The sequence below is a fragment of the Phaseolus vulgaris genome, chromosome 10, assembly GCF_000499845.2.
Source record: "Phaseolus vulgaris cultivar G19833 chromosome 10, P. vulgaris v2.0, whole genome shotgun sequence".
Taxonomy (NCBI): Eukaryota; Viridiplantae; Streptophyta; class Magnoliopsida; order Fabales; family Fabaceae; genus Phaseolus; species Phaseolus vulgaris.
In genome coordinates, this window is record NC_023750.2 from 36166633 (window position 1) to 36298083 (window position 131451).

At 32.5% G+C, this 131451-nt stretch overlaps 9 protein-coding genes across 12 annotated transcripts; 4 read left to right on the forward strand and 5 right to left on the reverse strand.

The window, feature by feature from the left end:
* Nucleotides 1-12707: 12707 nt before the first annotated feature.
* On the forward strand, nt 12708-13635 carry LOC137819574 (kiwellin-1-like). The gene has a single exon (XM_068623464.1). The coding sequence runs from the start codon at nt 12905-12907 to the stop codon at nt 13469-13471; it is 567 nt and encodes a 188-aa protein (XP_068479565.1). The 5' UTR covers nt 12708-12904; the 3' UTR covers nt 13472-13635.
* Nucleotides 13636-29803: 16168 nt separating this feature from the next.
* On the forward strand, nt 29804-30731 carry LOC137819641 (kiwellin-1-like). Its single transcript, XM_068623543.1, has one exon. The coding sequence runs from the start codon at nt 30001-30003 to the stop codon at nt 30565-30567; it is 567 nt and encodes a 188-aa protein (XP_068479644.1). The 5' UTR covers nt 29804-30000; the 3' UTR covers nt 30568-30731.
* Nucleotides 30732-36014: 5283 nt separating this feature from the next.
* On the reverse strand, nt 36015-37471 carry LOC137819657 (F-box protein At4g22280-like). The gene has a single exon (XM_068623559.1). The coding sequence runs from the start codon at nt 37395-37397 to the stop codon at nt 36291-36293; it is 1107 nt and encodes a 368-aa protein (XP_068479660.1). The 5' UTR covers nt 37398-37471; the 3' UTR covers nt 36015-36290.
* Nucleotides 37472-46500: 9029 nt separating this feature from the next.
* On the reverse strand, nt 46501-51921 carry LOC137818535 (AT-hook motif nuclear-localized protein 9-like). 2 transcript variants are annotated; one of them, XM_068622021.1, is made up of 6 exons: nt 51459-51921; nt 50129-50596; nt 47898-47965; nt 47636-47767; nt 47249-47410; nt 46501-47164 (listed from the first exon to the last, which is right to left on the reverse strand). In XM_068622021.1, exons 2-6 carry the CDS (start codon nt 50547-50549, stop codon nt 46925-46927), a joined length of 1023 nt encoding a protein of 340 aa, XP_068478122.1. In that variant the 5' UTR covers nt 50550-50596; nt 51459-51921; the 3' UTR covers nt 46501-46924. The 2 variants fall into 2 exon arrangements, with proteins under 2 accessions (XP_068478122.1, XP_068478123.1); XM_068622022.1 differs by having other exon boundaries at nt 51005-51887.
* A 19970-nt stretch (nt 51922-71891) lies between these two features.
* Nucleotides 71892-73058, reverse strand: LOC137819211 (uncharacterized). Its single transcript, XM_068622991.1, has 3 exons — nt 72884-73058; nt 72734-72795; nt 71892-72185 (listed from the first exon to the last, which is right to left on the reverse strand). The coding sequence occupies exons 1-3, from the start codon at nt 72939-72941 to the stop codon at nt 72069-72071; spliced, it is 237 nt and encodes a 78-aa protein (XP_068479092.1). The 5' UTR covers nt 72942-73058; the 3' UTR covers nt 71892-72068.
* An 8365-nt stretch (nt 73059-81423) lies between these two features.
* LOC137818265 (serine/threonine-protein kinase BSK3-like) lies at nt 81424-88643 on the forward strand. Of its 3 annotated transcripts, XM_068621569.1 has the most exons (12): nt 81426-81959; nt 82618-82652; nt 82740-82890; nt 82978-83198; nt 83637-83772; nt 84583-84716; nt 84792-84897; nt 85064-85149; nt 85654-85842; nt 87121-87273; nt 87435-87548; nt 87905-88643. In XM_068621569.1, the coding sequence occupies exons 3-12, from the start codon at nt 82809-82811 to the stop codon at nt 88157-88159; spliced, it is 1476 nt and encodes a 491-aa protein (XP_068477670.1). In that variant the 5' UTR covers nt 81426-81959; nt 82618-82652; nt 82740-82808; the 3' UTR covers nt 88160-88643. The 3 variants fall into 3 exon arrangements, with proteins under 3 accessions (XP_068477669.1, XP_068477670.1, XP_068477667.1); XM_068621568.1 differs by lacking the exon at nt 82618-82652 and having other exon boundaries at nt 81424-81959; XM_068621566.1 differs by having other exon boundaries at nt 82618-82890.
* Nucleotides 88644-90333: 1690 nt separating this feature from the next.
* On the reverse strand, nt 90334-94032 carry LOC137819166 (voltage-dependent chloride channel 1, chloroplastic-like). Its single transcript, XM_068622936.1, has 4 exons — nt 93139-94032; nt 92283-92450; nt 91293-91499; nt 90334-90780 (listed from the first exon to the last, which is right to left on the reverse strand). The coding sequence occupies exons 1-4, from the start codon at nt 93820-93822 to the stop codon at nt 90604-90606; spliced, it is 1236 nt and encodes a 411-aa protein (XP_068479037.1). The 5' UTR covers nt 93823-94032; the 3' UTR covers nt 90334-90603.
* Nucleotides 94033-99681: 5649 nt separating this feature from the next.
* Nucleotides 99682-102934, forward strand: LOC137819305 (uncharacterized). The gene is made up of 2 exons (XM_068623105.1): nt 99682-99911; nt 102514-102934. The coding sequence occupies exons 1-2, from the start codon at nt 99789-99791 to the stop codon at nt 102628-102630; spliced, it is 240 nt and encodes a 79-aa protein (XP_068479206.1). The 5' UTR covers nt 99682-99788; the 3' UTR covers nt 102631-102934.
* Nucleotides 102935-104611: 1677 nt separating this feature from the next.
* Nucleotides 104612-107344, reverse strand: LOC137819021 (riboflavin biosynthesis protein PYRD, chloroplastic). Its single transcript, XM_068622718.1, has 3 exons — nt 106862-107344; nt 105635-105933; nt 104612-105492 (listed from the first exon to the last, which is right to left on the reverse strand). The coding sequence occupies exons 1-3, from the start codon at nt 107225-107227 to the stop codon at nt 104874-104876; spliced, it is 1284 nt and encodes a 427-aa protein (XP_068478819.1). The 5' UTR covers nt 107228-107344; the 3' UTR covers nt 104612-104873.
* Between the last annotated feature and the right edge of the window lie 24107 nt (nt 107345-131451).

Consider the following 131451-nt stretch of genomic DNA (forward strand, 5'->3'; position numbering starts at 1 on the left):
TTAACATCTACTACCACAAATATCAATGAATCCTATTATTGCAATTGCTCTTGAGACCCTCATCATCCCTTCTAACTTATAATCCAAAATCTAATAATCAACTATATTCCATGATTTTAAGTTACTTCTATAACTATCACGAAATGACTCATATTTCTCAAATTGCTTATGATACTCTCTTTCAGCCTTTACAATGCACTTCTTAGTTCAACTCTTACCTTGACAATGGACTACGGTTATTAACTTCTTCCTGCTAGGGAGATGAGACCTAGACAACTATTAAAGTCTTCGTCTTCTTCCCTCGGTTGGGTAGATTGTTGGGTGCTTGACTAGGGTCTTTCTCATCTTCGTGCTTCTTTCCTCGGCTCTCGGTCTATGGCGAACACCGATGGGGGGTACCTGCGAAGGCACTCTAACGCTAAGTCAGTGAAGCGGGTGATCATTATTCTGGTAGGTGAACAGTAATAAATGACGTACCTTTCTTCTTCGAATGTGTGCTGTGTATATTATTTTAATGGGCTGACCTTATTGGGTATGATTAGTGGAGTGGATCTCGCTTAGGGTTGTATTACCTTATCCTTAATGACAGATTAACTTCACTGACCTTAGTTTCAGCGTTAACAGTAGTATGGGTCGGCCGACCGTGATGATTCCACTCGTCTCGGCCAACCTTCCATGGCACATAACTTATAATCCAAAATGTAATCATGAACTCTATTGCATGATTTTAAGTTCATTCTATATCACACCCAGTCGAAACTTACTTATTTATGTTACGTTTATTAAAAACTAAGTCTACTAAATTTACTATGTCAAAGACCTATTATTTAGTATATTGGGAAACTATATTAACACACTTATAAGGAATATTGCATATGTATCATCTCGTTACTTACTACATTATTATGTGCTTCAGTTGGAAAACATTAATTTCTTTTCGAAATCATACTAAGTAACTATAACAATGACATTTATAGAGCACGTAGTCAACTTTGGAACACTTTAAATATTGTATCAATCTAACAATTAAGAATAAGTTACTTACTCACGCACTTAATCTTAATATGTTTGTATCATATACATTTTCGCTAATTCATTAAGATGATCTTATCATTCATTTATGAGAAACATTTTTAGATCAAATTTATTCTCTATTTTTAAATACATCCATTACTATTTTGCATTAATTAATTACTTCATCTTGAATTTATGTATATTTTATATAATATTTACAAAATTTAAATACGCATTTTATTTTTATTTTTTTTTACTATTTTTTAATTAATTATTATTTTTCTATATGTTTTCAAATCTTTTTAAACTTTTAAGATAACTTCTTTTAAATAATTTTAAAATTAAACACTTCATCAATTTAATAAATGTAATTTAACTAATTTATATCATAATTTCAAAAATAAAATAGTTATAACAATATATAAATAAAATAAATTTAAAATAAATAATTTTTGAAATAATAAAATATTTTATATAACATTTAAATAATTTAAATATATATTTTCTTTTACTCAATTAATTTAATAAATTTAATTTAACTAATTTATATAAAAAAAATGATAAATTAAATAATTTATTATAATATTAAAGAAATAATTTTAAAATAAATATAATAAAGAATTAAATATTAAAATATTTTTTATAAATTAAATAAATTTAAATTTAAAATCCTAAAAATGCGTGGGCCATTGCGGACGCATATGCGTGGGCTTTCCGGCCGACGCATATGCGTGGGCCTCAAGCTCATTCTTGTGTCGGCTTTTAGCCATTTTGGCCGACGATACTAGCGTCTGCAAGTGGCCCACGCAAAAATTTGGAAGCTAATTTTCCATTTTGCGTCCAATGTGATTTTTGCGTGGGTTTTACCCATTTTGGCCGACGATACTAACGTCTGCAAGTGGCCCACGCAAAAATTTGGAAACTAATTTTCCATTTTGCGTCCAATGTGATTTTTGCGTGGTCTTTTACCCATTTTGGCCGACGAAAGTAGAGTCCGCTACTGGCCCACGCAAGATTTTGGAAGCTATTTCTTGGTTTTCTTGTAGTGATATATATATATATATGGTAATAGTTAGAATTTATTTTAAAAAATAAATTCAATCGAGAAAATAATTAAATAGAATTTGAGTTTCATATTTTTTTTAATAATTTTTAATATTTTATCAATTATTAGAATTAAACCAATATTTTTCATTAGGTGTATGCACAACCAATAATATATGACAATCATTGCAACACATGTGACACCATTAAACAATAAACCAAAAATTCATCGTAAATTGTTCAATCAACTTTTAATCATAAAAAATATTATATACAAAAGAAAAAAATTACACACCGCTCATTACAATGTTCCTGCGTTAGATCCTTGCGATTGGGCTTGACAGTGAAACAAAGAAAATTATGAATAAGTAATAATAAACTAAGAAAAAGAAGAATGGGGAGAAGACGAACCTTGTTGTTTCTGAAGTTTTTCCTTCTCTTATTCCTCTATTTTTGCTATGAATATTAACTCTCTACAATTAACAAATAAAGAACAAACAAAATATCAATATAGTATGTAAAAAGTAGAGTTAAGAACACGATGACATACCTCCTCTGCATAATGCTCTCTGGTGACCAAACCTATTTTGAAGGTAGTCTTTAGAATCATAAATTTATGAAAAGTTAAAATGATTTCGAAAGCAAAGATAGAGAAATGGTGATGACAGAAAACCAAAAAATCGAATTGGAAGTAAATTTTTCGTAAAATATGATGAAATGAGAATATAGTTTATTTAATGCTCCGTATGATTTTATTTAAATTCATAAATTGTTACCGAAAAGTGTCTTATGAGGACTTTCATCATGTACCATTTGCCTCCTCTTGTTGAGTCTTTTTTATCTTCTAGTCACATGTTTCAATCACAATTTCAGAAGACAAATGTCAAATTAGTGTTTCACAAATTGAAATGTATATAAAGAAAATTACCGATTGTTGTAATGGTGCACGCAAGTCCTTTTGTTGAGTCTTTCCCTTCCTCTAGTCACAAACTTCAATTACAATTTCATAAAACAAAGGTCAAATTAGGATTTAACAAAGATTAATTAAAACATCAAAACATAGAAAGAAAAGTGTGAGGTCCCAAAACAACGTAAAGAGTATCGTAAAAAAGATCCGCAGCCGAAGCACGTGGAAGGTTACACTGATAAATTGAACATTAATGCTTCTGCCGGAGCTAAAGCAGGGTCACTCTTGGATTATACTGCTCTTGATAAACCAGGTGGAGTGGAGGACGATTTTGCTGATATGCCTTCTCTTGAAGATGCCTCGGATCATGAATCCAGGCAGGGATTGCCCACTCACACTTCGAATTTCCCAGAAACGAGGACGCTAAGGAATTCACCTGCCCTTATGCAAGCCAAGGGCTCCGATCATGTGGAGGTCTTGACTCCTGTGGTGGTATCACCTCAGTTACGTCCCATCTCTCCTCAGCGGGTTAAATCACCTGTTCATACTACAACCCTATCCAATACTCCAATTGATGGTCATCATGCGGAGGTCTCTGCTATTGTGACTGTACCATCCCCGTCGTTGGTGCTAAAAAATCACTTCTCCTCTCTTGATGGTTTAGACACTACTGATGTGGGAGGTGATCCTTATATTGGTACGTCTAGTGCCATTGTTGAACCTCATAAGGCTAAATCTTCTGCGGATGTTAAAGCACTATCGTTGGTCCTACAAAATCACTTTTCCTCTCTTGATGGTTTGGAAAATACAAATGTTCTTTCAAAATTTTGGGCTGATCCCAACGAGATGGAGGAGGATGACAGTGATACTGGGGAGGAAATAGTTTGCACTAAAAGAAACCCAGGGAGACCACCTAAGAAGAGTGGTAAGTCCAAAAAACTGCTAAGGCAGTTCTCTCCACACCGTCGCAATGAAAGTCTCTTCATTTTTCTGGAATGTTAGAGGATTGGGAAACCACAAAACTGTGGAGATGTTGATTAGTTTACTCAAACTACACAAACCTCTTCTGGTTTTTCTTGCTGAACCTATGGTGTCGTACACTGATGTTTTTGAAGTCATTTTCAAATCTGTTAATATGCATTTGGTGGCTACGTCTCCTATTGTTAATAAAGCTGCTAAGATTTGGTGTTTGTCGGTTCCTAATTTGGTTCGAAATTTCTTGGTAAATAAACAATTTATTTCTGTAACTTGTCATTTGCATGATAAATGTTTTAGTTTTGCAGGTGTTTATGGTGCTACCACATACGTGGCTAGACGGGTTTTGTGGAGGGATCTTAGTTCCTTCATAGGGTCTTGGTGTATTATGGGTGATTTTAATGCTGTGCTCTCAGCCGATGACTGTAAAGGAGGGGTGGCTCCTAATCAAGTTTCTTGCAATGAATTCCTTGATTGGATTAATACTAATGATCTTTCTTGTATGCCTTTTACCGGTACTTGCTATACTTGGTGTAATGGAAGGAGAGGGCTCCATAGAATTCATAGAAAATTGGATAGGGCGTTATGTAACGAAGTGTGTTTGGATGAATGGGATTCTTGTACTTATCAGGTTCTTGTTAAAAATTGTTCTGATCATTCCCCTATTCTTACTATTCTTGCTAGTAATTCTTTGAAGAAGGTTAGCAATTTTCGTTTCTTTTCTATGTGGCTTCAAGACGCTTCATGTATGAAGCTTATTCATGATTCTTGGGCTAATAAGGTTGTTGGTTGTCCTATGTTTATTTTACATCATAAGTTAAAAAGGTTGAAAGTTGAGCTACGTGACTGGAATAAAAATTCTTTTGGTAATGTTCACAATGCAGTTCTTCTTAAACAGGGTCTTCTGCTTGGTATTCAACAAAATTTAGAGACTGCTAGTATGTCTGATATTGATGGACTTCTCTGTCAAGAAAGGATCGCTAAGGAGGAGCTTGATCAGGCTCTTCACTGTCAATATTTGTTTTGGAAAGAAAGGGCTAAAATGCTTTGGTTTAAAGATGGGGATAGAAATACTGCTTTTTTCCATGCTGTGGTCAAGAGGAGGAATAATTTTAGTGGGATTCATCGTCTACGAATTGATAATGTTGTTACTGAGGATCCTACACTCATTGAGGAACATATTTTGGACTTTTATAAAACTCTTTATGCCGAGTCTATTTCTCATGATCAGGATGCAAACAATATGGAAGATTTTATTGGTACTTATATTCCTGAGCTGGTTTCCTCTGAGGAGAATATGATGTTGCTTAAATGTCCTGATTTTTTGGAGATCAAGAATGTTGTTTTTAACCTTAATGGTAATAGTGCTCCAGGTCCTGATGGCTTTGGTGGTGTTTTTTATCATTCTTGTTGGGATATTATTGGGACAAATGTTTGTAATGCAGTCCAACAGTTTTTTAAACAAAACTGGGTTCTCCCTGAAATGAACAGTAATGTGGTATCTCTTATTCCTAAGATTCAGGGTGCTGAATCTATTAAAGATTACAGGCCGATTGCTGTTGCTAATTTTAAATTTAAGATTATTTCCAAGATTTTGGCAGATCGGCTTGCTCTTGTGGCTGCCAGAATTATTTCTCCTAATCAGTATGGGTTTGTGCAGGGCAGACAGATTCAAGATTGTATTAGTATTGCTTCTGAAGCTATTAACTTGCTTTCTAAAAAGGTTCACGGAGGCAATGTGGCTTACAAAGTTGATATTCACAAAGCTTTTGACACTCTAAGTTGGAAATTTTTATTATCAGTTTTGTCACGCTTTGGTTTTCACCCCTCGTTTGTCGGTTGGATTAGTACTATTTTCCGTTCAGCTATGCTTTCTATCAGAATAAATGGTAGTTTGGTGGGTTTTTTTCCTTGTAGTAGAGGTGTTAGACAAGGTGATCCTTTTGTCTCCTATACTTTTTTGTCTTGCAGAGGAAGTTCTTAGTAGAGGTCTCTCAAAGCTTGTGAATGATAAGAAGATTCTACATATGGCTAGTCCACAAGGTTTTCTCACTCCCTCTCATATTTTATATGCGGATGACATTTTTATTTTCTGTAGGGCGGATACTAAGTCTCTTAGAAATTTGAGAAATTTTCTTAAAACATATGGTGATTTCTCTGGTCAATATGTTAATAATTCTAAGAGTAGTTTTTTCACCATGGATAATTCTACAAGATTTGTCACCAAAATTCAGCGTATTCTTTCTTGTAGTCATGGTTGTTTGCCTTTCACTTATTTAGGAGTGCCTATCTTTGTTGGTGCTCCAAGGGGTCGTTTTCTTCAACCTTTGGCTGATAAAGTCAAATTGAAGCTAGCTTCTTGGAAAGGTAAATCTCTTAGCATGATGGGTCGAGTTCAGTTGGTCAATACGGTGATTACGGGTCTTCTAGCTTATAGTTTTAATTTGTATAAATGGCCTGTTTCTCTTCTTAAGCAAGTTGAACAGTGGTGTCAAAATTTTATCTGGACTGGGGATATTCTGAAAAAAGGTATAGCTACTGTTAAATGGGATATGATTTGTTCTCCCCTTGAGAATGGAGGTTTGAAAATTATTACCCTTCACCATGAAAATAATGCTTATCTTCTTAAGCTTGCTTGGAACTTTGCTTATAGCAACAAGCCTTGGTCTCTGCTCTTGAAAGCTAGGGTCCTTAAATCAAAATATGAGTTTCGAATGGTTTATAGATCGTCATCTCTTTGGCCTGGAATTAAGCAGTTTTATTCTACTATACTTGATTATACTTCTTGGACTGTTGGTACAGGTTCTCTTATTAATTTTTGGAAGGATAAATGGTGTGCTACTTCTTCTTTAGCAAATATTGCAGGATTATCTGATGGTGCTAGTATTCCGGATACAGTCTCTCAGTTTTGGACAGGTAGTGATTGGAGTATTCCATTGTCTTTACAGCAGATGCCTCATCTTTTTAGTCATATCATGGTTAGGGCGGTACAGGATATTCCTAATTGGATTCTAGATGAGTCTGGTCGTCTCACTCTTAAATCAGCTAGGACTTTTTTCTTGGATCCAGGGGTTTCTTGTGGTTGGGGTAAATTTATTTGGTCTTCATATATTCCGCCTTCCAAAACTCTTGTCCTTTGGAAAGTTTTTCATGGGCGGCTTCCTACAGATCAGCATATTCAAAATAAAGGTTTGCATATTTGTTCTATGTGTACGCTTTGTGAAAAGCACGAGGAATCTATTCAACATTTATTTTTTGAATGTGCTAATGCTTTGCGTATTTGGAGTTGGGTTCAACACATTTTTCCTACTTATCATTTCTCTAATAAGGATGATCTTCTTTCTTTTATTAAGAGTGATGGTAGTCCGTTGGTTAAATTAATTAAGCTAGCTGTGATAACTTTTTCTATTTGGATGATATGGCGTATAAGGAATTATGCTCGTTTTCAGGATAAGATTGAGGTTTCTAGGGCTATTTTGGTTATTAAAGACTTAACTTGTCTAGTGGGTAATTCGTCTAAAGCTTCAATGAAGAATGATATGTTTGATTTCAATGTGCTAAAGTTTTTTGGTATTAACACTCGTACTGGTAAAGTTCTACGTCCTTTTCCTGTTAGATGGGAGTTTCCTTCACCAGGCTGGGTAAAAATTAACACTGATGGGGCTGCTAGGGGATATCCTGGTCTTGCTACTTGCGGAGGTATTTTTCGTGGGAGTATGGGGGAATTTATTGGAGCTTTTTCTGCGTTTCTTGAAGTTCAGACTGCTCTGGTTGTTGAGTTTTATGGGGTTATACATGCTATGGAGGAAGCTCAAAAGATGGGGCTTACTAATGTCTGGCTGGAATGTGATTCTGCTTTGGTTTGTGCTGCGTTTACTGTTAGGACAAATGTTCCTTGGATGCTTCGTAATCGATGGAATGCTTGTCTTAATTACTGTGGGAAAATTAGGTTTACAGTTACTCATATTTTTCGTGAAGGAAATGCGTGTGCTGATAAGTTGACTAATTTAGGATTTTTTCATAGAGAACCTTTTCTTTGGTATAATAGGCTTCCACCTTGTCTGTTCTTAGAATTCTTTATGAATAGGTATAGTCTATCTATGTATCGTTTTTGTTAACATATGGTTTTTGGTCTAGTCCCCCCGTATTTTTGTTTTTTTTTTTCTTTTCTTTTTTCTTTTGTTTAATAATATTTTTTTTTCATGTGATGGTAAATGATTGTTGTTACTTGAGGTGTCAGCCTAGCTGAGATCTTAAGTGGCATAGTGATACCTAACATGAAAGCTTTTATTTTAAAAAAAAAGTGAGAATGAAAGTATGGGTAAAAAAAGGATGTGGGAAGTAGGGTAAAAAAATGATGTGAGAAGTAGGATAAAAAAAAGGATGTGGGGGAGTAGGTATGTGAAAAGGAGAGAGAGTAAGTGGAAAGTAGGGTATGTGAATCATAAAATTTGTTTCTTAAATCAATTTTAAAAATGCTACAATAGTGGAGAGTAATTAGAAAATAACAAAAATAATTCTTTCAAAATTCAAACAAAAGAGTAAGGGTAACAATAGTGAAATATATTTGTTGGTTTAATTTTTTATTTAATATAGAAGAAAATCAATTTAAGCAGAAAAGTAACTAACAATATCTCCACTCTCCTACTAAAGCAGACCACATCTAATAATAAATATTAACAAATATATTTAATTTTTATTTAATAGAGAAGAAGATATTTAAAACAGAAAATGTAACGAATCTCTCCACTTTCCTCTCAGTTATATAATAACAAATAAAATTTTATTTTAAAATTAAATAACTGATTTATTAACTTTTAAAATTATAAAATGTCAAAATAACCAAAATAAATTTATAAAATAAAATATTAACTAAGGATAAAATAGAAAAAAATTTAGAGCAGTTAAAATGAGGAATCCCTTTATATAGAGGTATAGATATATAGGTATAAATAATATTATGATACATAAATATGAAAATATGAATATAACTACAAAGTAACTAACTTATTCTAATAACCAATAGTAATTATGTTTTATTTGTAAAACAAACTTTATCTTAATACAATTACAATTTTAATGAATATTTGAAATTAAATTATATTATATGGTGATCCGAAAGTAAAAATAATTAAAATTATATGAACTATCATTATACTTTTAGAAATAAATTTAATTAGAACAATAATTAATCATTCCATACAATTTTACAAAAAATGATAAAATTTGCTTTTTTAAATCCCTGTAAAATTAGAATACATTTCGTTTTTATTCTATCTTTATTCAAGGAGAGAAGATGATTCTGTTAACTGTTTTCTCTTTGACGGTAATTTTTTTTTTATCAGCAATCTCTTTTTGACGGTAATATTTATAATCTTTTATCTTATTTTTTCTGTAAATAAAAGAATTTAGATGTTTAGCAGAAAATGTAACAGGAGTGAGTCGTTCCTCGTTCATCGTTCGTCGTTCATCGTTCGTCGTCTTGAAGAGTGGTGGGTGCTTAAGAAGCAATTGAGTTTCCGAAACCCTAAAAATGGTAGAAATAATGAATAAGAAGATGACGGAAGAAGGAGAAGATAGAATCAGCAAGCTGTCAGACGATGTTCTGTGTCACATCCTTTCCTTCCTTACAACGAAGGAAGCCATTGTTACATCATTGTTGTCAACCAGATGGAGTCTTCTATGTTCCATGCTTCCATCTCTCCACATCAACTGCTCCAAACGAATCATCCAACACTACTCCTCCGATGTTGATATCTTCGTGGCCAAACACACACAGCAAAACATGAGAGACTTTCATCTCCACTGTGACACCGCTGATGATTGTTGCGCATATCACGCGGATTAATGGGTCTCTGCAGTCGTAGCAAAGAAAGTTCAAAACATCGATATCTCCTTCTGCCACTACGAGGAAATCTATCTATACTTCAATACCTTGTTCACTTCCTCCACACTTGTCACCTTGAATATCACAGGCTCCTTGAATCTCGAACTTCCTCCTTCTATTCATCTCCCTAATCTCAACACCCTCAATCTACGTGTCCGCTCTTGCTTACCCCTCTCTAATCTTTCCAAGCTTATATCCGAATCTCCGGCTCTTAAACTCTTTTATCACCGGCCAAAGTGTTTCGGCTATCACTTGGATGAGATGAAGATGCTGTTTAACCCTGGACAAATCCAAGTGTTCTATCGGAACTGCCACTGCAACCTCTTCATAGAAAGTGATGGTGATTATGATTTCATATCACATGTTCTGGCGCTAGGAACATGGCCAAAGATTGTGAGAGTGAAGGCTTATTTGATAGTGCGGTTTGAAGACACAGATATTGTTTACAGGATCCTTGGAGGACTACGTAACGTTGAGTGTCTGTATATCAAGTATTTTAGGGATACAGTGACGCCTTCTCATCCTCTCCCACAGTTCAACAATTTAGTTGAGCTTCGTCTTCTTCTTAGAAGGAATGACTCCCTCTTTCAGGAGTTTCCCACAAAGTGTCCTAAGCTTAAAGTTCTTGAATTCAATATCATGGACCATCTCTCTTGCATCACTGAAAGATATCGATTCAATGTCAGAGATGGAGTCAGGAAGAACGACCTTTCAATTGTTCGTTTTCAACCTCGTTTTCCTCAACCTCCAACACTGCCACTTTAGGACTCTTCACTTATGTTTTCGGTTTTATTTTCAGTTTTTATGTTTCTCTTAGTTTTATGTTTCTGTTATGTTTTATGTTTCTCATCTAAACTAATTGTCAATTGCTCTTCATTTTGTTTAAAGTTGCAGATTGCTATATATAATATATGTGTATCATCGTTTTTATTTTCTATCTGCATTCAACCTCCCATTTATATAATTTTTTCCTTTACCAAATTTTCATTTTAGAACACTAACCTTAATAAAAAATGTAAACTGAATCATATAAAACAAAAACTTTGTTACGGAAAACTAGCCAAAGAGCACAAACAAAGTTGCTCTTTGAGTCATCAATGGAGGCTTTAACAAGGTGGCACAGGAGAAAGAAGGGAAAAAACAGTCTTTTGGCGAAGAAGTGAGGAAAAAGAAGGAGCGTGCAGGATTTAAGGCGAGTTTTACACAAAACTGAGACTCTAACTTAAACAGGTTCATCTTAATTATAAAATAATCATTGCACATCTTTTTAGTTATTTATTTTTTCGTCTGACGTAAATGAATGGATTTTGGTCATCCAGTTTAAATGATTATTATGTATTTAGATTTTAGTTTATCAATCTTTCTTTTTAGTTTTCACTCTACTCCATTTTTACCACATTCGATGTTTCAAAAATATAATAAATATTAATCAATTAAGAACAATCCATTAATTATTCCTGATTTGATTTGAAAAATTAATGTTTTTCATAATTTAGAAATATTTCATTCACCTCGTCATTGTTATATTATTAGGTGTCATAATTTCATTAGTCCAGACTATACCACATTATAATCTTAAACCACACAATAATTTCTCCATATTTATAAATTAATAAAAAGTTAAATTAATAATAATCAGTATAAATGGTAGTAATAAAGCTAAAAAACACCGAAAATATTAGTTTTCTGAGGTGTGGGAAGTTGTGTCATCTTGACTATATAAGTTTAGATACATTAAAATTATGTAACTTTAATACAACTTCTTCGTAATAAAATAGTGTAACTTTGACACAATTTATCCATTTTAATAATTTTTAAATTTTTTACAAATTCTAATAATTAAAAAATAAATTTATATCATTTTAGTAAAAATTTAACTTGTTGCCCAACATGAAAAGAAGGTTCACTTTACAATAATCAACTTTAATAAATATGTAAAACTTAAACTAAAGATGTATTTTCTTTTATCAATAATAAAAAAATAAATAAATATGAACCATTTCAGGATGTTATACAGAACAAAAATATACAACATCTTCTCCCAAAAGTTTACCACACATATTCTACTTGAGCAATTAAAAAACAAGCCAACATATCGAAATAAAAACACTTCAGAAACAACCTAACACATCATCCCAACATTTTAAACAAACAAAATGTCTAGAATTTCAAAATCTATTGATCAAATACATACAAACCAGAGGATCAAGACACCAATCAGAATAAGAAAAAAATGTAAGAACAAAATTATAAATAAGCTAGGATCATACCTTTAATTGAACAAAGTATTCTCACCGACAACTACGATCTGAAACACTTTTCCATATAGCATTAACAAGTATATTAACCAATGAAATACTAGAAGTGTGAAAAAGGACGTAACTATATAAAATATATTAAATAAACTGATGTCGTATCATAGAGTTCAAAGACTATCAAATATCAATTAAAAGTGACAAAAGAGAGGCCTTTTAGCTTCAAACTTCATCTGTCACAACTTAGCTTCATATTTTCCATCTCATTCAGCTTTGCATCTCAAACTTTGACCAAATATATCGTTGCTATAACCAAGCAAATATATCGTTGCCGTGTCATATGGTTCAAAGACTGTCAAATATCAATTAAAAGTGACAAAAGAGAGGCCTTTAGCTTCAAACTTCATCTGTCACAACTTTGCTCCATATTTTCCATCTCATTCAGCTTTTCATCTAAACTTTGACCAAATATATCGTTGCTATAACCAAGCAAATACATCGTTGCCGTATCATATGGTTCAAAGACTATCAAATATCAATTAAAAGTGACAAAAGAGAGGCTTCAGCTTTTCATCTCAAACTTTGACCAAATATATCGTTGCTATAACCAAGCAAATTTACTTTCCACATACGTACAGTATAATTTTGATGTATAATTTTCTCACCACAGTTCAATGTTAATGGAACCTTGCATTGGATGTTACTACTGTAGCAGTAATTAAACTTCTCTTTCAGATTTAGAAAGCACATCACACCTATAAATTAGCATCCAAAACCAAGCACCCAGCACAAGAACGTAGTGAAAAAGATAAGATATACAAAATGAAGGCTTCTACCTCAATAGCATCCTTGATTTTGCTGCTCATTCTCGTATCAGCAAATTGGTTGTGTTGTGAAGCACAACAGTGTCGTCCCAGTGGCAGAATCACAGGAAAGAAGCCCCCACCAGGAGAATGCAACCAAGAGAATGATTCAGAGTGTTGTGTACAAGGCAAGATGTACACAACGTACAAATGTTCTCCAGCAGTGTCAAGCAACACCGAGGCCCAACTCACTCTCAACAGTTTTGAAAAGGGTGGAGATGGAGGAGGGCCTTCTGCATGTGACAACCAGTATCATTCTGATGACACACCAGTGGTTGCACTTTCCACTGGATGGTTTAACAATAGTAGTAGGTGCCTCCACAACGTTACCATCAGTGCAAATGGCAAAAGTGTTGTGGCCATGGTGGTGGACGAGTGTGACTCTACCATGGGATGTGATGAAGACCATGATTATCAACCCCCTTGTTCCAACAACATTGTTGATGCCTCCAAAGCTGTCTGGAATGCCTTAGGTGTGCCTCACAATCAGTGGGGTGGATTGAAAATTACATGGGCTGATGCTTAATTCAATGCTGTAATACTAGTACATGTGTAGCTGCTCTTTGGGTTGTGCTGTGTTGTTTTTTTGTATTGTCATGTAATCCCTTATATGTATTGTCACGTAATCCCCATTTAGTTCCTTAATTACATAAAGTGATATCAATTGAAAGAATGCCTTATGAACAATAACATTTGTCCACTAAACTTAAGGTCTGTGCGACATAAGACAAGCATAAAGCAACCAGAAAAGTCTTAATTTCTATACGGATAGAATTCTTGTGCAAAGCCATTCGTCCAAAATGACAAAAGAGTCCTAATTTCTAAAGGCAAGAAGAGATGAAAGCATATGTGTACTCTAATAACAAGTGTAATAGTGTATAAACTCTAGGTCTATCTGAACAAAAATATATGTACTGGTAGGGTCCGCACATCGATACCATGACTCGACATCTAGTTTAGGTTGATCGACACCATAAAGACCATTACGTCTAAACAGGATTTATGAAGCTAATCAGCAATCAAACATTAGGTAATGCATTCATAAGCATGACCTAATACGGCCCAATAACAAAGGACTCATGATAATAATATAAATATGCATAGATTCCAAGAAGTAGGTACGTCATCATACAATATTAATAGTATCAAGTACCGAATATCGAATTCTTAGTTGAACATTAGGGTGCCTTCTGCGGGTACCATTCGAGTCTGGACTTCAAAAGGAGGAGAAGTAGAGCAGCGAAAGAGAGTAAGGGGGGCCGCCTTGAGAAGAAGAGAGGAAGAACATACCGATCGACCGAGAAGTAGTCTGAATCGTTCTCTTGGTTCCAACCCTGTTCGAGAACAATTGACGCCCACCGTGGGACCGAGAGAATTAGCTTGAAGAAGAAAGTAGATGTATCAATCTGAAGCATGGTGAACGAGAAAATGTCTGATGCTGAGCAGATGACACTTTTGATGTCTCTGCAGAAGGAGATGGCCGAGATGAAGAGAAAGAACGAGGAAACTAAGCGGAAGAATGAGGATGAGATTAAGGCTCTCCAGAAGGAGGATGAAGAAATGAAGAGAAAGTTTGTGGAAGAGAGACAATCTACTAGACTGAGCAATCTTGTCGGGAGGTCATTCACCACCCTCACCGGTCCTAGGACTGTTGAGGAGTCGAAGGATAAGATCCACACCCAGGAGGTCGACGGTGAATCTTATCCAAACAGGTCAAATCCTATGACCGGGACGTTGGACTTGACCCGCCGACACCCATTCACCGATTCCATAATCGGAGTGCCGCTACCAGATAAGTGGAAGGGCTTCAACAAAGACCGTTACAACGGGACGATCGACCCTGACGAGCACATAAACGTGTACACCACACACATGGGCTTCTACACTTCAAAAGATGACGCAATTCTGTGTCGAGTGTTCCCCATGTCACTAAAATGGGCAGCTTTGAGTTGGTTTACAAAGCTTCCCCCAAACTCCGTTGACAGCTTTGAGACACTGGTGTCCAAGTTTGAGACATTGTTCGCTATCAGCCGATTGCATCATTTGACCTCCATCGTCCTGGTCAACATTCGCAAGGAGAAGGGAAAATCTCTGAGGAAATTCATCGACAGGTTTGGGAAGGTAGCCATGAGCATCCGGAGTCTGAGTCCGGACGTGGCCATGCATCACATGATCACGACTTTACAACTGGGACCCTTTGCTGACAACTTATGCATGCAACTAGTTGCAAACTTGGACGAGCCTAGGTGGAGAATCGCCAATGTAGCTGGAGGACCTGATAGAATTCAAGAATCAGGCCCGAGCCGAAGCAAGTGGAGATAAGGGGAAGGAGGAGAAGGAGCGTCAGAATCGACCAGCTGTTGGTTGAGGAGATAGGTGCAGAGACAACCAGGGACAACGGTTCACAAGATACATCCCCTTAAACGCCTACAGGGGAATAATTTTATATGAGACTTTGGATGCCGAGTTGATTCCACCACCGAGGAGGGTCGCAAGCCCTGACAACGTCGATCGACTCGTAGATGTCGGTACCACAGAAACAATGGATACACTATTGAGGAGTGTCAGGAATTGAAGGATAAGATCAAGGAACTTATTCAAGCTGGGCATCTCCGTCGAACAAGAGGCCGAGGTGCAAAGCAGTCCCCACAAAGGGAGGAGCCGACAAGACAAAAAACTACTCCCCTCCGAAAGCGCAAGAAGATGACCGTCGACCCGAGTGTCGGCCGAGAAGGGAGGACAATAAATTGGCCGAACTCCGTTAACAATTTTCCGGTGTGTTTTTTCCTCTTTATCTCTTTTATTATTCCGCTTTATTTATTCAATATTATTTGTCGGGTAGCTCTGTTAGGGTTCTGTTTTAGTGGGAAAATTACCCGTTTTTCCCAACATGTCTTTCATCTCAAACTTAGATCCAAGAAATAGTTTTGTTTTAAAAACAATATTATTGTATGTAACTCAACATTTTTCATCTCTACTATAATGTTATGTTCAATTATATCACTATTAATAACTAGAAACCTATAGGCAACACTATGTTCTACATATCCTAAGAACATACAAACAAATGATTTAGAACCTATTTTTCTTTTCTTAGGATCAGGTAACATCACTTTAGCTAATCTCCCTCACACTCTTAGGTATTTCAGATTAGATTGATAACATTTCCACAACTCATAGGGTTTTTTTACCAGTTTTCTTATGTGGTATCCTATTTTGCAAAAAACAAGCGGTAAGCAGAGAATCACCTCACAGATTAACACGAGCATTAGAACTAATAATCATGACATTCATTATTTCTCTAAGAGCCCTATTTTTTCTTTCCGCTACTCCATTAGATTCAGGTGAATATGGTGGGGGTTACTTTATGAATAATGTCTTCTTTAACACAATAATCATTAAACAAAACATATTCACCACCCCTATCTAATCTAATTCTTTTAATTTTTTTATTCAATTGATTTTTTACTTCCTCCTTATAAGTTAAGAACATATCAATAACTTCATTATTGTGTTTAATTAAATACACTTTGGTGTATCTAGAAAAACCATTTATTTATCTTACAAAATAATTTTTACCATCTCTAGACACGGTTTATTTTAAATCAACAAGATTGGTATGAATTAAACCAAGAAGTTCAGTTTGTCATTCTACAGAATGACATGTTTTCTTTATTATTTTAGATTCTTCACATATATCACGTTTACTACTTTGTTTGCCATGCATGTTGATTAATCCTATTCGTTGCAATTTCATAACATACGAAATATTCACATGTCTTAATCTAGCATGCCATAGATCGTACGAATCAACAATATAAGCAAAAGACCTAGATTCATTAATAACTTCAGAAATGTTTAATACAAAAAGACTTTGATCAAAATATCCCTTCCCTTAAAAAAACATTGTTTTTTGTCATAACAATCTTGCAGATTCAAATGAAACTTTAACACCAACTTAGCCTAGCAATGCTACATAGATCAAATTAACTCTAATTGATGGCACATGTAGCACCTCACTCAAAGCCAGAGTTTTACCAGATAAGCTTTAGAAGAACCTTTCCTTTTCCTAAGAAAGGAGTTGTCCTGGAATCATCGAGATAAACTTGTTCTTTTCCACCCCCCACACTTGTGTAGGAGGTAAACACATTTCTGTTTGCACAGATGTTTCTAGTAGCCCCGGAGTCTACCACCCATTTACTCACATATGTCAAAAGATTTACTTGTGAAACAACTGAAACAATGGTATTTTCCCATTCGACTAGATTTATCTTAGGAGGATAGTCATTTTTTGTCCTATGTCTGCACTGAGGTGCATGATGACCTGACTTTCCATAGTTAAAGCAATTTCTCTTTTCATTGATGGTGGGGTTAGTTCCATTGGGACGAAAGAATTTATCATTATATTTCTTTTTGTGATCAGGTTTTTTCTCGTACGTTTTTGGAGTTGGTTTATCTTCTACCATATTTGCTTTGCCAAACAAAATTTTGGCATTTGCAGCAGCACACTCCTTTCTGTTTGTGTCTTCAATGATGATGTGGGTGATCACATCTGGTAGTGACATTTGTCTGCGCATGTGTTTTAGTTGTTGCTTGTAGTCAGTCCAAGATTGCGAAAGCTTTTCAATCAGCAGTTCGGACACGAATTCATCAGGCAAGTATATGCTCTCTACTTTAATATCTTCAAGCAACTTTTGGTACTCATTTATCTTAAATTTTTATGTCCTTGTCTTCAATCATCTTTAAGCGATATTAGTTTATGATTACGAACCTTTGTCTAACGACGTCTTCAGTAGTGTATTTGAGGATAAGGGGATCCCAAATATATTTTGCTTCCTTGTAAGAGTAATAAACATCGAACAAATCGGTAGATAACGCATTGAGTAAGGTGTGTCGGCATACCTTATTTACATGGCTCTAAACATCAATTTTTTTCGCAGACGTTCTTGAGTCAGGTTTAGAAGTCGTAAGTGCAAAAACTACTTCGTACATATGCAACAGGGTGGACACGCGTTCTTGCTAGCGTCAGAAATTCTAACTGGTGAATACTTCAATTTTCAAGACGTCCAAAAATGGTTTTGCAAAAATAGTTTGCGTTGTGGAAACAACGTTTGACGTCTTTGAAGTAAAGTTGTTGTTGTTGTTGTATGTACTGACAACCATAAGTCCGTACGATTGTAGTAAATAAAGCTGAAAAAAACAAAAATATTGGTTTCCTAAGGCGTGGGTGAACACTATCGGTAAGAACTTATCCCGGTGTATTGTGCAAGTCCCCCAAGATACAACATGAACTTCATAGATAATTTTGAGGATCAGAACTAGCAAGTAAACTCCTCTAGAGTAAGAACCCAAAAACCCAGAAAAATTATAAAGTAAAAGTCCCTTTATTCTTTTCTTTTTGGTTTAATTACCTTATTCGTCCTTACATTTAGGGGCAATAGTCAATTTAGTATAGTGGTTTTTAAATAAATCAATTTGGTCCCTATGTTTCTTAAAATGTATCCAAAATGGTCATTTTCGTTAAGTCCCCTCTTACGACGTCAAGGACCGCTTATGTGGCAGAGAGAAAGGGAATTTGGTTTACTATGAGGTGTGACGTGTCAATTGAGGTCGATGGTTACATTAGTTTAGTGAAAATTGAAATAGGGGTTAGGGTTTTTTTATTTTGAATTGGGAATTTAGGGTTTCTGAAAAACGACATTCTAAGGTGCGATCCTGTGGTTCGTGCCTTCGTTGTGATTGTGAGGTGGTATCTTGTGGTGTGATCCCGAGCCCGTGGTGCGTTTCCGCGACATGTACAAAGGGTTGGATAGATGGTTTCAGATCCTTCATTGGCGTTGACGACAACATGTACAGAAGGTCTTGGTGGTCGACAGAAAGCACGGAAGAGGTTCTGGTGTGGGAAGGGGTTCTGGTGTGGGCGAAGGAGTTTATGGAAGATTACTCGAATGCCGTTGTTCTAGACTCACCAGAATCAATCGAGAGACTCCTTAACTGGGTTTCGATGCTCCAGGTTGTGTTGGATTTGAAAATCGACGACCAGACCTGGACTGTCGGGATTCCGAAGCAAATTGTGATAAACGACAAGGCGAAGTTGTTCGACCGGCGGATCTGGAAGCAGAAGGAGAGAAGTGGTTGGGGAGAGCGTGAGGTGTGTGAACAGGAAGTCGCTGCCGGATGTGGGAGAGGAGGAGTTGATGAGGGTTTTGGAGGATTTACGGGCGTTTTCGTAGGTTTCAAATTTGGCAAGGGATGAAATAATCGACTATAGGTACTATAAGATGATGCATTTGGATAATGCTAAGATGCCTCCCCTGAGCTTCCTTACTCGGATAGCTCGGGAGTTGAGACGTGTGATGAAGCTGAACCTATTTAATTTCGATGTTATTAGGGATTTTGAACCTGTTTTTACTGACTTTTTTGTGTGATGGGTTGTGCAAGAAATACCAAATGGGTGAGAGTGAGGAGTGTGTGAAAGATGCAATTAGGATTGTGAACGGTACTGGTTGTGGTGATAGGGATGAGGGTGCCATTGGAGTTTCTCTTTATCTGGAAGACAAAGAGAGTTCTTTACAATTATGAAAATCTAGTATTTAGTGTTCAATGTGTTTATCATCCTAGTTCAACATCCTCCTCACATTCTTTAATAAACTATCAATTCCCAAACCACTACTGTATTTAGATATTCCATAGGTGCTTCTCGACATACTTGAAGTTGTGTTTCCACAAAAAATATTATTGTTTAATGTTTTTTTTTAAATATTATATTTAAATTAATCAATTTAAATTGTTAATTTCAAGATAGTACACTATAATTCCTATTACATGTAAAAATTATTTATAAATATATTTAAAATTTTAATGGTGGACTTTATAAAATAAAACTATGCCGAATTTTGAAATATTCAATAATATAAAAAAATTATGATATGAGATAATATTTAGTAATTAAAAATATAAAAAAAAAGTAGTTAAACAAAGAGATAGAGAAATAAAATAAAAAAAATACCACAACCACACACCGTCACGTCAGCATCTGATCTTGACACGTCACATTTCTCAATCACATCTCTTTGCCACATAAGCAACATTTGACGTCGTAAGGTGAAATTTAAAGGAAATGACCATATTAGGTATAACAATAATAACTGTTTATAACAGTCCTAACTGTTTACTTGTATTCCATACTGCACTGGGTACTATTAATACCCAGGCTGCTCTACATGTAAATCTGAATATCATATACTAAAGTTCTCTCAATCTCTCTCTCTCTTCTTCTTAATCCTTTCACTCTCCCTCTTTACTCTTATATGGTATCCAGAGCCAAAAATGGCATCATCATCTACCACTGAACCCAATTTTGAACCTTTTTCTGCCAAGCCCGAAGCCCTTCCCCCTCATATCTTTCATACGCCAATTCCTCTAAAACTGGATTCAGAAAACTTCCTTGTCTGGCGGCAGCAAGTTAATGCCACTCTTCACAGTTTAGATCTTCTTTACTTTCTGGATGGGTCTTTCATTCCTCCACGTCTCATTTCTATCGAGGAAGACACTTCTCCAATTGTGAATTTCAAATACATCCAGTATGATCGTCAAGATCAAGCAATCTTGGCCTGGTTACTGGCATCAATGACCGTAGGTGTCCTCACCCAGATGGTTGGCATGGACACGTCAGCCCAAGTCTGGGAAAAGCTCCAGACCCATTATGCGTCCCAAACCCATGCTCAAATCAAGAAGCACAAGCAGCAGCTGCGTACACCCAAGAAGGACCGCTCTATCTCTGCCTACCTTCTTGATATCAAGAAAACCGTAGATCAATTGGCTGTTGTGGGTTGTCCACCGAAGATCACATTGAAGCTGTTCTTGATGGGCTGCCTGACGAATATGACTCCTTTATAACCTCTATCACATCCCGTCTTGACCCTTACACGGTTGCAGACATTGAAGCACTGCTTCTTGCTCAAGAAAACCGTATTGAACAAAACAAACAATTTGTTGATCACATTCTGCATGCAAATGTTGCTTCTGTCCCATCCTCCTTCTCTCTCTACAACTCCAGTTCTACACATTCTTCCTCCTTTTTTCGCCCCTCTGGTCACGCCAAACAACGGTTCTACTCTAAACCCCGCTTTCAATCATCCAAGAACTTTCCCAAGATATCTTCTACTGCTTTCTCTTCTCGGGTTCAATGTCAAATATGTGGAAAATATGGGCACACTGCCCTTCACTGTTAGCATAGGTTTGATTCTTCCACTCCATCTCAAGTTACTGCTAATACTGCTCATTTTTCTTCATCTCTTTGTGATGATGAACCTTCGATCCTCGGGACCCCAAAAATCTCCATGATCCCCTTTGGTACCATGATAGAGGTGCTTCCCATCATCTCACTGCTCATGGCACCAATCTTTCCACAACAACTCCCTACACAGGTTCGGAAAAGGTGGTTGTAGGTAATGGTTTTCAGCTTCCTATTACTTCTATTGGTTCTGCAACTTTTACAGATCTTAATACTCATCATACCTTCTCTTTACACCACCTTCTGCATGTTCCTACTATTTCTAAAAATCTATTAAGTGTTTCCAGGTTCGCCCGTAATAATCATGTTTTCTTTGAGTTTCATGCTGATGTTTGCCTTGTTAAACGTCAGGGAACCAACAAAATCCTGCTCTAAGGCAAGCTTAAAGATAGTCTTTATGTGTTTCCCAATCTAGTTCAGACTGCATCATATTCTGCTTACAATACTGCACTCACTACTGGCTCTTCTGCTTATCATTTGTGGCACTCCCGGTTTGGTCATGCCCAACCAAGAGTGATTCATCAAATAATGAAGATGTGTAATATACCCTTTACTGCTAAACATGAATTTTTTGAATCTTGTGTTGTTGGCAAGTCCCATCAGCTTCCTTTTAAAGCTTCTCAAACTATATACTCTAAACCTTTACAGCTTGTTTTCATTGACATTTGGGGGCCATCGGCTACCCCTGCCACTAATGGTGCTTCTTATTATATCTCTTTTGTGGATGCTTACACTAGATATGTTTGGTTCTATTTAATTCATGCTAAATCACAAGCTTTCACTGTTTTCAAATCTTTCAAAATATATGTTGAAAAACATACTGGTTTTCCTTTGTTAAGCATTCAGACTGATAATGCAAAAGAATTTCTCTGTTTTAAATCCTTTTTGCTATCCAATGGCATATCTCATCGTCTAACTTGCCCTCACACTCATGAAGAGAATGGTTTTGTGGAACGCAAGCATAGACATATTGTTGATATTGGTTTGACTTTACTTGCTTGCTCTAAATTACCCATGCATTTCTGGGGCTATGCTTTCACTGCTGCCATATCCATTATCAATGTTTTACCCACACCTGTTTTAAATAATCAAAGCCCATACTATTTGTTGTTTAACACACACCCTGATTATGTTTTTTTACAAAACCTTTGGATGTGCTTGTTATCCTTTGCTTCGCCCATATAATAAACATAAAATGAGTTTTCGTTCATCTTTGTGTGTGTTTCTTGGCTATGCCTCCAATCACAAAGGCTAAATGTGTCTCTCTCCCTCTGGGCGTATGTATATTACTCGTCATGTTACTTTTAATGAATCTGTTTTTCCCTATGTTGATTTTTCTAACCCTTTTTCTTCTGTCTCTCCACCCACAAATAGCCCCTCCGATTCTTCACCTAGTTTAATTGTTTTTCAGCAACCAACTATCTCTGTGTCACAACCAGCTCTTCCTGCCTCACAACCCATCGCCCCTGCTTCTTCATATGATCAACCTGCTTCCTCTGCATCCATATCCTCTCACTCTAATTTGTCTTCCACGGTTTCACCTCCACGACATTCTGCTCCTCACAACACTCACCCTATGCTTACACGTGCGAAGGCTGCCTTACTTGGTCCAAGTGCTTACACTGTTGTCCCTGTGTTGCCTCTTCCAAAATCCACCAAAGAGGCCTTACATCTTCCCCAATGGCTTGCTGCCATGCAAGAAGAACTTGTTGCTCTAAACACAAACAACACTTGGATTCTCACTACCCTTCCTCCTGGAGTTCAACCCATTGGCTGCAAATGGATTTTCAAAATAAAATACAATGTTGATGGCTCATTTCAGCGCAATAAAGCTCGCCTCGTCGCCAAAGGTTTTCATCAGCAATATGGTTTTGACTATTTTGAAACATTCAGTCGTGTAATAAAGCCTGTCACCATCCGTATTATCCTTACTCTAGCTCTTCAATTAAACTGGTCTGTCAATCAAATTGATATTAATAACGCCTTTTTGTATGGTGACCTTGAGGAATCTGTCTACATGAGTCAACCTCCTGGTTTTGAAACTGGTGACTCCAACACTGTTTGCAAACTTACCAAAGCTCTCTATGGGTTGAAGCAAGCACCTAGATCCTGGTTTCACAAGCTAAGTACCACTTTGCTTTCTCTTGGTTTTCATCCTACTAAAAGTGACACCTCTCTTTTCCTTCACTTCCACAACAATATTACTCTCTTTGTCCTAATCTATGTTGATGATATACTAATCACAGGGAACTCTAACAATGCCATTCAGCGTCTTATTCACTCTCTAAGTCAGCACTTTGCCCTAAAGGACCTTGGGACTCTTCATTACTTTCTCGAGATTGAAGCCACTTGGACGTTGGATGGCGGCTTACATCTATCTCAAACTAAATACATTCAGGATCTCCTTCGTAAAACCAACATGCTCTCTTCCAAGCCTCAACCAACACCCATGCTCTCCACTACTCGTCTAACAATAGACGCTACCACTGCTGTAGACGATCTTTCATTCTATCGCTCAGTGGTAGGCTCTCTTCAATATATCCTCATTACTCGTCCTGAACTCGACAATAGCGTCAACAAAGCATGCCTGTTCATGAACAACCCTCAACATCACCACTGGAATGTTGTTAAACGTATTCTCCGTTACCTAGCTGGCACTACCACTCATGGTCTTCATCTTCGGCGCCCTTCTCAACTCACTCTCAATGCCTTTGCTGATGCTGATTGGGGTTCTGATCCTGATGACAGGAAATCTACCTCCGGCCTTGTTGTCTTTCTCGGCTCGAATCCTATTGCTTGGCTTTCAAAGAAACAAAAGGTTGTTTCTCGCAGCTCTACTAAAGCAGAATATCGCAGCATTGCTGCTACGCTTGTTGAACTCAAATGGATCCAGAATCTGCTCACTGAACTTCGTCTTCCTCCTACTCTACCCACCATTCGCTCGGATAACCTTGGCACTGTTCTTCTTGCATCCAATCCTATTATGCACTCCAAGACCAAGCACTTTGAGCTTGACCTCCATTTTGTTCGTGATGTTATTCAACAAAAGCAACTGCACCTTCTACATGTCCCTGCCACTTTACAGATCGCGGATGTTTTCACGAAACCTTTAAGTGCTGGCCCTTTTTCAGCCTTCTCACATAAATTAATGGTGTATCCTAAACCATCAATTTAAGGGGGGGATATTAGGTATAACAGTAATAACTGTTTATAACAGTCCTAACTGTTTACTTGTATTCCATACTGCACTGGGTACTATAAATACCCAGGCTGCTCTACATGTAAATCTGAATATCATATACTAAAGTTCTCTCAATCTCTCTCTCTCTTCTTCCTAATCCTTTCACTCTCCCTCTTTACTCTTATAGACCAATTTGTATACATTTTAAAAAACATAGGGAGCAAATTGATTTCTTTAAAAACCATTATACTAAATAGACTATTGTCCCTAAATGTATGGACGAATAAGGTAATTAAACCTAAAAGAAAAGAATAAAGGAGTGAAGAGGAAGAGAGGAAGTCGTGAGGGAGATGTGTTTTTTGGAGCAAAGGGAGACACATATTTATAGATTGAGAACAATGAACGTTTCAAAGTTATCCCGTTGGAAAAAGAGGAGGCCGCTGGAAATGGAGGAAGACGTCAAAAAAGGAGGAAGACGCTCCTCTTATCTAGGTGGCACCAGACTTGGACCATCTTGAAACTACAAAGAAGACTGTCCAACTTCCATTTGTTTTTCGGGTCTACAAAATTGTCCCCCTAGATCTAAAACAAAACAGGCACATTCACTGCCACTACAAAAAACCGTGTATGTAGTGACAATTTTAATGTGGTGGTTATTAACAACTGCCATAAGTTTCCGTATAATACGACATTTTAATAACTGCCACAATTATCCTTCAGAAAGTGTCATTTTGAACTACCACAATTCCTCCTTCGAAATATACACTCTCCTGCGTTTTCCATCCCTCCATACCACTCCTCATTCCCATGTTTTTTTTTTTAAAAATTTGACTCTTTGGAAACCAAATTTGACTCATAAAACCTTTTTCACTCACACAACCTCTCACTCTCCCATACCCTATTCACTCTTCAGAAATCCTTCACTGACTCTCAAACTCTTCCCTGCACTCTTCACTTTGCTCGAAATCTTCACTCTCCCCGCACATTTCACCCTCACCGCAAACACTTCACCCTCAGTCCCACCGCACACCTCCACCCTCGCGAAACTTTCACTATCTGAAACTTCACTCTTACGAAACCTTCACTATCCGAAATCTTCACTATCGTTGTCTCACTCTCGTGCCCTCTCATTCCACCCTCACTCTCCGCAAAACCTAACACTCCACCGTTTGTTCTATCCACAATCGTCGTGAAACCCTCACTCTTCACACGTCGTCGTTTGTTTTGTCCCTAATCGTTGCCAACTTGAAGGACACCTCCTCGCAACGATTTCAATCGTCATCGTTGCAACAGTCACTTGCTTGCACGGTATGAATTCAAGATAACCTTCTCTTTCAAATTTATTGTTGGATTGCCATTATAATCGTGAACATATATTTGTTTCATGTGTAAAATTGAGGTGTATGGCTATTATGTGGAGAAGAAGTGCCTTCTGATAACTTTTGTAAATTGTATTGTACCAACTGTAGTGACTTTTGGTACAACGTTTTTAATTTTGGTGAAAATTGTTGGCTGGTGTAGTGCATTTTATGGTCTTAATCACTTGGAATTGAAGTTGTAAGTTCTGTTTAAGCAACTCGACACACAAAACTGTTGAGACTAGATATTGTTGGTGTTGATTTGCTATAATAAGAGCTAAGAAAATTCAGCAAACCATGCCTTACAATTTCATAACCATGGGTTGATTTTTTTTTAATCTGGTGCCAAATGTTGTTGAATTCAGTTGGTTGGTTACAACTGCTTATTTTTGGTGCAGAATTTTTCTGGTTTTTGTGCTGCAATTGCATTGGTTTAGCTTAAATTAATTTGGTGCAAAATATTGGTGTGTGAGAACCATGTCATACCTAATATTTACCAGTTGTTACATAATCATACCATATACTTACCTTCTCATTTTCACTTGCAGATTCTAGTTAAATCATTGCTCAATATTATCAGCTAATTCATCTTGGACATCTTGGCCAAGAGGTGAGCTCCTGTAGCTAAACAAAAGTGAAGTAAAAACTGACTTGAAAAACCAAAGAGACTAATAACTTTAAAAATGGATGACTGGTGTTTCATTCTTTATTTGCTTGGAATGCATGTCCTTTACAGATAATGGATATCAGTGAGTTGAGAAAAACAGTGGAGGAAGTGGAACTAGTGGATGCTCATGCTCACATTTCTCTGGACTCCAACTTTTCCTATTCACGCCTTTTCTGAGGCCAATGGTGAAACCCTTACTTTCTCACCTAACTCTCTTTCTTTCGAGGTAACTAAGCTTTTACAATTTACACTCTAACTTTGCTTTATCTACGTTCTATTGTTGTGCTGGACCAACATATTTTTCTACTTGCTATGTGCTGCAAACTCTGAGGGACATCGATTCATACTTCCAATAGTCAAAAATAATCAACGAATTTGAACTAATGGGTGGTCAACTACTTATTTGTTGGAGAATCTGCAATGCTAATTAGTAATAATGGGTTTTTGGTTTTGGCGGTTTAGTTATTCTTTGGTTGAATTACATTATGCTGTCACTACTGAATAAAGGAAATAATTAATGCTTAGATTAGGTTAACTAGCATTTAATTAGTGATAGTAAACCTAGTAAAGGGAGGAAATGAAATTAGATTTACACCTTTTCATCTTTCTGTTCATACAGAGCTATGCATAAAAAAGTCATTTTCTCTTAAGCTTACTGTTTTTTATAGTGCTTTGAATGTGTAAGCAATTCAAGGTGCTTGCATGAGTCAGGGTGTTATTTCCATGTATCAGAATGTTGGTGAATTTAATGGGGATTTCAGCACTTGTGCACTACTTTACTCTTCAACTTATATTTGCTAAAATATTATCCTCTAAAAATTTTATTTGAGGAACTTTATTTTCAGTCTGGATAGAATCTCATTGTAACACCCTATTTTGTCTTGTTTATTTTCAGATTTTGATTTTACATCAAACAATCAATACATTGCATCGTCTTCATTGGATAAAACTGTTAGAGTATGGGAGATAGCAAAAGATACTCATTGGAGGTGTGTTTATGCGTAAGGGTGTCTTGTTTTTTCTATTAAGAATGCTAGCCTTTCCATCCCTTTAGAGGATACCATTGCCTTTTTGTTGGACAAAACACTGTCGTCCTAGATTTGAAAACTTTAGATATTCTGAAAATTTTATGATAAATTTAATGTTTGTATGAAAACATATTTATTGGTGTATTTTATTTTATAATTATAAACATTGAAAATTATTAACTTAAAATTATTTATTATTTATTTCAGGCATCAAATGTTAGAAATGGTGCTCCATCACCTAATCAAGTAATAAGATCAAGTGTTGCAAGCAAAACTGATTAGGGATGAACATGTTGTAATAGTTTGTTTTAATTTTCAATTATGTATCAACTTTTGAACAATTATGTGTGTTTTAATTTTCAATGCAATGAATGGATGCTTATAACTTTATATAGTATTTTATTTTATTAATATTTTATTTTTTTATTATGAAAATATATTATGTTTAGTTTAATTATGCAAACCATATTATAAAAAAGTGGGGGCTAAATTCCATTATTTAGAATTAAAATTACGTTAGGTGAAACCAATGTATTATTTTGTATAATTTTATTATTATACTACTGACAGTTAAAAACGTCACATTATACCTTATATATTGGTGTTTACATGCGTTGTGTTTTGCATTGAAATCCTTTTCAACGAAATAAATTGCAATAATTATGACTAACACTAATTACATATAAAAATCGTTATGCTAAACAAAGCGTTAAAGTGGTGGATGTTGCGGCTGGTAGTGTAAGACTGCCATATTAAATTTTTGTGACGATCAGTTCTATGGCGGTTTGGAAAACCGCGACAACTGTAAATTGTGATGTTCATAAATGTCAATTTATACAAAAAATTACCGCCACCATATACAACGTTTTTGTAGTGTGCGTAACCTCTGCAACTCTTGCTTAATTTTCATAGCACTCTGTTTTGATATCTTAGACGATATCGGATGGGTTCCAATATAAATTAACTGTGGTTACTTATTAACTTGGAAAATTTAACCAAAACACACAATCTAAATCTAATAAGTACCATAATGCTAATAATGTTTCAACTTAAATTTCTAATTACATTACTTGTTTCGGAAATTTTACTAATTTGGTACAATTTAATCTCTTAATTATCAAAATGAATATACTTTTTAAAAATTAATTATAATGAAGTTGTGTCATCTTGACGATTTAAGTTTAAATACACTAAAATTATGTAACCTTACACAACTTCTTCATAATAAAATCGTGTGACTTTGACACAATTTATCCATTTTAATAATTTTAAATTTTTTTACAAATTATAATAATTAAAAGATAAATTTATACCATTTTAGTAAAAATTTAACTTGTTGCCCAACATGAAAAGAAGGTTCACTTTACAATAATCAACTTTAATAAATATGTAAAACTTAATCTAAGGATGTATTTTCTTTTATCAACAAAAAAAAAAAAAAAAATATGAACCACTTCAGGGTTGGTCCAACTCTTATACAGAACAAAATACAACACCTCTCTCCCCCCCAAAAGCTTACCACTTCATAAACAACCTAACACCTCATCCCACACATTCTAAAGAAAGCAAAATGTCTAGAGTTTCAAAAGTCTCTTGATCAAATACAAACCAAAGGATCAAGACACCAATTAGAATAAAAAAAACATGTAAGAACAAATTATAAATAACCTACGACCATATTTTTAATTGAACAAAGGATGATCAATCACACTATCTTTAAAAAAATATTTATTTCTATGTCTCTAAATCTCACCAACCACTACGATTCGAACATTCTTCCAGACAGCATTGATATTAACAAGTATATTAACAAATTTGAAATACTAGAAGTGTATAAAATATATTAAATAAACTGATGTCGTATCATATAGTTCAAAGACTATCAAATATCAATTAAAAGTGACAAAAGAGAGGCCTTTTTAGCTTCAAACTTCATCTGTCACAACTTAGCTTCATATTTTCCATCTCATTCAGCTTTTCATCTCAAACTTTGACCGAATATATCGTTGCTATAACCAAGCAAATATATCGTTGCCGTGTCATATGGTTCAAAGACTGTCAAATATCAATTAAAAGTGACAAAAGAGAGGCCTTTAGCTTCAAACTTCATCTGTCACAACTTTGCTCCATATTTTCCATCTCATTCAGCTTTTCATCTAAACTTTGACCAAATATATCGTTGCTATAACCAAGCAAATACATCGTTGCCGTATCATATGGTTCAAAGACTATCAAATATCAATTAAAAGTGACAAAAGAGAGGCTTCAGCTTTTCATCTCAAACTTTGACCAAATATATCGTTGCTATAACCAAGCAAATTTACTTTCCACATACGTACAGTATAATTTTGATGTATAATTTTCTCACCACAGTTCAATGTTAATGGAACCTTGCATTGGATGTTACTACTGTAGCAGTAATTAAACTTCTCTTTCAGATTTAGAAAGCACATCACACCTATAAATTAGCATCCAAAACCAAGCACCCAGCACAAGAACGTAGTGAAAAAGATAAGATATACAAAATGAAGGCTTCTACCTCAATAGCATCCTTGATTTTGCTGCTCATTCTCGTATCAGCAAATTGGTTGTGTTGTGAAGCACAACAGTGTCGTCCCAGTGGCAGAATCACAGGAAAGAAGCCCCCACCAGGAGAATGCAACCAAGAGAATGATTCAGAGTGTTGTGTACAAGGCAAGATGTACACAACGTACAAATGTTCTCCAGCAGTGTCAAGCAACACCGAGGCCCAACTCACTCTCAACAGTTTTGAAAAGGGTGGAGATGGAGGAGGGCCTTCTGCATGTGACAACCAGTATCATTCTGATGACACACCAGTGGTTGCACTTTCCACTGGATGGTTTAACAATAGTAGTAGGTGCCTCCACAACGTTACCATCAGTGCAAATGGCAAAAGTGTTGTGGCCATGGTGGTGGACGAGTGTGACTCTACCATGGGATGTGATGAAGACCATGATTATCAACCCCCTTGTTCCAACAACATTGTTGATGCCTCCAAAGCTGTCTGGAATGCCTTAGGTGTGCCTCACAATCAGTGGGGTGGATTGAAAATTACATGGGCTGATGCTTAATTTAATGCTGTAATACTAGTACATGTGTAGCTGCTCTTTGGGTTGTGCTGTGTTGTCTTTTTTGTATTGTCATGTAATCCCTTATATGTATTGTCATGTGATCCCATTTAGTTCCTTAATTACATAAAGTGATATCAATTCAAAGAATGCCTTATGAACAATAACATTTGTCCACTAAACTTAAGGTCTGGGCGACATAAAACAAGCATAAAGCAACTAGAAAAGTCTTAATTTCTATACGGATAGAATTCTTGTGAAAAGCTATTCATCCAAAATGACAAAAGAGTCCTAATTTCTGAAGGCAAGAAGAGATGAAAGCATATGTATACTCTAATAACAAGTGTAATAGTGTATAAACTCCAGGTCTATCTAAACGAAAATATATGTACTGGTAGGGTCCGCACAATCGACATGACTCGACACCTGGTTCAGGCCAACCCACACCATAAAGACCATTACGTCTAAACAGGATTAATGAAACTAATAAGTGATCAAACATTAGGTAATGCATTACTAAGCATGACCTAACTTCCTAATACGGCTCAATAACAAAGGACTCATGATAATAATATAAATAGGCCCAGATTCCAAGAACTAGGTACGTCATCATACAATATTAATAGTGTCAAGTACCGAATACCGAATTCTTACTTGAACATCAGAGTGACTTCTGCGGGTACCATCTGAGTCTAAACTTCAGAAGGACGAGAAGTAGAGCAGCAAAAGGAGAGTAAGGGGGCCCGCCTTGAGAAAAAGAGAGGAATAACAGGCTGACCGACCGAGAAGTAGTCTGAATCCTTCTCTTGATTCCAACCTCGTTTGAGAGATTGCTTTCGAATAAGCAACAGCTGTTGGAAATTGTTAGATATTATGATTTTGTAACTGCACATAAATGCATGTAACTACATGTGACTCTTTATTTTTCTATTTTAATTGTTGAATAAACATTTCTAAGTAACTGCTCATAAGCATTTAAGAGACAACTACTGGAAGTATTATAAATGTAATGGTTAACAGAGATAATAAAATATTTTGCTCTGTTTTATTCCCTCAACAGCAACAATTGGTATCAGAGCTATTTTCTTGAGGGATCTGTGAGGTTAGTAGAGTGCACCAATGGAAGGAGGATCAAATTTTTCAACAATGGCAACACCTGTCTTTGATGGAGACAATTATCAAATGTGGGTTGTTCGTATGGAGACCTACCTAGAAGCATTGGATTTATGGGAAGCTGTAGAAGAGATCAAAGGCAAAGCATGTCTATTTGCAGCTGTATCTCCTATGGTATTCACAAGGATAATGTCCTTGAAGTCAGCAAAAGAAATCTGGGATTACCTCAAGGCAGCATATGAAGGTGATGAGAGGATTCAGGGAATGCAAGCCCTGAATCTAATCAGAGAGTTTGAATTGCAGAGAATGAAGGAGTCGGAATCCATAAAAGAGTACTCAGACAAACTTCTAACCATTGCCAACAAAGTGAGGTTGCTTGGATCTGTGTTTAAAGATTCAAGAATTGTGGAAAAACGATTCGTAACAGTTCCGGAGAGGTTTGAAGCCACCATAACAACCTTGGAGAATACAAAGGACCTATCAAAGATTTCTCTCGCGGAGCTCTTAAATGCTTTACAAGCACAAGAACAAAGGAGAGCCATGAGACAAGATGGAGTAGTTGAGGGAGCTTTACCAGCCAAACATGAAGGTGGCTGGAAAAACAAAAGCAAGTAGAACCAGCAAGAAAATGGAGAAGTGGCTACACACAATAAAAACAAAAGGAGAAATTATTCTCCTTGTAAGCATTGCAATAAGTTAGGTCATCCACCATTCAAATGTTGGAGAAGACCTGACGCCAAATGTTCTAAATGCAACCAACTTGGACATGAAGCAGTGATATGCAAAAACAAAAATCAGGTGGAAGAGGCAGATGCTCAAGTTGTTGATCAAGAAGAGGAAGATCACTTGTTCGTAGCCACTTGTTTCTCAAGCAGAGAATCAAGTGAGAGTTGGCTGGTTGACAGTGGTTGCACCAACCACATGACACATGATAAGGAACTCTTCAAGGAATTGAGAACCACTGATATTAAAAGGGTGAGGATTGGAAATGGTGAACACCTGGCAGTAAAAGGAAAAGGCACAATAGCTATCACAAGCTATAAAGGTACAAAAATCATTACAGATGTTCTTTTTGTGCCAGAGATTGATCACAATCTTTTGAGTGTTGGTCAATTGTTGGAAAAAGGTTATAAAGTGATGTTTGAAAATAAACATTGCTTAATCAAAGATGTTGATGGCAGAGATTTGTTTAAAGTTGAAATGAAGGGAAAGAGTTTTGCTCTCAATCCAATGGAGGAGGAGCACATGGCCTTTAAATCCAAAGAAAGTGTCACTGAAATTTGGCACAAAAGACTCGGGCATTTTCATCATCGAGGGATGCTTCAAATGCAATCAAAGAAGTTGGTAGAAGGACTTTCTGATCTTGATGATGAACTGACCAATTGTCGAGCATGCAAATTTGGGAAGCAACATAGGCAATCATTTCCTAAACAGGCTTGGAGGGCTTCGAAGAAATTGCAGTTCATTCATACTGATCTTTGTGGTCCTCAAAGAACACCATCATTAAATGGTAACCTTTATTTTATAGCCTTCATTAATGATCTAACAAGAATGTGTTGGATTTTCCTTTTGAAACAAAAATCAGAAGTTGCTGGTGTATTTATGAAATTCAAGGCCAGGGTGGAAAATGAAAGTGGTTGCACAATTCAGATTTTAAGATCTGATAATGGCAAAGAGTACACTTCATAAACTTTCAATCTTTTTTGTGAGGAGGCAGGAATTGAGCATCAATTAACGGCCCCATACACTCCACAACAAAATGGAGTTAGTGAGAGGAGCAATAGATTTATAATGAAAATGACTCGTTGCATGCTTCATGAGAAGAATCTCCAGAAGAATTTTTGGGCGGAAGCAGCAAACACTGCTGTATTTTTACAAAATCAAATTCCAACAAAGGCAGTGAAAGAACAGACACCATTTGAAGTTTGGTATGAATACAAACCATCTTTAAAATTTCTTAAAGTGTTTGGTTGCTTGTGTTTCACTTATATTTCACAGACTAAACGTGATAAGCTTGACAAGAAGGCAACAACTAGCATTTTTGTTGGTTATAGTACTAGTTCCAAGGCTTATAGGATGTTTCAAACAGATACTGGACGTTTTATTGTGAGCAGAGATGTGTATTTTGTGGAAGATGAACAATGGAGTTGGGAAGACTCAAATAAGTCAAATAAGATTCCTTGTCAATCAAGGGATTTATCTATTGTCAACACTCTAGAAGAACGTGTAGATGAAGAATGGCAGAATGAACTAACATATGATACACCGATTAGAGGAACAAGATCACTCTCGGATATATATCAAAGATGCAATGTGACTATTTGTGAACCTGCCGGATACCATGATGCAAAAAATAATAAACATTGGATGGCTGCAATGGAGGAGGAGTTGTCAATGATTGAGAAAAACAAAAGTTGGGAGCTGGTTGATAAACCACATGACAGGAAAATAATAGGAGTGAAGTGGGTATTTAAAACTAAGTTAAATCCCGATGGCTCAGTCAACAAGCTTAAAGCAAGGCTAGTAGTCAAGGGATATGCTCAAGTGATTGGAGTTGATTATTCAGACACATTTGCACATGTTGCTAGGCTTGACACAATCAGATTGCTTCTCGCTCTCGCTGCTCAAAATAATTGGAAAGTGCAGTTGGATGTCAAATCAGCATTCCTAAATGGATTTCTTGAAGAAGAAATTTATGTTGAGCAACCTGAAGGCTTTGTGGACAAAGGAAATAAAGACAAAGTGTACTCACTGAAGAAGGCACTGTATGGCCTGAAACAAGCCCCAAGGGCCTGGTACAGTAGAATAAATGATCACCTAATTAGTTTGGGGTTTGCGAAAAGTTTATCTGAACTCACTTTATATGTCAAGCATGATGGTACAGACATTTTGATAATCTCTCTCTATGTAGATGATTTGTTGGTCATTGGAAATAATCTTGATCAGGTCAATCAATTCAAGTTGAACATGAAAAAGGTCTTTGAAATGATAGATCTTGGTCTGATGACTTACTTTCTTGGGATGGAAATTAAACAAAGTCAGGATGAAGTATTCATTTGTCAGAAGAAGTATGCAAAAGAAATACTTAAAAAATTCCAGATGGAAGATTGCAAGTCAACAAGCACTCCCATGAATCAAAAGGAGAAGCTGGTCAAAGAAGATGGATCTCCCAAAGTTGATGAAGCTGAATTCAGAAGCTTGATAGGATGTCTAATGTATTTGACAGCAACCAGACCTGACATTCTAAATGCAGTAAACATTCTATCCAGATTTATGCATTGCCCAAACGAGACTCACATGAGGGCTGCTAAGAGAGTCATCAGATACATCAAGGGAACTTGGAACTTTGGAGTTAAGCTCTTGAAGCATAAGGAGTTCAAGTTAACTGGTTTATCTGACAGTGATTGGGGAGGTTCAATTGATGACATGAAAAGTACATCATGATATTGTTTTAGCCTTGGATCAGGGATGTTTTCATGGAGCTCAAAGAAGCAAGAAACAGTAGCTCAATCCACTGCTAAAGCAGAGTTTGTTGCTCTATCAGCTACTGTGAATCAAGCTCTCTAGTTAAGAAAGATCCTGACTGATTTAAATTTGGAGTAGAAGCAAAGCACAGATATTATTGTTGATAACCAAGTTGTTATTGCAATCTCTAACAATCCAATTTTTCATGGCAAAACTAAGCACTTTAATATCAAGTTATTTTTTGTAAAAGAAGTGCAGAAGAATGGTGATGTGTCTAGTTTGTTACTGTAAAGCTGAAAATCAACTTGCAGATTTGTTTACCAAGCCACTTCCAGCTAGCAAGTTTGAATACTTAAGACAGAAGATTGGAGTTTGCAGTTCAAAAATCAAGGAGGAGTGTTAGATATTATGATTTTGTAACTGCACATAAATGCAAGTAACTGCATGTGACTCTTTATTTTTCTATTTTAATTGTTGAATAAACATTGCTAAGTAACTGCTCATAAGCATTTAGGAGACAACTACTGGAAGTATTATAAATGTAATGGTTAACAAAGATAATAAAATATCTTGCTCTATTTTATTCCCTCAACACCAACAAAAATCTCACGTCGACTAAAAATAATAACATTTTATAGTACATAAGTGAAGTGGATGAAAACTTCACCTTATAAACCAGTTTTATAAGATTGAATTAGATTTAAAGTCTATTTCTTAATATGGTCTCACCTATCCTAACGAAAGTTTTTTCAACTTATAAGATTACTCGCTATAAAAAAACAAAACTTACTTTTTAAGTCAATTTATCAAAAATAAATCTTACTTTTTAAATCAATTTATAAGATTGAGCACTTTTTAATAACAACATCATGTTTGAAGCCCTAGAACAGGCCACATGCTTTCTTTTAGCGGAGTTTATATATATATTAGGGAAATTCTGATTACACGTGTAAAATCCAATCCAAATAAAAATTAAATATCACAGCAGAGTTCATGGAGTAAAGGCTCAAATTCACTGGCTATTTCCCTTGACCCTAGTAATATAAAACCAGGAAAACAAGAAGAAAAGTAATAGAAGTCCCCTGAAATAGTTTCTCTTAAACAGAAAACATAACAAAGAACAACCCAATAATATCTCTTAAGCTGTCTCAACTTTCCAACAATGTTGTCTCAGGTGAAAAAGGAACAATTGATAAGTCGTGTTCCCTTACTCCGCCATTAATACGATATTTACACCTCTGAGTAGCATCATACCGATCATCCATGATATTAACTTCGAGAATTTCATGCTTAGGACACTTCCCAGGAAGTTCCATATACAAGGAGTTTCTGTTTTTAAGAGAAACTCTTAGCTCAACTAGATTCTTAAACAGTGGAAGATCAAGACTGAAAGGGTATGTCTCTACCCTAAAATCACCCAAAGACAGAAATTCAACATTGTTTAATTCTTTCAGAGTCTCACAAACAAACTGGTTAGCGTAAAAATCCTTGATGCCACCATACACTGTCATATAAACTTTGGCTTTCACAATGTTTGACCTACTACCACTTTCCAAGTAGTCTGAGATAAAATCATAACTACGATCACTTTGTATAACAAGGTTGTAAAACCATTTGCGTTGGAAGAGTTGGATAACTCGGGAATTTCGCACAATCTTCAACTCGTTGAAATGTGACAAGTACCAGTTCTGCTTCAGGTGGAAAAGTTTAAGAGCTGGAGATCCAGAGATAAGGTTCCTGATGCTGGAGAAGGAGGTGAATGCATGTAAGTGCAGGTACAAAGTCTTGAGTTTAGGAAGATGAACATCAAGAGGAATAGAGAGATTGAAGAGACCCTCGAGCTTCAAAGTGACAAATGTGGCACAGGTGAACAAGGTGGCGAAGTTGAGCACGCTTCTGTGACACATGCATAAGGAGATATCCACATGTTCAACTTTTCTTGCTATCACTGCAGAGACCCATTGTTCCACGTAATGTGAGCAACAACTATGGCTATTACATTTGAGATGAAACCTTGTGATGCTTTGTGTTATGCGTGGCGCCAAGAATGTTTTAACAGTCTCATGGGATTTTATGATTGGTTTGGAGCAATGAATGTCAAGAAATAGAAGCATGCTCCATAGAAATCTCCACCTGGTAGACAACAAGGATGTGGCTATGGCTTCCTTGGTGGTAAGAAATGAAAGGATGTGACACAGTACATCATCTGATAACATGCTAATTCTATCCTCTCCTGATTTTCTCTCATTCATCATCACTCCTGTCAAGTGTAGGGGTTCTTGCAATCATAGTGTTCAGAAGGAACCTAAAGTGTGTCTCAATTCCAAAAGGCTTTGATTTTGGTACACCCATTTGTTTTCTTATTTAAATATGTTTTTGCTTTTTTCTACAAAATATCTTTGATGGCATTTTCCTTTTGTAAACTTTTAGTGAAGATTTAATAATTAAGATATTTTAGTGTGACTCATGGGTATAAAATGTGATTCACAAGCTCTATAAAATGTAAACTACTGTAATAGAATTTCACTCCATTGGAAAACTTGTAAAAAAGAGTATATTATTACAATGACACACGATAGCGCGTGGAATAACATATTATGGAGTGATATGATAACGATCCAATAACGAGTGATCTGATAAATCCAACAAACACTTGTTAGGAATAAGTTCAAAATAACTGTGATACCATATTACGACGTGAACTTTAAACCTAACTGAATTCTCTAAAATCAGTTATGAGATGAGGTTTGCACTCACTTATATTTATATACAATGAAATGTGTATATTCTTAAATATGAGAGACTCTCTTAAAACAAAAGCTCACCTAGGGTTAGTTAGTTATTATATACAAATTATTTTAAGATTTTTGGAAAATGTTATTTCATTTTTTTGTTTTTTTAATGCATACTCATAATAAAAAATTATCCAATATATCAGTTGATTATATGGTGTTCTGGTTTTTTGTAATTCAGCATCACTCTCATTGGTTATCCTATTCTGTGGTAGAGTGGTTGATGTAGGGTCTAACACTAAAATATCATGGATGGTACAAAGGTCACTTTCTAGCATTTTCCTTGAGACACAAAACAAAAGGTATTGCATGATACATGCATCTTGAACTAGGAAAGCAACTGAACTGCAATGCCACGCTCGTATAAATTCAGAGTTTAGGTAAACATCACTTCAGTAGAAACCAAATCATCTACGGCAGAACAACATAAAACAACGAACATATGTATAACGCCATTCAGTACAACCAAACCTTTTTCCTTTAGCTGCTTATGGTTGGTTTTCAACAATAAAAAAAGGTTTGAACTCTTGGTTTTTCCATGGATATCTGTGCAATTTTACACTTACATTACTTTAATGGAATTTTTTTTTATTTTGACTTTAAGTGAGCCGTGTGTGTCAGAGTCAACTGACTTTAGTTCAGAATGTGTGGTTCATGTAAAAGTTGTATCGGGATTACACAATTTTAGTGTAAAATTAATAGATGGAAGGTACAAAGACGATTTTGATTGAATTTTTAATTAAGAGTTAATTAAAGATGTGTGATGATATACTATTTGTGATGACATTTATAAACGATTTCAGTTGTACGAAATTTTATGGAAGTTGTATATGTAAAATACGATTTGATTTTTTTTTAAAGAATTTTTATTTTTATTAAATAGAATAACTAATTTAATTATTAAAAATATTTAAGATTTTATAAAGTTTTGTAAGAAAAAATTTCAACAGTTGATAGAAAACTGAGACGTATTTAACAAAGTTGTTTGAAATAAGATAAAAAATGTGATGGTCAATAATCAAAGGATACCAAAATTTAAAAAAATCAACCATTTATTTAAGAGTTTTTTTTTTTAGTACTTTGAGACATTGTCTATTTTAGACTTTTAGTTAATGTCTTAGGTTAACATCATTTTTTAATTAATTTTTTTATTACAAAATAACTAAATCTTTCTTAATTTTATTAAGTTTTTCAAATTAATATTTCAATTAATCATTCTAATTATTTAAAAAACAAACAAACAAAATTTTAAAAAATATTCAATAAAACTCAAGTCGTGCTCTCTCATGCACAACTTCAGTGTAAATTTCGTACAATTAAAATCGTGCATAAGTGACACAATTTTTGTAATATTTTTCTTACACTAAAGTCGTGCCAAATTACAAATCAAACACAATTTAAAACCATTATAACATTTATATTTTATCAACACTCGTGTAAGGGACATTGTTGCTCGATGTTTGAGGTTGTTAAGTAGGACTATGTGGTTATCCTTCACACCAACTAGTTATTTATATCTTACTCATGTCTTCAATCTACTTTTATGTATTAGACGGTGGATGTTATGTTATAATGCAACTGCTAACTTTAGTGTTTCGTCCCCCCGTAACTAGTTTACTGCATATTTTAGAAAACGTTGTCACAACAGTTTGAGCATATATAAAATTTACATGTTATTTCTTCCCATGGAAGCAAGTTGTTCTTGAGAGAAAACCTAGTTGATTGTTTGTTTCAAGGGACTTAAGAGGCCAATCCAATAATGATCACCTAAGTTACTAATGACTTTATACGGTCAGTGCACCGCATTTGTCAAAAGTAATAATTGTTCCTAAGGACGGATATCGATCCCACAAGGAACAAGGAATTACCGAGTACAATATTCGCTAAATATAACAACAGAACAATAAAAAATGTTTTAAGTTGGTTATGTTGGCACTGATCAATAAGAAAACAAACAAAGAATTAGTTGTTTCAGTTGGAAAAATAGGGATTAGGTTTCATCTCTCTCACTCTCTTGTATTTTGATTAGCATGTCAATATTAAGTTCTTTGATTGAAATTGATGCCCGTATAAAATTCATTTATATCGATCTCTCGCATATAAAATTCTTAAGAATGTTTCCTTAATATCAATCTCTCGCATACTTATAAAAACAACTTAGAAATCACAATCAGACGTTAATGGCAATTAACATTTCAAGTTATTAAAGGATATGGATACCAGAGTTATAGAAGGATCCTAATATTAATTGTGTTTTTTCTAATTATTAGTCATTTCTCTTTATAGAGGTGAATAACCACTAGTGCAAAAAGGCAAAACAACTCATTTCAAGTTGTTGAAGGATATGCTTCCAGAGGAAAATACTCTACTTAATCGTAATTATGAGGCCAAAAAGATTATTTGTTATAAAAAGATACATGCATGTCCTAATGATTGTATCACTACAAGAAAAATTGGAATTACATACAGCCGAAATCCGTATGTAAGACCCAAAATCCGTATGTAAAACAGGTTTACATACGAATTACATACGGCCAAAAATCCGTATGTAATATCTGTATTATTAATATTATATTCATATTATTAATATTAATAATATGAATATTAATAATATGAATATTAAATATCTGACTTGGTTTAGCTATAGACGGAATGAATCTGTTTGGTAATATGAGTACAAATCACAGTCAATGGCCTGTTTTACTAGTTATTTACAACTTACCTCCTGGATTGTGCATGAAGCGAAAATACATTATGTTGTTTATGATGATATCCGGTCCGAAACAGCCAGGGAATGATATAGATGTTTATCTAAGTCCCCTAATTGAAGATTTGAAGTTAATGTGGGACCAGGGTGTTGAAGTACTTGACGGATTTGCTAATGAAACTTTCAAGCTTCGTGCCATGTTATTTTGCACCATCAATGACTTTCCGGCATATGGTAACTTATCAGGTTATAGTGTTAAGGGTCATAAACCATGTCCAATATGTGAAGAAGATACTGCTTCTCAACAATTGAAACATGGAAGGAAGACAGTATATATTCGGCATCGGAGGTTTCTTAGAAGTCATCATCCTTACCGGAGGTTAAAAAAGACCTTTAATGGACACCAAGAGGCTAGTGGTCCACCAACTTCATTAACTACTGTTGAGGTTTACGAAAAGGTAAATAACATAGACCACACCTTCGGTAAGTAAAAAAAGTCATTTGTGACAAACATTTGGAAGAAGAAATCAATCTTCTTTGATCTTTCGTACTGGTCGAGGTTAGAAGTCAGACATTGTATAGATGTAATGCATGTTGAGAAGAATGTGTGTGATAGCTTAATTGGTACACTTCTTAACATTAATGGGAAGACGAATGATGGTCTAAATGCTCATTTAGATTTGATTGAGATGAATATACGAGGTAGTTGGCACCCATAGAAATGGGTAAGCATACATATTTCCCCCCAGCCTGTTACACAATGTCAAAAGATGAAAAAAATAGTTTTTTTTAATGTCTAAAGGGTGTGAAAGTGCCACAAGGACATTTCTCAAATGTGAAAAGCCTAGTGTTAATGCAAGATTTGAAGTTAATTGGGTTGAAGTCTCATGATTGCCACATCTTGATGCAACAGTTGTTGTCGGTAGCTATTTGTGGGATCTTACCAAAAAATGTTAGACATACCATAACCCGTTTGTGCTCATTCTTATCTTCCATCTGTTGTAAAGTCATTGATCCATCAAAACTAGATGAACTCCAAAATGAAATTGTTGTTATCTTGTGTGAATTGGAGATGTTTTTTCCTCGGTCTTTTTTTGACATCATGGTTCATCTAGTGGTGCATCTGTAAGAGAGGTTAGATATTGTGGACCAGTGTACTTAAGATGGATGTATCCTGTTGAGCAGTATATGAAAATTTTGAAAGGTTATGTGAAAAATCATTATCGTCCAGAAGCTTCAATGATTGAAAGGTACATAGCTTAAGAAAGTATTGAATTTTGTTCATAGTACATGTCAAAAGCAAATCCAATATGTCTTCCAGCTAATTCATGGTACCACAGGCGTTCTACAAGTAAATGTTCACGTGGTGTGAATATTGTAAGCAAATCTCGATCAGAAGTCTTGCAAGCACATTTGTACATATTGAATAACAGAGATGAAGTTATATCTTACATAGAAGCTCATGAAGCCATTGTGAAGGCAAATAACCCAAGACAAGCAGAGAAATGGGTCTTGATGGAACATAATAGAACTTTCACGCCTTGGTTTAAAGATGAGGTGTTCAAGGATTCAACGGCATCAGAGACCTTGACCTGGTTGGCTGCTGGATTGAGGTTTGATGTCATCTCATGTACAGTGTACGAAGTGAATAATTGTATATTTTACACGAAGTCTGTGGATGAAAAGAGTACAGTTCAAAATTCAGGTGTTACTCTTGAAGCCAAGTCAATGCAGCTTTCGACTTCGAAATATGCAAATCCAGTACTTAGATCAATGGCATACTATGGATTATAGAAGAGATATGGGAGGTTGACTACACTAAGTTTTCCGTTCCAGTTTTCAAATGTAAATGGGTTGACAATAAAAGTGGGTTAAAATTGATGAATCAGGATTCACACTAGTGGACTTTCGAAAGACAGGGTATTGAGATGAGCCATTTATAATAGTTCAACAAGCATCTCAGGTTTTCTACGTGAAAGATCCTACGTCAAAATATTGGTATGTCGTTTTACACGGGAAAAACAAGGGGAGACCATAGATGATATTGAAAATGGTGACCCCCGTTCATTCACACCAATGATAATTAATAAAGATGACAATGTACTTGATGATGTACATGCAACCCGTAAAGACCACAGTGAAGGAATTTACATATGAACATTCAACCCACATGCAACCCGTACATAAGCATTTAGAATTTTATGTATTATTTTTACATGATTTTAATTCGATGCAGATTAACTAATGTTTGTTACCTAATTTTTTTAACAGAGATATGGATGACGATCAGACTCCAATCAGACCTTGATCCGGACGAGGCAGCAGAGGACCTATTAGATTGAAGTGTCTCGCATTGAAACGTGTTGTTGGTGAGAAGACACGTGTTGACATTGACGTCAACACTGGAGTGGCTTTTGGTCCTAAAGCAGATGAGTTTATGAGCTATCTTTGAGTTGTTTCTCATGAGAGGCTCTCCATTTTGATTAATTCATGGGATGAGGTGTCAGAGGTCGATCGGAACATGATCTGGGAGGATGTTCTGGTAAGCTTTACATTATTATTGTTACCATATAATGTTTTTTAATATTCATTGATTAATTTTAATTTGGTGATGTTATTTTCCAGGCAAACTTTGAAATTCCTGATGTGGAACCGCTTCGATCAAAGATTATATCCAATATCGGACTTAAATTTTGTCACTTTAAGTCAAGACTGACTTCGAGATACGTTTTTGGCGACCTTAAAGACGAAAATCCATGTTTAAAGTACAAACATATTGATGAAGTGACATGGCGTCTTTTTAAAGAAAGTCGTGAAAATGAGGCTTGGATGGTAAGTGAAGTAACTTAACTATTTTTATTTATATAACATTAATAAGTTTATCTTATTTAATTCACTTTGTTTATTTCAATTATGATAGGATCGTCGGAAGAAAACTCAAGAGATAGCTTTGAAGAATGTTACCCCGCACGTACTCTCTCGTTCGGGGTATCGAAAACTTGAGCAATCACTGATGGTGGAAAAGGAGCAATCTAGACAGGGGACGTCATCTGAGAATGTGGAAACAAGGGTCACTTCTCCTCCATCACCACCTTTTCGCCATGTAAAATGGAAGAGGGCCCGAATTAAAAAGTTGGGTGCACCAAGTTCTGAGCAATCCGGGGTTATCATCGAAAAAATTGTAAGTTATTTTTAGTTATTTTTCATTTATTTTAAAGCATTAATTATATTAAAAACTGATATGATTTTTGTCTCTCGCAGGATTCCTTGGAATCCCAAGGTAATTTTGTTCCTGAAGGTCGTCACGATATCCTGGTTGAAACAATTGGACGACCTGAGCACTGTGGTCGTGTTCGTGCAGCTGGACAAGGGGTTGGAATTAAACTATATTTTGGAGTTTCACAACGACAGTCATCCTCCTCGAAAGAGAGGGAAACTCAAATGAAGACTAAGATACGTGAAGAATTAATGGAGGAGATGAGAAAGGAGAATGATCGAATGCGACAATAGTTTCTATCGCAACAACTTTTTGCTGAGCCGATTCAACCCCTTATTAGTCCCACTCCCAAGCGCACAAAGGGGAGTTGTGCGGCTCCTACAACATCAGGATGATATCATTGGGCAGACGAGGGAATGTGAGCTACTGGTAGTGGCCGACAAGCTTCTTCAGGTGGTGGCCCTTGGAAAAGTCTATGAAGAGGCCATCGTTCCTCTCTCCCTTGATGTGGCGAAGGTAGCAATTGAAAAAGTACGAGTACCTGATGCTCAGTTCCACTACCTTCAGATGAGGTAACCACTGTGACCGATGCATTTCAAACATTCATTGCCTGGCCCAGACACATTCGATTATGCCACGACCTCATGTAATAATTTCATTTCATTATATTAATTTATATTTATATTTATATTTATATATTACATATAATTTAATACAAATGTTCTTTATTTTGTAGAAACTTCTTCGGAAACCAAGTCTAAAGAAGAAGCATGAGGTTCCAGTTGATGATCCTATAGCTTCCTTAGGTCTAGTTGCTAGTCAGATTGGTCATCATCCTTTTGAAGTTTTGTGGGATGATACGTTTTTTCAAATAAACACTGAATTGTCATTGTTCATGTACAACACAGATTTATTAGAATTTGTAGTTGGGAATCAGGAGCTCAATATAAATATAATCAGGAGCTCAATATAAATATAATTCAATTTTTTATGATGTAAGTATCTTTACCTATATTTCAATCTATTTATGTTAAATTATTATTGATTATGCTTTAACTAATAACTTGTAGGTTTTTGCATGGAGTCTGTTTCATTGAGGAGAAGGAAAATGTGTATGGATTCTTAGATCCTGCATATACTAATCCCGTTGGACCAAGGTCATATGAGAGCCAAGCATACATCACTAACACCTTGGAAAACGAGGAAAAACAAATTTATTTATGCTCTTATATTAATGAGTAAGTTTAATTATATGTCGTCAAATATTTATTAACTCTTTTCATGGATGATATAGGCATCATTGGCAGTTACTTGTCTTATCAATGGTTGATAAGACTGTTGTGTGGTTTTGTTCCCTGCACAAGAAGATACCCACAAATTTTAAGAATATCATTGATATGTAAGTACACTATAATAAACTTAACTTTGTATGTTACTAATTAATCATCTACTAATGAGGTTTTTTGTATTAACTAGTTCATGCAAGGCGTGGATATAACATCCTAAAAGGTCGATCCAATTCAAATAATTTGAACTGGATAAGAATAAAAGTTTGTAATTTTTTTCTTTCTCTTATCATTGTTTATCAATATACTAACTTTTACTTTTTGTTGGATTATAGTGTAATAAACAACCAGGAAGCTATGAGTGTGGCTATTACGTTATGCAATGGATGATTACCATTGTAAGACTAGGCCTTAAAAGTGATTGGAAAGAGGTAACATGATATGTTAAATTATTTTTATAATTCTTTAACATATATGTATCTTAAAACTAATTTATGTCAATCATATTTTGAAATGCAGTTCTTCATGGATGAAGCACCAATGACTTCGGATGCCATAGCATATGTGAGACATTTTTGGTCCACATATTTCATAAATTTTTATAATTCAAGGATAGTTGATCAATAGTGTAGGAATTATATGTAATTTGATTAGTGTTTGTAATGTATATTTTGATCAATATATATTTGATTCCCTAAATTTATCTGAATATATATATATTTGTCTGGTTGGGTATATATAATTGAATAGGTTAATTTATATGAGATTAGCACTAAACAGATTGCACTAAAAAAACCATTATTTACAAGTGCAGCTATGGACCATAGCCGCATTTATAAATCCAGCACATGATTTACAAATGCGACTATTACTAAAGCCGCTCTCGTAAATGTGATCTAGACACTTCCTCTAGATGCTCTACGGTCCCTTGTAGACATTTTCTATATAGACGCTTCATGGTGGTTAGGTGGTGTCATGAATATTCAAAAATAATTATAAACTACTAAAACACACAAATAATTAAATTATATTTCTTATTTAATTATTTTTTAACACAGACATATTTATAATTTTGCTTTCTTTATCAATTGAAAAAATACAACTTCAATCACTCATTGTATTACTCACAAATTTTCATAATCTTTCCATTCTCTTTCCACTCAATTTACCTTAATCTATACAACTCCACTTTTCCTACACTTTTTTCCTCAAATTCACTCCCTAATCCACACAAATTACAAAAGAGAATGTATATTGGAAAAGTTCAGGGTAACTCACCATTGGCAACAAAAATAAGATACACTAGAATTGAGAAGGCAAAACACAGAATCATCAACCAAAGCATAACACCAACAGTTCCAGACACAACACTTCCTATTCCCAGTAGTAAATCTTCATGCACCCTTTGTCATTGTCTTTCACGAGACCATAGTTCAATGACAAAAATCACACTAGTTTATATCACAATTTGTCCCCCAAAACCACAAAACATCTGCTCAAAGTCAATTTCTTTCAAATAGGATATAAACAAGAGTCTATATTCAACCAAGAACGCAAAAATCTTCGAATTAAAATTCCTCACAGCTACAAAAATATTGAGTGCAACCCTAAAGTCAATCATGGGTAGAGAGATAGGTGACATTTTATCAAATTTCCATAAGTCAGTTGGCTTCTACTCTGCTGTAGGTACTTCCATGCTGGAGTTACCACTACAGGAAAATTAGATGAGTGACCATGAATCTGAAGTATATACTCAGTACTGCCATATGCAAAATCATTGTCACCCGCGCATTAAATCAATGTCAATATGAGAATTGCGCATATCCAATGGTCGTGATGCTGGCCACGGACTTAAAGATGAAGTTGGAGTAAGATTTTGATTCGGGGAGATGCTATTCACTGCAACTGGATTATGAACTGTCTGATGATCATTCTCTATAGCAACTTCTGCCACTTCTGAAGGTTCTTTTTTCTTTATCTTTGTCTTTGATCCACCCCATGTAAAGCTTCCAACTATCACCTGTGGTAATACAACATCCAAATTCAACAAGTTCCTGATTTTGACATGAGAATGATTATGATGGCAGCAATAAAATGCATTTACCTGAACTTGACTTGCAGCAATAAGCACTCCACCAACTCCTCCACCTATGACACGACCATCAGGGCTTGCAAGGGAAACACTTAATCCACCGGTTCGATTGCGGGAGCCGCCACTGTCGGCAACCAAGTAAGAGCCTGACAGGCACAATATCTCAAAACGCCCCTATTGAAACCAAAGTCCATCAATAATTATACATAACCAAAGTAAATAACTTCAAGATAAAAAGCGTTAGGAAAAAGAAACAAAAGAAAGCATACAGATGAATGAACCACTTGAGATGGCTCCAAAACTTATGGTTGAGTAAAATAAAATGCTTCAAGAAAACACACTTCTAGCACTATGACTATCTGAACATAAATGTACAAACAAACACAACATTTTACAAACCTCATATGTGACAGTGCCACCTGATGTTGAAGGCTGACGAAGTGTCACAGTAGACACAGCACCATTAGCTGACAAAATACATATAGCTCTAGGCCCCTGCTGAGAAAATGCCATGATTTTTGTTGCAACGTCCTACAGAGAAGGAAATGGCACAAGTATTTCTTCATTTTTAGTGCAAGGATCATCTTGGAGCACATTATGTTTCAAATGAAATCATTTTTAGAGTAAAATTGATACAACTTTTCAAAAGTAAGAGGCATACTTCTCCAACTGCTATGGTAATGATGTGAGGAGTGAAACCCATCCCAGCTGAACCAGACATCAGTGCACCTAGCAATAACCACTCAACATCAAACATGAATCACCCTTTACAGACAGAACCAAAATGATCCTTTTAAAGAAAAGAACATTTAACTTATACCCTTGTCATTCCCCTAACTTTTAATCAATTTATATGTGTTGTTTTATTGTAATGTAGAATAAAAAAGTAAAATGGAAAATCTTATCAGTATTCCTTAGTTTTCTAAAGTAACAAACAATTTTGAATCAAACTAAAACTCCTAAGTTAACAATTGATTTGAAATTAACAGAGTAGTTCTGCAGCAGTTATAACAGTTATGGAGAGGTATAAAGTTATCCAAGCTTTGGAGCTGGACAATACCTCGAATGTTGTGATTGACCACAGTGATATTATCAACAGACTTGAGATCGGAACATTACTCAATAAACCAAAACTGCCTATCATTCACAAATAACAATAAAGACATGACTTATTGAAAATAATGTAATGTTATTGCCAAAAACACAACTTTTATCTTAGGCATGGTAAAAAATCAACTTGTTGAAATTAATTTATAGGTATATTAGCTCTAACAATACTACCTTCATTTTTATATATAAGAAAAAAAAAACATAGTTCATCAAGACCAATAGTTAAATTAGTTAATTTTAAATAATAATGTCATAAAATTATATTGTACTGCAAGAATACCTATAGAGTTAAATGATTTAACTGGTACTAAATGGCATTTTTCTATTTCAAAGAATAATACTTTCAACAAGTATGACTTATAAATTAGAAGGGGTAAGTGGATGAGTGACAGAGAAAGGGTGTATGGCAGAGTAAAGGGGATGAGCAGAAATTTTTTCAAAAAACAATGAGAATAATTTAAATTGGGAATAAATTAGAAGGATAATTAAGAAAAATATTGGCAAAAAGTACCAACTGAAGGTATCTTTATTAAATAGGAGAGATATGTAATTATCATTTGCCAATAATTTTACTGCAAATTTCACATGCGACTGCTGCAGCTGCAGTAAATGTGCAATGAAATGCAAGTTCAGTTTCTGGTCCAATTCAAGCCTAGTTTTTAAACACTGATATCATTTCACTTATAACTAAGAGGAAAAAAACATTTCCTTTCTTGTATATATTATCAGAGTAATAATAAATAATTATATCATATTTAATTTTAATCATCAAATTAGTGCTAAAAGACTGAAACAGTTAAATTTAAAACTCCCAGTAGTTTAGTTGCAAAATCTACAATAATTTGTACTAGTGCCATAATGTCAATAAACCAAAGGGTTCAACTGTCTGCAAACATTGCATCTATCTTGTAACAAACAAAATTATGTCTGCAAATATACTAATAATTTATTAACTTATACCCAATTATATTGGCATAGAAAAGTTGTTGATTTACCTGAGTTTTTTTATCAGAATGGCAATATGAAAATATATATAAAAAAAAACCCTGGAGAAAATATTGAAATTATGTAATTTTGAATTCTAGGAAATGCTAGAGCATCAAACACCTTAGTAATAATATTTGAATTTAAATTTAAATTTAAAATTTCTGTTAATATTAAACAAAACAAGTGCTGTAACGATAGAAACAGTCAAGTGTTCAACTCAAGAAATATTCATATAAACCAAAACATCTGAAAGCTAAACCCATTTATCTTGTAATCAGTAAAACTTTGAGTGTAAAGAAATTGACAAGTTATACCAAACCATATGGAAATATAAAAGTCGCTGACTCAGTGTTGATTCAATCCATTTGATATTTTAATTCCAGCATGAAAAAACAAATAAACAATTGTTATCTCAAAAAATGAAAACAATATGTGGTGTGCTTGGATAAAAGTAAGAATAAGCAAGTAATACAACAACCAAACAATCTAGCTTCACAATAATTCTCAACAGTTTCAAAGCAAAATCCAGATTTTGCACTAACACAGTAATCTCAATAGACCAAAAAGTTTGAGAGCTCAACCATCCCACACACAATCCACATATCTAGCAATCAGAAAGAAAATAACAATTTATCCACTGCAATACAGAAGCCATTGTTACTTCAGTTTACTAAGATGTTAGAATCAAAAGGATTTAGACAGCAGCAACATCTCAACTCAACTTCAAATTATCATTACTTTACTTTCAGCTTTCACAAAATGCAGAACAAAATAAAAGCTGAGATGGGGATTTACCAAGAGAAGCCAACTGCTGTTTCTTCCCTGATCCTGGTGGGCGCCCTCTACCTCGTTTCTGGCCTGGTGCCAGGGCTCCAGGATGACTTGCTGGTGTTGGAGTCAATGCCAACGACACAGATCCATCAGGCCCGTATTTTCTAGGCCTTCCTCTCTTCCTTTTGACAGATTCCACAGCCAGTGCACCAGAAGGAACACTCACATTTACACATGGAGATGAAATTCCTGAAGATTCCAATGGTAATGTAGATCCAATGGTACCACCACCACCAATGCTTGATTGAAATGGTAAATTAGGATTAGACAGTGGTCGAATATTAGGCGAGTTGTGCAGTTCAGACTGAGTTCCAGCACCAGGTATTCCTCTCTGCATGTAGTAAGATGCAGAGCCAGATAATGTCATTTGGTCTCCTCGATCCATGCATTTACTAGACCTGGAAACCCCTCAATATTCAATTCCGCCTATCTCTGTTCCCATATATAGTCCATGGTCACAAATTTTGGAGGAAAGAAAAAAAAATGCACAGATCAGAAAACCGTGAAATAGTTTATCATTATGACAATTTTGTCAAGAAGTGCTTAAATTATACTGGCAGCAATAACATGTCCTTCAAATCAGAAGCACAGGCTTCCCAAAGATGAAGTTTCTCATGGATGACACATTAACACCCTATTGAAAATATACATATGAAGGAAGAGAAAGGGACCCTGGACTCAATTAAAGGTACAAGACAAGCTGAAAACAACCAAAAAGTAGAAAGATAGATCAATGAAAAGAGTGGAAAGCCTAGCTAGAAGGTAGTTCACACAGATATTCTAGTAGTAGACCAATTTACAGAGAAGACAAAAAGAGAAGCTAGGTTACATACAGCTTACCAAATTATATAGAAACAACAAAAGGCTTCACATTGAAGATAAAGGCCAGGTGAACTGTAACAGGTCCACACTCACCAACCCATGATAAAACCTTAAACGCCAAGCAAATTCCATGGCAACCACATGACCATAACCATGTAGGATATTAACCTCACTCACCCTTTGATGCCAACACCCAGAAAATCAAAACTCCAAAAATAAATTCTTTTACTTATTTATCATGAAGAACCAACCACTCAACTACTTCAATTCAAAAACACATAATTTTTAACCCCGGTTTCGAATTCAAGTAAACAGTACAAAATGTCACAAACACCACATAGAAAGCGACAACCTTTTTGAAAACCAGAACAGATTTCACACCACAATCACAGGTGATAAAATGCTATGAATGCAAGATGAATTTCACTTCAAATCATGGAGAGAAAAAAAAGGGAAAAAAGAAAGTACTAACTTGTGAGGAGAGAGATTCAAAACTCAAAAGGGTGTGTGTAGTGGTGGTGGAAATTGGAGGACCCTTATGAAGGCACAGGGTTGAAAAACGTTCAACGGTTTCATGCGGAATTAAAGAGCGGTGGGTGACAGAAGAGCACAGAAGAGAGAGAGTGTGTTGTGTTAGTGTGTTATTGTGTGTGAAAGTGAGAAGTGAGTGTGTACAAAAAAGAGAATGAAGTAGCACAACAACATTAACTGAGGATGAGAAAAAAAAGGAAAAAAAACAAAACATGAGTAATGAATAGTGATGTCTCTCTTTCTCTCTCTTGGTGTGTGTCAGTAGCACAAGTCCTTATCAGTTTCATACATTTTCTAGGGGTGAGTGAGGTGAGTTCTTAGATTTCTCTCTCCTAGTTGAGTTGGGGTGATGAACAATGAATGATGCTATGGAGCTACCTAGGTAGCTATGTGCCTTATTCACTGCATTTCAAAAACAAACAAAACCTCAATAGAAAAGCACTTTTCTCTTTCGACTTCAACTGGATAACACTGAATAATGAATATTTTCTGTTCTTTTTACTTTTCTTCTTCTTCCTCCTTTCATAATCACATTCTTTCATACCTTACTTTTTTATACTTTTTAATGTTTAATCTATTTTCAGACATTTCTATTTCAAAAATTATAATTACTGATTATGTTAATGTTATATAAATTTGGTTAAGTCTTTCAAAAATAAACATCTCTAAATAATCGCTTATTTAAGAAGTGAAAAGGATTTATTCATTTCTAAAATAAACACTTATTTTATTCAATATTTAAATGAGTTTATAATTTTCTATTCTTACAATGATAACAACTTTTAAATATTTATTTTATTGCAATAATTTTTCAATTAATATTTTTTAAATATTAATATATTTCTTTAAAAATATTTTCTTTGTTGTAAAATAATATTTTTTATTTTGAAATATTAACCTTTTAAAAAAATTAACTGTTTTTTCAATAATATTGTTATAAATAATTAATACATGTCGACTTACATTTAAATTGAAGAGAGAATTAATTAATAAATGTCTTAAAACATTTAAAAGATTACTCCCTCCTTATCTAAACTCTTACTCTCATTTAAAAAAAATTAATACTATTAATAAAATAACATATTTAGTTTAACATACTCTCATTTAATATTTGCAGCTTTAATTGTAAGTTTATTATATATAAGGAAATACGATTGTTACTATTTCAAGATATATACAATAATAATAATAATAATAATAATAATAATAATAATCTAGAAATTATAAAATATCAAGAATTTGTAAATAAAATTAAATACCAAACGAAGTATGTTTTAAAAAAATATTACAATATTAAAAAATTATAAAAATCAAAATACAGACAAAGCTCTACTTCTATAGGAACAAAAAATAATTTAGGATAAAAAATAATTTGATTTTTTTCATTTTTTAATTCAATTTTTTTCTTTCAGACTATTAAAACCCACCAAAAGAATACTCAGACAACTTTCGAAATTAATGTTTTACACAATTGTTTTCTTAACTCAAAGTTAATTACCATATTCCACTTGCAAATTACATAGTATTTCATAAAAAGTAAAAATAAAAAACAAATTGATAAAATGTAATAAAAATAAATATATTTGTGATAAATATTGCGCATACAAAGATGAGCATGCGAGTGTGCACGCGCTAAGGTGGGCGAGTATTCCTAAGCAAGTAGTAGTATTTGGACGTTTAAATATCACTAAATTTAAAATATCTTGGGGTAATAAAAGAATAAATGGATAAGTTGTTAAGCAGAGTTAATTAATTCGTAGTTAATGTATCATAAATTAATTAATACTTAATGTATCATAAATTAATTAATACTTAATTTATCATAAACTAATTAATACTTAATGTATCATAAATGAATTAATACTTAATTTATCATAAACTAATTAATACTTAATGTATCATAAACTAATTAATACTTAATGTATCATAAATTATTTATTACTAATAATCAATGTATCATAATTCAATTAATTAAATTATATAATTAAGAATATTTTACAAAACAATAAAAGTATTCTCAATAGTTTTCATTTAAAAAAAATATTTACTCTACAATTCAAAATTTGGGTCAAGTTTTATTAAAGGATAAACCAACTATTTATTTGACTTGTTTAGGTAGGAGCAGATATTTATGTTACTTATTGCTATATTTCAAGACAATTATTTCTACATAAATAGAAGATTCAGTAAAATAAAATTTAAATTAAAAGCACGTATATGAGTGAATTTGGATTTTTTATATTTTTTTTACTACAACTCATCATCTATGTAGCACAGATACCGACACTGATACGACACAGACACGAAATACAAAGATACATAAAATCTTTAAAATGTAGGACACGGTGATACGGATTTATATATTATATAATTATGAATTATATAAATTGATAATAAAGATTTATGTGCATAAGTATGTTCCAAATTATTTTTTGGAACAGAAATAAGGTTTTCATGACTGATTGACAAGGATTTGTTTCTTATTTTTATAATCATAATATTAATTTATACAATAAAATTTGAATTTTAAAAAAATTAATTTTTATTTTTGTTAAATTGTGTTAGAACTGTATTATAATTATCAAAAATTTAACAAATCTTTTTTGAATTGGACATTTCATAGATATATGTTTTACGGGTGTCATACAAGATACTCGTATAATTGAATATATATATATTAAAAATTTATATTTTTCAGTAAAACAAAGAGAGAGTGAGAGAAGAGAATAAAGAAAGGCGCGTGTAAGAGAAAAAAAGTAGTGAGAAACAAGTTGTGACAGAGCTGACTCAAAACGGGTTTGGTCTCAGAAAGATGGCTGACTTTGTTTGCATGTGACTTTCTCTTTCTCTTTCTCTGCATCACACCATTCACTCCACTCATCAAAATATCTTCTCTAACTTTCATTGCATAATGCACATTTTGCATACCTTCTCCCCCACCACTTCACCTCCTTCACAAAACCCCTTTTTTCTCTTTAGCCATAATATATAAATAAACTTTCTATTTTAAGATCAAAATTATATTTTTCAGACCAATCAAACTTCAATTATATACCTAAAAATTCAAATATTCAATTCTAAATTTTAACTCTCAATTAGTAAATAGAGTCAATGCTTTGCACCAATTAATTTGCATGCTTAGAGGTAAATTATAGTTTTTAAACAACAAAATGCTACTAAAATACTGATAAATGGTTTGAATATCCACTAAAAAAAATTATGAAATAAAATTATGAAATAGAAACCAATTTTAAAGATAAAAATAATTAATTATTATAGTGACTAAATTAGAGTTTATTTTATAGATTAAAAAAATTTAGTTTCTAAATTAGTTTCTATTTTTATTAAATAATTTTTAAATTAATATTTAATTAGCTATCAAAGTTTTAATATCAATTATTTAGATTCTAAATTTAGTTGTAAAATTTTTAATAACTAATTAGATATCAATTTAAAAATTATTTAACAATAATAGAAACTAATTTAAAAATAAAAAAAAATTCTAAAATATCTTTAATTTAATTAATATAGTAACTAATTAATTTTTATCTCAAAAATTAGTTTTTATTTAATGATCATTAAAAATAATTTTTGCATAAATTAAAAAAAAATATCTTTAAATAAAATATTATTTTTTAAACATTTTTTAGGCATTTTTTCCATGTTATGTCATTTTATAAACTAATTGTCTTTTCAAGAATTTTAAAATATTTTTAGAAAAAATTAAAAAGGTGGGTCAACATATTTTGTCAAAAATTTGACCCCACAGAAGTACTACTAAGTGTGTTATCTAAATGGTATCTTTTTATTTAAAATTAAAATGTTGACTGTGGTATTTATTCATAGGTCAATAATTGCGACAGTGCTTCAGTGGGTAGGTAGTGGGTCATGCACATATTTATAAGAATAAATTATTGAAAAACATGTCAGTAAAATGAATTTTTGAAAAACAAAGTAATAATCTCAACTCAAATCATATACAAAATAAATAAATAAATTATATATATTTTTTAACATGACACTGTTCTTGATGATTAATTTTCGTACAAAACAGTTAACTACTTTATTGTATAATATAGATTTATACTTAATTCAGTTTTACACTATTTATAAAGTAAATATTATCATTTATTTATATATTTTATTTTGTAATTATGTTTACACTACTATAAGAAAATCAAAATATAGAAAAAATTTTATAAATCAAAATAATTAGTTGAAGTAACTAAATTAAAAGTCATTTTAAAAATTAAAAAAAAATTATAAATTAGTTTTTATTATTTTAAATAATTTTTAAATTAATATCTAATTAGCTATCAAGATTTTAATTATTAATTATTTAATTTCTAAATTTGGTAGAAAAACATTGGTGACTAATTATATACCAATTTAAAAACCATTTAACAATAATAGAAACTAATTTAGAAATCAAAAATTTATTTAATCTCTAAAATTGTCTCTAATTTAATCACTATAGCAACTAATTATTTTTGTTTCTAAAATTGATTTTTATTTCATGATTTTCTTGTAGACAGTTGACTTATTTTTCTTAACAATGTATCTTATGGTTCAATATTATTGGATTTGTTAAGTTTATGCAGTAACTGATTTTCTAATAAATATAAAATGGATTTGAATATTATATTAGAATGTAAATTTACATACAATTTGACCTTATATAATCATACTTATTTGTATCATATATTAATATATATATATATTATTAATTAATACTATCACTATTAAAAAATTATTGCATAATTAATTATTATATTGACTAAATTAAATACTATTTTAGAGACAAAAAAATTATTGGTACCTAAGTTAGTTTTTATTATTAATAAATAGTTTCTAAATTGATATTTAATTAGCTATTAAGGTTTTAACTACTACTTAATTAGTTCCAAATTAATCTTCAGAGCTAATTAGATACCAATTCAAAAATTATGTATCAATAATAGAAACTAACTTATATACCAATAATTTTTTAGTTTCTAAAATGTATTAATATAATAATTAATTATTTTTATCTTTAAAATTTTCTATTTAATAAATTTTTAGTAGTATGTACTTGGTATTTGGTAAATATATAACTAATATTTATTTTTTTAATACAATTTAATAAAATAAATATTAGAAAGTATATTTTAAGTATAACTTAATTTTTTAAAATTAATTTATTAAATAAAATTTACAATCATTTATATACTATAAAATATCATTATCTCATCCATTTATATATTAAAAAATATTATTATGTTTAGTAAAAGTAGAGATTTGGAGAAATGTGTTGTATAAGTTATCACAAACTAAAGTTAGATATGGTAATTATATGAAGTTTTTGTTGAAGTGTAAAGATGGTAAAAGCATGTGGTTATTTTGAACATGTGGTGTGTTTCTCTCTCCAAAGGCATTGAGATGAATGATGAAGAAGAAGGTGTGTGGAGCATGTGTGTGTTATTGAGTATCTAATTTGAAGGAGATAGAATTAAAAATGAAGTGCTTGATTTGGCCCACATGGGATCATGGATTAGATTCCTTATTCCATATATGGAAGTACTTTATCTCTCGGTTTATACCATAATGTCCTAACCTTTGGAACACAACTTTAACGTTTTTATATTGTCTTTCACAACCTCATCTCTCCACATGCTAATCCAATCTTGTCCTTAGTACTTCTCACCTTCTTTTACAAATTTTAATAACATTTTTAGTCATTCTCCATATTAATGCTTTCATCATAACTTTCATCTGTATAATAATATATACCTCTTTTGGGGAATGCTTCTTGTTTTCAACTTGACAAGGACAACACTTTTCTAACAATCTTTTCTTTTCTTTTTTTCATATTATATATAATATACAAGAGAGAGATGCAATTGTAGTTCTCTTTTGATGTCTTTCTATATCTTCTTCTTTTCCATGTCTCTATTCTTCATTTCTCATCATTTAAAATGGCAAATGCAACATGTTACATTATCAAAATGGTGAGTTTCTTTATGTAAATTAAGGGAGACAAAAACAATTACAAACTATGGGATTTTCTTTTGGTGAATTCTCATTACATAATATAATAAAAGGGTTAGTAAATATACCCTAAAAATTACTTTTACTCTCTTTTTCATATGGACAAACAACTAAAAAGTATTCTAATATTTTTTTCTTCTTATAGGTCATCCAAATAATACATCCTTTTTACCTTTTTTATTTTATTTATTTCTTCTCTAATTCACCCAATATTGAAAACAAAAGTTAAGGAAGAGGTGAGGAGTGACATATTTTTGTGAACTATTTTTTATATTAATTATTTTATATGATATAAAAAAAATAAGTATATTATAAGAGATATTTCATCATATCCTAAGTGGCCTATGTTCTGAATATTAGGGTGACACAAAGCATATGCTACCAAGCCAAATATAAGTATGGTTTCTCATCACTTACAGTGTGTTTGTTTCAACCAATTTACTGTTGGCGAAGACGGAAAGTGAGAAGATATTATGTTTGGATCTATTAATTTGATAAGAAATGAGAGTGAGTGGGTGTCTGAAGTAGTACTGTTTACATCTTCAGTAAATTGCAAAGAAAGATGAGAGAACCACATCAGCATCTAACAAAATACAATTATGTCATTTTTATCTTTATACATGATAATAAATTTTAATAAAAATCATCAAATTATAATCTAAATATAAAATATTATTAATACTAATAATAAAAATATTAAAATAATAATAATATTTAAAATTAATTTATAAAATAATAATAAAATTTTAAATAATAATATTAACTGAAATAATGATAATAAATGTAAATCAAATAATTTAAAAAAATAATAATATTATTATTAATTATTTTTATTTTTTTTTATTTATAATAAATATTATTAATGTTATTAATAATAAAAAAAAATATAATTATTTATAAATGAAACTTAAAATTATTTTAATTAACTAAAATATGCAAAAAAAAAGATTAATCATTATTTATTCTTCTTTTCTATACAAGGGTAAATTTGTAATCTTACAAATTTTACTATTTAAAATAATTTATAATATTCTTACAACTATCACATTACTCATCAATTTCAATAAATTTTCCTCACACATCCACTCTAACATACTCCAATCCAAACAACCTCAACTTTCTCCACACTTTCATTCCCCCAACCCTAAACTTTCCACTTCCCCACACCCTTTAATCCAAACAAAGTCTTAAAGTCATGTCTATGTGACTAGATCATTGGTGAAATTAAGACAACTCTATTAATGAGTGTCATATTTATTATTGTCACTCAAGGCATGATATTACCTTAGGTATCCTATAACACCCTTTAATAACCATGTAAATCACTCGTCTAGGGACACTCGACCAAGGTCAAATCTTATATACATATAAATCAACACATATACATGTATATCAGCCAATTCAATTAGAATTTACTATTCACAAATGACAACCAATAAAGGGCATATGTATATCATGAATACATCATGTCACGCATCCCATAATTAATAATATATTTTCATAGCATGTATAATTAATCATACCTTTTATAGCTCACACCATCAATACATATTGAATATGTATACAATGTACTTATCAAGCATTTCACTTGAGCAATACACTTGTTGATTAAGCGAAATGCAACCTAAGAACAACACCATCTTTGGGTCCTCCTTACTCTAGTAACCATTTTATTACTTGAGTGTTCATTGCTTGAGTATTTACGTCAGTGCTTGAGAAAAAAGCACTTGATGGAAATAATCTAAGAAGTTCATGAATCTCCCCCCATTGCCATTGCGCTTGAGCATTCAATCAACACTTAAGTGTCCAAGACACGTGTCACACACATATTCAAGACATGTGTGCATCGTCTTTGTCATGCTTAAGCATTTAAAACAACACTTCAGCCTCCAACTATTTGCTTGAATGTCCTCTTCAATTTGAGCAATATGGTTTAAAAGGAGAGAGAATCATCACAACCTCTCTCTCAAGCTACAAATCATCTCTTGAGTTATACACTTTATTGTTTGAACAACCAACACGTTGCTTGAATGAAGGCTAGTAGTGAGTTTAATGATTACAGACCGCTTCAATTTTTTCTAAATGATAGGATGATTGAGCGATATATAAGCTAAGAGATCGCCAAATAGCCAAAACCAACATTTTTCAAAAGATTTCAACATAAACAAGGATTATACCCCTCACAAAATCATCATAAGTGTTATTTTTATGCTTACACAACCCTAACATCAAAACACGTTGAGAGTCTCATTCCAATTTCAAGGGATTTTCATATCTTCAACTTTCATATTATTCACAAAATAACCATCATATAGAAATGGGTGGAATACATGGACCATGAGAAACAATATCATCTTCAACAATAATATACCAAATGGTCAACAAATTTTCATGATGGTACAAGTAAAATTTTGGACATGGATAACTGCCAAATTTTCAAGGCCTTATTCTCTTATTTTGACTAGTGCTTAAATCCTATCACACACATTCAACTATTAAACTAACTTCATCAAGTTATCAAACCTAGATTTATAGTTTTGTGCAAATTGTTGGATTCACAATTTCACCTTTGGGGGTTTTCTCTTCACTTAGAGTTGCAAGTGTTGAGCTCAGCTTTTGGAATCTAGCAACGCTTAAAGGTAAGATATCGTTGTTGTTTGGAGTCTTTCTTTGTCATGTTGAGCTTTATGGGATTAACATAGGGGAAGGTAATATATAGTTGTGGAGAATTGTTGTTAACTAGTTCCAATATAAGATTTGTTGGGTTATGATTTTTTGGACAACTTTGTGATGTTGATTAGATATATATTACTTGTTTGGATTGGGTTTAGATAAGAATGATGGTGATCCTTTTATTAACTTTATGCCGAGAGATTTAAGAAAGTTTGTAAAGGATTGAGGATTTGGTTTTTTGATTTTATTGTAAGGTTTTTGAACTTTTTTTCATAAGATTACGTTGACACCGTAGCATATGGGTATAGAGTTAGAACATTCATATTTATTAATTTATTTTTATCGATAAAAAAACATTATAAAATTATAAGATTAGCTTTGATTATATGAATTGAAGTGTTTTAAACAAACATAACTTGATAATCCTTTCATGCAATCGAATCAATTTAGATAAGTTTTAGGAAAATCAACTTTACACCAGTAAAATCTCCACTTAACCATCCACTTAAGAAAAGTAGAAGAATTTTTTTATTAAGTAGAAGAATTTTTTTGAAATAAAAATAGGGTTAATTATATTTATCAAAACCAAGTTCCAATTCTCCAAATCAAATCAAATTGTACTCTTCCAACTCCCGAAACATCACATGTCAAAAATTCTTCAATCAGAAACTATTTTTATATCGTACAGACAAAGTAAAGGTAAAAAAAAATTCTGAAAAACTATAAAGATTTTAAAATAAACTAAAAAAATTAACGTTTAACTTTTATTTCCCTATTTTTTAAATTTATTATTAAAATATTATAAAATCTTACAAATAATTATTTTAAATGTAGATGTTGTCAAAAGTGAATCTCTCAACAACAAAAAATTCCATGCATATAATCCGAAATCAAACTTATGACAATATACTTAAGGATTTTATTTTGTTTAAGCACATATTCCTTGCTGGTTATTCTTATATTATATTGTAGATAAAAAATCATACTTTAAAAATATTCACACTTTGTTTATAAATAAAAGAAGGTTTTAGAATAGAGTGAGATTTTATATAATAATAAGATGTAAAAAAGAACATGATATTGAATGTGTATGAACAATCAAAAGTCTTGAGGGAACGCGATTTTATAACGATGTTAATTTTTTGAACATTACAAAAACACTTTATCTAGGTTGACCTTTAGATGATCACATATATGTAATGTGTTTTTTTTAATTTATTTTAACAAAAAATAATTAGAGGCAAACTTCCAATATAACAAATTATGACAAAATGATGTCATTATGGCAACAATGATTAAACATACCCAAACCCTAATAATAAAGAAAACCAACATATAAACTAAACAACCAATCTAATGATACTAATGATAAAATAACCCATCAATATATTTTTTCCCAATATTTTCTCTTTCACATTCATTTTGAATATATAGTGGTGAAGTTGATGGAGAAAGAAAAAGATGAGATAGGAATTAAAAGAGCAAAGATTATGTTGGATGATGAGGCAACCCTCAACCTCTATTTGTTGGGGGAATAAGTGCTGTCTTTTGGTATACAAAAAGTTTTTCTCAACAACTTATGAGTATTTCTTTGACTATGAAACCCTAGTTGTTGTTCCTTAGAACTCCATTCACATCTTTTCTTTTTCTTCTAAGAACACAAAAAAAAAATGCATTTAAAAGGACAACTACCACTCCATTATTCATGACAATACAACTATATTCCTAGCTTGCTTTATCTAAGCTATCATTAGATTAATAATTAGCACAAAGTTATGCATCAACTAATCAACAAAACCTAATGGTTTCTTTTAAATGAATGGCTAAATTGGTTTATTAAATTCACCTATGTGTAGAGAGAGACCAATGATGAGACCACATAATTAAAATTGCACTTTACATAATTAAAACAGCAAAAGGGGAAGGATATATAAATAGAATGAAAATGTTTCACTTGAGTTTTGAGGGTAAAAAACAAAAACAGGAAGAGACAATTTTCCTAACTTTTTTGTTTGGTCCACAAAACAAACCTCTTTCATAATGTTAAGGATAAGTCTATTTCAAAGGTGAATGAAATTAATTTTGAGTTTTAAATATATTTTTAACTAATTTTAATAGCTATGATTTTTATAATAAAATGTGTGTTAAATATGTTTTAGATTTGTTTTCCCTAAAATTATGGTTTTTGGTCTATTTCATTGCCAAACTAAGATAAATTATTTTGTAGAATTATTTAAAAGTATTTCATACTTGTAGAATGTAGCAAATAAATAAATTCATCCCTAGTTGTAGTATTTTATAACTCTAGGTTGTGTTTGAATGTTTGTCGGTAGTGAAATGGAATAGCATGTAGAATGGGAACATGGGATCAAATTTTTCATTGAATATTTATTTAATATATGAAATAAATAAAAATATCTTTTCCTTACGTCTGAATATAATTTTTTTTTTAAGTATGATACTATAATCTGATTGATAGAACAAAAAAGGTTTTAGAAACTATGATTAAAAGTTAGATTTTACTTTTCATACATTTTAGCCTAAATTTCAAGATATTATCATTAGATGATGATAATATTTAATTCATCAATTCTTAAAAGTTAAATGTTTATTTTTAACTAACTTTTTTTATTTTCTAATTTGATTTCCAACCATTAATTGTACGTTGTGCCTTTCTAAATCTTATCATGGAAATATTTTATTTTACAATTCAGATAAAACAAACTAGTATAAAAGCATTTTTTTTACTATGACGTCCAAATATTATTATTTTTAATATAATTAATTATTATAACAATGATCAATTATCTCAATCAAATTTCAAAATAATTTTTTTTCATAACAAGTCCAAACTCCTAACTAGAATTTTTTTCTGAAAATAAAATCAATGACAAGATTTATAAAACTATGTTTATCTCTTGACCACACTATAAATGTAAAGAGAAAGGAATTAAGAGAGTTAAAAAATATATAAAACAAATTGTTTTTAATTTCGTTCACTTTAATCCTTTTTCCGAATGTCCAAAGGCGTTCTAATAATAAAATAAAGTTATTTCGGTTTTGAATAAAAATTGACAATCCATCAACCACTAATTTTATTGACCAGCTTATAATAACCATCATTTTTAAGAATATACAAATTTAACAATTAGTTTCAAATAATAAAATAAACTTGTATACTATCATTTATTCTTTGTTTAGATTTGAAGATAATTTTGAGCGAGAGGAGATAGAAGAATTTGAAAAAATATAAATTATTTGAATTAGAAAAAATAAAAAAAAATTGAAAGAAAATGAAAAAAGTTTGTAAAAGTTTATGTACGATGTGATGTGTGTAATTCATATTTTTTAATTGATAAAATTATAATTATGCTCTTGTCATCAAAATTAATTGAAAATAAAATATAATTTATTTATTTGTACATTAAAATCATTTGGATTAAAATATTATTTTTGTTACGGTTAAAGAGTTCATTTGAAAAGATACAAAATATATGACATTGTGAATGAAAAATATCTAAAAATAAATTTTGATAATTATAAATTGTGAATAGAGTAAAATTTAATAAAATATATTAAAATTGTGATAAACATTCTAAGGTCAGATTAATATTAAACATAACATTGTACAATATTATGTGGAAAAAACAGTAAAATTACAATAATTAGATCACAACTATTAAAGAGTCTTAGAATTCATCAATTTTTTTCCACCTGATTAATTTTTTGATGAATCTTAAAATTTATATTTACATTGATCGTTAAATTATTTAATCTTTGTTGCAAGTCCTATATATTATTCTAAATTTGTGAAAACATGAGAGTATCATGAGGGATTAAGGATTGAATTGCAATGTCTTCAACATAGTTGGTGGGTGTTCCTCATCTTGTTCATCATCGTTGTGATCTCTACCATGTTGTTAGACACCATTGACTTAAAAGATATTCAACTTAGTGAAGGTTTTTTTCCAAAATAGTGTGACCACCCTAGTTTCACAATTGCATCGATGGATAAGTTTACATTGCATTAAGCCATAATCTGTGTGGTGAATGCTATATAGAAGAGACATGTTGTTGTCTTGATATTTAATCATATGGTGCATGATGTAATGAGACCAATTAATCAATATATTATTTTTCATGACCCAAAACATAAAATTGTTTTCATAGAACAACTGAGCAAAATTGTTAGCCCACAGACTCAAGATGTGCATGAAGGGGTAATGCAGTAGTTTGTCGTTAATATTCAAACTACCTACATTTTTTACATTTCGCTCGTGCATTTGAGGTTTGATCATGGATGTAAGTGTCATGTCATGATCGTAGCTTAGATTCTTAGGTATGTTTGAATATGTCAATTTCTAATCTTTGTACTTCAAATGAGCAAAAGTCAATCAATCTAAAGGTGTGATTTTATTCTTCTTCTTGCTAATCTCATTATAGAGGTTACCAATTTCTCCAATCTTTAGATTGGAATAAAACACTCATAAGATTTTCAAAGTGCAGAACTTGCAGCATTAGAAATTGATTTCAAACCTTGGAAGTGCAAATGATGTTGAAAGTAAAACCTTGACTATGCAAAGGGAAAATTCGTGACTTTAGGTGTCAACACTAGCCTCGTGTAAAACCTCTTCTCATACTCAATCATCTAATCACACTGACTAAAAAAGCATGTTTGATTTTGTACGCCCTCAATTTCTCGGTGTTCTATAGCACCATCAGTTGTTGGGACTTTTCCTTTATTTTTCCTACGAATTCGTTGTCCTTTACTTGATGAAGAAGAAGTCATGGCTACAAAACTTGTATTAGGGTTAGGATTAGGGTGCGGGTTTAGGGTTTATGTTAGGCTTAGGCTTAGGGATGGGAATAAGGGTAGGGTTATGGTATAGGGTGGGTTTATGGTTAGAGTTATGATTAAAGTAAGAGTTTAGGTTTAGGTTTTGGTTTAGTGTTAAAGTTAGGGTTAATGGTTATGATTACAGACAAGATCCACACTTCAACCTTATGTAAGCTAGTCTAAGTAATGCAAATGTTCAATTGTCATTCAAAGGTAGCTAAAATCTAAAGTCAAACATATAACCATATTATTAATAGTTTGTGAATCAACCTATTGAAGATCTAAACAAAGTCACCAACCATAGCCAAAGACAACACAATTCAATACCATCATTCACAACACCTACAACACAAAATGCATAAATATACTTAAAATTCAACAACACATATTTACATGAAAATATTTTTAACATTTTTAATTCAAAAATAATAATAAAAATAAAGAATATTTTTAAATTAAAAATTAAAATTAATAATAATAAAAATTCCATACATTAATATCATAAATTAATTTATTTAACACATTATTTACATTTTTATTTAATCTAAATAATAATAACATATTTTATACAATAATACATAAAAAAATAATACATATGCATTTATTTTTTTTCTAAAAAAATATTGAAGTTGCAAATAAGACATAAATAAAAATCAAACCACTAAACATGTTTTTTTTAACATGAATTTGAGTAAAAATTTCCTTACAATGTCAATGCTAGTTATGTAAGATTATAAGAATCCCAACCTCAACAACAACAGGCTAAACTTGAACAAGGACGTAAACTTTTTAAACCTCAAACTCTCCTTCACAACTTGCAATCAACCCACAAAAAGGTGTGAAAATGAATTATGAAATGTTCAAAGTGGCTTTCATACAACACAACAACCATATAAACATAAAATAAATGCAAATGCAAATTACAAAACCAAAATAAATAAATAAATTCATAATTGATTATGTGAGATGCATAATTGATTATCATTTCCAAAAACTCATGGTATAATTGATTATTTAAATTGGATAATCGTTTACCGAAGTTGATAATCAATTGTGTAAAATGGGATAATCGATTATTTGAATTGGATAATTAATTAAAGGTGTTTACAAAATAGATTTTTGGTCTTTGATAATCGGTTATGAGTCTTTATAATGAAGAAGGTGTGATTTGAACTTAGTTCCAACATTTTTGTTCTTCCTTTTTAAAACGAAAGAACATGAGGGAACAAAGAAAAAGAAGAAGCTAAAGGAAGAAGATGCAATGCACAGGGATGCCTTAATAGGGATCGCCTATTACAATATATATAGATTGTCTAGGGGCCTTCTACTGCAATATACATAGGTCGTCTAATCCACCAAAACAAGGACCGCCTAAGCAATGTAAAGATTGTCTAATCCAACAAAAAAAAAGGATTGTCTACTACAATATATATAGATTGCATAATCTACCAAAACAGTGACTATCTAAGCAATATATATAAATCGCTTAATCCAACAAAAAATGATTGTGTACTAGAATATATATATAGATTGTCTAATCCACCAAACCAAGGATTGTCTAAGCAATATATATATATATATATAAACTATCTAATTCACCAAAACAGGGACTGACTAACCGTCTGCAAAACAAAGATTGTCTAATGCTAGAACACACACATTATGTAACACTTTTTTCATCCATCAATGCATGAACATCACTTCCCACCACGAGACCACCATGCACCCTCCACGGAACCATCATGTTTCCACCATGGTTGCCACAACCTTTTGTCACACCAACACTTCACACAACACTAACACGTACTCAACTCTCCCACCAACTAATCAATAAGAAACGTAAAACCAAACAACAACAAGAGCCAACACAGAACCAATGGTCAACCAAACCGAACACAAAACCTCAAGCTCACGTGAGAGAGAAGAACCAGAGCTCAAGCAAAGGTGCACCACACTTATGTTGCGACGATTTCTTAATGGTCAATTCAAAAGGTGAACAAGCTACAACCTTCAGCAATGAACAATGAACATGCACGAAAAATAAAACAAGGACAAATTTGACATTTCAACATGTTTTACTTGTATTTTTCTACTTTTTTTCACAACTCGTAAGGGGCCCTTTTCATTCATCTCCCGTAAATTTAGTACTCAATCATCTAATCACGTTGACTAAAAAAATCATGTTTGATTTAGTACGCCCTCAATTTCTCAGTGTTCTATAGCACCATCAGTTGTTGGGACTTTTCCTTTATTTTTCTTACGACTTCGTTGTCCTTTATTTGAAGAAGAAGAAGTCATGGCTACAAAACTTGTATTAGGGTTAGATTAGGGTGTGAGTTAAGGTTAAGTTGAGGGTTTAAGTTAGGCTTAGGCTTAGGTATGGGGATAGGGGTAGGGTTATGGTATATAGTGGGTTTATGGTTAAAGTTATGGTTAGGGTAAGAATTTAGGTTTAGGTTTAGTGTTAAAGTTAGGATTAATGGTTATGATTACACACAAGATTCACACTTCAACCTTATGTAAGCTAGTCTAAGTTATGCAAATGTTCAATTGTCATTCAAATGTAGCTAAACTCTAAAGTCAAACAAAACATATAACCATATCATTAATAGTTTGTGAACCAGCCTCTTGAAGATTTAAACAAAGTCACCAACCACAGTCGAGACAACACAATTCAATACCATCCTTCACAACACCTACAACACAAAATGCATAAAAATACATAAAATACTTAAACACTTTTTATTCAAAAATAATAATAAAAATGAAAGAATCATTTTTGAACTAAAAACTAAAATTACTAATAATAAAAATTCCATACATTAATATAATAAATTAATTTATTTAACTCATTGTTTACAATTTTTATTTAATCTAAATAATAATAACATATTTTATACAATAATACGTAAAAAATATATCTAATACATATGCATTTAATTTTTTTCTAAAAAAACATTGAAGTTGCAAATAAGACATAAATAAAAATCAAACCACTAAACATGTTTATTTTTTTACATGAATGAGAGTAAGATTTTTCTCACAATGTCAATCCTGCTTATGTAAAATTATAGGAACTCTAACCTCAACAACAACATGTCAAACTTGAACAAGGAAGTGAACTTTTTAAACCTCAAACTCTCATTCACAACTTGCAATCAACCTACAAAAAGGTGTGGAAATGAATTATGAAATGTTCAAAGTGGCTTTCAAACAATACAACAACCATATAAACATAAATAAATGCAAATGCAAATTACAAAACCAAAATATATAAAAAAATCCATAATTTGTTATGTGAGATGCATAATTGATTATCCTTTCCAAAAACTCATGGTATAATCAATTGTTTAAATTGGATAATCGATTATGGGAGTTGATAATCAATTGTGTAAAATGGGATAATTGATTAAAGGTGTTTCCAAAATCAATTTTTAGTCTTTGATAATCGGTTATGAGTCTTTATAATGGAGAAGGTGTAATTTGAACTTAGTTTCAACATTTTTGTTCTTCCTTTTTAAACTGAAAGAACATGAGGGAACAAAGAAGAAGAAGAAGAAGCTAAAGGAAGAAGATGCAATGCACATGGACGCCTTAATAGGGACTGTCTACTACAATATATATAGATTGTCTAGGGGCATTCTACTGCAATATACATAGGTCGTCTAATCCACCAAAACAGGGACCGCCTAAGCAATGTATAGATTGTTTAATCCAACAAAAAAAAGGATTGTCTACTACAATATATATAGACTGCATAATCTACCAAAACACAAACTGTCTAAGCATTATATATAGATCGTTTAATCCAAAAAGAATGATTATGTACTAGAATATATGTAGATTTTCTAATCCACCAAAACAAGGATCGTCTAAGCAATATATATAGACCGTCTAATTCACCAAAACATGGACCGACTAACAGTCTGCAAAACAGAGATTGTCTAATGCTAGAAAACACACATTATGTAACACTTTTGTCATCCATCAAAACTTACATCAATTCATAAACATCACTTCCCAACATGCACCCACCATGGAACCATCACAATTCCACCATAGTTGCCACAACCTTTTGTCACACCAACACTTCACACAACACCAACACGTACTCAACTCTCCCACCAACCAATCAATAAGAAACGTAAAATCAAACAACAACAAGAGCCAACACAGAACCAATAGTCAACCAAATCGAACACAACACCTCAAGCTCACACGAGAAAGAAGAACCAAAGGGTTCAAGCAAAGGTGCACCACGCTTATGTTGCAACAATTTTTTTTAATGGTCAATTCAAAATGTGAACAAACTACAACCTTCAGCAATGAACAATGAACATGCAAAAAAAAAGGACAAATTTGACATTTTAACATTTTTTACCTGTATTTTTCTAATTTTTTTCACAACTCATAAGAGACCTTTTTCATTCATCTCCCATAAATTCACACCCTTACATCCTCGCACAACACTAGAACCAAACAAGATTGTATCTCGCTTTTCGATCAGAGTGAATAGTACTCATCCGGATTCAAACATGCACTACAAGAAAATCATGAAATAGAAACCAATTTTTAGAAACCAAAATAATTAGTTGCAATAGTAACTAAATTAGAAACCATTTTAGAAACTAAATAAAAAATTGGTTTCTAGATTAGTTTCTATTATTGTTAAATAGTTTTTAAATTGGTATCTAATTAGCAACCAAGGTTTTAACTACCAATTATTTAGTTTCTAAATTTGGTCTCTAAAACCTTGGTTGCTAAGTAGATACCAATTTAGAAACTATTTAACAATAATAGAAACTAATTTAGAAACTAATTTTTTATTTAGTTTCTAAAATGGTCTCTAATTTAGTTACTATTGTAACTAATTATTTTGATTTCTAAAAATTAGTTTTTATTTCATGATTTTCTTTGTAGTGATAGTATTAGAATAAACAAAAGTATTGAGAGAAAATATGATTAAAAAAAAGATAAGAATTTTACAATAAAACATAGGTGGCCTAATATAGTAGGCATAGACATTGACTATGTGATGTGAGGCAAGGCGTGTGATGAATGTTGAACACAGGGAAGGAGGAATAACTGGATCACATTCCGTCAAGTCCATCTGGTTTTCACAAATAAGGCTGTCTGCTACGTCTCGTCACCATCTCTTTAATGCAACTTCCCACTCTTGGATTTCAATTTTTAATCACTTTCCATACAACAAACACTCCAATGATATGGACGCAGATGAGTAACACAAACCAACCAACTTACATTCACAAATAAAAACAGTTAAGGATTTTGGGTTCTACATGATTGCCATGAATTCTTCAAAATAATACAAACATTGTTCTCTTACTGTCTCATTTCTTTTTTCTTCTAAATTTGAGGTTCTTGAAAGTACTTGTGAAAATGTGTTAAAATTTTAACACTTCTGAAAATACCTTTTAAAATATGTTGAAATTTTAATTCATTGTAAAATGTAGTTTCCGAAGGAATAGTTATAGAAAAAATGAAAAGTGTTAAGTAAAACTCATAGGTGTAAATATTAATTGTTTTATTTGTTAAGACTTATTGGGTCACTATTGCTTGTGCAATTATGGGCTCAGCTTCATTCACGCAAGTCTGACCCAAAACTCGTTTGTTTTTATTGGTTACAAAAATATTTTTCATTTTTTAAAATCTACTTATTTCTTAAGCACATTTGAAAGTATTAATTCCTTCAGCACACTTCTATTTTCGTTTGCATGAATTTGTTTTATAAAATGGATTTTAAATGAAAAAGTGAGTGTTCTTAATAAATATGAGGCTTTATACTTATGAAAAGAAAAGAAAAAATGAAACTGTAAGTAAAAATAAATTTATTAAATAACTTGTATAAACTAACTTATAGATAAATTAACTTTAATTAATAAAAAAACTAATCTTATTTATCTTTTTTTTCTTATAAAATTCTCCAGACACATCTTACATTTTTAACTATTGAAATTTAATATATATATATATATATATATATATATAATTTGAAGTAATAGAGAAGCAATGCATTTCATTTGGTAGCCAAATTGTCTGTTGAACTAAGATTACAAAATATTTTAAAGCCAAACTAATAGAGCAAATGGAGAGACTAAAAATCCTAGTAAATTTACCTTTTATTCTTAAGTTATTTTCTTTACCAGTTTCTCTAATCAATCTCCTTCGATCTTGTATTTTTAGCAAGCATTACAAACCGGGCATATTCCAAAAAATGAATAAGCAAAAAATAGAATAAAATCTAATGCTTCGAATCTGCACATTGCTACCATAGTCATGGCATGAGTTCAAATTTAGAATGGCTTGATAAATTTGGACAATACCTTTAGTGGTGAAACGCATTTTGTCAATTACTTACACTTTCTAACGACATTTTTTTATCATTTTAATAAATGTTTATGGGGGAGAGAGATACACACAAGATTTGAACAAGATCTAGTTATGTTCAAATTTAACATGAGAAAATCCATTGCCTTTTTCAGGTATCTTAATGAAGAGTTTAAACCCCCTGATTTGTAGAAAAGTATACCATTTTGCCTCAAAATTAAATAAAATTGCTGAACTAAAGAGATTTTTGTGGACATGAAACCTTTCTGGTCATACATCCATTAGAATTGAAACCAAAAAAGTGACTCAATTGCACCTCACCAGTTCTTCTAATTTTAGACATCATCATGGAAACAAATGCTAAGCTCTCTTCATCTCAGCAAATAACTTGCAAGACAGACATAGTGTATAGGCAGCGAGTACAGCATAAAGAAGACACAAGTATAAAATCGTATCAATCAATCAAAAAAGATGTAGAAGTAGAACCAGTTGATAGGAAGAAAATATATAATATTATAATATAATTTGTCAAATAATATACACCTTACACTACCATAGTTATGTATCTGAACAGAACAGAATACAACACAAAGTATTATTAAATCTTAAAACAACACTGTCGTTCATCAATCTCAATACATTGTAGAAAATTGCAGATGAAAAACCTCAGTTGTCAAGCTCCATTGCCTGGGCAGCCTTAGCTTTAGCAAGGGCAGTCAACTTGACCTTCACTTTTCTCTTCCCCACCTGAAATCCACTCTTTTTCTTGTTGCTTCCATCAACCTAAATACCCAGCAAAAACAAAACCCAACAAAAGACATTAATCTTCAAAACACACACATACACACAAAAAAACACAATTCAAACTTTCTCTACTTTCGGTTTTCCTTCCTGTCCAAAGTTAGAATCTAATATTCAGATCATATAGCATACACTCTGTTTACCCTATTTCAGCTTTCAATTTTTTTTCTCTCAACAGGGTATACAGCTTTGGAGCTAATCCTGGTCCAGTCAAAGTTGGATACTAAACGTGAGTATCTCTACTAATAAAACTTCAAACCTCTGTTCGTCACATTAGAAACTAGCCCCTTCTGCACTAAACCCTAAATCCAAACCCAATGGGCAATCACCATTGGTTACTTCAGCATTCAACCAATTAAGAAAAATGACAGTTTAAATTTGACCCACTATCTCAGCATTCAACGACCAGTTTGTCGCATAAAAAAGCTAAAACCTTTTTAAAATCCAAATGAAACACAGTAAACCTAAAACCGCAAATAAATAAAAATCCCCGCGGAAAAAAATTGGGAAATTGAGAAGCAAACACTGACTTTCATCCTGTTCTTCTTCGCATGGAGTTTCTGCTCTTTCTTTATCTTCTCTTGCTTCTCCCCTGAACGAAAATCACCACAAACACGAAAATCAGAACATGAATATTGAAACGTGAGATTGAGTTGGGGAGAAATCGAAGATGACAGTACTTTGGAGATCGAATTCGTATTGCTTCTTTCTCTTGGCGAGGTTGTTCTTCTTCGACATTGTTCCTCTGCTGCTCAATCAACACTGAACTGATGAATAGAGTTAGGGTTATGATAGTTTAAACCCTAACCCTAGAAATTTGTTTTAGTGAATTTTCTTTAGATACATCAGTTATTTAATATTTTGTGCGTATTTTTTTCTTATTATAAAAAAACTTTTACTTTTTTAAAATAGAAACATATTCAAAGATTTTTCAAAAATTGTTTTTAAAATAAATTTAAAGTATCACATTTTAAAAAGTATTTAAAAAAAAAAAGCAATTTATGACTATTCTATAACTATATTATCAATTACAAAATAATTTTAAGATCAAATTCTCATATAGTTTTATAATAATTACTTTACAAAATAATTTTATAGAGACAAAGTAAAAAATGAGACCAAATATTAGTTTTCTATATTATTAATTTACGGAAATTTTTGTGTGGAAATATTTCAATATTATATAATAAAGTATGAATTTGTTTAGTATCATTTCATTCCAAAACAAATTTTCTATTTATCATAGATTACTAAATATTATTTCAAAAAATTATATTGACACCAATAGTAGTAGAAGAAGAAAATATTTTAATAGGTTCATATTCATATTTTTTTTTTTCTTGCACACCATAGATTACTAAATATTATTTCAAAAAATATGTTTTTTTAACTTCAATAAAAATGGTAAAAAAATGTCTAAGTATTCAGTGCATATAAATTTTTGACTCAATTAAAATAACTTCACAACCTAAATAACACAATCCAATGTAACTTTCAACATCCTTATAAATTAGCACTCACAGTGAAGAGGCATGTAAGCAAAATTAGACTACTCCCATGAATATGAAAATCTTCCCTAACGCATAAAGTGAATAGGAAAAGCTTTTAATTTATAACCCAACAACTATTTTTTTTCTCATAAAATTGGTTTTAAATATACTTGGTACAATTCATTTAATAACCCATAACAGAGAATGTGATCATTAAGTGGACTTTTTTTAAAACAATAAAAGAACTCAACAATTTATAAGTTCTTTTCAACAACAATAACTAGGCATATTGGAACTAGATTCTTATTGTTCTTCATTATTATTTAAGTTTTGTTATTACTATTATTATTATTATTATTATATTTTAGGATACAATGAAAAAGTTAATTGATTTTTAATAAATTTGAAACTGGCCTAAAAATTATGAATATACATGTTAAAAACAAAACTTCATTATTTAGATTTGTCTAGAAATTTTCTTACAGTTTTATGTGTTAGTGCTGATGAAATTTAGATTCTTGAAGATTAAATATAAGAAATTTATTTTAAATAAATCTTCTTTTGGTCTAGTCTGAAATTAGAGAGTGATATGATACTATTTTGGATAATACTTATTTGATTGTGGGTAATGGTGAACAAATTATGCTAAGAAGTGGGTTTTAAGTCTAACTCAATCTCATAAAACCAGCTCAATGAGGTGACCTCCTCACGTCGTGCGTGGAGATATATGTTATGGGTGGTCCGATAACGGTCCGATGGCGAGTGGCCTGATAAACCCAACAAATACTTGCTAGGATAGGCTCGAAAATAGCTCTGATATCATGTTAAGAAGTGGGCTTTAAGCCTAACTCAACCTCATAAAACCGGCTCAATGAGGTGAGGTTTGCACCCACTTATATATTATGAAATGTCTTTATCTCTAGTCGATGTGAGATCTCCAACAAATTAACTTCTGAAATTATAATTGGTGTTTGAATATATGTATCTCCCATTTGGTTTGGGTTTCTAGTGTGGAGAGGTATATATTGTCTTCTAAAGTTACTTAGGTTTGGAATGGTAATTTTTGGCCTCTATTATTCTCTTTGTACAAATATTATAGTGTTGGATAATCTTTGTAACTTGATTCTCACTGAGTTACCTAATATACCTAACTGGACATTGGATGATTATGGTGTTATGAGTTAAAAAGTGGCTAGAGCTTTCTTTCTCAATTTTATAATTTCTTAGACTACAGATAGTTGATTTGGGTTAATTTCATATTGTCTACTAAAACTCTTGTTTTATAGAAAATTTACACTGTAGAATTCCTTCAAATAAGGATATTCAATGTAGAGATATTTCGATGTGCTTTATGTGTTCTTTATATTGCTTCTATTACTTATATTCTTTTGGATGTTGTGGAGAATGAGAAACCACGCTAGGTTTCAAGAGTGTAAGATGGTCATACACTCAATTCAACAGTACATCAAATTATCACATAATTATTCTAAAAAAGTGTAAATATTGATATTAGTAACTTTTCTATTTTGAAGTGTTTTTATATTCAAACAAAGCTTCAAAAAGAAACTAGGTTTCTTCAAATCATTTGGAAGATGCCTAATGTATGATAAGTATGGATGTGCGTGCATGTGCATATATGTGTGTGAGTTTGTGTATATGTCACAAGTAACATTTTTTTTTATTATGATTGGATTATATCTAAGTAAATTCGTCCTATAATAATTAAAACAAATTCTTGATTTGGATTGAGTTGAATTTTTTATTATTATTAAATCCAATTTAATAAAGCACATTTTTTGAGATTGAACTAATTGAGTAACAAACTTTAAAGATATTTTTTTATTTTATTTTGTAACTTTCAATCAATTATTTTATTAAATATTTTACATAACTTTTTTTAAAAATAAAATATACAATTATTATGAGTAAAAACCTAAATAATAAATTATAGTTTTAACTAAATGTTAAAATTAAAAAAAAAATAATTAAATTGCCAAATAATAATTTCTTTTTATAAGTTTAGTCATATAATATAATCCTTAATTTATATTTGATTTAACTATAAAATAATTCAATACAACTCAGTTATATTGAATTAAGTAATTCAATTCAACTCGGTTATATTGAATTAAGTAATTCAATTCAACTCGGTTATATTGAATTAAGTTGGATTGAACAGTCAAATAATCAAACTTATTAAAGACTTTCCTTAAACTTTCACATGATAATGTAATAAAACAAGGTAAATTTAGAATAAAAAAAAATTCACCTTATTATCATGATCAAGTTGGATATCAAATGCAAATCAAACCAAATCCAAAAATTAAAGAAAATAAACTTAAACAAATAAAAAAATATTAATTTTGATAATTCTTTTCATAAATATTTTAAAAGATAAAAACGAAAAGAAAACAAAATTAAATTTATAAAAACCACATGAAAACATAATTGTTAATTAACATATATGAATTAATTTTAACTTTGGAATAAATATGTTTATTAATTAACATATATGAATTAATTTTAACTTTGGAATAAACATGTTTATTTTCTTTTGTTAAAACTCATGTTAGATAGCATGTGTCAATGAAAAAAAATAACATAAAAACTAAAACAAAAAACAAAAACATGGAGAAATTGGACCAAATCCATGCAAAAATAAATAAAGAAACTTTTAAGAGTAATCTAAACAGTTACATTGTGAATGTAAACCTAAAAAAGTGTAACAAAATAAACATAAAAAGACAAATAAAAGAACATTCTCTGATGCATAGTTCACAAAAACAATACAGAGGAATGAGTGAATCCCAAAAACCATATCAGATGGATCCTCCTTAACATGCAACAACTGTAATAAAATCTCATGATACTGTTGCACATCACTACCATTAACTTTTCTTATGTTGACCTTATTTTGGAGGTCATCTTATTGGTTTTCACTCCAACTTTAGGAGGACATATCGGTCTCCTAGAGGTTTCAACTAATTAATCGTCTTCACTTAGTGATTTTCCATTTTTCATCTTTTCAGCTAAAACTTAGAGACAAAATTTTCTTCTTCTAAACAAAATATTAGTCGGAGTAGATTTAATGATATCTATTGGCAAGATGTTCGGACATGACTCTTAAGCCTCTTGTTTATCATTTGAAAGAGATTCAAACAAAATTTGCAAGACTAAATATTAAGAAACAAATTTAGAAGTAACTCGTTTGACAACAACTAATTTATGACTTGTTGCATTAGTTGTAGATTTAAGATGAGAGAATCATTCTAAAATACTAGAATTTTCAAGAGGCAAGGGGTTCTTTTTGTAGAAAATCATCTGATTCAGTCAAATCTTTCAAAGAGAACATATCAACAATAATATCATCGTGGATCCTGAACCCCTATATCTTCAACTGATTTCTTAAAATTTTGACAAACAAAAGATCTACTCTCCACTTGTCCAATAACAACTTCAACAAGGATATCAAGATCAATAACAATTCCCTCAACTTTCATCACATATGCATTACGAACAAATACATCATATATCTCAACCTCTACCGCATAATTATGTTTCTTAGTGACACCAACCACTCCCTGGTGAGAGGCATCATTAGTTTATTTGGTATAGACAATCACAAGTTTATATAGTACAATAGCAGGTTTTGACAAAACAATAGGTGGTTTGGTCGTGTTATTGATATTTTCAGGATGTCGTATGCATTTAGAAATAACATGCCCTATCATTTTGCATGAGAGCAAAATGGAGGAAACTCTCAAATTAAATATCTACAATAAAGGCAAAACAGATTTTTCCACCAAAATTTGATTAGGCAAAGCAGATAACATATTAATATCAAACAACACTCTAGCAAAAAAACCTCTAGATTTTTAAATGGCGTAGCCATCAAGAGAAAGAGGAGTATCAATCTCTCTCGCTAGAGAGAAAATTGCTTTTGGTTGCCAATATTTCATAGGAAGATTGTTGATCCTAACCCAACATTGAGCTTTGGTGAGCTTCATGGAAGATGACGCAAAGTCTTTAGTCAAAACAAAGACTTTCAAAATACCCGGATTGAGATTCTAAAACGCCACTCTTAGGACTCTTCTCAAGTCTTTAACGGAATAAAAAGCAAATTCACAAAACCATTTTTCCATAAGAATAACTTTCCAAGATCCCAAAGATTTCAAGCAAAATCCAGCTTTTTACATTTAGGAAAGATCCAAATTTTCTAAACTCTAAATCCTAAACCTTAAACTCTAACCACAAGAAAATTTGTTATTGTTTACTGATACTCACCTATGAATGAATTTGGATCTGTAAGTAAATTTGAACTTACCTACGAATTTTACATACATATAAATATCTGTAGGTAAAGATGAGTTACCTACGAATTTTTACTATACGTAAATTTGACGAGTTGATATGAAAACTGTTACTTATAAATATTACTTACAAATTGTAACTTATAAATATTACCTACAAATAACGACGATAGATAATTTACCTACAACATTTCATAAATAATTACATTGGTATTAATCTTATTATTATTATTAATTTGAATATTGTTAATAATATAATTAATTTTTTTATTAATGTTACTATTAATATGAGTATTTTTATTAATAATAATATTATTATTATTAATATTGTTAATAATATTATAAATTTTATTAATGTTATTATTATTAATATGATTGTTAATATTATTATTGTTGTTATTATGATTATTAATGCTATTATTAATAATAATATTATTAATAATTTTATTAATGCTATTAATTATTATTGACATTATTAATATGATTATTAATATTATTAATTATATTATTAATATTATTATCATTAATAATAATTTTATTAATATTATTAAAGTTTTCATTAATATTATTATTAAGAATATTAATATTTTTTATATTTTAGTATTAATTATATAAATATAAATATAAATTTTATTAATACTTTTAATAATATTATTAATATTATTAATGATATTATTAATATTTTTTTACCAACATAATCAAGACGTAGGTCATTATCATTTCTTCACCAACCTTAATAAGGGTTTCTTAACCAATCATAGTAAGAAATTTTTTTACAACATTAGGATACTTATTTATCAGTTTTTTTGCTAAGAATTTAATCAATCAATTTTTTTGACTTTTTTTACAAAGAACTATTCTGAACCATTTACGAATGAACAATAAACAAATTTATAGTGGTTTAGTCAAATCCAAAAAATACATTCAATTCTCATTAAAAACAAGTAAATTAAGAGATTTCACTAATTAAATCAATTATTTACAATGAGTATACAAATCCCTTTTAGTTACAAAGAGTATGCAAAATATTTTTGGTTATTAGAGTAAAAAGAACACTCTTGGTTGGTTGGTTATACCATCTTAACCTTCCTAAGAAATTACGCCAAAAAAATAATATAAAAACAAACTCTCAAAAGAGAGAATAATTTTAGCTCAATGAATTTAGTTTGTGTTGTAAAAAGTTACAATGATTTTGTTCTTCAAATAATACTTATGGTTATTTAACTAGAAGACTAGAAGATAAAAAGAATTGTATATAATTTTCATGTTTTTTTCTTACTCTTGTTAATATTTGATCTTTGTTTGACATGTATTATCACTATAATTTTTTTATGCATTCCTTGATATATGCTTGATTAAAAGTTTTATATATAAAATTTTGATCTTATATTTTACCTTTGCTTCTGACTTTATTTGCTAAAAAAAATTAATTCAAAAACATATTTCATATGTAACATTTAATTGTGGTTAGACACATATTTCATGACTATGTGATATAAAATCTTTCTATGGATATTAACATTGAAAATATGAATCTATATACTTCAAACAACTTTCATTTAATATTATATTAGAAAATATTTTTTCTTACAACTTGTTTACAGAAGATAAAAATTTAAATAAAAAAAACGTATAAATCTTTTGGTGTTAAAACTGGTTGTATCATTTAATGACCTAATAAAACATATATATATATATATATATATAAATCATTTCAGTCTAAGAATTTTGTTATTAGAAGTTATATAGAGATTAGACCATAAGGTCTTAACAAGTGTTTTTTTTTCTCAATTGATATTTGTAGAAAAATTGTAGATGTCAACTATTTTATGGTTGAAGTTTCTAGTGACTATTTTTGTTCAATGTATAAGAATTATTTTTTATTGACATTAATAATGTTATTTAGTGACAATCTTTTCTATTTTATGGTAATTAAAATACTCTATTCAAATAGAAAAAAAAATGAAATTTAATAACTTATCAAATAAAACATTTAAAATTTTCAATAATTTTTTTTTAATTGTAAAATTCTTTAGGTCTAAGGACTTTTTGTTTTAATTTTTACTTGAGTGTTTTATATATCAAATTGTTTCAGCTTGTCATGTGAATGATGACACCCATTACCAGCTATATTAAGGTGTGACATGGTCAAGAGATTAATTAAGAACATTGCTCTTTAAAATGTCATGTGTTTACTAGAGTTTTATATACCATAAAAAATGAAACAAAATATAAAATAACATAACATCTCTATGCAATCTATATACATATACATATATATATATGTATATATATAAATAAAGCATGATAACTTGTAATGTTGGAATTGAGTTCAACAAGCAGCCACTTTATTAGAATGATTTGAGCATGAGAAATTCTGTTGGAATTGTTCAACTTAAACATAATAATTAGTGCTTTTCAAAAAGCAAACAGAAATAGGCAAAAATTCTGCACAAGTCAATTAAACACCATTATAACAATGTGATAAAATTTCAACAAGAATCCTTGTTAAGCCAAACACATTCTTAAGTTTTCATAATAAACTATAAAATGTAATACTCTTTACCTTAAATTATAAAACAAATACACCATTACTTGTTAAGTCTCCTTTTACATGGCTGCAGTGACAACAAACTTCAAATATTATTCTTTGTATAAGTCTCTTGACACTGTATCAATTTTTAGCAGTTGCAGAAAAATGAGTTTTTTTTTTTCATTTTATTTGATATTTATTAAAATGAGAAAAAAAATTATTCTAAAATTGGTTACATCTACTATTTCAATTTTTATATTAAAATAAAATCTTACTTTATCATGCACAACTTTGTCCATTCTGAAATAATTTTCTTTTTTTGGATAAATATCAAATGCAATTATAGAAATAAAATTGTCCCCTTTAAACTCAATTAGTAGCATTATCTTTTTTCTTTTCTTTAGTTTTTCTAAAATGCACACATTGATTGGTTGATATGCCAGCAAGAAATATTTGACTTGATAAGCTTTAGCTATGCCAGGTAATCCTCCAAAACAATTGACGGTGGAAATATATATATATATATATATATATATATATATTAAGATTTGAATATTCTAAAGTTAATAAAATGAAACTAATTAGGTCTAACTCATTATAACTCAAATGAACACATTTAATTTCTGTTTACAGTTAACTATCAGTTCTTAGATTATAAATATATCTATGTAAAATTTCATCAATGATTCTAATCTCAGTTATTTATTAACATAACAAGTAATATTTTACTGCAACTGACCATCTTAATACAAAATTTAACAATAAAAAGCAAAACTTGAAACTGTGAAAATGATAAAATAAAATAAAATGCAGAAGCAAATGTGTTGTGCCAACAAATTCTTGATAAAAAAAATGTTTAAATAACATGCAGATTCCTGATCTTGAATATATACTCATGACATACACTCATGACATGTCGGTAATAATTGATTTGTTTATTTATTTATTAAAACCAAAAAGGCTAAAAAAGAAAATGTCAGAAAACCAAAGCCATAGCCCTGTCATTCATCACCATCTTCTTCTTATTCTTCTGCTTCTCAACAGATCTTCAGTTCAGCTTTGAGTTCTCACTCAACAACTGTATTTTTCTCCTTCCAAACTGATTTTGTTCATAAAAAAACTGATTTTTTTTTATTCTGGGGTTTGAGTATTTTGCTTGATCTGGTGGAACCGAGAGGGGGTGATTTGTAAAATCCTGATTTTCTGAGGAGAAAAGGTTATTGGGGTTTGGTTGGATCGAGATAAAGACTTGAACTTTGCAGATTGCAAAACGAGGTTCTCTGGGGGCGGAAATGTGGATCTTGTAAAAGGTGTTGATTTGATCGAGAAAGAAAAGAAAAGAAGAAAAAAGACACATTTTTTCAGCTCCAGGAGGTTCAACTTTTTCCTCTGCCATTGGAGAAGGTTCGAAGAAGTTTAAAAGGTGAAGTAGCCTTTTGAGTAGGTTGAAAAAGTTGGTGCTTTTTGCTCAGCATTTTGGTTATGAAGACTTGAGTGTAACTGAGTTGACTTGAAGCAAAAAAAAAAAAAAAAAAGGGTAGCAAAGATAGATGTTAAAATATTAGTAGGTGGGCTATCATATGAAATTAAATCTTCAACATATGAGTGCTTGTGTTTTATTTTTAGTTACACATTTGGAGGAATGCAGTAAATCTTCATGTCTGATGTTCTTTAGCTTTTAATGCTAAGGTGGTAGTGGTTAGACTGTCATACTTTAAGAGCATCTTAATTGGGGTTGTTGCTGTCATTAGTTGTAGTTGTGAGAACATGAACTTGTCTACAAAAGTACTCATATTCCATCTTATGCTTAAAGGAAGAAGTACTTTTCGGTTTGTTGTGCTTTTATGGTTTGTTAATTTTTCTGGGCTAGCTACTTATTCCTTCCAAAAGGTTACTGATGTTCGTAAATTCTGAAAAACAAGTGCAGAATCTACAGATTATTCTTTTTCAATTGCTTGGTTGTTTGTATTGAAATATCTGAAGATCATGTTGATACATAATTTGTGCTATAATCAAATGATTTTTGTTCACTTAAGGAAAGCTTTTAAAGTGATTCACAGACAATTCTGGCTTTGTTACAGATACATAAGCTGTGGTAACCAGTCATCAAAGTCAAGTATGAATGTGTCTTGTGACAGTGCACAGGGTTGATAAGGTCCAGGTGGATCTGAGTGGACTGATTATCATTTTCAAATATTTTCAGTAAAGACTGGCACGCCATTGAAAGTGGAAGAGGTGTTCATTACTTCAAGTTTGATTTCTACCTAGCAAAATGGGGATTCAGTGTTCCAGACTCATGCCATGCTGTGTGGATTCACAAGTTAAGGCATCTGTTATTGAAACACCGGATGCTGGTGGGTAAAGTCATACTCTAGTGCCTTATATAGTTCCATTTGATTATAGGGAAATATTATATATGTTTATTTGAACATTTGTTCCAGAAATTGAGGATAGTAGTGAGGTCAGTAACTGGCCTACATTCCGTGAATTTACACTCGAGCAACTTAAGAATGCAACATCTGGTTTTGCTGTTGAGAACATTGTATCTGAACATGGAGAGAAGGCTCCCAATGTTGTTTATAAAGGAAAGCTGGAGAATCAAATGAGGATTGCTGTTAAGCGATTTAACAGGAATGCTTGGCCCGATGCTCGGCAGTTTTTGGTAAATTCCCCTGTCCCAATTGGTTTCTTCTCCAACCTTGCTTTAACTCTCCTGGTCATGACCTTGCATTGCACAAATGCATTATTTGTGTACTTTGCATTACTAAAAACACTTGGTATAGATGTAGACTAGTGTCAGTGAACCATATATGAGTCCTTTTTAGCCATAATCAAGTTTTCAAATGGGTAATAAGCTATCCTATATATTCTTCCCATGTTGCCTGGTCAATTTTGCAGTTTTGGTAACATGCAATTGTGCCAAAGGCTTAACATTGTATCTGTATATACCTTTTCTCTATGAGCTGAGAATAATCCCAGATGTTTAGGTTTCATTGTGTTTGCGAGTTATTGGTGTGCATATGGTTGTGCTGCTACATCTTGCTTTTGTTTTTCCTTTTCACTTTCAATTAATCAAAATAAATTTATCTCATGACTACAGGAGGAAGCAAGATCAGTGGGTCAGCTTCGTAACCAAAGATTGGCAAATTTGCTTGGTTGTTTTTGTGAAGGAGATGAGAGGTTGCTTGTGGCAGAATATATGCCCAATGAAACACTGGCAAAACACCTTTTCCATTGTAAGACTCCTTTCATACAATTTTTTAATCCTCTAAGTATTGAAAATCTAACCAGTGCTAAATTTAGGGTTTATGACTTTGTTGTTTTCCATACTTGATTAGTACACAAGACACCAAACTTCTAACATTTTCCTTTTGGAATTTTCATGATGTTGCCCATTTTTGAAAATATGTTTGTTGATTGTATGTGGGCTTGTACAAACTGAACACACTATAAAGGATGCTAATACATTATGTTATGATTATAATCTCACTGAGGAGATTCTACACCAATGAGTCGTGAACAAACCCATATAAGAGACCAGAACACCACCTTCAACCCAAAATCTTAATACAATAGGTTTATGGGTCCTTCTCATATATTGTTCATCTTACTAATTTCTAACCAATGTGGGACTTCCAACTCACCTCGGATTCCTAACAGTTTCAAGTGTCAAATTACCAAGAAGTGCACTTGTAAAATGAATATCAATCTCTATAAAGACTTCTATGTAAATATACTGTATTGGTAAGTGTCTAAAGTTATTTTGGATGGTGGAAGCAATGTCTTTTTCAGCACCAATTTTCTAGAGTCAGTCTTTATGTGGTTTCCTAGAGTCCTTCAAAGTCTGATCAAAACATAGCAAGATAGATCTTATACTAAGCATAAGTGGCACATCTAAATTTTTTCATGATGTTTGCTCCCCTGACTCTTCTAATCTGCTATTTGCTTTGCTATATTGTTATGATTGTGTTGTTGGAATGATACTCTAAACCCCAAATCCCTTGAGTTATTATGGTGTGAAATAATGTAGCCATGTGTCTAATCAGGGGAAACACAACCTATGAAATGGGCAATGCGACTAAGAGTTGTTCTACATCTTGCACAAGCTCTAGAATACTGCACAAGCAAAGGGCGTGCTCTCTATCATGACCTTAATGCCTATAGAGTTCTTTTTGATGAGGTAAGTTTTTTGTGTATCCCCCTTTTACACATGTCCCAGTAATTAGATTAATAAAAATGTGTTAGAACTTCGCAGGATGGTAATCCCAGGCTTTCAAGTTTTGGACTTATGAAAAACAGCAGGGATGGAAAAAGTTATAGCACAAATTTGGCATTTACCCCTCCAGAATATCTCAGAACTGGTATGCCATATAATACCTTTTCTTTTTTGTTAATTTGGCCTTCTTGCTTTCGTTTAACACTTTATAATATTCAAATGAATATCTGTTTTGCATTTGAAAATTTACAATTGTTTATGTTTTGTAGAGATGAGTGATACATGATTTCTTATATGTCTTTGTTTTGTAGGGAGAGTAACACCAGAAAGTGTAATATATAGCTTTGGCACTCTTCTGCTTGACCTTCTCAGTGGGAAGCATATCCCCCCAAGTCATGTAAGTAATTCTTACCAATGGGTAAAGAATATGGGTGCAGGTTGATTTCAATGACTTATGAGTTTAGTTTAGGTCCTGAAAGTTCCCTGTGAATCTCATTGGTATGGTTGGTAGACTCAATTTTTTAATCTGTCCATGAATTTACTTTTCCCTTTTTCCTAGTGAAATAAATGTGTTAATGCCGAACAATTCCAAAAGTTGAAGTTTAATCATGGGAATTTAACAAGTTTCTTCTTATGATTTGATGCTAAAATCCTAGAAATTTGAACAAATTGGGAAAATTCAGAATGTTTATTAAGATAAATGAAGGTTGTGGTTGTTGCAAGATCATCCCCAATTTTCCTTCCCTGATATGAAATTTCCCTAATAAGAATGAAGTCTACTCAAAACCTTCTTATTCTACCTTCCCATATCCTCCATCTACAACATACCCTTAATAGCTAATTATATATTACTATATTATATGTAAACTTGCATATGTGATTATTAGAAAATTTGGTGCAGGCGCTCGATGTGATTCGTGGAAGAAATCTTCAGATGCTGACAGATTCTTGTTTGGAAGGACAATTTTCTGATGATGATGGAACTGAGTTGGTACGCCTGGCGTCTCGATGTTTACAATATGAACCTAGAGAGCGGCCTAATCCAAAATCATTGGTAGCTGCTTTGGCTCCTCTTCAAAAGGAAACAGAGGTTGGTTTAGGATTTCATGTAATAGTAAGGATAAATGTACTAGAATGTAGTCTTGTCTGCTTAGTGCAAGTTGCTCTGTAGGGATGTTCATAAATTGGTCTAATTCAATGCAAACTGCATAAACTAAACTGAACAGACTGAAAATCAAATAAACTAAAAATTGAAAGAATTGAGAGAGAGAGGATCGGATTTCAAATATAATTTTAAAAACTGATTTGACCCAAATTGAACTTATAGACATACATAATTTTATTTATAACATAATCATGCAACTCACACTAGAAATTTGTGTATAAATACGTTGTTTTCTTAATTTCATTATCTCAAAATTACATCTATGTATATCAAAATTATTTGGATATTTTTTTTTAAAAGCATAAAGATTATTTTGTCTAATATTTTTTATGATTTAGATATGGTAGATGAGATTTTAAATTATTATTTATTATAATTATAATTATTCCCTCTGTTTCCTTATAGGTCAGTATTTTTGAAATTTTTGTTCCTATTTATTTCATTTCCAGAGTTCAAGACATCATTAATTTTTTTGTCAAATTGCTCTTGTTCTACCCCATTCTTAATGAATTTACATATTTGTCATGAAAGTGGAAGTGGAAAACAAGCAACTAATATGCATTTATTATGAAGTAAAAATGAAAATAAAAAGATACAATAGGAACTTCATAAGTATTTTATGAGGGACCTGAAGATTTATTACATTTATTGTTTCTTCTATAAAAACCCTGAAGATATTTTTGAAAAGGAACAAAGGTAGTACTTAGTCACTGTGTTCTTTAGATTTATTTTATATAAACTGCATGCTTAGAATTATAAACGAAGATGTAATTCAATCCAATACCACTTTTAAGTAGTCTGTATTAGAGATCATATGCAAAGCAATCTAAATGGAAACGTACTTTATTTTTATGGTTAGATTGGATGATTTTTTTTGCTTAGAAACTGATCAAAACTGAAGAATAAACACCCCTATTTTTTTATTTGTTTTAAGTGACCTCATAATGGATGTGTGGAGAAAAGCCAAATTTTGTTCTCACATTTGTTCTCTTGTAACATACTCACATCATCTCAAACATTAAACAAACATTTATTTAGGCTCTATTTTAGACTTAAGGCATGTCTTTATTATTCATTCAGGCTATCATATCTTTGCACACAATGCATGACATACAGATCACAACAGCTTGGTTAATCAATTTTGAAAGTTCAAGTTGTGATTATTTTTCTTAACAATGTTTGTTCATTCTCATTTATTTCTAGGTTCTTTCACATGTCTTGATGGGCATCCAGCACAGTACTACTTTTGCCTCATTATCTCCGCTTGGTGAAGCATGCTCAAGAAAGGACTTAACTGCCATACATGAAGTTCTGGAAAATATTGGCTATAAAGATGATGAAGGAGTGGCAAATGAGGTTCTCTATCTAACTTGTATTTTATAGAATTACTGCATATCTTTTAATTCTTCAGGTTATCTTTTTCCACAAACCAGGAACCTAATAACAAATATTTATATATTTTTTTTAAAAGAAGCTAACTTGTGTATTCTGTCTACTTTTTTCTGGTGGTATTGCAGTTATCATTTCAGATGTGGACTGATCAGATGCAGGATACATTAAATTGCAAGAAAAAGGGGGATGTTGCTTTCCGGCAGAAAGATTTTAGACTGGCAATTGAGTGCTACACACAGGTACATATGTTGATAAGATGGACTTGTCTGAATTTGGCTTGCATTTTTTTTATTCAAAGACTGCTGATTAGTTGAATGAAATAGCATGTCACAAAATAGATCTCTAGTTGATTTTTAAAATAAAGCTGAATCTGGTTTTCCTAATTATGAATAATGCTTTAGATTTCTCACTATGCACACAATACTTTATGTTTGATAAGAGTATTGGTCAAGAATAAAGGTTTTTGCTCTGATTTTAATTTTATTCAAGTCTATGGATGAATCACCACTGGATTTTCATATTATGCTGTTCTGTTCGATGTTTTATTTGGCTTCTGATGCTAGTTTAGTCATTAAGAGTTCATTGTTCGATGCAGTTCATTGATGCTGGAACAATGGTTTCTCCAACAGTCTTTGCACGGCGTAGTATGTCTTATCTCATCAGTGACATGCCTCGGGAAGCCCTGAGCGATGCAATGCAGGCGCAAGTCATTTCCCCGGTTTGGCACATAGCATCATATCTTCAATCTGTTGCCCTCACTGGACTTGGGATGGAGAATGAAGCCCAAGCAGCGCTTAAAGATGGCACAACTCTGGAATCCAAACGGAGTGCAACTACAAAGCAAAAATGAAAAAAATGTTGTACAGAGACAATTTCTTGCTGATTCTTTTCTGCCTGATAACTACTCCCACAACTTTGGTTATAAAGATCATCTTGGATACCAATAGATCCACAAAAAGTTGCATGTGTTCGAAGATTTCTTCCAGAAACAAGGATTGGTTAAGTGTTTGTAACACCCCCTCCCCCTTTTTGTTGGGTCGGCTAGGATGTTCATTTAGTTCTATGATTTGATTGATTGAGCATGAATTTAAACTTTTATAATTTTTTGTCATTTATAAATGGTCAAAATGTGAAGAGTTAAAAGCTGTTGTTCAAACTGTGTACTTAGTATTCGAGTGCCAAGAAAGATTTGCCTTGTCTGGTGCAAACCATTGGGTTTAGGACCCCAAAATAGTGTTCATTTCCTACTGTCCAGCATCATCACCAGAAAATATTGTGGACCATGATACTATCAATCTTGAATTTTTCATGTCTCAGTTTCTACATCCACTTTATATTCTTGTCTGTTTCTCTCTATTCCCTTATCACTTCCTATTATCCTTTGCTATCTCTACTTTCTCAAGGTATATATGCATAGTAATTCCTAAGCAATGAAGAAAAAAACCATTTTCTTTAGCATGAATACCTCTGCCTGAATTAAACATAGCAGAGTCATGGTGGAACTTGTCCAAATTAGCCTCTTCATTTTACTAACACGTGATAGCTTTTCAAAATTGATACTTGAAGGATGAAATTATTGATACTTTAATATGTATATTTGTCAGTTAGGATCCTCTAGAGTCAAAATGCTGCAGGGACATGCCATTGTAATTCAAAGTATCGTAACAATAGAACTTGAATGTCTGCTTGTAGGGAGTCTACTAGCTGATGACTCTAGAAGATGGAGATATGTTTACATTGAGAATTCATCTTAGCTTTCAATTTTACACAAAAGTTACTTTAAATTATAATCAATTTTGGTAGATCTTGTTATGGTTTCTGCTGTTATCTATAAGATAAAATAGTGAGTTTTAGAATGCAATCGATTTCGAGTAGGGACACGTTTACATTTTTAAGCACACAAACAAGTGTTCTATTTTAAGTTAATGTGTACAACAGTTGCATAACCTATTTTAACTTTAGTTTTTCCCTGCTCAAAGTTTGCATATCCTGTAGTTGCACACTCAATCCATGAATCATCATGAGACCAGTCAATAGATACTAACACAGTATAACCTCTAAGCTGTCCTTCAAGATTAGAGATTATTCAATGTTACATTACACGGTATCAACATCCTAATTATCACTGGTGAAGAGATTATATGTAGTATGTCAAACCTTTCTAATTGGGAAGGGCACCTATATTTAATTAAGGCTATAGGTTGTAATCTGCCAAGGAAACTCCCACTTGAGACACATCTCACGGCTCACAATTCTACTATACAGGAATGCAAGTCCAGGAAACCCGCTTTGTGTCATTTCTCTACATCTAATTGCAAATTTTAAAGAGACAAACTACTATAAGTTTCCTCATATATGACAAAAACCTTATAAATCTTGTTTCATCACATTTTACATGAAAAAATAGAGTTGGTACCAAGGCATGAAACCATCATGAACAGGACCATAAATCTACTGCTGTGACCATAGTCATATACCTATGTAATCAACTTGATCTAACAGCAGAAATTAATGTACTTATTAGTGCCTTGAGCTGCAGTCACCGATATAAACACAATTTGCATTCTTCTGATAGCATCCTAGCAGCTGCTGAAGCCAGTGTTTTTTCTAAAAGAATTTTATGGACTATTTGGTTTGAGAAATGGGTTTCTTTTCATTCTCTGTTTTTCACTTTTTTTATTATGAAAGTGTCACATTATTTTCCCTCTTTCCTATTTTCAAAAGTGTGTATATGAAACGGTGAAAACAACTCTTCTCAAACAACATGAAAATATTTGAAAATAGAAAACAAATGAAGATAATGTGGTGCTCTTATAACTAAAAGTGAGAAATAGAAAAAAAACATTTTCTCAAAACAAATGGTTCTTTAGCTTTTCAAAAGCTTTCAATTTTGTCTACGAATCAAATAGACAACTTTGGGAGAAAAGATCCTCTCGTGATTCATATTCATTAAACAGTGTCTTGTGCACACGTAGTAGAAAAAGCAAATGCCTTACAGAACTTCTGGTGCTAAAAGTAGATATATAAAAATAAAAGCCTGGATATACATTATATTTACATGATTATGAATTTATGATATACACACACCAGTTCATAAGCAGCATATTCCAAAATCACCATTCTGACCGATTTGAGGTACACTCTGTGGGGCTGGTGCAAGTGTTGCACAATTATCATTAGTGATTACATAATACAACTCCTAACTACAATTAATTTGGTTAAACAAGCAGGACGTCCAGAGCCACCTCAAGCAAAAATGGAAGAAGACATTCATAGTAAAGTTCCCTTTTTCATTTAGGAGTTGGGCCAGCCATTTGGTGAATGCTCTTCAGAGTGGCTATTTTGCTTTGCAACAAAGCGTGCTTGAATTAAATTTCCGGTTGCAATTGCTTCTTGGATGTCATTCTGTGCTTTTTGGCATAGTTCATCAAGTGCAAGCATTGGAAATGGCTCCTCAATGAGAACTCCAACCTACACCAATCATTTTCACATTTTTGGATTAGCTTTCTTCTAACCAGAAAAATTATGGAGTTATACTAAAGAGAATCCATCAATCACTTCTTCAAGCGTTCAATCAATTTAGATTTAAGGCCCAAAAATGCTCTTCAAATCAATAATGAGTGGTCGAAACTCATGTTCTAACAGTGTAAATTCAAAAGCTAATCCCAAGGTGCAGTCCAACGGAAAACAAACAAAATATTTTGTAGGTACACATTGAAACACAAAATATTTTAACACAAATCAATTCTCTAAAATATAACTGATGGAAAGAAAAGCTTTGTCACAATTACTCTCAGTTATCTTCAACATTTGTCTGTCAACCTAAAACTGTTAACCTAATGGATAACTCAGAAGAAAGGAAAACCCAAATAATGTGCAATAGCCTGAAATTAATGGTCGCATCCCAATTGTGTTGGCCACATGTACAATAATTACAGAACAACCTATTTTGATAAGTAGTTAAGGTAAGGAGAGGAACATACTTCTTCAATGCAAAACAAAGAGGCGGCGCTAATAAAGGTTGCAGGAACCACAATCCAATGACAATCGTCCCAAAGTATGATAGGAAGTGTCAGATGCCACAGGACAAGAAACCTTGACGTCAAGCGAGTATATGATAATGGAATGGGAATGCCCATAAGTTGTTCACATATGCCAATTCCTTCATGGAAAGAAGAGATCTTTGATTCCTGTGCCACAATGAGTGAAGTGTTAATCGAGTTATACAAACAGGAATTACCGCATAGTGAAGTGCTATGTTAGCAAATCCAAAATCTAAAATACAACTTCACATGCAACAATGCTGCCTAATTCAACATGTACAAAAATGCCTACAATCAAAGGTTTTAAAAAAACGGTCTGCCTCAGCAAGGTTTTTGACTCATCTATAATTGTGGCCACATCAACTGCATTTGACTGCAACATGTGTTGTATTTGTTGATATTTTGTTTGAAAGATTAGAGTATTATATCATTTTTTTATAATAAGTTTTAAATTCATACTTATCTGAAAAAAAGGATATTTTATGTTTCTATCTTTTTACTTGGTTCCTGTGTATAAATCTTATCTATCTACACCTAATTTCCATGTTTTCTAACTTCTAAGAGACCTGCTATTTTTTCAACTCAACATTTTTTCTTTTGTTTTTCAGCATTCCCTTTCTCTGAGTTCCTAGGTTCACACCAAGATATCTTACTAGTTTTAGTGTCTCAACCAACATCAAGAGGAGCTTGTTAAATCTTGTAGGAGTTGTGCACCAAGCGGATATGTCTTAATTCTGAGAGAGTGTTAACTCACACATCCTGTTTCTGTTTATGACCAATTGAATTTGTTGGATTGCAATGGATTCATGAGATCCTGATTTTGGCTATAAGAAAAAAAATATCAGGCCAACTATAACAGCACTATCAACCAGGAAATTTCCAACTAGTAATTTAAAACCTTGCTAACAATTCCAATTACTGCATACATACCAGGACATTTCTTCTAGACTCCTCCAATTTCAACAACCGAATGGTCTGCGATATAAACTCAATAATGCATCGAGGCTGGTGCTTCGAATTCATGACCACTGCTAGATCTTCCACTTCCAGCAAATGCTGAAGATCTCTCCTAATATCCGAACCATACAGCACGTAGCACTGCATTCAAACACCAAGTTTAGCTATCAACCACAACTAACTACCAACCTAAAAGTCCAATCACAAAAACCATTCATATTAACGTTATAAAAGGCCCAAATGTATAGAACCCTAACACGTTAGGCTATGTTTGAATTAAGTTTAAAAAGTACTTTTGCAAATTCCAATGTTTAACAATGAAGAATTTTTTTTGTCTTCAGATTAAAAATGCTTTTGAGTTCTCCCAACTTTAATCCAACCATGCAGTTACATTGAGCCTGTTTTAACAGAACTTTTCCATGAGCTAAAATAAGTTTATAAATAAATTTAAAAGCAGATTTTAGAGAAGCTCATAGAAAATATCTACTATAAATTAACTCAGACAAAGGCTAATTTCAGTTAAGGAAGAAGCTGATTCATTTATCTTTCTTATTTTTCCATCCTACAAGTTCTTACCCAGAAATTTCTCCAAGTAAACCTATTGTTTAAATTAAAGATGAAAAAGTAGTTCTGCTATCCAAATGCACCAAAAGAAGAAACAAGAACTTGTTGCATCTTGCTTTGGGAGTAAAAACCTCTTTTGAGCTCTTCCAACTGATTTAAACACAAACATAGATCTAGGTTCCAGAAAACAGTCATTGAGGCTGCAATCTGCCACACGAATTGCAGGTCTGTAATTTTCCACAAGAAAAGGCTCGAAAAGACAGACCTTAAGCGCAATGGGGAAGGCGATGATGTACTTCAAGAGCGCGTGCTTGACGGAGAACTCGACGTTATCGACGTCGTCCAGGAAGGCGGCGGCTTGCCTGGCGAAATCGTGGGTTCCGGCGATGACGTTGGTCCAGGCCTTCTTGCCCTCGACGAAGCGGGCGTAGGAGGCTTCGGTGCGGAAGACGAGGAGGAGGGCGAGTGCAGGGGCGGTGAGCTGGTAGGGGAGGGAGGAGGAGTGGAGGAGGGGGAGAAAGTCGGGGAGGATGTGGAGGATTAGGGCTTGGTTGTAGGAGGCGATGGCGGCGGCGAAGGCGGTGAAGAAGAGTACGGGGGGGACGAGGGAGAGGATGACGCGGGAGGAGAGGCTGGAGACGAGGTGACGGAGGTGGCGGAGGGAGCTGCGGTGGTCGCGCCAGTTGGGGTGGGTGTAGAGGGAGCGCTTCTTCTGCATGCCGCGCTCCTGCACCGTGTCGGCCCAGTCCGGAATGGAGCGGAGGAGGGAGATTAGGGCCTGGGCGGGCCCGGAGGTGGGCCCGGGAGGCAGGGAGGCCGAGATGGTGGGCTTTTTGTTGGGCTTGGAAGGGACAAGAAGGAGATTGTGGTTGAGAGGGCATTTTGGACAGAAGAGAGAAGAGAAGAAGGTTGTGGGTTTGGGTTGTTGGGTTCTGGGTTGGTGGTACATTGAGTCTGTGAAGAAGAAGAAGATGAAGAAGATGAAGTGGCAGAACAGAAAAACATGGAACACTTGTACGTAGGTTGTTATGATTAAGGTTTGTTTCTGTGTGGGAATTTTATTGGTTTTAGTTTCAAACTTTCAAAGAACCGTTGATGGCATGGTTGGTAGGTTTTGTTAAAGTTCGAAGTGAAAGTGTAACGGTTGATAATGCACCACGTTTTTACACCTTTTTAAACTCACCAACTAAATATCAATACCTATGCTCAAAAATATCTTCTAATATCTCAAAAACTCTTTTTATTTTAAATAATATTTTATAAGTATTTTTATTTTTATATTATTTTAATATTTATGAAATTATATTTTGTTTCTAGATATAATAAGATTCAATATTATATATCGAAGTAACTAATGTTAATTATATAGAATTAAAAATTAAAAAAAAATAAAGTTTTGAAAGTAATTTTAATTAAGTTTAAATAAAATCACTTGTTCAAAAACATATAAGCAACTTTTAAAAAATAAATAACAATACTAAATTTTATTTAAAAAATATATAATTCAAATTTCAAAATATACAATAATTTTATTTGTATAATAAAATTTGGTAATGATATTTTTATGTTATTTTATATCTATCAACTAATTTAATTAGATATTTTTAATTTAATGGGATTTGTATTAGTTAAGGTTATCTTTGGATTGAAAAGAGGATTTGTGAGAATTTGAATAAGGGGATGTATGAGGATTTGAGAATTTGAGAGAAAATTGTGAAAACAAATGAGTGAATTTAAATTAAGGTATGTTAAAGTGAATATGTGAGAAAAATTTAATAAAGTTTGTGAGTGATGTAATGATTTGTAGGAGATTTATATTTTTTTAAATATAAAATATAAATTTATGATTTTACTTTTGTAATATTTTTTTATAAATAATGAAATATTAGAGTTTTATGTGTATATTTGGGTTATTTTAAATTTTATAAATTATTTTCGGTAGCATTAAATTAATATTTAAAAAAATAAGAAAGAGTTAAAATTGTCAAAACAATAAAAGTTATCATAAAAATAAATAAAAAATTAAAAACTAGCCAAATCAAGTATGTACACATTAAAAGACACTTCAAAATTGTTAGGTGTACTCGGACCCGAATGACTAATGACCTAATTAAATAGCGACCATAACATACTAAATACGTGGTAGAAAAGCAGTTACAACTAAAGTTGAATGAGTCAAAGACACACTCCGAGATATTCAGATAAATATCTCAACACAATAATAAATAGAAGGATACGCTCCCATGATTCCAGGGAGCCACTACATACGTTCTGGCCAACTGATTAAGGTAGCCCACACAAATGCCCAAGTCAACCTATAAAGAAGACTTCTAAAGGGGAAAAAGGTACGTTTTTGATATCCTGAGAGAAGAGACTAAAATACTAGCACTAACTTAAGTGTCGGAGTGCAATCACAGGTACCTCTGACCGGCGAAGCACACACGTAGCTAGAGGAAAAACTTCGAAGGATTAGAAGACTACCAGTACAACAACGAATTGTGTACCGGTGGATAAATATTACCTAGACCCGTCATCTATACAGGTACACTACGGTTCAAGTTTGTATTGAGAATCATTAACCACCATAATAAAGCCACCGTATGTTATCGATTTGAAGTGAAAGAAACTATTTTTCTCTAGAGTAAATTGCTAAAATAATAATATATTTTAAAGTAGTTAACTAAATTAAAATAAAATCAGATGATAAAAAAAACCTATTTCAACCAGAGAAAAACAACATTAACAATTAAAACAAATATTACATTAACTAGTCTTAATTATATGTATAAATACTATAAAATTGTTTTAAAATACTACTATTTTTAAATAGAGACTATTTTGTAACATTCTTTAGCTAATTTTCTATAACAATATTTTGAAAAGGAGATGGCTATTGAATTAATGGATGCATTTATTTAATATCTATTTAACAATATAAATATTTTCTGAAATTTAATATCTACTTGGCTTTACTCACTTTACTTGTTCTTTCTCTACTCATACTCATGAGAGAGGAAACAAAATTTGCACTCCCTCACATTTTAAGTTAGTTGTAATACATGCCTGATTTTAATAAATAATATTTATCTCTTTATATTTTTAATAAGATGACATTGAATTATTTTATTTTCTTTAAAAATATTATATCAACTAAAGCTTAAATAAAAGAAATTGTGAAAATTAAAATTCAACTTTTAAAATATATACAAATAGTATTTTTTATGAACAAAATAAGAGAAACGAGTGTCGTGTTATTAAAACATATAAGAGTGGTGAGTGTAATATATTAAAATCATAAAAAAATATATATATACACCTATTTACAAACGATCTTAGAGAAAATAAGTGTAATTTTCTCATATTAATAACAAGTTTCATTAATATTTTCTTAGTTTTATTATTCATTTATTTTTTCAATTTGATTTTACTAATAATAAAATGTTGAATTAAGTCCTTTAAATCTTTAAAATATAATTTTTTTGCATAATCTATACCTATATATAAAGGGATTTTCCTCTTACCTGTTCTTAATTTTTTTTCCTATTTTATCCTTATATTAATATTAAATTTATTATTGTATTATGGTCATTGTGTCATTTCTTATTCTCTCTTAACTACTCTTAATTTTTTGTTCTCATTTTATCCTTATATTAATATTTAATTTTATTATTGTATTATGGTCATTGTGCCCTTTCTTATTTTTTCTACAATATTTGGTATACATAGTGGGGCAGTTTTGAATTGAAAGAGAGGTGGAAAAGCGGTTTTGAATTGAAAAAAAGATGAAAGAACGGTTATGAATTGAAAGAGAGGTGGAAGAACTCTTATGAATTGAAAGAGAGGTGGAGGAGTGGTTATGAATTGGAAGAGAAAATATATTTTTAAAATTAATTGCATAATGAGAGAGTCTCTATTGTATGAGAGAGAAATAAATTTAATAAAATATTTGAAATAAATGGAACAACCGTTTGAATTGAAAGAGATAATTTCCACTTTATTCAGTAGTTTTCACTGTCACCATTTACATCCACTTCTTTACGAAGGAGTAGTTTTCACCAGTTACATCCACTACCTTGTAAGGAGTAGTTTTCACCCGTTGCATCCAAAGAAAAAAATGCTCATAAATTTTGACACATTTTGGTAATTTGTATTTAGTTTATTATTTTATTTTTTTCAACTTCTTTGTCATGGAAGAAGTGGATTCAATTGATATGGTGATAGATTCTACAACTTCCAACATACAACCATTTGCATTATGTTTTGACATTGTTTGCTGGTCCATTTTTTAAACTTTAATTTTAATCTTGATAACATTACAAAGTTCAAGATTACACCCAAGTTAAATCAAAATTTAATATTAAAAAACAATAAAATGAAAATATAAAAAAATTAACATAAAATCTTAATAAAACTATTATCAATGGTGCATTTAGATAATTTACATATCTTCTCATATAATTTAATATTTATTAAAATTATATAAATATATAAATAGTAAAAATGAGAAATGCAGATACACAGGCACGTGAGTGCCTATTATTCATAACCGTTCCTCCGCCTCTCTTTCAATTCATAACCGTTCCTCCGCCTCTCTTTCAATTCATAACTTTTCCTCCACATCTTTTTCAATTCAAAACCGCTTTTCCACCTCTCTCTCTCTCAATTCGCCCCACTACGTATATACCAAATATTGTAGAAAAAATAAGAAAGAGCACAATGACCATAATACAATAATAAAATTAAATATTAATATAAGGATAAAATGGGGAAAAAATTAAGAACAGTTAAGAGGGGAATAAGAAATGACACAATGACCATAATACAATAATAAAATTAAATATTAATATAAGGATAAAATAGGAAAAAAAATTAAGAGGGGAATCCCCTTTATATATAGGTATAGATAATAATGCAAATTATACTTAATTTGGACATCAATTTCAATATACAAATAAGTCAAACTCTTGCTTTTTTTTTCTTTTTTTTTCAAATGAAAGGAATCTAAATCTTAGAAGGGTAATGTTAAGAGATATGACATAATCTTTAATATATTTATTACATTAAACAAATGGATAAAACTAAATAATACAATTCAACAAATAATATAATTTTTAATGAAAAAATAAATAAAAAACCAAAACACAATTAGATTCTTAAAAAATAAAATAAAGTACTAAAAACAATTCAAAAGCTGGAAATTTAATAAAAGATAGTAAAACAATGTGGGTAAATTCCCTATCTAGCACCATTTACACTTTTATTTCCCTAACTAGCACCCTTTTGTTTTTATTTCCCTATCTAGCACTCTTTTGTTTTTATTTCCCTATCTAGCACTCTTTTGTTTTTATTTCCCTATCTAGCACCATTTTATTTTTTATTTCCCTATCTATCACCATTTCAAAAATAAATTAAAAAATAATAACTTAATTTCTTTTTGATAATTTTAATTTTGAATGCATTAAAAAATAAACATTATTAATGTTTAAAATAGTTAGAAATATAATTAATGAATAAAGAAATGTGTTTTTACAAAATAAAAATAAAAAAGTAATAAATTTAAAATGTTTAGTTTAAAAATTATTTTTTTAAGAATGAATAAAATAAAAAATTAAACTCTACAACAACATAAAAGTTGAATATATAAACATAAATTAGTATTTATTTTTATTATTATTGATGATGTAATTATGTTAATTTCAAGTAAAAAATACAGGACATAATTATAAAAAAAACAAAGTTAAATAAGAACTGATATGGACATAAAAGAACAACATGATCGAAAAAAAATGTTCATATTGTCAAACACCAAGACACACATAAAAAATATGTTCAAATATTACTGGATTGTGCACTTCTCGTTAATAATTATGTTTCATTTCGCACAAACTATTTAATATATCATTAAATAAAATATTAAATGAATTATGATCTTTCATTTATTTTTATTTTTATAATCGACATATACTTATTTAGTATCGCCTTATATCTCTTATATTTATCTTATTTGGATTTATTTTTATATCTTTTATCTTTATCTTAATTTGTTTTGCCTTTATTTTATATCTTTTATGTTTTTAGTTATTATTTTTTTTTATTGTTGCTGTTTTTGTTTTCTAGACTTATTTTTTTTTTCATTTTTTGCTTCTCATTTTTAAGCATTAAGTGTAACATTTGCATTAGTTTTCTTTTTAGGATTTTGCATTTAGGATAGACATTTCAATATTACTTGGGTATCCACTATTAATTGATACTAATTGACTTTAGTTTTTTTGTAATTATGTCATGTATTTTTTACTTGAAATTAACATGATTACATCATCAATAATAATAAAAATAAATAGTAATTTATGTTTATAGATTCAATTTTTATGTTGTCGTAGGGTTTAATTTTTTATTTTCTTAATTCTTAAAAAAAATAATTTTAAATTTTTTATTTTATTTTGTAAAAACTAATTTCTTTATTCATTAATTATATTTCTAACTATTTTAAATATTAAAAATATTTATTTTTTAATGCATTCAAAATTAAATTTATCAAAAATTAAATAAATTATTATTTATTTATTTATTTTTGAAATGGTGTTAGATAGGGAAATAAAAAAGAAAAGAATGTTAGATAAGGAAATAAAAACAAAAGAATGCTAGATAGGAAAATAAAAACAAAAGGGTGTTAGTTAGGGAAATAAAAGTCTAAATAGTGATAAATAGAAAATTTAGCCGAACAATGTCTTATATGTTAATAATTAAAATTAACATTTTAATTTATCATAAATTTAATTTAGGAGGAAGTAAAATATTATGTTTTTTCTTAAAAGAAACTGTGACAGAGGAGAAACTCTGAAATGAAATAGGTTTTGGGAAAGCTGAAGCTTCAACCTAATTGTAGTGTTTGATTTGAAGTGAAGATCATTAGTGATGAGTCTGATGAATCCAAGAACAGAGAAACTGGTGAGAAGGCTAACGATTGTGACCACTGTTACTGCTTCCTATTTTCTCCTAACTGCTGACTATGGCCCTCAACCCAATGCTCTCGACCCTGTAAGTCTCTTCCTTTTCTCTCAAGCTAATTTTTTTCATGATTTCGTCCATACCCAACACGGTTTTTCCATTTTATTTTTAAATTCCTAGGTGGGTTTTCTCTTTCTCGATGAACCGTTTTCAATTTGTTTTTCTTTGTTTTTAGTATCTGTTGCAGTTTTGAATTACCGTCCTTCATTGGTTTGGAGTTGGCTTTCCCTATTGGTTTTTGTTCTGTTTGCAAAGTTTGATGAAGGGTTTGTTTGAATAAACATATGCACTTCTGGAGGAAAAGTAAAAGGACAAAAAATAAAGGGCTTCTTTATAGGTTCAAATTAAATTAGTTTATGCATATATTAGATCTAGTTTTAGCTTATAAAAAAAACTCATTCATTTTTCTTTCGTATAATTATAATTCATTCATACTCGAAATGTGTGGTTTTGATACTTGTTTGATGATTGTTAAATGGAACCAAACTTGGATTCTAATTGTGGATGGTTTATTTAGCGATATGAAAGGGTTTGTGAGGGAGTGAGTGTCAATTAATCTCTATGTTGTTTCTTGGTTACTGTTGTTACTGACTCGGATATATGCCTTTGCTGAGGGTGATTTCCCCCTTCAAAACTTGTCACACCATCAATAGTTTCATTGCTTCAACTACATAAGTGTATGTAAAGATTGGATTTCAATTAAATGATTCAAATAGAAAGAGGATGGAGGCAGTAGAAAGAGTAAGGGATCTAAAGGTAAATAATGTCTCTAAAAATTTGGTCTTAGAAGGATATGACTTTTGTTTTGAATTCCAATCTAAGGTATACTAGAACCTTGTGTGGGAAGGGGATGATAGGCTAAACTGCAGGCAAAGTAGCTTGGGTTGGATTTAACAGTGAGAAGTGGGAACAAACAGCCCTTGGAAAGACGTTGTGGCCACTTTAGTAATACTTCTTAGACAATTTTGAATCCATTGGTAGCATTTGGAAGACATGTTAAAACTAGATGGAACATAAGGTGAGTTTTCTTCTATGATGCATTTCAAAATAGAACTGATTGAGGAGTTAAAAGTTGTACATTTTGGTTTCACTAAAAAGGGTGGAACTAAGGAATACAGAGCATCATTGTTATATTATGTTCAATTCCATTTAATATGTGCATCGAGAGCTATTTAACATGACAAGAACAGTGAAAAGAAACACAAACCTAATACAGCCTTGTGTCCTCTAGATATTGTGTCAGGAAATAAGAATATGGCATAGTACTTGGTCTGCTATTTCATTGGCTTTACTGTAACAACACCAATGATATTATATTTGAAAGCTTTTGAAAAGCTTATAAACCATTTTGTTTTGATAAAATGTTTTTCTATTTTTCTCTCTTAATTATAAAAGCACCACATTTCAAATATTTTTCATTTCGTTTGAGAAAAGTTGTTTTCACTGTTTTGTATACAAACTTTTGAAAATAGGAAATAGAGTTAACATAATGTGACATTTTTATAATAAAAAGTGAAAAACTGAGAATGGAAAGAAAAACATTTTCTCAAACCAAATAATCCGTAAAATTCTTTAGAAAAAACAGAGACTTAGTAAGCTGATATGAATGTGTTTGAATATCAACAATTGATTTTCTAATATATTTATTTACCTTTATAATCCTGTTCACAATGGTTTCATGCCTTGGTACCAACTCTATTTTTTCATGTTAAATGATTTCTAAGGTTTTTCTCATTTGTGATGAGTAAATTTAAATTAATCTGCCTCTTCTAAATTTGCAATTAGATGTAGCCAAATGACAGGTTTCCTGGACTTGCATTCCTCTATGGCCGAACCTTGAGCTGTAAGATATGTCCCAAGTAGGAGTTTCCTTGGTGGATTAGAACCTATAGCCTTTCCAGTAAATATAGGTGCTTTTCCCAATTAGAGAGGTTCTACATACATAGTAGAATCTCTTCACCAGTAGTAATCAGGGTGTTGATACAGTCTAAAGTAACATTGAATAATCTACAACCTTGATGGACAGCTTAGAGGTTACAAAATTCGTAGCTCCTGCTTCACTTTCAGGACTGCCTGAATGATTGGCCTGATGGACCCAAGCAGAGACCCATTTAACTTTGTTTCTGGCGCTGCTGTTATCTAAAGCTTCCCTTGACTGCCACAAACAATTAGTTGCATTATGCGACAGTCCTTCTGTGGGGGCTTTTACTCCAATTTAATTTCTGCTGACGCTCTGATGGATGTTCTATTCTCATTGTAAAGCAGACAGTGCAGATTGGTTCATCGGGATATTGACCCCTTCTAAGTTGTCACAACAGTTTTGGTTGTTCTATCAAAATTTTAACTTTTGATTGCGATTATTTCGTAAAGATGAAAGGGAGGGGGGAAGGGGAAGGGATGGCTTCTGAAGAGAAGAAAGCAAAATCTGATGCCGTTGAGTGACTTTCTGCTAATTTCTCAGTCAATGATTTGAGAATTCATTTATACTTGACATTGGTTTCTGTTTTCCTTCTATATTTTGGTTCAGATGATTTAACTTCAATTTATTTTTTTAATGGAAGATGTTGCAATTAAACACTACGGGAAGATCCCTTTTTTTCTTGTTTCTGATGGTATATTTTCTTAATGGCAGATTAAGAAGCAATTACTTTCTGCACAGAGCACGGTGAAAGAGTATATTTTGGGATCAAAGATAGAATCTCAAGAAAACCAGGTGGGCAAATTGGACAGCAACAAGGATCAACCATAAATTTATGGTAGTCTTGTATAGGAACATCATGCTGACATTGAACTGTAGTGTAATAGAATGATGCTTTGAATAGAGGCTGAGGATGAATAATCGATGGATTCACTTGTCAGCACTATCAATGCCATGAACAAGACCATTGCACCATAATCTTGTTTCGGCTACTGCTCTCTTCCCCCACAACCCTTTATCTTATTATAGATCTGCATCTGTATTTTTTGTGTTTTTCTTTTATCTGAATTTGAGTTACCAAATTGTAATTGAGAAGGGTGTTTTGCTCATCAAATAAGAAGCTGCATTAGTCAAATCCGTGCATTTAAAAGCTGTGTTAATATCTATTGACTGGGTCTAATGATGCATAGGTTACACAATAGATAAAATTACACAGTTTGCATACCCTGCTCCAAGAAGGGTGCAACTGCAGGGTATGCAAACTTTGAGCAGGGAATAACTAAAGCTAAAATAGGTTATGCGACTGTTGCATAGGTTACATGAACATAAAATAGAACACTGTGTCTGGTAATTAAAAGCGTAATCATCTTCCTATTCCAAATTGATAACATTCTAAAATTCATAAGATTTTTTCTCACAGATAACTCACCAATAAAAGATCAACAGCAAAAGCCAGAACAAACTGTACCGAAATTGATTATAATTTGATTAAAACGTAACTTGCTTACAAAATGGAAAACTAAAATGAAAGCATAATGTATACAAATCTCGATCTTCTAGAGTCATCAGTTAATAGTCTCCCCACAGGTAGATATTCAATTTCTATTGTTATAAACCTTTGAATTACGATGGCATTTCCCTGAAGCTTTTTGACTCCGGAGGATCCTACCCAACGAATATACATATTAAAGTAAAAAATTTCACCCTTTTAAGTGTCAAGTTTGAAAAGTATCTCGTGTTGGTAAAACGAAGAGGACTGATTTGGACAAGTTCTATCATGACTCTGCGATGTTTAATTGATCAAACGTATGCATGCTAAAGAAAATATATTTTTTCTACACAGCTTAGGAATTACGATGTACATACATTGATAAAGAAGAGATAGCTAAGGAATAAAAGAAAGTGATAAGGGATAGAGAAACAGATAAGTATATAAAGTGGATGCAGAAATTCGGATATGAAAAATTCAAGATTGATAGTAGTATCATGCTTCACAAGATTTTCGGGTGATGATGCAAGACAGTAGGAAATGAACACTATTTTGGTGTCCTAAACCCAATGGTTTTCACCAGACAAAAGTCAAATTCAAATAAGGCTTAGGGTTTATATTAATCAAGTGATAAAAGAACCTAGACTTCCCTTATCGCACACACAAGAAAGAAAGTCGGCAGGAATTTTATCAGCACGAAATTGTCTCTGTACAACATGTTTTAGAGTTGTGCCATCTTTAAATGCTGCTTGGGCTTCCATCAGTTTTGTGAGAGTAGTTGTGACAGTGCTTTTCTTTCGATCACTCAAATAATCACATTCCTATGGATGGATATGGTGAGTGAAAAGAAAAATTGGAACATCCACTAATACAAGAGAACATAAACTTAGAGCTACTGTGAAAGAGGGACTAATACACTGAATTTACCCATCCCAATCGTTTATTAATACAGCTCAAGCATAAATTCACAATAGAACAACTCGACCGTTTTGAATTCAACTTAAATCATAAACTCATAACATATGAAACAGTGAGTCAACTTTATCATTGCACTAAGATCCAAAAATAAAATTAATCCTTGAAGAAATAATCATTTTTTAGAACCACAACAAAAAACTTTACTCCATTCGCCCAAAAGGTAAGTGTAGATCCAGATCTCTATACCTTATTATAACAATTTATCAAAGTTAATTTGAATTACATACCCTTGAAAAACAATGCACAAGAAAGCTCAAACCAAATAATCTACTTTCTTCTGTTAAGATCTGCCACATCCACATTAAATCAAACTGCTTACATTTCACATGAAACACACAGGCCAACTTCAAGGTAACATCAGACTGGCACAATCTCATTTAAATTTCAAGTCAAAGTATTTGCATACATGCAAAAACAGGAAAGCTAAACAAAATGTTAGCCCAGAAATAAATGAAAACAAAAATCATTGGTTACAACACCCTTGAGTTTCCGCCAGCAAAATACATTAACTGCTCTTTTAAGTTTAGCCTACAGCAAACAATGCCTTGGCAAAAACCATGACACTGAAATATTGATCAATGGAGGTTGTGGGCACCTATGGCTCCCTTTACTCAGATTTAAAATATCCCTCAATTACAACACTCTGATCAGAGGCCTTGGACTTCAAATTTAGCACTTTCACTCCTTGCTCTAAGCTCTTCAATGCCTGTAGAGGATCTGGCTCAGGACGTTTGTTCCAAACAGGCAAAATTTCTGTGATAAATTTATTAATATAGTTCTTCTTGATACCCTCCTTAACAAGCTCTTCAAACTCACTGAAACTCCCCCTAATATCTAACAGAGCACTGCACAATCCTTGACGGTTACAATAATCCATTATCACATCCAGATTTATTTGATCCAGAGCTACAGTTTCAATTCCTTGTAGAGACACTTCTGGAGCTGCTCCTGCTTTATTTTCTGTAAAGATTATCATTTTGCCCGTAATGTCATTGATGGATGGTGGAATTTGATTTAAAGAATTAGGATCCTTATGTGTTATAATCAGAATTGGTTGGTTGGCTCCAGGTTCTTGAGATGAAGGTACTTTAAAATTTTCAGTGAAAAAGGAAGAAGAGATTATCACTGCATCATATTCCTGTAATAGCCTTGAATAGTAACCACCACAGTCTGTAACACCATTCCCAAGTAAGTCCAAAAAGTTTCCATTGACAGAAAGAGAATATCTGCAATGCAAGTACAGGCTAGGCTGTGAAAGTGAAATGCATGTTTATGAAGAATTGACACATACGGGTCAACCAAACTCCAAAATGAATCCAAAGAACAGCCATACACGAATTGTTAAGGACAAAGGGAGAGTTGATTTACCTCAAAGTAAGTAAAGGCTTTCCCGTCAGCATGCGATGAATGTAAGGCTCATTGAGGCTCTTGCACAACTCTTCCTCTACACCCACAACAACTTCAATTCCTGCATCTCTCAATCTTTCCACCCCTTTGAAGGCGACGATGGGATTTGGATCCACCATGCCAACAACAACCTTTTTCACTTTGGCTTTAATTAGAGCTTCAGTACAAGGTGGAGTCCTACCAAAATGATTACAAGGTTCCAAGCTCACATAAGCAGTTGCACTTTGTGCCAAATCACCAGCATCTCTCAGAGCAAACACCTGACAATCTCATCTCGCGACTCAACATACTCACCAACACACAAATTCTTTATCCAAAGGCTAAGAAACAGTAACGTCTCACAATCAAAACATGTTCACCAGAATATCTCCTAATTTATTTTCTTATAAAAACCACCGTTTGTATTCAACTTAGGTTCAAGGTTTCATAAAATTGTTCATGACAGCAATTTCTCCACAACATTAAGGTTTTTGAAGTCTCCGCAACCATTGTGGCAACATCAACCGCAATGTCCATAGTTTCCATATTATAATTATATAGATCATTTCTGTTAGACAGTTATAACTGTCATCTTTACCTTGTATTCTCTATAAATAATTCATTTCAAAAAACAGTAAAGCTAGCTATCAGTATTATACAGAAACTTCCTTGAATCTTTGATCTTTAATCTCACATTCACTAAGCAAACTCGAATTCCTTTCTTCCCTAGAATTCCTATATCTTGTTCCTGATTTTCTTCGAATGACAACTGTGATTCCTAGAATTCCTATCTTTCTAAATAACAACCATATCATATACAAGGACCAAGCTTTTGAAAAACAGTCGATGATCGACTACAATAATTTTGACCGCAAGGTCAAGGTTTTTGTGGTGTCCACAACCTGCAATGCTATCTCAATACAATGGCATTTGTTCGCAGTTGCTCACAATATCAAGAAACACAACAAACTATGACCACATGTGCAATTTAAAACCTTGTTAAGGACCAGAACCGCAATTTAAAACCTTGTTTAGGCTTATCCGTTATCACCAGTTTGAAATACCAAATCAATGAAATCAATAAGGAATAAGACCACAAAAGAGCACAGTATAATGTGTCTATAACGAACACGCATTTTTTTTCAGTTTATTTTACATACACAGAATAATTTAGATAGATAGAGAGTGGAAGAGAAGGAAGGTAGGTACCTCAGCATGAGGTTGCCCTGCTCTAGGGTGGTACCCTTCACCAACAACTACCCCATCCTTTACAATAACACACCCCACCAATGGATTGGGGCTGGTATACCCAACAGCCTTCCTTGCAAGCTCCACACATCTTCTTATGTAAAACCCATCACCACTTTCTCCATTGGAGGTTGCACACTGCACCCCAAACCCATCCCACCTAGTCTTCCTGAGGGGTTTGTAAAGCCCACAACCAAAAGTCAAACACAATCTAGTTCCAGCCTTGGAGGGACTCAGGGTGGGCAAAAAAGATGCAAAATTTGGAGGAGTTGTAGTACTTGAGAATCTGGGCACCTGAATAGTGCAATCAAAACGTAGTGCTTGCATAGTGTTTGTAGATATAACGAAAAGAGAACAGTAACTGTGTTATTCTTCTTTGCTCTCCCAATGCGCCCACCTTTGCAGACAAGACTGCAAAAATAAATAAATATTTTTCGTCTAATTAATTTTTAAATCTGTAATTTTGAATGAATATGAGTTGGGTCATTCAAAATTTAAAAAATCATTTTAGTTTCTCACATTAAAAAAAACATAGTTTCACCTCTAAATACTAAATTTGAGAAAGTAATAATAAGTTTAAAAACTTATTTCAATTTCTTAAATTTAATGTTTCAAGACTCAAATTTAATATTTAAAGACAAATTATTTTTTAAATATAAAAGTTTCTTTTATTGATCATATTATTCATAAACCTAAATCCTAAATCATATTATTCAAGTGGTTGTTGAAATTAACAAAAGATTTGTCTAACATCACATATACCTTCCAAAATCTGCAACACTGAATCTTTTCATCTTCCAAAACCATATTTTCATTTTCCATTTTAGAAAACAGAACATCTTTTCGGATTCTTATATCTTTTTAATGCATAACTTCACTTCTTACTTTATTTTTAACATTCAATTTTATTTTCCTACTCACATGCTAATTTATAAAACAAGATGATACTTCCTTCTACATTCATACCAATCTAACATTCATACCAATCTACTTGTTTTTGTTACTAATTCATTTAAGTCAGTAATCCCTATATTTCATATTTTATTCAACTTTCACTTTATGTGTGTATTCACATTTTTAGATATTTTAGAGATTGAGGAAGAAGAGGAATAGAACGAAAATGAGGGAAAAGAAAGAAACAATGAGACAAAAAAATTGTGAGAAAAATAAAAATATATTTTATTTAAATTCAAAAACTACTCTACCAACTGATCTGTAATTTGTTTTACCAATTGCTCTGTAATTTGTTCTAAAATGTGAAGAAATGACAACATATGTTATTTAAATTCAAAAACTGCTTTATCAACTACTCAATAATTATTATTTTTTAAATGATATAAAAAATATATTTTGATAACTACTCATACAAAACAACAGTATAACAAAATAAAATAATAAAATAAAATATGATATAAAAATAAGATAGGAATAAATTTATATATATAAAATACAGTTATAGAATCCAAAATATATTTTATTTAAATTCAAAAAAATTGATCTTTAGTTATTTTTTTAAAATAATATAAAAAATATGCTTTGATAACTACTCATACAAAAATATGACACTAGAACCAAAATAAAATAATAAAATATTATATAAGAATAAAATTAAAATAAATTTGTATATATAAGAAAAGAGTTATATAAAAATAAATTTGTATATATAAAAAACAGTTATATTGGAAAACTCCTTTATATATAGAGAAGATATATAGATATAAAAGATATATAAATATAGAAGATATATAGACCAGCAGAAATATATGTCCGTGTATCCGCATTTTTTATTTTTATTATTATTATATATTAAATAATAAATACAAATAAATTTATTATACATATATTTATAACATTTAAATAATATTTTTTGTAATTTATATTATCTTAGTATTTTTTTTTATTATTATATATTTGTACCGGTCGGATTTCGACTGATGACATAATTAAATAACAAATACATGGCAAAGAGACAGTTACAACTGAAGTTGAATGAGTCAAAGACACACCTCAAAATACACTCCCGAAATATCAGGAAACCACTACACACGATCTGAGCACCATTACACACGATCTGAGCACCATTACACACGTCTTGGTGAACTGACTATTTGACCCACACAAGTGGAGACCTAAGTCAACCTATAAATAAGACTTCTGAAGGAAAAAATGTACGTTTTTTAGATCATAAGAGAACAAACCAAAATACTGGCACTGACTTGAGCGTCAGAGTGCAATCGTAGGTACCCCCGACCGGCGGAGCACACGCAACGAGAGGAAGAGTTTCGAAGGATTAGGAGACTACCAGCACGACAACAAATTGTGTACCAATGGACAAACATTATGATGCCAAATTTCATGAAGGTCTTCTTGAATCATGTAAGATATGGTGCGGAAGCTATGTATGAGTGTGTGCAAGATCCTCCTAAGAGTGGTGTTGATCTTGAAGGTGCATGAGGTGTATGAATATTGGGAGGTTCGACCAACCCAAGGAGAGGTGAAGGATGTGAAGTTTAGAGCCTAGAGTTCTAGGGAGAAGCAAAGCTTGGCACAAAATGGCAGCATAACTTTACTCACAATAAACTTGCAAATACAAGGTGTAGGCCTTCCTATTTATAAGCTAAATGGCCATAAGTTTTAAGCTAATGTCTAATGAAATGAAAGCCAAATTAAATGCAATTCACAAAGCACATGTGCCATGTGCTCATGACCGGCCAAGCCTAGAGAGTTTCTAGAATGTTTCACTCAAATATGCTTTCTACACTACTCTAATTACTAAGCACCCCTAATGGGCCTTTATGCAACATGTACAAAGCTTTATCTCTTCCATCCGTGGCTTCATTCAATTGGGCTTGAATATGCTTAGCCATTGACCTTGTGATAGGCCCTAGACGGTCTAGGTCTCCTCCTAGACGCTCCATGGTAGCCTTTCCTCTTCACGTCCTAGACGCTCCTTCCTTCTTGTTAGACGCTCATCATGGTCTAGACGCTCTTCATGGTATAATGTTGGGCTTTGGCTTTCATGGCTAGATGTGCTTGGCCCTCCTCCATCATCCCCTCTCCCTTGGAAAGGATTTGTCCTCAAATCCAGCTCGTCATCGTCATTGGTACCTACTAATGGAGAAAGGTCAATTACATTAAAAGTGTCATGTACTGCATATTCAAGAGGTAGGTTCAATTTATATGCATTGTTATTGACTCGCTTGAGGACTTGAAAGGGTCCATCACCTCGGGGACTTAGTTTGGACTTCCTTTGAGTTGGAAATCTATCTTTGCGAAGGTGTAGCCAAACTAAGTCTCCTTCCTCAAAAATTATTTCTTTCTTCCCTTTATTGTTGTATTTGGAGTTTAATCTTCTCATGCATTTTCTTTACAAAGTCAGCTTTGATTACTCCTTCCTTATGCACAAAATCTTGTGGATTAGGAAGAGGTATCAAATCCATAGGTGTGAAAGGATTAAAACCATATACTACTTCAAAAGGCGAAGCATTAGTAGTCTTGTGAACTACTCGATTGTAAGCAAATTCAATGTGGGGAAGATACTCATCCCAAGATTTGTGGCTGCCCTTCATGATAGCCCTAAGCATAGTTCCAAGAGATCTATTGACTACTTCGGTTTGCCCATCCGTTTGAGGATGACAAGAAGTTGAAAATTGTAGTCTTGTTCCAAGTTTACCCCAAAGAGTTTTCCAAAAGTGGCTTATAAACTTGGGATCTCTATAGGACACTATACTTCTAGGGAGACCATGGAGTCTCACCACTTCTCTAAAGAAGAGTTTAGAAATATTTTGAGCATCATCTACCTTGTGGCATGGAATAAAATGGGACATTTTGCTAAAACGGTCCACTACCACAAAGATAGAGTCATGGCCTCTTGCAGTCCTAGGAAGTCCTAAAATGAAATCCATGCTAATGTCTTCCCAAGGAGCATTTGCAATCGGCAAAGGGGTGTAGAGTCCATGAGGCATTGTTCTAGACTTTGCTTTTAAACATGAGATGCATCTAGAACAATGTCGTTGGACATCTTTCCTCATGTGTGGCCAACAAAATTTTGCTTTTAAAAGATCTAGAGTCTTATCAACTCCAAAATGTGATTCTTTGACAAGGAGTTTCCTGTGTGTTCCTTGGGGAATGCAAAGTTTTCCCTCTTTAAAAAGATATCCCTCGGACACATAGTAACCTCCTTGCGCTCAATGTAGACATTGGGCATAGATGGATGAGAGTTCTTGATCTTCTTGGTAAAGCTCTCTTATGTGGTCAAATCCAAGAATTTGGGCACCCAATTTTGAAAAGAGTGTATGTCGTCTTGAAAGAGCATCGGCCACTATATTGGTGCTTCCTTTCTTGTATTTGATTACATAAGGAAATTGTTCAAGAAATTCCATCCATTTAGCATGTCTCTTGTTGAGATTGTGTTGGCCCTTTAAGTATTTTAAAGACTCGTGATCACTATGGATGACAAATTCTTTGGACACAAGGTAGTGTTCCCAAGTCTTTAGGGCTCGCACAAGAGCATAAAGCTCTTTGTCATAGGTGGGGTAGTTGAGGGTGGCACCATGGAGTTTTTCACTAAAATAAGCAATGGGGTGTCCACCTTGCAACAAAACCGCACCTATGCCTACCCCCGATGCATCACACTCTATCTCAAAAGTTTTGGAAAAATTTGGGAGAGATAGAATTGGTGCATTGGTGAGTTGAGCTTTTAGCCTTTGGAAGGCTTGCTCATGCTTTTCATTCCAACAAAATGCAACATCTTTTTTAACAAGTTCATTCAAAGGAGAAGCTAGACTAGAAAAATTAGGCATAAACCTTCTATAAAAGCTAGCTAACTCATGAAAACTTCTTACATCACTTACATTTTGTGGAGTTGGCCACTCGCGGATGGCTTTGATTTTCTCGGGATCTACATGCACCCCCTTTTTGTTTACTGTGAAGCCTAAGAAAACTACACTATCTACACAAAAGGTACACTTATCCCTATTTGCAAAAAGACTATTTTTTCTAAGCACTAGAAGAACTTCCCTAAGATGACTTAGATGGTCTTCTAGGGTTTTACTATATACTAAGATATCATCAAAATAAACTACTACATATTTACCTATACAATCCCTCAAGGTGTGATTCATAAGCCTCATGAATGTACTTGGGGCATTAGTAAGCCCAAAGGGCATCACCAACCACTCATATAATCCAAATTTGGTCTTAAAAGCGGTTTTCCACTCATCACCCTCCTTGATTTGAATTTGGTGATATCCACTTTTAAGGTCAATTTTGGAGAATAGAGTTGACCCATGCAATTCATCAAGCATATCGTCAAGCCTTGGGATTGGATGCCTATACTTGATGGTGATGTTGTTGATTGCTCGACAATCACAACACATGCGCCATTTCCCATCCTTTTTGGGCACCAACAAGACAGGTACAACACAAGGGCTTAGGCTCTTTTGAACCCAACCCTTCTCCAACAAGTCTTGAACTTGTGATTCTATCTCCTTTGTTTCCTCGGGGTTGGTTCTATAAGCAGGCCTATTTGGTAGGCTTGCCCCCGGAATGAAGTCAATTTGATGTTCTATCCCCCTAAGGGGAGGAAGCCCAATGGGCCCCTCATGGGAGAATAGATCTTCAAATTCACTTAAAATGTTTTCTATTTGAGGAGGTAAATTCATAAGTTCACTACTTGTGGCAGTGCATGTAAGTGCTCCTTTACAAAAGATAAGGCTTTGTTGTTCAACAAGAAGCAAATTTTCAAAAACGTTTTCAAGAGGCTTTTCTTGTTGACCAACCTTGTGGGAAGGAACACTCTTCTCCCACGCCTTCCTATCCCTAAGGATTTTCTCTTTTTCTAGCGCTTTTTTTTTTTTGTTTTCCTCATCCCTCTTTTGCTTCATTTGTATTTGGTCTTTTACCACTTGAGAATGTGGTAAAGGACTAAGTACAAACTTTTTATACTTGTGGGTGAAGGAAATTTCGTTAGTGAGACCATCATGCAAGGTTTTCTTATCAAATTGTCATGGTCTCCCTAATACAATATGACAAGCTTCCATAGGTACTACATCACATAAAACCTTATCTTTGTAGTTCCCTATGGAAAACTTGATTTCCACTTGCTTGTCTACATGTAGTTCCCCATTTTCATCAAGCCATTGAAGTTTATAAGGTTTTGGGTGAGGAACTACTTGTAGCTTAAGCTTCTCCACCATCCTAGCACTACAACAATTGCAACTAGATCCACTATCCACAATGAGAGAGCATATGTTTTCTAAAACATTGCATCTTGTATGAAATATGTTCTCTCTTTCTGTTTCAATGGATGTGCTAGGGTGATTGTTGAGGGTTCTCCTAATCATAAGCAATTCTCCCTCTAGTGGAGCTACCCTCTCATCCTCTCCCCCCTCCTCTCTCTCACTAGGCTCATCCTCGCCACTAGTGTACTCGTCTACACCCTTAAGAAACAAAGTCCTTTGGTTTGGACATTGTGCTTGCACATGCCCTCTACCATAGCACTTGAAACACTTGACATCTCTAGCTCGGATGGGTGGGGTGGAGGTTTATTTGGTAAAAGGTTTGGTAGGTTCTTTTGGTTTTTCTTTTGATGTACTACCCTCCCTTCTGAACTTTTTCTTGGGATAAAAGTTAGAGTAAGGGCTCACCTTTTGACTTGATGTTTTGCGTAAAATTTGTTGCTCAACTTTAATGCAAAGTTGAACCAAATCATTCAAGTCTTGGTAAGGTAAGAGCTCCACTCTATCTCTTATCTCAAGTGATAGGCCACTAAGGAACCTAGCTATTGTGGTATCCTCCTCTTCTTTAATGGAGGCTCTCATCATGTAGAGCTCTATTTTTTGTCTATACTCTTCCACACTCATGTTTTTTTGTTGGAGTCTTTGGAGCTTGTCCATCAACTCCCTATAGTAGTAGGAAGGTATGTGTCGGCGTCTTAGGGCTCCCCTAAGGTCATTCCAATATGTAATGGGAGGTTCCCTATGAAGACGCCTTTCTCTTTCGAGAGAGGTCCACCAATACATGGCGTTCCCTTGGAAGCTAAGGGCGGCTAAGGGTACTTTACGTTCCTCACTTACCCTATGGCAAGCAAAGAGTTGTTCTACCTTCATCTCCCAATCTAGATAGATTTCTACATTTTCCTTTCCATGAAAATGAGGTAGGTCTACTCTAGTTTCCCTTGGCACCTCTTGCTCCCTTTGCCTATTCATTCTAGGGGGTGGTTGGTAGTAGTCATTAATTCTAAGGCTTCCCTCCCCTAGAGACTCATTACTCCTAGATGCATGAGTATGAGTTTTTCTTTTTTTTGTGATTTTTGGGATTTCTCCTCTTGGGCTTTAGCCAATTCATTGATTTTATTCTCATTCTCCAATTGTCTAAAGGAAATCATTTGTACAGCTTGTGAAACTTCTTTTAAAAGAGATTTTATAGATTTGACTTCACTTTCAATAGACTTTGGAGAGTGAGGAGTTGAAGACATGGCTAAAGTTTTTGTGTATATAAGTGTTTTACTTTAAGGAAATTTAGGAAAGTCAAAGAAGGTAGTTTTCCAGGTAAGGGAGGTGAGTCACAAAGGACTACTTAAGTACCAAGCCTTTGCCTTAGCCAAAAACTATCCCTCAATGTCTTCACACAAAACTTCCTCTTAGTAAACTACTTAGAACACAATTAAGTTGAGAAATCAAAACTTTTTTTCAATGCAAGAAAACAATGTATGCTAACTAATCAACAAAGCTAGACGGTTTATCACAAACTTAACAAAATAAGCATGCAAAGCGTCACTACTAAGCAAAGAAAAGGCAATTACAAACAATTAACAATTGCTAATTAAGAATTCTATACTAGTCGGCCCTAGGTGAGACTTCTTGGACACTTTGAGCCCTTGAAGACACACTCACCGTCTAAAACGTAATTAAGAGGTAGTTAACACAAATTAAGTTGTAAGGAAATTAAGAAAACTCCCTTTGTTGATCCTCTTTTTGCTAAATGCACTTCCTTGTTGTCTTTGCTTGTTGGCCCTCCAAGTGTTTGTAGTGTTTTTCAAGAAAGCTTGTTTCGGCCTTGGCTTTGTTTCCCCTTAGAATGAAGGTTTTAATTATCCAATTCCAGCACCTATCAAAAGACTAGACCTTACCCAAGTCAAGTTTCCATTCAATTAAGCACCAAAGGAGAAATAAATTCCAGCACCAAATTAGAGGTCAAAGAACAAAAGCAAGAAACAATGTAATTGAATAAAACAGTACCACCAAAAGGAGTTAGATTATGACAACTAGAAAGAGGTCCAAGAAATATTAAGCAAGTAAATAAAAGGTACCAAAAATAAAGGTAGGCACACAAAAGAATCCTAAGAATGGCACTAGAATTAGATGACCAAATAAAAAAAACAGCACCACTGGAAAATGTTGTGGGCCAGAAACGTGTTTTTCCCCAATTTATGCTGAGCTGTGTTTTTAAGATATGATTCTGAAATTTGATATGCAAGATATTCAAGATCTTAGCTAAAATCTGGCTTTGGAATCACTCAAAACGCATGCACCATTTTGTTTTAATAAATTTTGCAATTTTGGTGTTCAGTTACGCCAGCTGTAACGCCTCAGATTTGCACACTGATTTTAAAAGATTTATCATTTTTTTTTCTGTTGATTCTTTTGGACTAATTCTTTTTTTGTCCTTTCTATAACACTTCAAACTTGCATATTCTAGAGAATCAAAATTTTCCTATGAGTGAAAATATTTTTCTGGAACAAAACAGCCAGCACAGAAAATTTGAAACAGGGGATTCTGGAAACTGGAAACAAAAACAGCAAGATACCAAAATTTAAACACAATGGAATTTGTGAAAAAGAATTGTGTAGGATCTAAACACAATATGAACTCAAACTAAAATTAAAAAGGCACCAAAAGATCAAAGAACAGCAGATTCAAAGCAATTAAAGATACCCAAAATCAAGAAACAATCAATCCAAATAAAGGACTACTAAGAATTGTGGACATTGTGGATGAACATGACTTGACAAAACATATAAGATTCAGAAATTAAAGACTCAAAAGCATAATATGAACCAAATAAGAAAGCAATAAAGACTCAAAAGCCTAAAAGAAAATAGCAACTCAAAGGTGTATGGAATCCTATCACAATTTGCACAAGAACTTGTTCAAGATCAATTGAACAAAAGTGTTTCGGTTGGATCTTCCACAAAGCACACCAAAACAAATTAAAATGTAAAAAACAGCAAGACAATTATGGAAAATAAGATGAACAACATGAAAGTAAAGAAGAACTAGAAATGAAAAGACCAAAAGCAACTCATCTTGAAGAACCCAAGCTCATGATACCAAATGATGGCAAATTTCATGAAGGTCTTCTTGAATCATGTAAGATATGGTGCGGAAGCTATGTATGAGTGTGTGCAAGATCCTCCTAAGAGTGGTGTTGATCTTGAAGGTGCATGAGGTGTATGAATATTGGGAGGTTCGGCCAGCCCAAGGAGAGGTGAAGGATGTGAAGTTTAGAACCTAGAGTTCTAGGGAGAAGCAAAGTTTGGCACAAAATGGCAGCATAACTTTACTCACAATAAACTTGCAAATACAAGGTGTAGGCCTTCCTATTTATAAGCTAAATGGTCGTAAGTTTTAAGCTAATGTCTAATGAAATGAAAGCCAAATTAAATGCAATTCACAAAGCACATGTGCCATGTGCTCATGACCGGCCAAGCCTAGAGAGTTTCTAGAATGTTTCACTCAAATATGCTTTCTACACTACTCTAATTACTAAGCACCCCTAATGGGCCTTTATGCAACATGTACAAAGCTTTCTCTCTTCCATCCGTGGTTTCATTCAATTGGGCTTGAATATGCTTAGCCATTGACCTTGTGATAGGCCCTAGACGGTCTAGGTCTCCTCCTAGACGCTCCATGGGTAGCCTTTCCTCTTCACGTCCTAGACGCTCCTTCCTTCTAGCTAGACGCTCATCATGGTCTAGACGCTCTTCATGGTATAGTGTTGGGCTTTGGCTTTCATGGCTAGATGTGCTTGGCCCTCCTCCATCACATTACTTAGGCCTCATCATCCATACAGGTACAATTGGCGTCCACTGTGGGACCCGAGTAATTTCTGACTTCCAAAACGCAAGGACTCCAACGAGTGGCGATGGTATCGACAATGAACAACACCAACACCGATGGCATGGCGGAAGAGCAAATCTTGATGATCCAGGCCCTCCAAGCTCAGATGGAAGAACTACGACAGAAGGGAATAGCGGATCAACTGCGTTAGGAAGAGGATCAACGCAAACAGGAAGAAGAATGGCGTCGGCAGGCAGATGAGGTGGCTCACTTGAAAGAACAAAACAGGAAACTTAACTGATTTCATAAGACTGTTTTTGTCTTTAAAAACTCACATATTACAACACAATAAAAACTGAAAATTTATACCTATTAATAAAACAATAAAACATGAAAAACATACTATCAACTTATTCCTATAAAAGAATGTGGAGAGTAGGTGCGTGGGAAGGAAAGTGAGAGAAAGTGGGAAGTAGAGTAAGTGGTTTATACGTAGTGGAGAATCATAAAAACGGTTTCTTAAATAAATTTGTAAAACTGCTACATGGAGAGTAATTAAGAATAATAAATGTAGTGCACCTCTCAAATAGTTCTTTCAAATTTAATAATAACTACTTTTTTTAGTTTTAAATTTAAGTAATTATAAAATGACGAAATAACCAAAATAAATTAATAACTGAGGGCTTGTTTGCTTCCAGGGGTGGTACTGTTGTCGACGACGGAAGTCATAACACCACCCTAGGTTTGGATCCATGCATTGTTGCGGGTGAGGGTGGAAGGAAAGAAAAAGGTGAGTGAATTGTGCTTCTCCTTTCAGATGAAGAGAAAGTTGCACTGTGGAGAGCGAGTGCCAAGTCATCCACACGAACTTACAATCTTGCCCTTGCTTTTGTGCTGGAATCAAGGAGAACAGTGGCCCTGCATGCATGCCACATGAAAGCATCAGATTCCTGACTTGGCTCAGGAATCGTTTGACCATGTGAAAGTTTGAAAGGTCATTAATGAAGTGGGTGAGGTAGGTGTGGAACCTGGTTTCTTTATAAAACGATGAAGCTGCATGAAGCCGGTTCCTTCATTCACAGATAAGCAAAGAAAGCGAAGCCATAGAGTGTGTAGTTGGAGAGATTCGTAAGTCATAGTGTGTGGTAGGGGCTTGAGTTACGTATAGGTTGTTCATCTCTGGGTTGATCTGAGGTGAGTGTATGTGTTTGAATGTTGCTTAATCGATTAAGGCTGAAATAGCACAGGTCAAATAATCGATTATGGTGTAGATAATCGATTAAGTTAAGCCAGTAACCTCTGTAAAAATTTCGACCCATAATCGATTATCTGAAGTGTGTAAAAGGGGTCTTAATCGATTATGTATTATCATAATCGATTATGTTTGTTTTTTTGCCTACTAACATAATCGATTATACGTTGATAATCGATTATCTTGTGTATATAAGTGATGGGATAATCGATTATGTTCTAAAATTTGTGAAATAGAAATGTTTCTTAATTTGTTTTATGTTGTTTTCAGGTGTGTTCTTCATCCTATAAGTCATCCCTATTGCTGTTCTTGAGTGCTTATCTTCAGGTTTTTAAATTTTTTATGTAAAGTTATTTTTTTTAATTTCTGTTTTATATTTATGTTTGAATGATTATGATTTTGTAATATAATTTGTTTAGAATTTATTTTAGTTTATTATGTTAAGGCGTTAGTAAATTAATGTTGGTTGTAATATAATTTGTTTAGACTTTAGTTTAGTTAATTATGTTAAGGAGTTAGGAGATAGTTAATTAAATATGTTAAGGAGTTTAGTTAATTAAATTAATTCTTTTATTTGATTTATTGTTTTAATTTTTGTAGATAGTTATTATTTTTTTAACATTTAAGAAAAATATTTATTTGTATGAAATGAATGATTTACATAATGGAAACAAAAATTTGTAAAATTTAGGTTTTTTTATTATATTAAACATAAATTATTAATGTTATAATTAAATCAAATAAAAAAATGTTGTTGTGATTAAAGAAAACTGAAAAAGTTTAGATAAATATTGTTTATATTTATAATAATAAATATAAAAAGTTAAATTTTTTTTAACATTTAATTGTTTATAAGAGAATAGATTTATTTATTTTAAATGAATATTTGTATTTTGTATGGTTAATATTTTTTTAGATTGGACAAAAACTATTAATGTTATCACTTGAAAAGATTAAAAAAATGTTTTTGTAATTTTTGTTATAAGATTTAATTGTTTATAAGAAAAAAATAAATGTATTTAAAATGAATATTTTTACAAGTGGAAATAGAAATTTGTAATTTGTAGGTTTTTTAAAAAGTAATTGATATTTTAGAAGTGCTATTTTTAATTGATATTTTAATTATAAATGTAGAAAGTAATTATTTATTTAAAAATGAATTGTTTATAAAACAGATTTAAAAAATTTAATTTTGACAGAATGGAATTCAAAATTTTAAAAATATTTTTATAGGGTTTTCATTTTTGTAGATTAAACATAATTTATTAATGTTATAATTAAAAACATTATAAAAATGTTGTAGTAATTAAAAAAAAAGTAAAAGTTTAGAGTAGAAATATGATTTTGACTTATTTTTTTTAATTTGTATTTCACATAAATTATTGGTATTAGAATTATATGTTAAAAAAAATGTTATAGTAATTTTAAAAGTCAGAAAAAGTTTACAGAAGAAATTTGAATTTGTAATAATAATTGTAGATAGTTATTAGTGTTTAAAAATTAAATTGTTTATAAGAAATAATATTTTATTTATAAATAATATTTTTACAGAATCCAAATAAAATTTGATAATCTGTAGTTAATATTATTTTAGATTGTACATAAATTATTACAAAGAAAAAAATGTATGTATTTAAAATGAATATTTTTAGAAGTAGAAATAGAAATTTTAGGTTTTTTATTTTATTTTATTTGTTTATATTTATTTGTTGTTTGATTAAATTATGTTATTGAATGATATAGTAATTTTTATTAATTTTTTTATTAAAATTAATTAAAAGTACGTTTTAGGGTAACTGTATTGGTGTACTTTTACACCGATACCGTAGTGCGCAAAACCGTTGTACTTTTACCCATGCTACTGGGAGTACAAGTGCCTTCGTTGCTCCTATTTGTAAATGTGGACAATTTGTTGTTTTGAGAATAGCGACAACACAAAAAAAATGCTGGAAATTTTTTTTGGGTTGTCCCAACTACAAGGTAAAATTTATTCAATTAGGTTTGAAACAAACTTAAGAATGTTATTTTAAACTTATTCATTGTTCAATTTTATTGTTTTCTTCAAAACAGATTATAAGTGACATGGTTCTAGGCTGTAATTTTTTCAAATGGTGCATTGAAGATGTTGCCGATGAAAAAGATGAAATTATTATCATACAACGGAATAAAATATGTCTTCTAGAAAACAGTTTGAAGGTCTCCACAAGAAGAATTCAAATGTTATTACTGAGAATGTCTTTTCTTTTTCTAATTAACATTATTATGTTCTTCATGTAATGACTTTATATTATATATTTTGACACCTACATAATATTCATGTTATATTCTAAATTTCTATTTTTTTTTTCTAAAATATATTCATATATAATATTAAAATTATGTAAATAAATTAACTTAAATAAAAAATATTTTTTAATTAATAAAATATTAAATAATAAAATTATACTTTAATTTTAAATTATAATTAACTAAAATATGAAATAGGATTAATCATTATTTTTTTTTATATAAAGGGTAAAATTGTAATCTTACAAACTTTATTATTCAAAATAATTTATAATATTCTTACAACTATCACATCACTCACAAATTTCAATACATTTTTCTCACACATCCACTCTAACATACTCCAATCCAAACAACCTCAACTTTCTTCACACTTCCACTCCCACTCACCCTCAACTTTCCACTCCCCCACGCCCTCTAATCCAAACACACCTGAATCTTTTCATCATCCAAAACAACCTCTTCATTTTCCGTTTTAGAAAACAGAACATCTTTTCGGATTCTTAAAATTCAATTTTGTTTTCCTACTCACATGCTAACTTATAAAACAAGATGATACCCTTCTACATTCATACCAATCTACTTGTTTTTGTTACCAATTCATTCAAGTCAGTAATCCCTATATTTCATATTTTATTCAACTTTCACTTTATGTGTGTATTCAACATTCCAAAATTTAACTTCACCTCTAATTTGTGTGTGTGAATATCTACTGGGGTTCATCAGTTCTTATTTTTTTCCAAGTGGATATTAACATCTTTTGCCTCTATCAGGTTGCAATTGGTAAGTTACTGAAATGGGGAATAGCAAGAAAATGCTTAAGTTGATGTTTGAGAAGTATAATTGGAACATCACCAACTTCTCTAAAGTTGTTTCCATTGAACTTTAATCCAACAAATTTATACTCGATGGCCACAGATGGTACTTTGTTCAAATTTTGCTTACTGATTTCGCTTCTCACTATGTTTTTTTTTTGTTTGTTTTAATAATGTTTTAACTTTGCTTTTAGGCAGATTGTTATCACCCCAATTGGGGGCATGGACGATTACTTGCAAATTTATTTAGAAGCAGATAAGGATTGTGCTAATTTACCTGAGGGCTGGAAAAAAACTGCAAATGTCAGTTTTGCTGTAACCAACCAGGTTAATGACAAAATGACTATAAGAAAAAGGTATTTTTCATACTTCGGTCTTTTGAAATTTCAAGTTTTTCTTCATTATTTTTGTCAAAGTAGACCTTGTAATCTATTTAAAAACCAACTTATTATGCTTTGGGAGGAGAGGTTTTGGGTAGAAGAATCAAATTATGATTTGTTTTGACCTTAATGAGTTTATTATTTTTAATCCGAAACAACTAACCCTTGGTATATTAATTTTCCAGGATCTGAATTTGATTTTAATGCACATGACGATTGTTATGGTTTCAATGATTTCTTACCTTTACATGAACTTAAAAACCCTGGTAGCGGGTTTATTGTGAATGATACTTGTGTGATTGAAGCTGGGATTTTTTTCACCAAGTATGTGGATGAGAATAGTGAATATCAGCCTGTTTGCAAGATTGATGACAACCCTACGAGGGACCGCAATAATCCTTTATTTCATAAAATGTTCAGAAGCTCATATGAAAATGTGGATCAAAAGTATGTTCCACTATTAGTAGAAGCATGTTTACAATCCCTCACTTGTTGTAAGTCAGGAGAAGAGAAGTTGCAGGTTTACTGAATGGGCATCACTAGTACAAAATATGAAAACAACGACCCCTTATTTAGTGCGACTTTGCGCTTAAACGCATTTGTAAAAAATGCGGTGACATTTTTGTAATTAAATTGATTTACAAATGCGGTTTTATGGTAAGACCGCATTTGTAAATCAATTCGAATAATTTACAAATGCGGTCATAGTAAAGACCGCATTTGTAAATCATTCTGAATTGAATTACAAATGCGGTCTTTAGTATGACCGCATTTGTAAATCAATTCAGATTGATTTACAAATGCGGTCATACTAAAGACCGCATTTGTAAATCATTCGAATTGATTTACAAATGCGGTCTTACCCTAGAACCGCATTTGTAATTCAATTTTACCCTAAAAATTGAAGCGCGCCACTAGTTTTCACTTTCACTTTCGTCTTCTCCGCTCTTCGTTTCAACGTTTCGTCTTCTGTTTCAGCTCTCCCTTTGCATTGTAAGTTTCAGCTTCTCCGCTCTTCCGCTTCTAACGTTTGTTTTCGTTTTCGTTTTTGTCATTGTCATTATTCACTTCCTTGGCATTGTCATTTCGTTTCCTAACTCGTTTTTGTCATATAGGTGGTTACTGTTCTATTGGGTTCGCCGGTTTTTTCAGCTCCGCCACTGCCACTGTCATAGTCGAAAACTTCCGCCACCGCCTGTGCCTTCGTCTTCGTCTTCTTCCTCGTCTTCGTTTTGTGCCTCTCCGATCACCGCCTGCGCCACTCCGATCACCATCAACCTAAAGGTTGGTGTTGTATTTAATTTATATTTAATATTTTGAATTTATATTTAATATTTTAAATTTATATTTAATATTTTGAATTGTTATTTTTCTGTATTATAATATATATTTAATTAATAACTAATACAACTTGGAATTTATAACTAATAACTAATAGTTTATATATTTGTGTGTATTTTGAATTTTTGTATTATATAATTTCTATTTTCTTAAATTTATATTATATATTTAGTTAGTTGTTAATTACATTTTAATAAAAGTTTTATGTTATGTTAGTTATTGTTACTTTTAGAATAGAAATATCGTGTTTGGATTGAGTCCGGGGTGTTCGACCCTCGGAAAATGTGTGAGATTGAATAGAATACTAATTATTAGAAAATCCTAACTATATTCCAAAATATATAATGGATCGAAGTTGGATTAATGTTGTTCGTATAAGTGATGAGTACGAAAGGGGAGTAGAGGAATTTATACAATTTGCGTAGCGTAACGCGATTATTAGTGGTCATGATGGAGCAAAGATCAGGTGTCCGTGCGTTAACTGTTTGAATGGAAGGATACTGGATGTGAATATCATGAGGGAACACCTGCTGTGTGATGGGTTTCTTCGATCTTATACAACTTGGACATGGCATGGTGAATTATTAAATTTACCACGTGTTTCCGTAACTGAGGAATATGTGGGTTCTACCATGGATGAAGCAGTACACGATGATGGAGATGATGATCGATTGGAGGACATGATTCGTGATGTGGGAGCTGAGTGTTTTGCAAAAGCGCATGGATATGAAAGTATGTCAAAAGATGCAGAAACTCCTTTGTATTCTGGATCAACTAACTTCACACGGTTGTCGGCGGTGTTAAGATTGATGAATTTGAAGGCAATAAACGGATGGACTGATAAAAGCTTCACGGAATTGCTCCAGCTGTTGAAGGATATGCTTCCAGAGGGAAATAGTCTACCTAATCGTAATTACGAGGCCAAAAAGATTCTTTGTCCAATGGGTATGGAGTACAAAAAGATACATGCATGTCCTAATGATTGTATATTATACCGGAAAGATTTTGAATTGTTGAAAAGTTGTCCGAGGTGTGGTTTATCACGTTATAAGTTGAAACAAAAATATGATGATTCTATTGATGACATGGAAAAGCATGGACCCCCAACGAAGGTTATGTGGTATCTTCCCATCATTCCAAGGATGAAGCGTTTGTTTGCAAACCCAGACGATGCTAAGAATCTTAGATGGCATGCAGATGAGAGGAAATGCGATGGCATGTACCGACATCCAGCTGATTCTATTCAATGGAAGAAATTTGATGATGACTTTCCAGAATTTGGTAAAGAATCAAGAAATATCCGACTTGGTTTAGCTACAGACAGAATGAATCCGTTTGGTAATATGAGTACAAATCACAGTTCATGGCCTGTATTACTAGTTATTTACAACTTACCTCCTGGATTGTGCATGAAGCGAAAATACATGATGTTGTCTATGATGATATCCGGTCCGAAACAACCAGGGAATGATATTGATGTTTATCTAAGTCCCCTAATTGAAGATTAGAAGTTAATGTGGGACCAGAGTGTCGAAGTATTTGACGGATTTGCTAATGAAACTTTCAAGCTTCATGCCATGTTATTTTGCACCATCAATGACTTTCCGGCATATGGTAACTTATCAGGTTATAGTGTTAAGGGTCACAAAGCGTGTCCAATATGCGAAGAAGACACTGCTTCTCAACAATTGAAACATGGAAGGAAAACAGTATATCTTCGGCATCGGAGGTTTCTTAGAAGTCATCATCCTTACTGGAGGTTGAAAAAAGCCTTTAATGGACACCAAGAGGGTAGTGGTCCACCAACTCCATTAATCGGTGTTGAGGTTTACCAAAAGGTAAATAACATAGACCACACCTTCGGTAAGTCCAAAAAAAAGTCATCTGTGACAAATATTTGGAAGAAGAAATCAATCTTCTTTGATCTTCCGTACTGGTCGAGGTTAGAAGTCAGACATTGTATAGATGTAATGCATGTTGAGAAGAATGTGTGTGATAGCTTAATTGGTACACTTCTTAACATTAACGGGAAGACGAAGGATGGTCTAAATGCTCGTTTAGATTTGATTGAGATGAACATACGCGACGAGTTGGCACCCATAGAAATGGGTAAGCGTACATATTTGCCCCCAGCCTGTTACACAATGTCAAAAGATGAAAAAATTAGTTTTTGTCAATGTCTAAAGGGTGTGAAAGTGCCACAAGGACATTCCTCAAATGTGAAGAGCCTAGTGTCAATGCAAGATTTGAAGTTAATTGGGTTGAAGTCTCATGATTGTCACATCTTGATGCAACAGTTGTTGCCGGTAGCTATCCGTGGGATCTTACCAAAAAATGTTAGACACACCATAACCCGTTTGTGCTCATTCTTCTCTTCCATCTGTTGTAAAGTCATTGATCCCTCAAAACTAGATGAACTTCAAAATGAAATTTTTGTTATCTTGTGTGAATTGGAAATGTTTTTTCCTCCGTCTTTTTTTGACATCATGGTTCATCTAGTGGTGCATCTGGTAAGAGAGGTTAGATTGTGTGGACCAATGTACTTAAGATGGATGTATCCTGTTGAGCGGTATATGAAAATTTTGAAAGGTTATGTGAAAAATCATTATCGTCCAGAGGCTTCAATGATTGAAAGGTACATAGCTGAAGAAAGTATTGAATTTTGTTCAGAGTACATGACAAAAGCAAATCCAATAGGTGTTCCAGCTAATTCATGGCACCACAGGCGTTCTACAACTAAATGTTTACGTGGTGTGAATATTGTAAGCAAATCTCGATCAGAAGTCTTGCAAGCACATTTGTACATATTGAATAACACAGATGAAGTTGTACCTTACATAGAAGCTCATAAAGCCATTGTGAAGGCAAATAACCCAAGACAAGTAGAGAAATGGGTCTTGATGGAACATAATAGAACTTTCATGCCTTGGTTTAAAGATGAGGTGTTCAAGGATTCAACGGCATCAGAGACCTTGACTTGGTTGGCTGCTGGATTGAAGTTTGATGTCATCTCATGTACAGCCTACGAAGTGAATAATTGTATATTTTACACGAAGTCCATGGATGAAAAGAGTACAATTCAAAATTCTGGTGTTACTCTTGAAGCCGAGTCAATGCAGTTTTCGACTTCGAAAGATACAAATCCAGTACTTGGATCAATGGCATATTATGGGTTTGTAGAAGAGATATGGGAGATTGACTACACTAAGTTTTGCGTTCCAATTTTCAAGTGTAAATGGGTTGACAATAAAAGTGGGGTTAAAATTGATGAATCAGGATTCACACTAGTGGACTTTCGAAAGATAGGGTATCGAGATGAGCCATTTATAATGGTTCAACAAGCATCTCAGGTTTTCTATGTGAAAGATCCTACGTCAGAACATTGGTATGTCGTTTTACACGGGAAAAAACAAGGGGAAGATAACTAATAAAGATGACGATGTACTTGATGATGTACATGCAACCCGTAAAGACCACAGTGAAGGAATTTACATATAAACATTCAACCCATATGCAACATGTAAATAAACATTTAGAATTTTTTGTATTATTTTTATATGATTTTAATTCGATTCACATTAACTAATGTTTGTTACCTAATTTTTTTAACAGAGACATGGATGACGACCAGACTCCAAACAGACCTCGATCTGGACGAGGCAATAGAGGACCTACTAGATTGAAGAGTCTTGCATTGAGACGTGCTGCTGGTGAGAAGACACATGTTGATATTGACGTCAACACTGGAGTGGCTTTTGGTCCTAAGGCAGATGAGTTTATGAGCTATCTTGGAGTTGTTTCTCGTGAGAGGCTCTCCATTTTGATTAATTCATGGGATGAGGTTTCAGAGGTTGATTGGAACATGCTATGGGAGGATGTTCTGGTAAGCTTTACATTATTATTGTTATCATATAATGCTTTTTAATATTGATTAATTAATTTTAATTTGATGATGTTATTTTCCAGGAAAACTTTGAAATTCCTGATGTGGAACCGCTTCGATCAAAGATATTATCCAATATCGCACTTAAATTTCGTACCTTTAAGTCAAGACTGACTTCGAGATACATTTTTGGCGACCTTAAAGACGAAAATCCATGTTTAAAGTACCAACATATTGATGAAGAGACATGGCGTCTTTTTAGAGAAAGCCGTGAAAATGAGGCTTGGATGGTAAGTGAAGTAACTTTTTTGATTATATAACATTAATAAGTTTATCTTATTTACTTCAGTTTGTTTATTTCAATTATGACAGGATCGTCGGAAGAAAGCTCAAGAGATAGCTTTGAAGAATCTTACCCCGCACTTTATGTCTCGTTCGGGGTATAGAAAACTTGAGCAAACACTGATGGTGGAAAAGGAGAAATCTCAACAGGGGACGTTGTCTGAGAATGTGGAAACAGGGGTCACTTCTCCTCCATCACCACCTTTTCGCCATGTAAAATGGAAGAGGGCCCGAATTAAGAAGTCGGGTGCACCAAGTTCTGAGCAATCCAGGGTTATAATCGAAAAAATTGTAAGTTATTTTTGTTATTTTCAATTTTTTTAAAGCATTAATTACATTACTGATTGAAAATATGATTTTTGTGTACTCTTGCAGGATTCCTTGGAATCCGACGGTAAATTTGTTGCTGAAGGTCGTCACGATATCCTGGTTGAAGCAATTGGACAACCTGAACACTCTGGTCGTGTTCGTGCCGCTGGACAAGGGGTCGGAATTAAACTTTATTTTGGAGTTTCAGAACGACAGTCATCCTCCTCCTTCAAGAAGGAAACTCAAATGAAGAGTAAGTTACGTGAAGAAATAATGGAGGAGATGAGAAAGGAGACTGATTTGATGTGGCTGGAGATGAAAAAGGAGAATGATCGAATGCGAAAAGAGTTTCTATCGCAACAAGTTTGTGCTGAGCCGATTGAACCCCTTGTTAGTCCCACTCCCAAGAGCACAAAGGGGAGTTGTGCGGCTCCTCCAACATCAGGGGATGATATCAATGGGCAGACAGAGGATTGTGAGCTACTGGTAGTGGGCGACAAACTTCCTCGGGTGGTGGCACTTGGAAAAGTCTATACAAACGCCACCACCTTACATAACGTTCCTCTCTCCCCTGATGTGGCGAAGGTAACAGTTGAAAAAGTACGATTTCCTGATGCTCGTGTTCCACTACCTTCAGATGAGGTAACCACTGTGGCCGATGCATTTCAGACATTCGTTGCCTGGCCCAGAGAGCTCATTCGATCTATGCCCGAACCTCATGTAATAATTTCGTTTCATTATATTATTTTTTATTTATATTTATATATTACATATAATTTAATACAAATGTTGTTTATCTTGTAGAAACCTTTTCAGCCACCAAGTCCGAAAAAGAAGCGTGAGGTTCCAGTTGACGATCCTATGGCTTCCCTACGTCTCATTGCTAGTCAGATTGGCAATGATCCTTTTCCAGTTCCGTGGGATAATACATTTTTTCAAATCAACACTGAACTGCCACTGATGATTTACAACACAGATTTATCAGAATTTATATCTGGGAAACAGGAGCTCAATATAAGTATAATTCAATTTTTTATGATGTAAGTATCTTTACCTATTATTCAATTTACTATATGTTAAATCATTATTGATTATGCTTTAACTAAAAACTTGTAGGTTTTTGCATAGAGTCTGTATCACTGAGGGGAAAGAAAATATGTATGGATTCGTAGATCCTGCATATACTAATCCCGTTGGACCAAACTCAACTGAGACTCAAGCATACATCACTAACATCCTGGAAAAAGAGGGAAAACAAATTTATTTATGTCCTTATATTAATGAGTAAGTTTAATTATATGTCATCAATTATTATTATTTCATGTTTTAAATATTTACTAACTCTTTTCAATGATCATATAGGCATCATTGGCAGTTACTTGTCTTATCAATGGTTGATAAGACTGCTGTGTGGTTTTGTTCCCTACACAAGAAGATGCCCACAAAATTTAAGGATATCATTGATACGTAAGTATAGTATAAACTTAACTTTGTATGTTACTAATTAACCATCTACTAACGAGGTTTTTTGTATTAACCAGTTCATGGCGTGGATATAACATCCTAAAAGGTCGATCCAGTTCAAATAATTTGAACTACATAAGAGTAAAGGTTTGTAATTTTTTTCTTTCTCTATTATCATTGTTTATCAATATACTAACATATTACTTTTTATTGAATTATAGTGTAATAAACAACCAGGAAGCTATGAGTGTGGCTATTACATTATGCAATGGATGATTACCATTATAAGACTAGGTGTTAAAACTAGTTGGAAAGAGGTATATGTTAAATCATTTTTATATTTCTTGAACATATATATATCTAGAAACTAATTTATGTCAACTTTGCAATGCAGTTATTCACAGAAGAAACACCATTAAGTGAGGAAGGCATTTCATATGTTAGAGATTCTTGGTCCACATATTTCATTAATTTTTATAACTCTAACATAGGTAAACAATAGTGGTTTTATTATATGTAATTTGATCACTTGTAAATGTACATTTTGATGATTTCAATTGATCACTACATTTCTGTATTTGTCTGGCTGGGTTTGATCATTATGCAGGTTATTTAAATATATGGTTTCTGCACAAAACAGAGTGTATTTTAAAAAAAAAATCACTATTTACAAATGTGGTCATTTACCAAGACCGCATTTGTAAATAGTGAATTCGCATTTACAAATGCGGTCTTGGTAAATGACCGCATTTGTAAATAGTGATTTATGAATGCGGTCTTTACCAAGACCGCATTCATAAATCCTAAACCCCAAACCCACTCCCTAATTCAAAATAATATACAAATGCGGTTACCTAAAATGACCGCATTTGTAAATGTGATTTATGAATGCGGTCATAGGACCGCATTTGTAAATTCCAGATTTACGAATGCGTGCTGATCAAATGCGGTTCTATGACCGCATTTGTAAATTGAAAATAGCCGCATTTGTTTTACATATCTGCACTAGTGCATTCACAGCTTTGGGTCGAGTTCTTCATTTCCTCAAGACTAAAAAAGTGAAAGATATGGATGATGAAGCATGTAATCATCTCCAAATTTTGTGGGATGAACTGAAGACATTTGGGTTTGATTTGACTTGGTTAGAGTTTTATGTTGAATCTGCTTTGGATGTGAAAAGTTATATGGAGGATGTTGATGAGATGAGAAAGAATGTGTCTGCTTTAAAGATTGAAACTGAGAAGTTGAAGGCATGGTTGAGTAGTACAGAGAAGTTGAAGGCAAGGTTGATTGAAAGAGAGACCGAACTTGGGATGTCTAGTAAGAACTTGATGAGAGAGAAAAGATGTGAAAAGTCAATTTGGTTGTCAAAATCAGGATATTGAAGGGAAACATTCAGAAGATGAATTTCTTTTGGAGACTAACTATTTAGTTTTATGAAACTGCTGATTGATGCTGATATTACAATTTGATTGATGATTATGATAATCTTTGCTGTAGAGATTATCAACTATTTATGAAGAAACAAGAAATCGAGTTAGTTTCATTTTCCAAAAATATGTTAGAAGTAATTTATAGTTTTGACTTTTTATATATTAAGAAATCTTTTTTATTTTTCTAAAAAATTATTTTACAATTTTGATCATTTAATTGGCTTAATTCTCTATCTAGCACCATTTACACTTTTATTTCTCTATCTAACACCCTTTTGTTTTTATTTTCCTATCTAACACTCTTTTATTTTTATTTCCCTATCTAGCATCATTTCAAAAATAAATAAATAAATAATAAATTATTATTTTTTTGATAATTTTAATTTTGAATGCATTAAAAAATAAGTATTTTAATATTTAAAATAGTTAGAAATATAATTAATGAATAAAGAAATGAGTTTTTACAAAATAAAAATAAAAAAGTAATAAATTAAAAATGTTTAGTTTAAAATTATTTTTTTAAGAGTGAAGAAAATAAGAAATTAAACCCTACAACAACATAAAAGTTGAATCTATAAACATAAATTAGTATTTATTTTTATTATTATTGATGATGTAATCATGTTAATTTCAAGTAAACAATAAAGGACATAATTATAAAAAAATCAAAGTCAATTAGTATTAATTAATAGTGGACACACAAATAATATTGAAGTGTCTACCCTAAATGCAAAATCCTAAAAAAAAACTAATGCAAATGCTACACTTAATGCTTAAAAATGAGAAGAAGAAAAATGCAAAAATAAATAAGTATAGAAAATAAAAACAGCAATAATAAAATAAAAATAAAAAACAAAAATAAATAAATAATGGCAGAAAAAAATAATAACTAAAAACATATAAGATATAAAATAAAGGCAAAACAAAATAAGATAAATATACAATATATAAAAAAAAATAAAATTCAAACAAGATAAAGATAAG

Coding starts and splice junctions, on each gene's coding strand:
- LOC137818535 (XM_068622021.1), bottom strand. CDS start 50,549: ATGGATCGAGGAGACCAAATGACATTATCTGGCTCTGCATCTTACTAC. Junction 47,768..47,897: donor TTACCATAGCAGTTGGAGAA/GTATGCCTCTTA, acceptor CCTTCTCTGTAG/GACGTTGCAACAAAAATCAT. Junction 47,165..47,248: donor TTGCTGCAAGTCAAGTTCAG/GTAAATGCATTT, acceptor GTATTACCACAG/GTGATAGTTGGAAGCTTTAC.
- LOC137819641 (XM_068623543.1), top strand. CDS start 30,001: ATGAAGGCTTCTACCTCAATAGCATCCTTGATTTTGCTGCTCATTCTC.
- LOC137819657 (XM_068623559.1), bottom strand. CDS start 37,397: ATGATGAATGAGAGAAAATCAGGAGAGGATAGAATTAGCATGTTATCA.
- LOC137819305 (XM_068623105.1), top strand. CDS start 99,789: ATGAGTCTGATGAATCCAAGAACAGAGAAACTGGTGAGAAGGCTAACG. Junction 99,912..102,513: donor AACCCAATGCTCTCGACCCT/GTAAGTCTCTTC, acceptor TCTTAATGGCAG/ATTAAGAAGCAATTACTTTC.
- LOC137819021 (XM_068622718.1), bottom strand. CDS start 107,227: ATGCAAGCACTACGTTTTGATTGCACTATTCAGGTGCCCAGATTCTCA. Junction 105,934..106,861: donor CAGGGCAACCTCATGCTGAG/GTACCTACCTTC, acceptor TGAGATTGTCAG/GTGTTTGCTCTGAGAGATGC. Junction 105,493..105,634: donor AAGCCTTTACTTACTTTGAG/GTAAATCAACTC, acceptor CTTGCATTGCAG/ATATTCTCTTTCTGTCAATG.
- LOC137819166 (XM_068622936.1), bottom strand. CDS start 93,822: ATGTACCACCAACCCAGAACCCAACAACCCAAACCCACAACCTTCTTC. Junction 91,500..92,282: donor AGTCTAGAAGAAATGTCCTG/GTATGTATGCAG, acceptor ATTGTGGCACAG/GAATCAAAGATCTCTTCTTT. Junction 90,781..91,292: donor CTTTGTTTTGCATTGAAGAA/GTATGTTCCTCT, acceptor TGATTGGTGTAG/GTTGGAGTTCTCATTGAGGA.
- LOC137819574 (XM_068623464.1), top strand. CDS start 12,905: ATGAAGGCTTCTACCTCAATAGCATCCTTGATTTTGCTGCTCATTCTC.
- LOC137818265 (XM_068621568.1), top strand. CDS start 82,809: ATGGGGATTCAGTGTTCCAGACTCATGCCATGCTGTGTGGATTCACAA. Junction 83,199..83,636: donor CCGATGCTCGGCAGTTTTTG/GTAAATTCCCCT, acceptor TCATGACTACAG/GAGGAAGCAAGATCAGTGGG. Junction 87,549..87,904: donor CAATTGAGTGCTACACACAG/GTACATATGTTG, acceptor TGTTCGATGCAG/TTCATTGATGCTGGAACAAT.
- LOC137819211 (XM_068622991.1), bottom strand. CDS start 72,941: ATGTCGAAGAAGAACAACCTCGCCAAGAGAAAGAAGCAATACGAATTC. Junction 72,796..72,883: donor ATACGAATTCGATCTCCAAA/GTACTGTCATCT, acceptor ATTTTCGTTCAG/GGGAGAAGCAAGAGAAGATA. Junction 72,186..72,733: donor CGAAGAAGAACAGGATGAAA/GTCAGTGTTTGC, acceptor CTGGGTATTTAG/GTTGATGGAAGCAACAAGAA.